At 37.8% G+C, this 144,179-nt stretch overlaps 9 protein-coding genes and 4 pseudogenes across 9 annotated transcripts; 8 read left to right on the top strand and 5 right to left on the bottom strand.

The window, feature by feature from the left end:
• Positions 1-30,043: 30,043 nt before the first annotated feature.
• Positions 30,044-32,196, top strand: LOC116136781 (annotated as a pseudogene).
• An 8,461-nt stretch (positions 32,197-40,657) lies between these two features.
• LOC116136773 lies at positions 40,658-42,452 on the top strand (annotated as a pseudogene).
• Positions 42,453-54,530: 12,078 nt separating this feature from the next.
• On the top strand, positions 54,531-56,670 carry LOC116136413 (lysine histidine transporter-like 8). Its single transcript, XM_031422130.1, has 5 exons — positions 54,531-54,917; positions 55,012-55,145; positions 55,284-55,720; positions 55,817-55,948; positions 56,038-56,670. The coding sequence occupies exons 1-5, from the start codon at positions 54,595-54,597 to the stop codon at positions 56,521-56,523; spliced, it is 1,512 nt and encodes a 503-aa protein (XP_031277990.1). The 5' UTR covers positions 54,531-54,594; the 3' UTR covers positions 56,524-56,670.
• A 2,850-nt stretch (positions 56,671-59,520) lies between these two features.
• LOC116136765 (lysine histidine transporter-like 8) lies at positions 59,521-61,479 on the top strand. Its single transcript, XM_031422436.1, has 5 exons — positions 59,521-59,840; positions 59,989-60,122; positions 60,249-60,673; positions 60,758-60,889; positions 60,994-61,479. The coding sequence occupies exons 1-5, from the start codon at positions 59,521-59,523 to the stop codon at positions 61,477-61,479; spliced, it is 1,497 nt and encodes a 498-aa protein (XP_031278296.1).
• A 9,790-nt stretch (positions 61,480-71,269) lies between these two features.
• Positions 71,270-73,273, top strand: LOC116136120 (lysine histidine transporter-like 7). Its single transcript, XM_031421833.1, is given in 7 exon segments — positions 71,270-71,551; positions 71,630-71,763; positions 71,843-71,982; positions 71,985-72,219; positions 72,222-72,283; positions 72,553-72,684; positions 72,766-73,273. Coding segments are annotated over 7 exon segments (1,443 nt in total). The 5' UTR covers positions 71,270-71,297; the 3' UTR covers positions 73,252-73,273.
• A 513-nt stretch (positions 73,274-73,786) lies between these two features.
• LOC116136134 (phosphoprotein ECPP44-like) lies at positions 73,787-74,718 on the top strand. Its single transcript, XM_031421841.1, has 2 exons — positions 73,787-74,002; positions 74,115-74,718. Exons 1-2 carry the CDS (start codon positions 73,814-73,816, stop codon positions 74,493-74,495), a joined length of 570 nt encoding a protein of 189 aa, XP_031277701.1. The 5' UTR covers positions 73,787-73,813; the 3' UTR covers positions 74,496-74,718.
• On the bottom strand, positions 74,669-78,022 carry LOC116136126. The gene is made up of 3 exons (XM_031421835.1): positions 77,560-78,022; positions 76,995-77,180; positions 74,669-75,232 (listed from the first exon to the last, which is right to left on the bottom strand). The coding sequence occupies exons 1-3, from the start codon at positions 77,986-77,988 to the stop codon at positions 74,939-74,941; spliced, it is 909 nt and encodes a 302-aa protein (XP_031277695.1). The 5' UTR covers positions 77,989-78,022; the 3' UTR covers positions 74,669-74,938.
• Positions 78,023-80,378: 2,356 nt separating this feature from the next.
• On the bottom strand, positions 80,379-81,653 carry LOC116135908 (signal recognition particle 43 kDa protein, chloroplastic). Its single transcript, XM_031421615.1, has one exon. The coding sequence runs from the start codon at positions 81,598-81,600 to the stop codon at positions 80,470-80,472; it is 1,131 nt and encodes a 376-aa protein (XP_031277475.1). The 5' UTR covers positions 81,601-81,653; the 3' UTR covers positions 80,379-80,469.
• A 13,609-nt stretch (positions 81,654-95,262) lies between these two features.
• On the top strand, positions 95,263-97,927 carry LOC116136071 (L-ascorbate oxidase homolog). Its single transcript, XM_031421792.1, has 7 exons — positions 95,263-95,511; positions 95,593-95,702; positions 95,911-96,181; positions 96,277-96,725; positions 96,821-97,186; positions 97,301-97,379; positions 97,494-97,927. Exons 1-7 carry the CDS (start codon positions 95,383-95,385, stop codon positions 97,704-97,706), a joined length of 1,617 nt encoding a protein of 538 aa, XP_031277652.1. The 5' UTR covers positions 95,263-95,382; the 3' UTR covers positions 97,707-97,927.
• Positions 97,928-97,929: 2 nt separating this feature from the next.
• Positions 97,930-100,371, top strand: LOC116136080 (GDSL esterase/lipase At5g55050-like). Its single transcript, XM_031421797.1, has 6 exons — positions 97,930-98,577; positions 98,712-98,804; positions 98,979-99,118; positions 99,255-99,488; positions 99,583-99,832; positions 99,979-100,371. Exons 1-6 carry the CDS (start codon positions 98,514-98,516, stop codon positions 100,200-100,202), a joined length of 1,005 nt encoding a protein of 334 aa, XP_031277657.1. The 5' UTR covers positions 97,930-98,513; the 3' UTR covers positions 100,203-100,371.
• A 331-nt stretch (positions 100,372-100,702) lies between these two features.
• On the bottom strand, positions 100,703-103,049 carry LOC116136757 (annotated as a pseudogene).
• A 7,606-nt stretch (positions 103,050-110,655) lies between these two features.
• On the bottom strand, positions 110,656-113,266 carry LOC116135824 (coiled-coil domain-containing protein 124). Its single transcript, XM_031421541.1, has 3 exons — positions 112,582-113,266; positions 111,256-111,375; positions 110,656-110,931 (listed from the first exon to the last, which is right to left on the bottom strand). The coding sequence occupies exons 1-3, from the start codon at positions 113,137-113,139 to the stop codon at positions 110,920-110,922; spliced, it is 690 nt and encodes a 229-aa protein (XP_031277401.1). The 5' UTR covers positions 113,140-113,266; the 3' UTR covers positions 110,656-110,919.
• A 30,892-nt stretch (positions 113,267-144,158) lies between these two features.
• Positions 144,159-144,179, bottom strand: part of LOC116135322 — a 2,222-nt pseudogene continuing 2,201 nt past the window's right edge.

Raw genomic sequence — 144,179 nt, 5'->3', positions numbered from 1 at the left:
CTAAACATCATGGCCTCATCTTACCGGAGGTACGGCCGGATGGCGTTCACACAGCACCATCTCACTCTCCATGACTATCGGGTGGAATTCACACAGTACCAACCCGTTCTTAGTGACTACCGAGTGGGGATCACGAAGCACCTACTCGGTTTTCATAACTATCGGGTGGAGACCACCTAGCACCTACCCGTTTCTCATGACTTTTGGGTAACGATCACCAAGCATTAACCCGTCTCTAATCACTGTCGGGTGATGATCACAAAGCATCAACCCACTTCTAATAAATGTCGGATGATGATCACAAAGCATCAACCCCTTATCTAATAACTAACCGGGTGGTGGTCACAAAGCATCCACCCGTTTCTAATACTTATCGGGTGACGATCACAAAGCATCAACCCATCTCTAATGGCTATTCGGGTGGTGATCACAAAGCATCAACCCGATTCTCATAACTGTCGGGTGATGATCACAAAGCATCAACCCATTTCTACTACTCTTCTCATTCACTCTATTCTAGCATTTTTCATTCTCTCTACCCTTAGAGTAGTTGCATCCACCAAGTTCTCTACTCATAGAGTAATTGCATACACAAAGTTTCCTACTCTTTCTTAGGTCACTTTTCAATGCACAATTAGTGCCTATGGATGGTTCATCTCCACTAATGCACTTATGAAATGCCAACATGCAATGTTGCAAGAATTAAGGTTCACTACTCATACTCAAACCTCTATTAGGCATTTCATCAAACAACTCAAGTGCATTATAAAACTCTACTATAGCAATGATTCTAAATCTTTCTCTAACCATCCAAAATGGGGAGAAACCCCCTCACATAGCCACATAACCTGCCAAAGAAAGACACTTCCAAAAGGGTTCCACAATACCCCTTCAATTCCATCTCAAACTACCTTTCCAACCCACAACTCACTTCTTATATTTGAAAGGCATAAACAATCACAAGGCACTAGAAATCTCTATTTAAGCCTCAATAACATGGCATATAACATATATATAACACACATACATAAGTGCTATCAAAACCCTAATTAAGAAAATTCCCAAATCTCAACTTGGGTTGGGGTTTACTTACTTTGTTATGGAGAGACTTCACTAACTCTTCCTTTCACTTGGTTTGCTTGACTTTTTCTCTACTCTTAACCAAAAGAACAAAAACCCTCAATATTCAATATATACTAAAACTCACAAAGCTTCACAACCAAAGTAAGAATCCTTACCTTAGGAAGCCTTAGGTTGTTTTTCTACCCCAAATCACTCCAAAAGCCCTTTGAAACTCCTTGATCAAAAGAAAGAGAAGTTGAGAGGAAGCAAGAGAGGAGAGTTGCGTTAGAGAAGAAGAATGAAGGGTTTGCTAAGTCTTAATTCCTTTTAATGAAATTTATACACAAGGATTCCCATTTTGCCCTTACTCTTCTTTGGGAATTCTATCTATATCCTTTGATTCATTACAAACACACCCCCATATCAACATATTCCCCATGAAAAATCCTTACATTTTACTCCCCACTTTTCCTGCTAATTAGGGGTAGAATGGTCAAATTGCCCTTAGGGAAGAAAATATCTAAAACTTAACAAACATTTTGGTCGGCCTGTCGCCGCGGCGAGGAAGCTTCTGTCGCCGCGGCGAAACTGTCCAGAGTGTTTCCCCGTGGTTTCAACACCTCTTCGTCACAGCGAAGATTCTTCTTCGCCCCGGCGAAGCTTGGCACACTGAACTTCTTCTATTTTCAACCAATTTCAGGGCAAGCATTCAACACAACACTCAATCAAACAATATTACCAAGAAACCAACTCAAATAAGAGCAAAAGAAGAAACAATAACTACGTACCTCAAGTGGGGTGTTACACTAGACAGTCTCTATTTAAACAGAGGCCAGCCCTCTCACAACGGGAGGACGCTACACCTACAGACCCCGGAGTTCTAGCTTGAGAACTTTACTTCACTGCCATAGTCACAGTCCCCGACTAGACTTCTAGTAACCTCTCTACTCCATAGCCCTCACTAAATCAGCCTTTCAGTCTTGCTGACTTGAGCGTCGGAGTGCCTACGGCAAACACCACCCTCGGTGTTTTCCGTCGCTTCACATGTGTAGGTACAGCAGATCGCTAGTAGCCTCAACCTCACGGGATCTGTCCCTCCTTTTGTACAGGTAGATTTTTACGTCTACAGTTTGGCGCCCACCGTGGGGCCTCTAGCAATCATTCGGCTCAACGAACCCTAAAGGAACTTTCCATGGTTAACAATTCTGACAACGCTAACCCCGACCTCAAGGCCAAATTGGAGGCTCTGACCGCCTTCATACAACAGAACTCAGACAAGGTAGCTGCACTGGAAGCTGAGAACACTGCCATCCGGACCAAAAACGCTTCCATCAGGGCCGAAAACCAGTCTCTGAAAGAAAAAGGTAAGTCAGTTTTATGACCTCGAGCTTTTGCCTTCTCAGGTACCACCCAATCGATTTCGCGCTTCTATTCCACCTATGCAACCTCTCCAAACCCCAAAGCCTAGAACTGTGGCCTCAGATAAAAGGTTGCGTCAACTATGTTCGTTGGTGGATGAAGATTCAGTCCTAACCCATGGAGAAAGAGATCTGTCAACGGAATCCCGCTCGGCCCATCCACCTCAGTCACAAGATCAAGGCGTCCAAGTGACAGAAAGCCCACGCCAACAAGAACCGACCATCCCAGACATCACACGTCACCTCTAGTCAACCATCCCTACACAAAACCCCTTCAGCTCGGCTCACCCTCGCGAGTTGACCGGCTACCCAAATCAAACCATCCCGATCGAGTCTATCCATCCCGACGGACTGAGCAAATTCCAAACAACCCCCTTGACCATTCATGTAGGACAAAACACTCGATCTGTTACAATGGGAGTCATCCAACCGGAGTGAATGAACAGTGATCCAAGCTACCAGGCTATACATGAAGGAATGGTCCACTAGGCTGTTAGTAAACGACCTAGTTACGCAGCGGAAAACAAAAACATAAACTCTTTGGATCATTCCTTAGAACCAAGATCCGGGTACAAAAATCACAGTTTATATAAAATAATCAAATCTACAGAAAAATCAGTTCAAGGTTTAAGAAACCATACCCACGTTTGGAGGCTCCACCAATATTGTCTCTTAACGTGTTTGCTACCGATCCAAGTGTAGGATCAAACCGTAGAGGTTCACACGAAGACAATCAGCAAGAACCAAGGAGGGATTTGCTAGATCCTCCTTGGCCTTAAGAAATCAAGAAGAAAACAAAAGAAAGTGTTTGATTTTCAATGAAACCGTAAAGTGGCGTGGGAGAGTGTGTTGGAGCTGGAGGTTTTTCTTTTCAATGAAAAATGGGATAATAAAAATAACACACTTCATTTTCAACTAAAAGCTTTTCTTTTATAGTGTTATTTTTTGTTGCCCTATTCCCATATGGAATGGGCTTGGGCTCCAACCCAAACACCCCCAAATTTGCCAAACACTCCCAATTAGATATTTTAATTTAATTCATCATTATCTCAATTAAAATCAATTAATATATATTTAACATATATATTAACATTTAACAATAATGATACTTTATTTAAATATATGCGAACACATATTTAAACGGAATTTCACTTATTTAATTTTTCTAACAAATTAAATAAATGCTACGACCTCAACAAATTTAATTGCACTGTGAAATTACCAAAATACCCTTTCGCCCAAAAAGATGAAAACGCCCTTCTTTCTTCTTGGCTCTTAAATTATCTTCTATGTGTGTGACCCATTGGCTCCTCATTATACCGGCAGTGTATAGTATCGCAATTAACACTAATTAATTGTCTTACTAATATACAGACCAAGATTGGCCCCTAGCAAGGCATCATGGCCACCCGATAGATTCGGATTCAGCAAAGTAGCTACCAGTCAACGATATGGTTACCGTACAATTCAATCCTTTCATCATACGTTATCTCAACGAGACGAAGGCATAGAAATAGTGTCAACCTTCGGTTACTCTTGATATTATGTATTCAGTTTCTAGACCAATGACCCGTATTATAATCTGGATAGAGCAACAACTTAATCCCACTGTGGCCACAATTTTAGTGTCATTGCCATATACTGAATTGCATCGTGAGATAACTTCTCCCATACCCGGGAGTGATGAATCCTCTGTCAATCCACCATAGTCTTGATACACACTTTGATGCAGCCAATCACCACCGTACTGACAGCTCTGAATAGAACTGCGTTAGGCTAGTGTCAAACTGTGACAATCGGTGCACAAGGCGCTCCAGTGATCTCAAGTCTAAGGATCACATGCACCACCATTCGTTAGAGGATTTGTTCCATAGACACTAGGGTTACCGTCCATATGGAATCCTCTGGTGGGTCAGTCCAGTGAACTTGCTGCTGTATATCCGCCTACAACAAGCACCCATGTGTTGCACCAGGTTGTCAACAAACAACCTTGACAAGTGAGATCAGTCACTGCCTTTTGACAAGGTCGTTCAACACTATGATAGCCTTACCGTATTATCTGTGCCCTTACTTCAGAATAATACTGGGGCTACGGACATTTTTAGAATGGCCACCATATGTGCTCATAGGGTTCTCACTATCAAGATTTGAAACATTTGATACCGTCGTCACGGTTCTACCATTCTAAGGACATATATCAATACATATTGCAATAATAATGATTTACGCGATATAGAATAAAATGCCTTTTATTATTGATTAATGAATATTATTACAAAGAGTCAATTCTACAATAATTGATTGGCTCTAGGGCATCTACTCTAACACAGGCTACACCACACGGAACGACCCAACAAAATTTGTCGACTGCAATAGCCGACCAAGTCAAACAGGATGACCTAGTAATACCACCCTCTCCCATGGAATAAATTATGGCTAAGAGACTGCCTGATGTAGAGGCAGTGATGAGGCGCATACCAGGAATGCCGATACCCACCAAGAAGAGCAAACCCCACTGCTACGCCAATTCGCCCTTTGTGGATGCGATCGCCCTAGTCAACATGCCCCACAAGTTTACTATCCTAGACATGAAGCCCTATGACGGCACAACCGACCCAGATGATCACATAGCCTTACACAAGCACCGAATGTTCACTGTCTCGATACCCCGAGTGCTTAGGGAAGCCTGCATGTGTAAGAGTTTTGGTTCAAGCTTATCTGGTCCAACACTTCAGTGGTACACCAATCTCCCAAACGGTTCCATCGACTCATTCGCACAGCTCACCGATACCTTCGTGGAGTAGTTCGCCAGCAGCAAAAAACTCAAGAAACTATCGGCTAATCTATACAGAGTATACCAGAAGAGGGGGGAACCATTGAGAAAGTATGTTAGCAGATTCAACAAAGAGAAAATTTCCAATCCTTCTTGTAACCCCGAGACAGTCGTAGACGCTTTCAGGAAAGGTCTCCTCCCGGATGGGGAATTATACAAAGAATTAACGAAGCTTGGATGCACCACGATGGAAGACACCTTGGCCAGAGCAGTGATCCAAATAAGATAGGAGGAAGATGAGATGAATCGAGCAGTTCACGCTAAGTATGACATAAGGCGAAATGTAGGAGGCTAGAGCTCAAACCGACGGAACCCCGTTACCAGCCCCCTGTGCATTATTTGAACAAAGTCAGGAAACCATATGACCACCAGCCACAATATAGCCGCCAGCCACCCAGAACTGACAACAGACAGGTCGGACCGAGCCGATAAAAATACCAGACTACAACCTCAACGTCGAACCAGCCCAAGTGGTGGCGATCATGAAAGGAATGGGATCTAGTGTCAAGTGGCCAGGCAAGCTCAATGCCAAAGCAAGAAGAGACACAACCAAGTGGTGTGAGTTCCACGGCAACCATGGATATAACACCCCAGACTGCATTGCCCTGCGTTTGGATGTCGTCGCGCTATTGAAGAGGGGACATCTCTGAGATATGTTCACAGATAAAGGGAAGCACACCATCAGCTAGAAAAGCACTAAAGAAGCATCTCCACCCCCGGAGAACCCACACCGAAAGGATTCTACTCACTCATCTTTAGAGGGTCAAAGATCAGCAGGGTAAGTTACTCATCAGCCAAACACTATGCCAGAGCCAACAGCCACCAAGAGATATATTCCATCCATCTGGCTTCTCGGTCACACTCCCATCAGGTAATTCAGTTTGAAGATGATGAGTCGGTCACCCTGGCCACTCCTTATCACGATGCTTTGGTCGTCTCCCTCCAAATCGCCAACATCCTAGTCAAAAGGGTATTCATAAACGGGGGGTCATCAGCGAACATTCAGTTTCTTGCAGTAGTGAAGGCTATGCGTTTGGAAGAAGAAAACATTCATAGAAGGCCGACCCTACTGGTTGGGTTCAGTTCTAAGCAAAAGTACACCATCTGAGAGATCGTCTTTCCTATCTACGCCAATGGCGTAAACAAATAGACCGTCTTTCTAGTGATTGACTTGTTAGTGTATATTAGTGTATGCCCTAGAAACCATTTGTGTTGTCGTTTTCAGAGCATTTTGTCTTGTATCTATATATCATAAATAATAGAAGAAAGAGTTCTTCAATTCATATATATAAATTGCTTCCTTTATTCAGTCATTCATTTAAAATAAAGTATGTATATGAATTGTCCAGATGATTCATTTAATCGGTAAATGAATTATCGAAAATGGTTCCCTACAGAAGCAATATAATTTGGGCAACCAGATTACACAGTAGGCATATCGGATGCTTCCGAAAGATATCAGGAGTTAATATAAGTACGGATGACGATGATAGTCATGTCACTGGGGCATTGGTATGGATTAGCAGTTGGTGAACTGTTTTTTGAACGTGATCGAATAACGACAAATCACTTAGAAAAGCATGTAGTCAATGATTTATCCTTTGGTTATATCAGTGCACAATGTAGTCCTTTGACCTGATACATTGTAGTCAGATCCGATACGGATGCGTATGGTTCATATGGTGTATAAATACGAGGCTAATCATGTTTCATATAATAAAGCCTATTTGGTCATGCGTTGTTCATATGCAGAAACGAACGATGGTCAAGAGGGGATCCATTGACTCTGAAATATAGGATCGAGAGTATCGCTGACTCCATCCGGATTCGAGTTCCTAGATGAACGTCGATAAATTTCAGAAATCAGAATCTCTGGCCATAGTCTATTATTAGTCATACAAAAGCAAGTTTGTGATGACAAGTTCTGGACATATTGATCGACAATTCGGTAGAAGATCGAGTTTAGGATTTTGACATTCCATGAATCCATGCTTGATCAGGATATTTCAATAGAGGGACTTTACTTGCATGGTACGTATGATCTGAAATAGGTTCGATGAAGTATTTATTCATCGTGGTTTAGGGACTATGGCACATTGCTAGATGTTTACCATAGTTGTTGGGCCTCTAGACAGGTTTTCAGATTCATCCAGAACCAGCTCACGGCTAATCCACGGTGGACCTACATGGTCACACCAATAGCCTTGAGAAGTTAGAGAATGATGAGAGAGAAAGAGAAAAATGATTATCCGAAGAGGGCTAGCACCTTCCGAGGGTAATGACGGGATTTCTATGTAATAGTTACATAGAAAATTGTTTGTGACATTTTAAGGGTTAAAATGGTCAAGCATAATTATTATATTAATTATTATATCTTAAACCATTAAGATTAATGAGATGAACGAAATTACCTTTTAATAGTTAAAGAGTAAAAGGGTAAATTTTGGGTTGTTAATGTAAACTAGTTTAGTTTACATGGGCCCTTGAATATATTGATTATTCAAGGTAACATAATAAATTCGTAGGGTCCCTTTTAAAATAAGATTTTATTGGGGCTTGGAAGTGAAAAACAAATAATTGCAAAATTGCCCAAGTATATATATATATATATATATATATATATATATATATGCAAAAGGTTGCATTTTAGTTCCTTCTCACTTTTTCACTCAAAAACAAACTAAAACTCTCTCTAAAAGCCACGGCCACTCTCTAATTCTCAAGGTGGTGTTAAAGTGTGAAGGTCTCATTACTTTGAGGCTAATCTTCAAATCCAAAGCAAAGGAGTAGGTATAATCTCTTTTCCAAGCTTTGTTTGAAAACCCTTTTTTTGAATCCATCCTTTCATGCTTTCTTCTCCATTTCCATCACTCTTCATGCATGCATGATGCTGGTCTTTCAAATGGTATCATAGATAAAGCTCCTTGCATGTCGAATTTATAAGCAAAAATGACATTTCCATGTGTTCATATGTTATCAAACTTGGTTGAGTTTGCATGTTAGTGATATGGTTCAAAAATTTTTTTTCATAGTAGATCTTTACATGCATGCCTCGACCATATATAGATCAGGTAGATATATTTTTCTTCTCATTCTCATATGCTTTGAATGATGGTATGGTTAAATGAGCATGCCTTTGTAATGAATGAGTTGTTTGATGTAAGAAGCATGTTTGATGCAAGTGTGATTCTCGGCCATCTCTTAATTTGTTAAGGAAAACGTGTTTTTCTTCTAGCTCTAATATGTTGGATATGTTAGAATGTGATTTAAAGCATGTTTGGATGATGGTTATAGCATGTTGGATGATGGTTATTACATGAGATGTGTTGAGAACTACATGCATGCATATATGTCATTCTCGGCCATGACTAGTTTTGCCATGAGGATATGTCATTCATTCATGTATTGAGAATGATGTTTTAGAAAATGTTGCATGATGATTTGTTTAGAAAAATGTTCATTCATGTTCATTTCCATAACTTTGATTAAATGATTTATGCTTTGACATGCTAAATGTGTTATCTTTAATTGATTAAAGTATATTTTTGATGAAGTATATGCAAATGTGTGCAAATGTTTGGTGTGGAATTTGAGTGTAGCATAAAGTTATGGTTATTAATTCATATGATGAATTGTGATATATATATAGTGGTGGTATTTTTATGTAGGATATTTAATTTGATTAAATTATCTTATAATGCATCATTGCATGGCATAAATATATATTTTTTGAAATGTAATATTGGTTGTTTGAATGGTTTAAAAATTGATGATGCAAGATGACATGATTGTCTTTGAGAAGATAAATGTGTCATAAAAAGTATTACTTTAGTTAAAAGAACTTGTGTCATAGAATGGTTACTCTTGGAGTAATAAAATCCGTTTATCTATGTCATGTATGCTTTGTGAAAAGTATTGAACAGATGCTAACAATTAAATAATATATCTTTGGGTGAATATGACAAAAGTGTTTGTGTAATGATTCCTATAAAATGTGTAATTGTTGCATGCCGCAAAATTATGATTAAATTACCACATGAATATATATATATATATAATATCTATTAAATATGAGATATATTATATATTATTTTTTAATATTAGTGAATTATATTTAAATAATTGTTAATATTGGTATGAATGTTTAATATTTATTTATGTGATGATGACTATTAGATTAGAGGGTTGATATGGGTGCCATTTGGTTTTCAAAATATTCAAAAGTGTTTGTAAATTCTTTTATTAAATGGCTTGTAATAATTAAATTTTATTTATTATTTTAATCGGGCCTACGTGCCTAAGATCCATTTGTAATGGAATCGGCTAGACGGGAACCGAAGAGCATCCGGATGACGAGCCAATCGAAGATATAGTATTAGGGTAAATAGTTTGCCTTTAGGAGTATTTTCGAAAGTCCCATGGTCAACCCACATGCTTTAATTTATGCATATATGTGATATGTATGAATGGTTAATAAACATGGCATGCTAAAATGAATAACTAAGGTTAAACCTAAATCTCCCCAATTTAAATTATTAAATCCAAGTCTCCCATTGTGGGATAACTAAATTCTTTGATATAAATTTTAATATCCCAAGATTTCTATATGAGGGATATAATCCTTATATCATAGAATTAAGTTGATCTTGTTCTTGGATGGATATTTTCACCTTGACCAAGATTTCTATTAGGGAGGACATGATGATGAAAATGTCATTAAGAAAGCACAATGGTTCGGATTTAACTAGCCTAGGGTACCAAGAATTCTATTATGTGAGGTATCCGAAGCTAGGACAAGGAATATGAATCAAACCTATATAGGAAAATAGTTTCCTACTTATGACTTAATTAACATGAATTCTATATGTGTGGTTAATTGAATTAACAAGAAATTGATTCCCACTAAAAAATTTAATCCAACGAAAATTTTCGGATCCTATTTAAGGAGTGTAGGACTTGATAAAATAGTGGGAGCTAATTTGATTATGCATTAAAGGTTTAAAGATTACAAGACACTAATAAAATCTTTTCTTTGCAGTTTCATCTTTGTGATAAATAATTGAAAAAATGGCCAACAATGTTCTCCTAAGGATAATGGATAATAACATGTTAACCGGTACCTAACCTAAAAGATTGGCTAAGAAATCTTAGAATTGTTCTAGATTTTGAAAGAATTGCAATGTCTTGGAAGCACCTCCCACTGATATTGGACCAGATGCTCCACAAGCGAACTTGATGCTCTGAAAAGTGGAGAGAGGATAGCAGGAGGGCTAAAAATACAATGCTAGCCTCATGAATAGAGAACTTCAAACTAAGATGAAGAGTTTCAAAGCTTATGTATCCTCGTAGCTTTACAAAGTTGTACAGTGAAAACCAAGAGTGGTTGAGTATGAGTTATGTGCATCCCTCTTTAGGATGAAGTTGAGGGAAGGGGTACCAAATGACATACTCTTAAAATGATCAATGGATTAGGTAGACTGGATGGATATGGGTTGGTCATGCCAGACCGCCTCAAAATGAATTTGATTCTACAACCCTTCCTCCAGTATAAACACATTATAACTAACTACAATCTCAATGGGATTGAGAAACCTCTTGAATGTTAAATGAGCTTAAAGAATTCACAGGCAGAATGTGAAGGGAAAGGACATGAGGGTATCTTTGTTGCCTCCACCAACAAGGCCCAAAAGCTACCAAAGAGAGGTCCAAAAGTTGGACCAAGAATAGGGCTTCAAGAAGCCAGCGACAGAGGCAGAAAAGGCCAATGCAAAGGGAAAATGTTTCCACTATGGAGAAGATGGACATAGAAGAGGAACTGTCCTCAATACCTAAACAGTCTAAGGAAAGGCAAAGGAAAACCATGTACGAACCAATGTCTTATGATTGAATATGAATTAAGTGAATTCGATAGTCATTCTTGGATATTAGATTCAGCAGAACATCTCATGTTTGTATGTCTTTACAGGTACTTCAGAATGTTCTAGGTGACAAAGGGTGAGATATTTTAAGGATGGCAAATGGGGCACGAGTTGCAATCGAGGCCAAAGGGACTTGCCCACTAAGACTACCTTCAGGACATGTTGAATTTGTTTAAAGTATTGACTTGAAAAAACCACTAGAAAACATATTTCTATTTCTGCTTGTGTAAAGCAGGTTATTATGTATGTTAATGGAGATGAATGTTCAATAAATTTTGAAATGTTTAGTTGGTAAAGCGCTGTGAATACAAATGGTTTGTATGTCTTAGATTGAATGACTATACTTTAATAATACCATTTCAATAAAAGAACTCGATCTGAATCAAATCCTAAAATTCTATGGCATCATAATTGGGTCATATAGGAGAGAGAAGATTAGTACAACTGGGAAAAGTGGGATCCTAAACTCAGGGTTCTGAACCTATCCACACTGTGATCATGTCTCCAAGGAAAGATAACCAAGTCTCCCTTTAAGAGTAAATGAGAGCGAGCTAAAGAACTATTAGAACTCATACATACAGATGGTGAGGACCATTCAGTACTTTAGCTAGGGGAGGATTTGAATACTTCATTACCTTTACAGATGATATGTCCCGATATGGGTATTTGTATTTAATGAAATACAAATCTGGATCTTTGAAAAATTCAGAGAATTCAAGAATGAAGTAGAAAATCAAACTAGAAAGAGTATATAAAAAACTACGATCAGATCGTGGGGGTAAATACTGAGTACAGAGTTTCAAGATTTTTAAAAGAAAATGGGATCATCTCAAAGTTGACCCTCCTTATACACCCCAGCTTAATGGAGTGTCTGAAAGGAGAATCGTACCTTATTGGATGGTACGATCGATGGTGAGTTTTACAGACTTACCAATGTCTCTGTGGGGGTACGCTCTCTAGACCGTTGTGCACATCCTTAATAGGGTCCCGTCTAAAACTATCTAGAAAACACCGTATGAGATATGGTATGGAAACATCAAGTCCGAATATATGAAGATTTATGGTTGCCCAACTTATGTTAAATTGGTTAAATCTGATAAGCTGGATGTTAAATCCGAGAAGGGTGGTTCATTGGATATCCTAAAGTAGTTTAGGATATTACTTTTACTTCCTAAGTGATCAAAGAGTTTGGATCAGTAGAAATGCACGTTCCTCGAAATGAGTTCTTGGGAGGAGCAGAGTGTTGGAAGAAATATTGAACTCAAGGAAGAGTTTGAAGAGCCAAGAACCGAGATTACTGAAGATGGAACGTCCGCTCAGCGAACCTCAGTATCAGATACTATGGTTCCAGTATGAAAGTCTTCTAGAATATCAAAACCTCCAGAGAGGTATGGGTTCCTACATGAGCAAGATTTTGAATTTTACTTAGTGGGAGTAGATGATCATGGTGATGATCCTAGAAGCTACGAAGAAGCAATACTAGATAGAGATTTAGGAAAATGGCTGGAAGCGATGGATTCTAAGATAGAATCAATGCATGCCAATCAAGTATGGTCGCTTGTGGATCCACTGGAGGAAATAGTTCCTATAGGTTGTAAATGGGTCTACAAGAGAAAAGTTGGCAAGGATGGGGAGGTAGAGACCTTCAAAGCTCGACTGGTGGCAAAAGGTTATACTCAAAAACAAGGATTGGATTATGAGGAAACCTTCTCGCCTGTAGCTATGATTAAATCCATCCGTATAATGCTAGCCATCGCAGCATCCATGATTATGAGATTTGGCAGATGGATGTCAAAACAGCTTTCCTTAATGGGTTTATTGAGGAAAACATCTATATGGAACAACCGATAGGTTTTGTATCCTCTGCTGAAAGACATAAGTTATGCAAATTGCATTGATCTATTTATGGATTGAAGCAAGCTTCAAGAAGCTGGAACATTCTATTTGACAACATAATCAAATTGTTTGGTTTTGTCAAGAATCCGGATGAGCCCTGTGTATACAAATGGGTTAAAGATCATGCCATCACATTTCTCATATTATATGTAGATGACATACTTTTGATGAAAAATGATATAGGCAAGATAACAGAGGTTAAGGTTTGGTTATCCAAAACCTTCTCGATGAAAGACCTAGGAGAAGCAACATATTTCCTTGGCATTCGTGTCTATAGAGATAGAACGAAAAGGGTAATTGGATTATCCCAGAAATTGTATATAGAGAAAATGCTAAAAAAATTTAGCATGGAGAACTCTAAGAGAGGTCTCTTGCCCTTCACTCACGGTCTTCATCTTTCTAAGGAGATGGGTCCAAAGACCGATGAAGAGCGGCATCGGATGCGTAATGTGCCTTATGCATCTGCCGTAGGTAGCTTAATGTACTCAATACTATGTACAAGATCTGATATAGCTTATGCTGTAAGTGTTAGAGCAGACATCAGTCAAACCCAAGGGAGAAACATTGGTCGGTTGTAAAATCGATCCTTAAGTACTTGAGAAGAACTAAGGATCTAGTTTTGAGTTATGGATGTTCAGAGTTAAACATTCAAGGATACTCAGATTCTGATTTCCAATCAGATATTGATGATAGAAAGTCTACGTCAGGGTACATTTTTATATGTAATGGAGGTGTTGTTAGTTGGAAAAGTTTCAAACAGACAACCACAGCTAACTCCACTATAGAAGCTGAATACATTGCTACTTCAGAAGCAACGAAGGATGCTGTGTGGATGTGAAAGTTCGTAATTGAACTTGGTGTGGTTCCAAACATGGCTTACCCGATAAGCATGTTCTGTGACAATACCGGAGCTATTGCACAGGCAAAGGAACCAAGAGCCCACCAAAAATCCAAACACATTCAGCGTAAGTATCACATTTTGAAAGAATTCGTTGGAGTTGGAGAGATTATAATTCTAAAGACTCCTTCAGCAGAAAATGTAGCTAATCCACTGACTAAGGCGATGACACTGAAGCAATTGGACCATCATCTTAAGAAGATGGGTATGAGATACACATCGACTGGCTTTAGTGCAAGTGGGAGTTTGTTAGTGTATATTAGTGTATGCCCTAGAAACCATTCGTGTTGTTAGTTTCAGAGCATTTTGTCTTGTATCTATATATCATAAATAATAGAAGAAAGAGTTCTTCAATTCATATATATAAATTGCTTCCTTTATTCAGTCATGCATTTAAAATAAAGTATATATATGAATTGTCCAGATAATTCATTTAATCGGTAAATGAATTATTCGAAAAGGGTTCCCTACGGAAGCAATATAATTTGGGCAACGATATTGCACAGTAGGCATATCGGATGCTTCCGAAAGATATCATGAGTTCATATAAGTACGGATGACGATGATAGTCATGTCACTGGGGCATTGGTATGGATTAGCAGTTGGTGAACTATTTTTCGAACGTGACCGAATAACGACAAATCACTTGGAAAAGCATGTAGTCAATGATTTATTGTTTGGTTATATCAGTGCACGATGTAGTCCTTTGACCTAAGACATTGTAGTTGGATCCGACACAGATGTGTATGGTTCATACGATGTATAAATATGAGACTAATCATGTTTCGTATAATAAAGCCTATTTGGTCATGCATTGTTCATATGCGGAAACGAACGATGGTCAAGAGGGGATCCGTTGACTCAAAAATATAGGATCGAGAGTACCGCTGACTCCATCCGGATTTGAGTTCCTAGACGAACGTCAATAAATTTTGGAAATTAGAATCTCTGGCCAGAGTTTATTAGTAGTCATACAAAAGCAAGTTTGTGATGATGAGTTCCGGACATATTGATTGACGATTCGGTAGAAGATCGAGTTTAGGATTTTGACGTTCCATGAATTCGTGCTTGATCAGGATATTTCAATGGAGGGACTTTACCTGCATGGTACGTATGATCTGAAATGTGTTCGATGAAGTATTTCTTCATCATGGTTTAGGGACTATGGCACATTGCTAGATGTTTACTATAGTCGTTGGGCCTCTGGACAGGTTTTCGGATTCATCTAGAACTAGCTCACGACTAATCCACAATGGACCTACATGGTCACACCAATAGCCTTGAGAAGTTAGAGAATGATGAGAGAGAGAAATGATTATCCGAAGAGAGCTAGCACCTTCTGAGGGTAATGACGGGATTTCTATGGTAATAGTTACATAGAAAATTGTTTGTGACATTTTAAGGGTTAAAATGGTCAAGCAATAATTAATTATATTTAATTATTATATCTTAAAGCGTTAAGATTAATGAGATGAACGAAAATTACCTTTTATTAGTTAAAGAGTAAAAGGGTAAATTTTTGGGTTTTTAATGTAAACTAGTTTAGTTTACATGGGCCCTTGAATAATATTGATTATTCAAAGGGTAACATAATAAATTCATGTGGTCCCTTTAAAAGTAAGATTTTATAGGGGCTTAGAAGTGAAAAACAAATAATTGCAAAATTGCTGAAGTATATATAAATGCAAAATGTTGCATTTTAGTTCCTTCTTCACTTGTTCACTCAAAAACAAACTAAAACTCTCTCTAAAAGCCACGGCCACTCTCTAATCTCTCAAGGTGGTGTTAAAGTGTGGAGGTCTCATTACTTTGAGGCTAATCTTCATCAATCCAAAGCAAAGAAGTAGGTATAATCTCTTTTCCAAGCTTTGTTTGAAAACCTTTTTTTTTTTTAATCCATCCTTTCATGCTTTCTTCTCCATTTCCACCACTCTTCATGCATGCATGCTGGTCTTTCACGACTGCCCTTTGCCTTACAATATCATCTTGGGCTGACCCTGGATCCACGATATGCGAGCGCTCCCATCTACTTTCCACCAAATGATCAGGTTTCCTACCAAATGAGGAGTACGAGAAATCAAGGGTGACACAAAAGCTTCTAGAGATTGTTGCAAGAACGCCTTCAAAGGCCAGGGTAATGCTTCGTAGCAATTACAATCCCATCCAACCAAGCCAAATCAACCATCTATGGAAGAGTTAGATGAAGTACAGATACATCTAAACGACCCTGAGAGAAAGACACATATAGGCTCCCGCCTCAGGCCCGAGACAAGAGAAAAGTTGATAGAATTCCTCAGACAGAATAAAGACTGTTTCGCCTAGTCCCACACCGACATGATAGGAATCGGTCTAGAGCCAATAGTCCACCACCTAATGGTAGATCCGGATCACCCACCAGTGAAGCAGAGGAGAAGGAAATTTGCACCAGAGCGCAACCGAATCATCAATGAAGAGGTTGACAAGCTACTGAGCAACGGTATGATCAGAGAAGTCCACTACCCCGAATGGTTGGCAAATGTCGTGGTTGTAAAGAAATAGAACGGAAAGTAGAGAGTTTGCATCGACTTCACAGACTTAAACAAAGCGTGCCCTAAGGATTCCTTCCCACTCCCACATATAGACAGGATGGTTGATGCAACCGCAGGCCATAAGCTCCTTAGTTTCATGGATGCTTTCTCAAGTTACAACCAAATCTTGATGCACCTGGATGACCAAGAGAAGACAGCCTTCATCACGGAGAGGGGAACCTACTACAAGGTGATGCCATTCGGTTTGAAGAACGTCGGGGCTACTTATCAGCGGCTAGTCAATAGGATGTTTGCCGATCAACTCGTGGACACTATGAAGGTTTACATCGACGACATACTCATCAAATCCCTGATAGCCGAACAGGACCTTAACCACCTCAGCCAGGCCCTCGCCGTCCTAAGGAAGTATAACATGAAGTTGAATCCAGCCAAATACTCATTCGGCGTCTCGTTAGGTAAATTCTTAGGCTACATGGTAACTTAGCGTGGGATAGAAGCCAACCCCGACCAGATCAAAGCGATCCTCAATATACCATCCCCAGCTTGCATCAAAGACGTCCAGTGTCTTTAGGACGAGTAGCCACCTTGAGCCGTTTCATCTCCAGATCCACTGACAAGTGCCACCTTTTCTGCCATGCACTCAAGATATCCAACAAGTTCGAGTGGACCCCTCCTGCGAGGAAGCCTTGCAACAGTTGAAAAGGTATCTGACCTCCCCTCCGCTCCTTTCTAAGCCTATGGATAGGGAGAAGCTTTACACCTATCTGGCGGTCTCAGAGACAGCAATCTCAGCAGTGTTTGTTTGGGAAGAGGATGCGAAGCAGCTACCGGTCGACTATGTAAGCAAGTCACTCCTCGACGTAGAAACACGGTATAGTCAGCTGGAGAAACTGGCCCTCAAACTCATCCATGCATCCAGGAAGCTCAAGCCATACTTTCAGTGTCATTCCATAGTCGTACTCACCTCCTTCCCACTCAAGAAGATACTACACAACCCAGAGCTATCAGGCCGACTCACACAATGGACAGTGGAGCTTAGTGAGTTCGACATATCATACCAGCCTCGCACTGCCGTTAAGTCCCAAGCATTGGCAGACTTCATTGCTAATTTCACCCCGAGCACCACCATCCAAGTAGAAGAAGAGATATTATGCATGAACAGTTTGCCCCCCAAGTGGACTCTTTTAGTGGATGGCTCTAGTAATGTGAATGGAAGTGGACTCGGGCTAGTACTAACTACACCAGAGGGAGACGTCATCCAGCAGGCAATACGGTGTGGGTTTAAATGCACAAACAGCGAAGCTGAATATGAGGCTCTCATCGTTGGACTCTCCCTCTCCAAAGAAATCAAAGCGAGGAGACTGGAAGTGAAGTCCGACTCCTAGCTCATAGTCAACCAACTGCAAGGCACTTACCAGGCACGTGACTCGAAGATGACGGCATACCTGAACCTGGTCAAAGAACTGCGGGCCCAATTCGAAGAGTTCTCTATCGCCTAGGTCCTAAGAGCGAAGAACTCTCAAGCGTACGCCCTTGCCAACCTCGGCTCAGCACTCCAATGTTCTTCCCAGTCATCATCCCTCTGTTATTGCTGCAATGGCCAGCCAACTGGAAGGAGCAACCACCAAACAAGTCGCCCGAGAAAGCAATGGATATTGAGCTAGCCGACTGCTGGATGACCTCGATAGTGAAGTACCTAGAACATAACGAACTCCCGGCTGACAAGAACGAAGCACGCCGGTTGAGAGGAAGAGCCGCCAGATTCACCATCTATGAAGGCCAACTCCTTAGGAAATCATTCTCGGGTCCCTATCTCAAGTACACAAGCCTAGAGGAGGCCGAACGTGTTCTCGTCGAACTCCATGAAGGCGAATGTGGAAACCATGCTGGGGCACGTAGCCTTGCACACTAGGTGATCACCATTGGATACTATTGGCCAACCATACGCACTGATTCGGCTACTTATGTTAAGAAGTGCGAAAGTTGTCAGAGGTTTGCTCATGTCTCGCATCTCCCACCCAAGTGACTCCACTCCGTCCTCACACCTTGGCCCTTCATGAAGTGGGGAATGGATATAGTGGGGAAACTACCGATCGCACCCGAGCAACGAGTCTTCATGTTGGCTGTGACAGATTACTTCACCAAGTGGATCGAAGCCGAAGCTTTCACACAAGTCAGAGACCGAGAGGTAAAAGCCTTTATCTGGAAATATGTCATTTGCAGGTTAGAAATACCGAAGGAAATCGTCACCGATAATGGATCCCAGTTTATCAGTTCAAGCTTCAGGAATTTCTGTGACATGTGAGAGAGCTTCTCCACCCCTCGCAACCCCCAGTCCAACGGCCAGGCCGAGTCATCGAATAAGACCATCATGCACACCTTAAAAAAGCGGTTCTAAAAAGCGAAGGGCGCATGGGCAGATGAGCTACCCGGAGTCCTTTGGTCCTACCAAACCATAGCCTGCGTGTCAATAGGCGAGACCCCCTTCTCCCTCACATACGACTCTGAAGCAGTCATCCCGATTGAAGTATCAGTCCCGTCTACCAGGCTCCAATGGGCGGACGAGGAAACAAACAACTAGAACCTTTGCCAGACTCTTGACACCATCGATGAGCTACGCGAGCGGGTGAGCATCCGCAACGTAGTCTATCAGCAACAGACTGCCTGGCACTACAACTGCAATGTGAGGATCCGAACTTTTAAAATAGATGACTGGGTCCTCCATAAGGTCTTCCAAAACACAAAGGAGATCAACTCTGGCAAACTCGGCCCCACCTGGGAAGGCCCCTACAAATCACCAAAGAAGCAGGGAAGGGCGCTTACAAACTCCAGACCCCCGAGGGCAAAGACAACAACAACAGTTGGAATGCTGTTCACCTCAAACGCTACTACTTTTAGGTAAACTTGTTCTGTTTGTTTGTTTTTCGTTTGTTTTTATTTAAAAGGGATGAGTGGGCCTATCCACCTCCTCATAGACAGTTGGCCTCATGGCCCAAATTTAATGAAGTATTACTTAAAAAAATTTCATCTTCAGATCGACCTTGCTTGGTCAAATGTTTATCACACCTTTTGATTGACCCTGCTCGATCCACGAGATTACACCTTCGGATCGATCCTACTCGATCTATAGATTTACACCTTCGGATCGACCCTGCTCGATCCACGAAATTACACCTTCGGATCAACCCTACTCGATTCACAAGATTACACTTTCGGATCGACCCTGCTCGATCCATGGATTTACACTTTTGGATCGACCCTGCTCGATCCACGGATTTACACCTTCGGATCGACCCTGCTCGATCCACGGATTTACACCTTTGGATCGACCCTACTCGATCCACGAAATTACACCTTCGGATCGACCCTGCTCGATCCATAGATTTACACCTTCAGATCAACCCTGCTCGATTCACGGATTTACACCTTCGGATTGGCCCTGATCGATTCACGAATCTACAACTGTGATCGGCCTTGCCCAGCTCATGAAGCTACATACTCAGTCGGTCAGACCGAGTGAAGGGTTCTTACACCTTATATCGGCAAGTCATCGACCTAGCCAAACAAAAGGCCTACAAGACTCAGCCATTGGGCCGCACCAATATCATAACACAAGAATGAGTTCAACTCCTAGTACATCTATGAACAAAGAAGCAATCAACGACTCACTCACCCATCAAGAAAGCATCAAAAACAGAACAGTAAGTATAACATATAAACAGCCTCAAATGGCTTAGTTCAGAGTACAATGAAAGGCGCACACACGCCAAGAAAAAAGAGCATCGCAGGCCCCAAAATACATAAGCAAAAGAATAACTAAGCTAAGTGTCCTCAGTGCGAGTCGTCTCCCCCATCTCTGACTCAGTCACCCTATCTCCGACTCGGTCACCCTATCTCCACTGCCAGCACCCATCCCAGCAGCCTAGTCACTCACATCCTCAATGTTTGACGGCCCCAGCTGGCTAGCAAGGTCGGGCATCTGCTCATCAACCTGCTGCTCCGTATGCCCAACTCCCTCTTCTAACATCTCCTACATGAGCTGAATGTCCTCATCCGGATCCCAATGAGAGGTCTTCTCGGTCTTGTACTCGAGCATAAGTTCTCCTTGGGTCCTGATGATGGCATCATCTGCAATGGTGAGGCACTGCTCCTTAAGGGACTCAACCTCTACAGTCTTCTCAGCCAATTCTTTCTTCAGACTCTCCAGCTAACGCTTGACCTCCCTCAGCCGCTGCTGGCTCTCCTATTCGGCCTTCAGGGCTACCGTCTCTCTCTGGTACAAATTAGTGTTCGCCTTGGGTACATCATGTATCCTCTTCTCCTACGCCACTATAGACTTCCTCAAATGAAGACTGCTAGTGAATGTCTACACAATAAAACATTTACATCAGTACGAACCATGGTGAACAAAATAAAACAAAACTCCTTCCATACCTGAAAAGCACGGGATACCCCCCAGTTAACGGCCGCGACTACGTCCATCTGGTTCAAACGCGTCTCATCCGCCAGGAACAGGAATGACTCAACTAGTTTGCCCATGAAAGCTGTGTCAGAATAGGTCAACGTAGAAGCCGGAATCTTGAAAGTGATCATCTCGGTCTCGTCATCCATGACCACGATCTGGGATGACTCCAGCGGCGGGCTGATGGCTCGGTAGTGTCGCCACTACTTCCTCCGCTCTCATATCCTCTCTGGCGAGGATTCCCTCTTTCTCTTTTCCCGACGCCGGGTGATGGACTCACTCGCACTAGGGACGGTCAGCTTCTTCATCAGTGTCTCTACAAGCACAAACTCTCCAATGGTTAATAGGTTCAGCTTGGACTCACCATAAAGGGTATGATTGCAGTACCGAGTCAGAAGCACATCCCAAGTTTGCTTCAACGAAGGGAAGGGAATACCTCGCTGAATCGCCCCTACTCCAACCCAGAGATGGTTGGTCCTGAGGTTGGCCTCCCCTAATGCTACTCGCCAATCCCTCTACGCCTTCGGAATGTCTAGCACCTTCTAGGTCCACACATCCAAGCCGTCTCCACTCTGCTCGGTCCGATTGTACTCAAGCTCTGCAAGCAAAAAAAACAATAAGATTTAGTAACGAAAGTACAAAAAAAAAAAAAAGACAAGGTTCTCACTAGTGGCTCGCCAACTGCTTGGAATATCACCTTGGCCTATCTCCCCAAAGACAGTCTGACCCCTCACAAAGAAGTACCGGTCCTTCCAGTTATTGTCATTGGACCGGAGGTCGGTCACCAGATGAGACCCTTTTCTTTGTCGTTCTCCTTTAGAAAATACGAGTACAACAGCTCGTGCAGCATAAGCATCACCTGGTTCCGCACATAGAGGTCCTCCAAAGCCATAAGCAACCTCCAACTGTTCGGCATGATCTATGACGGGGCAATCATGAAGTGGTTTAGCACATCACAAACGAGGTGAGGAATAGGCAACCTCAACCCGTCGTGAAACCACTTCTCATAAACCCTAACCCAGCCTTTTGCGTCCCAATCAACCCGTTCGTACGACCACGGCTCTCAGATCTCAACCAAACCCGGAATGTGGTACATGGTTCGGATGTGCCACTCATCGCTATCCTTCAGCACGAGCGGATAATCCCTACTCAAAATCTCACTGCCCTGTTGACTCGGCTCTTCCTCGAAGTCTTCCCCACTTTCCCTATGCCAACCCGAACCACTGGGACCGACATCACTCATCCCTAAGGCAGCTACACTCACACCGATCGGTACACCCATCGAAACGAAGCCCTCGGGCATCATCACCATGGTCGGGGTATGTTCGTACTCATTCCCAACATCCGCCCCAGCCCCGCTCGAACTACTCAATTCTGAATCTGACATGTCAATCTATTCGTCCTAACCGATCGACTGAGTCAATCCCACAATCCAAACTCCAAAATCCTAAGTAATCGACAGCCACTCGCCCTGCAGCACCAAAGCTCATCGTAAGATCACTATTTAACCTACTACACGCCCGTTGGCACTGACCGACCTATCCCTATCAAAGCACCTCACCTCAGCCTTCACAACCCAAGCTAAAGTCCTGATCAATCCTCGTAACCAACCGACCTGGTCCCAGATTCAACTCTAACTGGCACACGCTCGCCCTAACCTAGAGCCCTATCTTTTTCAGTTTCACTCACCCTGAATGACTGATTGCTCCGGGACAATTTGATAGTCATGTTTCACTCGCTCGTCCTGGTCGACCGAGCACCTATAGAGTTTTGATGTCCCTATAACTGCCCCTCCACTCGATCGATACAACCGGATGACCTGCCTCTCCTAACTTTCAACTATTTGAAGCCTAAGCCTAACTTACCCACTCGACTCAGTCAGGCAAACCGAGATGAGACGAGCCGAGCTAGGACCTCCCAAAACCCGTTTTCATCTTCCTTTGTTTCCCAGAACCCCAAAAACTCCAAAGTTGCAGAAGTCAATTACACTTGCCCAAATCACTCCCCAATCTTCTACAAAAACCTAATCAAACCAGAACCTTGCCCCACTGGAAACTCAAAATTTGGCCAAATCCTAGTCGAACCATTTCAAAACAAAGAAAAAAACCTTCCTGCTTGTCCCTTTCGATTCCTCTCCACACACCAAAAGACTCCCAAAATCAACACCAAACTACTCTAGAGACAAGCCAAAACAATAACGATTCAAAAAATCAGAAAAAGAAGATCCAGAAGAAACGTTTACCATGAAAAAGCAACTGGAAAAATCATGAAAATGCGAAAACCCCTCCCTGCGAAAACGCTGTGAAAACGAGAGAAAAAGAAAAGGAAAATGGCAGATGAAACGAACGATTGCAAGCCAAACTTTTTATCAGTAAAAGTTGTTAGGTGACACGTGTCACCACATGAATGGACATCGAAAGTTGCAAGTTTTTTATTTTCCCACCCAAGTTTAGAGGGCATCCCAGTCGTACGAGTGTCAAAAGATATTTAAGCCAGTTGCACTCAATCCCCGAGACATAACCAGTCGTTCGGGTTACCCTATCGAGCGAGATCGACATCACCGTACCTAGCCACCCAATCTTGGTTACCCAAAGTCACACCAAACACCTCAGCTAAACATAAGCTTCACCAATCGATCACCCCAACCGAATGAGCGACTACGTTGAACGACTGGCCCGTATTCGACCAATCCCAAAAACGTCATAACTGAATAGAGACTAATGTAACCCAATCGGCTGGCAGCACCAGTTGATCATACCTTTAGAGACTCATTCAATCACCTGTTTGGCCAGGCGGATCGAGCGAATGGCCCTTCAGTAAACTATTCATCATTTTAATACCCGGTCGGACACCCCGAGCCAGTACATGTGTGGTAGGCTATTCGTCCATTCGGGCCCAATTACTGAGCGACAGAATTCCATTGAATAGACAAACGCTCCGACTCGGATAAGGGCACCGGGTATAACCACGAGTCACCCCCATCCGACCAAATGATCGTACTGAAGAACTGACCCAACTGTGAGCACCGCCACGTGGCTATCAGTCGACCTCGATGGTCGACCAAATACTCAGGCAACACCTCTCTCAGTTAAGCACTCCTTAACTCAGGGAGTAGGGGACAAACTGTTGGGGCCAAAAATTGTCCTAGGCCCAAGTAGGATAACACTTCCGACAAAGAGGAAAACCTAAGCCCAGCCCCGATGTGGCCTGAGCCAGAATACCCCAGATGAGGCCCACGCGATATAAAGTATAGCCAGTCCATGCCACCCGGACCTAGGCCTTCCGACCCCAGCACACCATACGAGCCTATGATGCTTCGAAGCCCGCAGTCAACTACGGATCACACTCCTACTTGAACTCCGGTAGGGCAGTCCACTACTACCACAATTCCTCCAAACATCCATATCCGGATTATACTCGGACTCCCTTTTACGACAGGATAAAGGGGCCAAAGGATACATCCTCTGAGGAAACAAATTACTATGAGGACTCCCAATCCCACTAGGATTGGGAGACCAGACAATCTCTATTTAAACAGAGGCCAGCCCTCTCACAAGAGGAGGACGCTACACCTACGGACCCCAGATTTCTAGCTTGAGAACTTTACTTCACCGCCGTATTCATAGTCCCCGACTAGACTTCTGGTAACCTCTATACTCCCTAGCCCTCACTAAATCAGCCTTTCAGCCTTACTGACTTGAGCGTCAAAGTGCCTACGGCAAACACCACCCCAGTGTTTTCCGTTGCTTCACGTTTGTTTTTTTGCGTGTACAGATACAGCAGATCGCTAGTGGCCTCAACCTCACGAGATCAGTCCCTCCTTCCGTACAGGTAGTGGTAGCGTGCCGAATGCACCAAATTAATTAACCTTACTGACCGAACTAATGAATTGTATAAAGGGCAAGCAAGGGTCGATCCCACAGGGAATGACTCGATTAATTTCTATATTCTAAAACACTAAAAACAACAGAAACGCAAATTAAACTCTAAACAGTAAACTTGACAACAGTAATGAAGGGGGATTTGTAATCAAAGCAAACTAAAGTAGAACAGAGAAATAAAATATCAGGTTAAACAATCAGCTCTCGGTTCAAAATCCACCTAAACATGCATTGGACATAAAGTAACCGTAACACTGTTCTATCTCATCATTATGAAACTACTGACCCTAGGAAACAACAAGCTCTGTTACCCGAATTCTCCCTTAGTTTGTCACTACCGAAACAAGCTCTTCGAGTAGATACTAACCCTTGAACAACCTAGAACAAGCTCTCTAAATTTAATTCAATGGCAGCCTTAAGAATTAGGAGAATAGATCAATCTAAGCAACAATCACGCAAGCTCGGATTATTTAACTTAGGTTATGTTATTCAAGACAATAGACCGAAAACTTGTCCATAATCAGCTATCATCATGTGTCACTCGTTGAATAGAAAAGGGACAATTACGGATCACAATTCCTAATTCTAACAGGTAAATTCTGATTAAACAATTTAGCAGGCCAAAACTAAATCACTCAAACAAGAATCACAAACAATTAAAATAGAATAACATAAACAATTCCAATAAAAATGAGATTAAGAACAATGTTACTAGAGTCAGGTTACACCAATGACATGAAATTAGGCTTCAAAATCCCCTTGAACTGAAGAAGGAAATTAGCCGCACATCTTGATCTAGAACGCAAAAACTCTACAGAATTCAAACTCTACTGTCCTCCCCCCGTTTAACCTAAAAACTTCTAATTAAATAACATGTGTTTTCCTTAATTCTTCCCCAAGAATCACGGAATTTCTTTCCTGGACGTTTCCTAGAAGATAGACTTCCAGATTTGATAAAATCTGATCAGATATGGATTCCAGAATTCGTCTCCAACTTGCACCAGGATTCTCGCCATGTAAAAGATCTTTTCTGGGCTCCATCACTTCATAAAAATTGTAGTCTAGGATGTGTAGATGAATCTGGGCTTTTGAATCACCCGTTTTCGATATCTGACGCTCCAGTTAGGCCCGTTCGAAGATTCACTGCTCAGCTAAGGAATCCTTCTGCGACTAGGATTCCAGGTCCGGTTTTGCAACAACTACTGAGAACCCAAACGAACTCGGATTCTTGCCCATAATACCTTCCTGAAAAGCTTGATTCGTCTACTTTAATTTCCCTGAAGACCACTTTTGCAATTGAGAAATCTAGCTCCCTGAAAAACCTGAAAAACGTAGCACTGGTCAGAATAATGAAAAATCTGAAAAATCTAGAATTTCCTAATCTTTTCTCAATTATTTCCTAAAGTCTATCCAAATATGCCAAACTTACAAAATAAACTCTAATCAACTCAATTAGGCATAAAACATAACAAAAACATAATATGATAGGAATAAAAAATATGTAAATTACACTCTTATCAGGTAGATTTTTACGTCTACAGTGACATTATTGTAAATTGTGATATCCATACCGAGTTGACAGCTCTAGCTAACTCTAAATGGCCGGCACACTTGTCCAAGACCTCCATACTCCATAGAAGTTGACTCCTCCTAAAAAATAGGCTGCACTTGTTTCACAATTTTCTCCATATCCTATTCAAAATACGCATTGGTTTCCTTATTTTGAAAATATTATTCTATTTTATTCAATTATTTTTAAACCCCCTAGGTTTGTTAATTTAACTAAACACCTTTAAAAAAAAAATTAGAAATTGACAAAAACACTCCACCAACCCACATTTGCCAGATTTTGGCCACCATCATCGGAAGATGGCCGAAATCTGGTATAATGGCGTATTACTGACTGGATCTGGCCGGTAGTACGTCAATATAGCCTTTTTCGGCCAGATCCATGATGGATCTGGCCAAAAAATGTAAGATCTACAGCCAAAGATCACAGCTAAATCTTTGGTCGTAGCCAGTCGTCAACGGCTGCCATATCTTTGGCCGTCGTTGACGAAACATGACCAGATCTTGCCGTCAATGGCCAAATCTAGCCGTAGATCCAAAGGCCATATCGACACACGACCGACCAGATCCAGCCAGTCGTGCACCGATATGGCAACTCCGGCCACCCTCCGACGGTAGTGACTGGCTGCTAGTATTTAATGGGTGAGTGGGTGTATTTTTGTTAATTTTCAATGTTTTGTAACAGGGGTGTTTAGTAAATTAACAAACCTAGGGGGTATTTTGTTAATTTTTAAATCCTACCTTGTAATAACCACCCAATTTTACTTTTTTCAAAATATTATTCCAAAAGTATCAGAATGATGAACCAAATGCACCCTAATCACTTAAAAAAAGGTTTAATCACCATTCATCAACAGTATAAAATGTAGTGTGAGTGATCCATTTCATTGTCAACAACATTTGATTTTGCTAATAAATTACACTACATATATTAAGCTAACTAAGTTAAGGAATTAAGCCGATAGTGAAGATTGAAGTGCGTAATTAATTCTCTTGTGAGTAAACGACATTTTCCCATCCAAGGTCTGGCGAATCTACAAGTTCCCACCCCTAGTTTCATAAATTGTAGATTCTCAAAACTATTTAATCTAATAATTAAAAGGGTAAAATTGTCATTTCAAATATGAAAATTTCAAAATATCTCGAATTCATCCCACCGAAAAATTTTAAAATAACCCTTCACTTCTCAAATTCACCCCACCGGAGATTTCAAGCCATTCTAGCCTGTTTCCGGCGTAGTCGACCCCTCCCAACACTACCATTACAATCCCCTCAACCCCCACATCAAAACTCCTAATCTCCTTGCCTGATTGAACCCTCCCAATCGCCAGTTGTCGCTTTTAGTGTCACTCAACGTTTCATCCAAATTCTGGCAGGTCCTGGCACCGAAAACCACCCCCAAGGCCACCAATAATATCACTGACTTTCCCCCACCAAAACCCCCAACATTGTCGATTGCAATTGCCTATCGATCACCGCCACCGCCTCTCCTTTAGGTTTTTGCGTTTTGTCACCCCTTTCCAGCCAAATTCCATCGAGTGAAAAAGTTAGGGGTTTTGGTGAGGAGGATAAAGGGATGTTGATGGTGGTGTCGGGGAGGCCCACTGGTGCCAGAATCAAGCCGAATTTTTGGGTTGGCTGGGATCTCATCTGGGGGTTATTGAAGAGAAATTTGAGATGTAGGGTTATTTTAAGAGAAAAGTAAAGGTGTTAATTTAAGGGTGGGAATTTGTAATTTATGAAACGAGGGGAAGAAACGTATTCGCCAAACCTTTGGTAGTAAAATGTCGTTTATTCATTCTCCTGTTAAGCTTAATTTGACGTCATCCTTTCATTACAAGCTGTAGCAGGGGTAGAGAGAGTGATGAATAAGTGATTTTACAAGTTGTGATTATGTTCATATTTCAATTCACTCTCACTCTCTCTCTCTCTCTCTCTCTCTCTCTCTCTCTCTCTCTCACACACACACACACAACCTTGGGCCCAAAAATGAGTAGCCTGAACTATGTATCTGAAAGAACACTCAATTTTCTCTAAAGATTTAACCACCATTGAGAAGCCTAATAGTAAAAGAGCAAAAGGAGGCTCCATGGACTCTCGAGTTCAAATCCCCTTAGGCCCTAATAGGGATGACCACTAGGGCTATTATCCAACAGACAATTTCAGGGTCTCAAGGGATTAGTTGAGATGCGCACAAGTCGGCCCGAGTGATAGAAAAAAAAAAAAAAAAAATTCTCTGAAGATTTGCATGTTGATTAGCATTATTTTAATCTTAAGTGCAGGGATAAAGTTGTTCTCTTTTAGTCATTTTGCGGTAAAAAATCAGGATCACCAAAAGTGATGAAAAACAATAATAAAAAACTGCTTGTTTTAAATAAAAAAAGGGGTCTTATTTAAAGGTAAGAATCTAAATAAATGTAACTAGGGATATTAACTCGAGATTTCGTTAAAGCTCGAGTGGGAATATGCCGGTTTGCTCTTCCAATTAGATAACTTGAAAAAGGAAAACATCCTATTCCGATACCATTGGATTCATCAAAACTCTTCTATCTAAAAGTTTAAAACTAAAAGCCCATGTCCACATCTCTAAACTAACAACTACCCATATAATGAAAATTGAAAAGAAAAGTAGAATCCAAAGCAATTATAACCAAAGAATATATAAACATACATCATTACAAAACATTTCTAATACTTCACAAATTCTTTGCTAATCGGTTCAGAAAGTAGGAAATTATTTAAGTCAATATTTTTATCAAGAACAACAGCCAAGCAGCAGCTGGAATTGCTTTGCCTTTCACGCTAGTTTATCATTTGCATGTGCAAACGCTTCTCAATATTATCTCAAGCTTTAATTAAGGTAATTAGCTTATTGGTATATCGTACTCAGATTTGCTTTGTAATTTCTCGTTCACTATATTTTTGGCAAGTTTGTTAGGGCTACTCACAGTCAAAGTTAAGCCAGAAGAAAAAAGGGCAACTTCCATTTCGTAGACGACTTTGGATGACTGGCGATGGTGTTTATAAACAGTTCTAGTTAAAGACCAATAAAGAATTATTTTATGCTTCTGTAATATTCCCTTTTTTGCAATATATTTTCTCAACTCAATGTGACTACCTGACTCAATATGTTTCCCATTTCCAACACCTAAAAATTTTTTATTGCATATATACTTTGCATGCGAGGCCTATATATAGAAGATAAATTATGTGTTTCAAAGAGTACGCTAAATAAATTAAAGAGACAGAAGGAGAGTTGACTTGATAAAGACGGTTCACGTTCAGCTCTCAGCTTAAAAAATGGGTGAAGGTGATGAAGTGAAGTCCAGTCGAAGGAAACCGAGCCAAGTCAATCCTGGAACACCTAGGCCCAGTCTACACGACGCCGTCGCCGCCGATATCAGCTCCTCCAGCGCAGTCTTTCCTCCCAACTTTAACCGGTGCCTCTTCTGGCATCTCCTGATTAATAGAGCCGAGCAAACTCCAAGAAATTCAACCCCGAGAATTAGAACGCCACGCTTTATCACCCCTTTGAGCAGCCCTATCAGAGCAGCTCTTAAACAACAAGGTTGACCCTCATGACGCTTGGCTCCCCTCACGAGTCCCGCAATGGAAACGCCTACTACGCCGCGTTTCATACTCTGTGCGCGGAATTGGAATTCAAGCTCTTGTCTACCTGTGCATTTCCTATCTTGGGTGGTATGTAAATATTAATTAACATCATCAAACATGTTTATGCTCTTTTCTAGCAGTGTTGAAAAATGTTTTATGATTTGTAGTGGTAATTTTATAGGAGTTGGGGGCGTAATAAAGCTTGACACTGATCTTCATATGGCAACTTTACACTCTTTACATAATAGTGGCAACTCCAGAGATCTGTTGAAACTGGGATGGTTACAGCAGATATCTTCAACTTCTAGGTAGCTTTTGGTAAGCATTTCTTAGCTCTGCATTATTATAAAAATAAGTTATTTAAAGAGAAAAAATCAGTACCCGTCAACAGTTTCGGAAAGTTATAGTTTTTGGACTAATAGTTTCAAAAATAAATCAAGAATGACCAGGACATAGATTCCGTCGGAACTCTGTTAAAAATGTTTTTTTTCTTTTCTTTCTCTCCCTCGGTCTTTTCTCTTTTTTCCTCTTTTTTTATATTTTCCTTCCTTTGTCTTTCTTTCTCCTTCCCCACCATGGAACCAGACACCACCAAAGAACTTCCCTCAAGTGGAGTTTAAGGAGTTTAGAGGAATCTGTGTTTTGATTCTTGATTTATTTTTGAAACTATTGGAGCAAGCAAGTTGAGAAAAAAATGTCATAGGTATTCAAAAACTATGACTTCCGAAACCATAGAAATGGTAACTGAATTTTTCTCCTTGATTAAATAGAGAGCTTTAACAAATATATATCAACTCATGATTTGAATGGCTCAGGAGAGAAGCTAGCGAAGTGGCGAGTCATATTCCACTGCTGTATCTATACAGCAGGACAGCATGGCTCTGGTGATGATAGGGGGATCAACATCGAAAGATATTCTACGAGAAGACGGGTGTGTGGGGGCACGTGCTCCGCAGAGCGGCGCCATTAAACCTGTTGAGTGGCACTGGTTTTTACAGGTGCAGCAGTGTATACTTTCTCAGCTCCCCAAATGAACTCCATTGCCGGTGTTTCGGCGATCGGTTCGTCACTGCCGTTGGGTATTGTCCTCCATTTGGGTGATCTCAGTTACGAAAGGTAGGATGCCTGGCGTCTCGTACAAACCCATTCAACCTCCAAATGACCACGAGAAGATTTTGATATTTTAAATGCCCTTGGAATCGTTGCTTTTGCATTTAGAGGCCACAATCTTACCTTGAGATGTCAGGTATTCCAGTACTATCAATTTGTTCCTTGACCTTTAAAAAAAAAAAAAAAAAAAAAAAAAGTGACTTTTTGACCATTAAAATATTTGTTCAATCGTTAGGCAAAGAAATTAATGACATGGATCTTGACTAGGAGTTGAACATGTTGATATTCAACTATATCAGAAGGCATTTTCACTCTAAAATTTTTGGAATCTATAATAAATTGAACTTTGGATTAAATTTCATTTTTGCAAGGCTACTATCCTTCTGATGAGAAGCATCCGTCACTGTGCCCATGTGGAGAGGTGTGCAAATTGCATATCTAGTCATTGCAATGTGCATTTCCTCTCGCCATTGGGCTATGGGCGTCTTTATGGTCAATTGGTTTACAAATTTCTCATTCCATTTCATCACAAATTGTACCATTTCTACCATTCTAAAACGTGTTTTTCTACTAATTCACAGATCAGAGAAAATGGGGGCATGCTAACGGACTGTTATGCCTTCCATCGTCTCGACACATCACACGATCATCCTAGGATTAACAAGTTTGTTCGTCATAATCAACGCGTCAGTTATTCCCAAATCTATGGCATGCCAGTATTGATGCTTTGGAAGTCACTACACACGAAGGATGAAGGGGCCTGTCCATGGTTTCTCCGATCGCTCTTCCGTTGCATTTTCGGGTTCTATTGTTCTTTTAGCCGTGGCAGTACGTTGCTGGAAGCTCAGTCGGTTAGTCGGGGGAGTCGCATTGCCAGTGACATTAGCCTATCCATGTTTCATGTGGCTTAAAATCAAGAAGTAAAAAAGATCTTGTATGTATAAGCTCAATTGGTTACTGGACTCTAGGACTTACTTTAAGCGCAGCGGTTGTTGCTGGAGGAGTTTAGGTGGCTGATACTAAAGGTGTTAAGGTTAATTTCTTCCACCTAACTGAAATATTTGTGTAATTTAGAGCAAATTTAGGAGTGAGTGAGTTATAGAATAATTGGATTTATGGTACTATATTTTTATTATAAATATGGCATAATTTTTAGTCATGTCAATTAGGTCTATGGCGGTAAATGGTTAAAAATTGTTTCATGATTTTGTAAAAATTATGGTGTGTTTGATTTGAGTATTTTTAAGGATGAAGATTACAGTACATTTATGTTTTCAATAAATTATATAGAGTACAACAAATCTTACCAAGATTTGTGATGTGACATAAATGATGATGAGTAAATATAAAAGGTAAACTATATATTCATTCTTCCATTTATTTGTGTTACATAAATTTTTACACAAATTTTTGTAAGACTTGTTTGTACATGTAACATTACTTTAGGAGCGTTTGGTTCAGGAATGTTAGATTACTGGAATGTTGGATACTAGAAAGATAGATTACCTTGGAAGTTACGAGAATCTTTAAAACAAATGTGTTTGGTTAGTTGGTAGGTATTGTTTTAATATGTTTGGTTATGGGGAATTAATTGGTGGTATGTTTTTTAAATACTAAATTGTCCCCCTTTTAAATATTATATAAGATTATTTTTTATTATAATTTTTGAATAGTTTTTTAACCCCCAATATTTCAAGTTTAGCTTAAAACACCCCGCTTATATCAAAACTTAATGTATAACGAAATCACCGCCACCTCCTGCCGCCACCGCAAACCACGGATTGAGAATCTCAGAAGTACCGTGGAGTACGTCACCATGACGAAGAGGCCTCGATATGGCCGTTTCTGGCCATATTGATGGCCGAAAACGGCCATATTAGGCCAGATCTGGTCGTTAACGGCAGTTCATCGATCTGACCCAATATGGCCGTTTTTGGCATCAATATGCCGAAACAGCCATATCAAAGCCTCCCGAAGTCTCCTACCGAATCTGTTCTTTTTGGCGACTCCGCTGATTTTCCGGCAGCGACCACGGTGGTGTCGCGGCGGGGGTGGTGGGTGGCAGGGTGGTGTGTGGTGCGTGGCTGGGCAAGTAGTAGTGGTTTGAAATTATTTTAAATATAAAGGGCATTATGTCCAAAAATAATTAAATAGGGGTTAAATTGAAATAGGATATAATGTAAATTGTTTTTAAAGTAGGGGTATATTGTCCAAAATTTTTATTAATAAGGGATTAAATTGTAACAAAAATGATAACCCTGTAATCTCAAAGTACCTAAGAAATGGAGGTAATCAGATTACCTCCTATAACCAATATTAACCACTATTGGTATTTGAAGATTATGCATCTTATATTACTTGACAACCAAAAGGTAATCAAGTAATATAAGATGACATTATCCTAGTAATCCCACATAAACCCAAACAAACGACCCCTCATGTTTTCTTATCTTTTTGTCCCTCTCAATCGGGGACTACTGGGCAAAAATTGGCTAATCTGAAGTGCTCATTAAGGCATTTTCATTAGATTTAGGATTAAAAAAAAATTTAATTTTTTTTTTATTTTTTATGATTAGGGTATTTGGGCCAGTTTTTGTTTCGACTAATCCGAGGTCCATTGAGCATCCTACGTCACAAAATGTAGTAAGTGGTCATTGGTGGGACTCAAACACAAGACTTCTAGATAAACCTAAGGTCTTGTCATCCTTGGTCCAAAATAGTGAAAATGAATAGGTGATAAGATTCTTTATTTTTAAATAATTGAACAAAGATTAGTGACCGAAAAAGTAAGGAAATTAATTAAAAAATAATTATTGCCATTATAAAAAGAAACATTACATCAGATATCATTATTGGAGATATGCTAAATTAATTTTTTAGTGTAGATCCTTGCAATGTTCCCAACTCAATAATTGAAAAACATTCTACTTATTGATGTCAAATAATTAAGAGATGACTGAATGTAAGAAATAAAAATATGATAAACCACATCGAATTATATTAAAATTCGAAAATGAATAATATGAAATATCCTATAAGGTTTTCAATAATCATTAAAATAAACTACCAAAACTGCCTTCTTGAGGCTGAAAGCCTTCCCTTAAAACCCTAATCCAAAAAAAACAAGGGAAAACAAAATAAACATCATTAAAACAGTACCCAAACATCTAAAACTTGTAAAACAAAACCTAAAAATCATGAAAAGGTCTAAAACCCCCTCAAACGACCTAAAAAGGCTTAAAACGTGACGACTCTCATTTTTTTGAGTTTTGCTCGTTTGGCGTTTTTAGAGTGCCCTGTCAAAATTCATGGTATTCAGGACACGTCAACACTATTCACCCATGGGCTTTGCATCATTTATTATTGTAACTTTTTTCTTAGAGAAAATGACAAATAGTTGTTTAATTACTTGGTGAATTATATTTTAGATATAAATCATAAATAATATTACATTTTTTATTTTTATTTTTGGTATGGTAATTGGTGACCACCTTTGCCTTATTACAACTTGACCCAAGACCTCTTGGTCTTTTAATTCCTCAATCACTTTCACTCATCAAGTTCATATAGTCAATTTTTAGAACGATATTCTAAAAATTAAAAAAAAAAAATAATATGGAAAAACAGAAAAATTAGGTGCACAGATTATTATAACTAATAATTAATTTATCTGATAAAACACTTAGTCGAATCGAAGGACTGAATTTCCTTAAGACATCCCCAAAATCCTTATTCGTGGTAAGTCCATTATAAGAAAGACTTAATCATCCAAGTCAAATTAATTGCCATTTTCTCTTTGACCTTAAAATTTAGACAGCTGTGTAGAGGAAGAATTCACAAGCAGTGTTTTATTCAATAATATTTTGATTTTTTGTTGAAGCAATACATGTCATCACTACCTATGGTATACGTGTTTGTTTTAGCTTAGCCCGGGATTCACACTATTTTAATGCAAATCAAAAATCAAGGTTTACAAAATGTTAAATCAACACCCCAAAAAAAATGTTTAGTCAAATACTTGTTTGCACTTTAAAAAGATGAGTAATAATATTTAATATCATTCATTTTCCTAATCCAAACTATAATTAAGAAAAAACTAAGTGATAATTAACTAACTGTCAGATTAACACCTTTCAACCTCATTGAAAGATAAATAATTAAAGGAGCTTAAAAAAAAATTTAAGCTATTGTTACTGCTAAAAATCCCACAAGGAGAGGAGACGAGGACTTGATACTTATATAACACAGTCAACACCTCATCACCCTATATGTCTTTCAGAGCATCTCTGGAATCGCTATCATGTGCAATCAACAATGTAAAGACAACGGGGTTTTACACCGAAATTTTGTACCGGTTACGTGTTCTGACTAAGATATTCACACAATTTGACGTTATTAATTTTTTTTTTAAATATAAAATTTTAAAAAAATTAGTGCATGGACGATCCGTCCCTACTCTAATTAAAAAGCTTCAAGTTGACTCAACAACTGCATTTTTTTCTTCAAAGCTGAATTTAGCCTCTGAAAGTTTCATTTGAGCTCTCTTCAAGCAATACATCACCTAACGAGTGTCCATTATCTGCTTCTTGAGTTCCGGTTCAATGCTAAGGTTTGCGTAGCAGTCTGCAAAAACACCAAAGGAACAAGCTTTCATGAAAAACCCAGAAAAGTTACGGATTGCCAAAGAGAACCCGCTGCAAAAGGCTGATTTAGATGCACCAAGTGAAGATTGATGGGAGGAGTCAATGAGAAGCCAGGAAGGCATGAACAAGGAAGTGGGGTGCGTTCGTGTGCAATTTTGGCTTCCAGTATCGGTTCTTGAGTCAGGTTCAAGTGCTAAGGTTTGCGTAGCAGCTCTGGCAAAAACACCAAAGGAACGAGCTTTATGAAAAACCCAGGAAAAGGTATGGATTACAAAAAGAACCCATGTTGCAAAAGGCTGATTTTAGATGACCAAGTGAAGTTTGTGGAGGGAGGTTAAGAAGAGAAGCCATGGAAGGCCATGAACAAGAAGTGTGGGTGCGTTTCGGTGCAATTTTTGGTTCCGGCGAAGAAAGAAGTTACACGGTTCGGTGCAAGTTTTGTGTAATTTTTCGGTGGATATAGCATTTTTGGCATGTGCATAGTGCTTGAAGTTACAGAAGAATTCTTTAATACCAGTTCTTTCTCTTGAGATCGTTAATTAGTTATAATGACCAACAACAGCTACTGTTTTTAACACTAATGATAAAATTCAGACAAATTTTCTTAAATTAAAAATTGTAAAAGAAGATATTTTTTTTATATTAATTGATGGCACCAACTTAGTTTACAATCTGATCGAGTTATATATGTATAAACAAGCGCAAGATTAAATGAAGTGATTAAAATGATAGATGAAGGATACATGTGCCGTGAATTGTGGGATTAAAAAATTTTTTCCATAAAAAGTTGTGTTGATAGGCAAATGGAGGAAGCTTTAGTCATGTCTATTGCTAGTAGTAGATGCTCATCAATGTCTCATTCCCTCCCTCACGGACAAATTGGTCACCAATTACTCGTTTGTAGTTGTTGAATTGATCACACAAAATTTTTGTAAATAATACATGTGATATAGAATTAATATATAGTTCAATGCATTTTATGAAAAGTTTCTTCAAGTTCCTTCATGTTTTTGTTCTTCATTGACAAAGATCCGCATGACTACTAAATCCAACAAATAATAAGAAAAGTTGAAACATTTTAAACCTAAAGTCGGCGGTGGGTCGTGCCGTGCCAAAAAATTCAAAGCCTGTCATGTCGTAGGTCATGCCATGCCAAGGTCTGCAAAAATTCATGCCCTGTCATGTCGTGCAGCCCACCAAATTTGAAGGCCCACGACACGGCCTCCTATATATCGTGTCGTGTCGTGGGCTGGCCCACGTGCTTTATAAATATATTTGATTTTAATATTTATAAATTATAGTAATTTTGATTTATTATTAATAATTATTATAAAAATATTTTATATATTATATTTTGTGACATTTAGTATTTATTACTTATAAGTTATAATTATAAATTACAAATACAAATTTAAAAATTAGGATTAAAAATTAGCATACATCTTCATTTTCATTAATTTCTAAATTCTTAAAATCTTCAAATATATCTTAACTGTAAACATAGACTATAATTTTTTGTTTTCGTGTTGACCCACATGCCTTTTTTAAGGCCCACGGCATGGCTCGCATAATTGTGGGTCGTGCCGTGCTTTTTTCATGTCATGCCATGTCGTGCCATGGGCCAGCACGACCCACCACCGACTCTAATAAATCCCAATCCCATTAGGGCAGAGAAAGGGGCAAGAGTTAAGAGAGTGGGGCATTCTTAAAGGCAAGTTGGTTGGTTGGGGGGGTCAATGTATGAAAATGAAATTTAATTTCAAAAGTTTAGTGGGCGGGTGGGGGCATCCAGATGATAGATCTGGCCCTAATCCCATGTACAACCTAAGTTTCTTTTGATAGTCTCCTAAAGGGAGAAGAAAGCTTCATCTTTTATGTTGTTTTTTCCATGATGTTACTGCCACTACTTGTTTACCACATTTGTTGTCACATAAACTACTTAAATGATGAACTCATAATATCTTTCTCGAAAAACGAATTCTATATAAGTGTTTATCTTTTTTTTAAATATCTCTATCACCATCAACTTTCTTTAATCTTAAAGCTTTTTAATTTGAAACAATCAAACTTTGAACAGTATGTTTAAATTAATAATTCTGAAATTCATGTATATCACATTATCATAAATCTTTTTATTATTATTTATTATAGAAATACGGTCAAATCCCACTGTCTCAAGTCACGATTTATACTAGAAAATTAGGCTTCACGTCAGCAAGAGCCTCTTACATTTCAATCAATTATCCTCTCATTTTATGATAATCTTATATTATATATGTTTTATTTGTAACGTTGAAAAACTTGTCTACTTAAATGTGGTTCTCATTTTTCTAGTCTCAAATTTCATATGGACGACATCTTTTGCTGTTAGAAGATTGACTATAACTTCAGCCTTTGCTCTTTAAATTCTCATACAAAGACAAGGAATTAAAGAGAGGCTGTTTACTAGTACTTCAATTCAAAGGTCTCCCCTTGCGATAAAGAACAAAAAAGGCCCACCAAAATGTACCAGCTGACTTAATTAATTAGCTTCAAAATTTTCTCTCACCTCATCTCTATTAAATCCATGATGAAATTTTAATTTGTTAGATAAGCTCCCAAATGATTTCGATATCATTAGAAAAGATCCCAGATTATTATCAAACAAAGTACAGAGATTAATTCCCTAATGATACGTTAAGTCATTTTGAAACTTCTATGAAGTGCACTGATCAGTTGTAGAGTGGGAACGAGAGAAATGTATAACTCATCACTTTAGCAGTAATCTTTGAATTCAACCACATAAAAATAAATTCCAAGTATCTAATTGATTAATTTATGCCCCCAAAGGACAAGACATGTGATAAATAACAAATAAATTAATGTGTACATGCAAGTGCTTCTCTTTTTCTTTTACCCTATTCACGTTAATGTTTTCTTCCTCATTATATCCAAATGAGTAAAAAGACATATTTCCGCCCGAGTTTCAACAAAATCCTATGTCGATACCCTTAATTGTATTTATTTCAGATTCCCACTCGCAAAATAATATCATTAGTGACTGTTGAAAGTTGTCAGAAACGGTAAATAAAGGTATGAGTTTTGTAGAGGAGATTGTTGGGAGTCTAACGGTGGTCTCGGAAGTGATTTTAGACTTCGGAATCGGTCAAAAAAAGCCAAAACCATTAGTTTGGACGCTGCTAATGTGAGCCGATTTTTGCTAAAATGGCCAAAGAAACCGTCGGCGCACTAGTGTGCTAACATGCACTGCGCTACAGTGAAAAGTTAAAAATCTGTTAAAATAAAAAAAAAGGGTCTTACTTTAAAGGTAAGAATCTAAAATAAATGTAACTAGGGATATTAACTCGAGATTTCGTTAAAGCTCGAGTGGGAATATGCCCGGTTGCTCTATCCCAATTAGATAACTATGAAAAAGAAAAACATCCTATTCCTATACCATTGGATTCATCAAACTCTTCTATCTAAAACGTTTAAAACTAAAAGCCCATGTCCACATCTCTCAACTAACAACTACCCATATAATAGAAAATTGAAAAGAAAAGTAGAATCCAAAGCAATTATAACCAAAGCCAATATATAAAACATAACATTCATTACAAACATTTTCTAATACTTCAACATCATTCTTTGCTAATATCGGGTTCAGAAAGTAGAAAACTTTATTTAAGTCAATATTTTTTATCAAGAACAACAGCCAAGCAGCAGCTGGGAATTGCTTTGCCCTTTCACGCTAGTTTTATCATTTTGCATGTGCAATACGCTTCTTCAATATTATCTCAAGCTTCTAATTTAAGGTAATTAGCTTATTGGTTTACTCGTACTCAGAATTTGCTTTGTAATTTCTCGTTCATACTTATTTTTGGCAAGTTTGTTAGGGCTACGTCACAGTCAAAGTTAAGCCAGAAGAAATTAAAGGGCAACTTCCTATTTCGTAGACGACTTTGGATGACTGGCGATGGTGTTTAATAAACAGTTCTAGTTAAAGACCAAATAAAGAATTATTTTATTGGCTTCTGTAATATTCCCTTTTTTGCAATATTATTTTCTCAACTCAATGTGACCTACATGACTCAATAATGTTTCCCATTTCCAACACCTAAAAATTTCATCTTATTGCATATTATACTTTGCATGCGAGGCCTATATATAGGAAGATAAATTATGTGTTTCAAAGAGTACGCTAAATATATTAAAGAGACAGAAGAGAGTTGAAACTTGATAAAGACGGTTCAAGTTCAGCTCTCAGCTTAAAAAATGGGTGAAGGTGATGAAGTGAAGCCCCAGTCAGGGAACACCGAGGCCAAGTCCAATCCTGGAACACCTAGGCCAGTCTACACGACGCCGTCGCCGCCGATATCAGCTCTCCACGCACTTCACTCACCCCCATCTTAACACGGTCGCCTCTTCTGGCCTCTCCTGATTACATAGAGCCGAGCAAACTCCAGAAATTCACCCCGAGAATTGAACGCCACGCTTTATCACCCCTTTGAGCAGCCCATCAGAGCAGCTCTTAAACTAACAGGCTTGACCCTCATGACGCTTGCTTCCCATCACTGAGTCCCGCAATGGAACGCCTACTACGCCGCGTTTCATACTCTGTGGCGGGAATTGGAATTCAGCTCTTGTTCTCCCTGTGCTTTCCTATTCTTGGGTGGTATGTAAATATTAATTCACATCATCAAACATGTTTATGCCTTACTTCTTAGCAGTGTTGAAATATGTTTTCTGATTTGTAGTTGGTTAATTTTATAGAGTTGGGGCGTAATAAGCTTGACACTGATCTCATATGGCAACTTTACATCTTTACATACTAGTGGCACTCCATGATCTGTTGAAACTGGGATGCGTTACAGCAGATATCTTCAACTTCTAGGTAGCTTTTGGTAAGCATTTCTTAGCTTCTGCATTATTAAAAAAAGTTTATTTAAAGAGAAAAAATCAGTTACCCGTCAACAGTTTCGGAAAGTTATAGTTTTTGGACTAATGTTTCAAAAATAAATCAAGAATGACCAGGACATAGATTCCGTCGGAACTCTGTTAAAAATGTTTTTTTCTTTTTCTTTCTCTCCCTCGGTCTTTTCTCTTTTTTTTTCCTCTTTTTATATTTTCCCTTCCTTTTTCTCTTTTCTTTCCCTTCCCCACCATGGAACCAGACACCACCACGAACTTCCCTCATGTGAGTTTAAGGAGTTTAGACGGAATCTGTGTTTTGATCCTTCTTTGATTTATTTTTGAAACTATTGGAAGCAAGCAAGTTGATAAAAAAATGTCATAGTTATTCAAAAACGATGACTTCCCGAAACCATAGAAATGGTACTGAATTTTTCTCCTTATTTAATAGAGAGCTTTACAAAATTATATCAACTCATATTTTGAATGGCTCAGGAGAGAAGCTAGCGAAGTGGCTAGTCATATTCCCACTGCTGTATCTATCAGCAGGACACGCATGGCTCTGGTGATGATAGGGGATCACATCGAGATATTCTACGAGACGGTGTGTGGGGGCACCTGCTCCGCAGGCCGCGCCATTAACACCTGTTGTGGCACCTGGTTTTTACAGTGCAGCAGTTATACTTTCTCAGCTCCCCAACTTGAACTCCATTGCGGTGTTTCGCTGATCGGTGCCGTCACTGCCTTTGGGTATTGTACCTCCATTTGGGTGATCTCAGTTACGAAAGTAGGATGCCTGCGTCTCGTCCAACCCCCATTCAACCTCCAAATGACACCGAGAAGATTTTTGATATTTTAAATGCCCTTGGAATCGTTGCTTTTCATTTAGAGGCCACAATCTTACTCTTAGATCAGGTTATCGTACTATTCAATTTGTTTCCTTGACCTTTAAAAAAAAAAAAAAAAAAAAAAAAAGTTACTTTTGACCATTAAATATTTGTTCAATCGTTAGGCAAAGAAATTAATGACATGGATCTTTGACTAGGAGTTGAACATGTTGAATATTCAACTATATCAGAAGGCATTTTCACTCTAAAATTTTTGGACTATAATAAATTGAACTTTGGAATATTAATTTCATTTTCTGCAGGCTACTATGCCTTCTGATGAGAAGCATCCGTCAACTGTGCCCATGTGGGAGGTCAAATTTGCATATCTAGTCATTGCAATTGCATATTCCTCTCGCCTTGGGGCTACTGGCGTATGGTCAATTGGTATTACAAATTCTCATTCCATTTCATCACAAATTGTACCATTTCCTACCATTCTAAAACCTTGTTTTTCTACTAATTCACAGATTCCAGAAAATGGGGGCATGCTAACGGCCTTGTATGCCTTCCATCGTCTCGACACACATCACGATCATCCTGGATTAACAAGTTTGTTCGTCATAATCAACGCCGTCACTCATTCCAAATCTATGGCATGCCAGTATTTGATGCTTTGAGTCTCAACACAAGAAGGATGAGGGCCCTGTCCATGGTTCTCCATCGCTCTTCCGTGTCATTTTCGGGTTCTTCATGTTCTTTTTAGCCGTGGCAGTACGTTGCTGGAAGCTCAGTCGGTCTAGTCGGGATCGCATTGCCAGTGACATAGCCATCCATGTTTCATGTGGCTTAAAATCAAGAAGCCTAAAAAAGATACTTGTATGTATGCTCAATTGGTTACTTGACTCCTAGCTTACTTTAAGCCAGCGGTTGTTGCTGGAGGAGTTTATGTTGTGACTAAAGGTGTTAAGGTTAATTTCTTCCACCCTAACTGAATATTTGTGTAATTCTAGAGGCAAATTTAGGAGTGAGAGTTATAAAATAATTAGGATTTATGGTACTATATTTTTTATTATAATTATGGCATAATTTTTAGATCATGTCAATTAGGCTATGGTTGTAATGGTCTAAAAATTGTTTCTGATTTTTGTAAAAATTATGGTGTGTTTGATTTGAGTATTTTTAAGGATGAAGATTACAGTACATTATGTTTTCAATAATACTAGATACAAACAAATCTTACAAGATTTGTGATGTGAATAAATGATGGATGAGTAAATATAAAAAGTCAAACTCATCATATTCATTCTTCCATTTATTTTGTGTTACATCAATTTTACACAAATTTTTTGAAGACTTGTTTGTACTTAACTTACTCTTAGGGAGCGTTTGGTTCAGGAATGTTAGATTACTAGGAATGTTGGATTACTAGAAAGATAGATTACCTTGGAAGTTACTGAGAATCTTTAAAAAAATGTGTTGTTAGTTGGTAGGTATGTTATAATATATGTTTGGTTATGGGGAATAAATTGGTGGTATGTTTTTAAATACTAAATTGTCCCCCTTTTAAATATTAATATAAGATTTTTTTTATTATTAATTTTTGAATAGTTTTTTAACCCCCAATATTTCAGATTTAGCTAAAACACCCCCGCTTATATAAAAACTTTAATTATAACGAATCACCGCCACCTCCTGCCGCCACCGCAAACCACGTGAGAATCTCCGAAGTACTCGTGAGTACGTCACCATGACGAAGAGGCTCCGATATGGCCGTTTCTGGCCATATTGATGGCCGAAAACGGCCATATTAGGCCAGATCTGGTCGTTACGGCCAGTTCCATCGATCTGACCCATATGGCCGTTTTTGGCCATCAATATGCCGAAACAGCCATATCAAAGCCTCCCGAAGTCTCCTACCGAATCTCGTTCTTTTTTGAGACTCCGCTGATTTTCCGCGGCGACCCACGGTGGTGGCTCGCCGGCGTGGTGGCTGGGTGGCAGTTGGTGGTGTGCTGGGCAGTATGTGTTTGTAAATTATTTTAAATATAAGGGCATTATTGTCCAAAAATTTTATTAAATAGGGTAAATTGAAATAGGATATTAATGTAAATTGTTTTAAAGTAGGGGATTTTGTCCAATTTTTATTAATAGGGATAAATTGTAACAAAAAATGATAACCCTGGTAATCTCAAAGTACCTAAGAAATGGAGGTAATCAGATTACCTCCTATATTACCAATATTAACCACTATTGGTATTTGAAGATTACTAGCATCTTATATTACTTGACAACCAAACTGGTAATCAAGTAATATGATGACATTATCCTAGTAATCCCACATAAACCCCAACCAAACGCCCCCTCATGTTTTTCTTTATCTTTTCTTCCCTCTCAATCGTGGGCTATCTTGGGCCCAAAATTGGCTAATCTGAAGTGCTCGTAAGGCATTTCATTAGATTTTAGGATTAAAAAAAAAATTTAATTTTTTTTTTATTTTTTATGATTAGGGTATTTGGGCCAGTTTTTGTTTCGACTAATCCCCGAGGTCCATTGAGCATCCTACAGTCACAAATGTAGTAAGTGGTCATTGGTTGGGACTCAAACACAAGACTTCTAGATAAACCAAGGTCTTGTCATTTGGTCCAAACATAGTGAAAAGATGAATAGGTGATAAGATTCTTTTATTTTTAAATTAATTGAACAAAGATTAAGTGACCGAAAAAGTAAGGAAATTTTAATTAAAAAATAATTATTGCCATTATAAGAAAGGAAACATTACATCAGATATCACTTATTGGAGATATGCTAAATTAATTTTTTAGTGTAAGATCCTTGCAAATGTTCTACAACTCAATAATTGAAAAACATTCTACTTTATTGATGTCAAAATAATTAAGAGATGACTGAATGTAAGAAATAAAAATATGATAAACCACCATCGAATTATATTAAAATTCGAATAATGAATAATATGAAATATCCTATAAGGTTTTCAATAATTCATTAAAATAAAAACTACCAAAACTGCCTTCTTGAGGCTGAAACAGCCTTCTCCCTTAAAACCCTAATCCCAAAAAAAAAACAAGGGAAAACAAAATTAAACACTCATTAAAACAGTACCCAAACATCTAAAACTTGTAAAACAAACCTAAAAATCATGAAAAGGTCTAAAACCCCCTCAAAACGACCTAAAAAGGCTAAAAACTGACGACTCTCATTTTTTTTGAGTTTTGCTCGTTTGGCCGTTTTAGAGTGCCCTGTCAAAATTCATGGTATTCAGACAACGTCAACACTATTCAACCCATGGGGCTTTGCATCATTTATTATTGTAACTTTTTTCTTAGAGAAAATGACTAAATAGTTGTTTAATTACTTGGTGAATTCATATTTTAGATATAAATCATAAATAATATTACATTTTTATTTTTATTTTTATTTTTGGTATGGTAATTGGTGACCACCCTTTGCCCTTATTACAACTTGAACCCAAGACCTCTTGGTCTTTTAATTCCTCAATCCATCTTTCACTCCATCAAGGTTCAATATAGTCAATTTTTAGAACGAATATTCTAAAAATTAAAAAAAAAAATTAATATGGAAAAACAGAAAAATTAGGTGCACAGCATTATTTATAACATAATAATTAATTTATATGATAAAACCACTTAGTCGAATCGAATGGACTGAATTTCTCTTAAAGACATCCCCCAAAATCCTTATTCGTGGTAAGTCCATTATAAGAAGACTTAATCATCCAAGTCATAATTTAATTGCCATTTTCTCTTTGACCTTAAAATTTAGACAGCTGGTAGAGGAAGATTCACAAGCAGTGTTTTTATTCAATAATATTTTGATTTTTTGTTGAAGCAATACATGTCATGTCACTACATATGCGTATACGTGTTGTTGTTTTAGCTTAGCCACGGGATTCACACTATTTTTTAATGCAAATCAAAAATCAAGGTTTACAAAATGTTAAATCAACACCCCAAAAAAATTGTTAGTCAATTACTTGTTTGCACTTTAAAAAAGAATGAGTATAAATATTTAATATCATTCATTTTTCTAATCCAACTATAATTAAGAAAAAAAACTAAGTGATAATTAAAATTAATGTCAAGATTAACACCTTTCAACATCATTGAAAGATAAATAATTAAAGGAGCTTAAAAAAAATTAAGCTATTGTTACTGCTAAAGTCTCACATAGACGAGAACTTTGGTTACTTATATAACACAATGACACCTCATCATTCAGACACGTCTTTTCATGACATCTCTGAAAACCTGGCTACCATGTGCAACAGTACCTGAAGCTACAGAATAATTTTTTTATACCAGTTCTTCTCTCTTGCAGATCTCGTTAATTAGTTCATAATGACCAACAATCAGCTACTGTTATTTAACACTAAATGATAAAATTCAGACAAATTTTTCTTAAATTAAAAATTGTAAAAGAAAAGATATTTTTTTTATATTAATTGATGGCACCTAACTTAGTTTAACATCTGATCGAGTTATATATGTATAAACAAGCGCAAGCTTATAATGAAGTGATAAAATGATAGATGAAGGATACATTGCCGTGAATTGTGATATCCATACCGAGTTTACAGCTCTAGCTAACTCTAAATGGCAGGCACACTTGTCCAAGACCTCCATACTCCATAGAAGTTGACTCATAAAAAATGGGCTGCATTTGTTTCACAATTTTCCCCCTACCCTATTCAAAATACACATTAGTTTCCTTATTATGAAAATATTATTTTATTATAGTTAATTATTTTTAAACCCCCTAAATTTGTTAATTTAACGAAACACTCTCAAAATTTTTTTTTAAAAATTAACAAAAACATCCCCACCAACCCACATTTGCCAGATTCCAGCCATCATCGTCGGAAGGTGGCTGAAATCTGGTATAATGGTGCACTACCGACTAGATCTGGCTGGTAGTACGTCGAAAAATGTTAGATCTATAGCCAAAGATCTAGCCGTTGACGGCTAGATCTTTGGTCATAGCCAGTCGTCAACAAAGGCCATATCTTTGGCCATCGTTGAAGATCAAACGCAACCAGATCTGGCTGTCAATGGCCAGATCTAGCCTTTTCTGGTAAGATCCAACGTGGATCTGGTCAGAAAATGTCATATCGACGCACGATCGGCCAGATCCAGCTGGTCGTGCCTCAATATGGCAATTGTGGCCACCCTCCGATGGTAGTGACTGGCTGCCAGTATTTAATGAGTGGGTGGGGGTGTTTTTATTAATTTTTAATGTTTTATAACAAGGGTGTTTAATAAATTAACAAACCTATGGGGTATTTTTGTTAATTTTCAAATCCTACCTGGTACTAGCCACCCAATTTTACTTTTTTTAAAATATTATTTTAAAAAGTATCAGAATAATGAACTAAACACACCCTAATTACTTAAAAAATGGTTTAAGCGCCATTCATCAACAATATAAAATTTAGTGTGAGTGATCCATTTCATTGTCAACAACATTTGATTTTGCTGATAAATTACACTACATATATTAAGCTAATTAAGTTAAGGAATTAAGCCGATAGTGAAGATTGAAGTCTGTGATTAATTCTCTTGTGAGTAAACGACATTTTCCCACCCAAGGTCTGGCGAATCTGCAAGTTCCCACTCCTACTTTCATAAATTGTAGATTCTCACCCTCAAATTAATAAAAAACTGTTTAATCTAATAATTAAAAGGGTTAAATAGTCATTTCAAATATGAAAATTTCAAAATATCCCAAATTCATCCCACCGAAAAATTTCAAAATAACCATTCACCTCTCAAATTCACCCCACTGGCGATTTCAAGCCATTCTGGCCTGTTTTTGGCGGAGTCGACTCCTCCCGCCACCACCATTACAATCCCCTCAACCCCCACATCAAAATCCCTAACCTCCTTGCCGGATTGAAGCCCCTCAATCACCAGCCGCCGCTTTTAGTGTCACTCAATGTTTCATCCAAATTCTGGCAGGTCTCGGAACCGAAAACCACCCCCAAGGCCACTAATAACATCATCGGCTTCCCCCCACCAAAACCCCCAACATTGTCGATCACAATTGTCTATTGATCACCGCCGTCGCCTCTCCTTTAGGTTTTCGCATTTTGTCACCCCTTTCTAGCCAAATTCCATCGAGTGGAAAAGTTAGGGGTTTTGGTGAGAATGATAAAGAGATGTTGATGGTGGTGTTGGTGTTGGTGTTGGTGTTGGGGAGGCCCGATGGTGTCGGGAAAGCCCGCTGGTGCCAAAATCAAGCTGGATTTTGGGTTGCCTAGGATCTCCTCTGGGGGTTATTTGAGAGAAATTTGAGATGTAGGGTTATTTTAAGAGAAAAGTAACAGTGGGAATTTGCAATTTATGAAACTAGGGGTGGGAACTTGCAGATTTGCCAAACCTTTGGTGGTAAAATGTCGTTTATTCATTCTCTTGTTAAGCTTAATTTGAGGTCATCCTTTCATTGCAGGCTGTAGCAGGGGCAGAGAGAGTGATGAATAAGTGATTTTACAAGTTGTGATTATGTTCATATTTCAATTCACTCTCTCTCTCTCTCTCTCAACCTTGGGCCCAAAAGTGAGTTGCCTAAATTATATATCTGAAGGAACACTCAATTTTCTCTGAAGATTTAACCACCATTGAGTGGCTTGATAGTAAAAGAGCAAAAGGATACTCCATGAACTTCTTAGTTCAAATCCCCTTAAGCCCTAATAGGGGTGGCCACTTGAACTCTTATCTAACATGCAGTTTCAGGTCTCAAGGGATTAGTTGAGGTGTGCACAAGTCGGCTCGAGTGATGGAAAAAAAAATTCTCTGAAGATTTGCATGTTGATTAGCATTATTTTAATCCTAAGTGTAGGGATAAAGTTGTTCTCTTTTAGTCATTTTGCGGTAAAAAATCAGGATCCCCAAAAGTGATGAAAAACAATAATAAAAAACTGCTTGTTTTGTCGATTTACAAGAAAGGAACCGTTAAGTCAAGGATGATACACTTAACTGAGATATGATAGATTAATTCTTACTAGAAAATGCCTGAAAAAATTCAACAACTCAAATAATTGAGAACACTTTAACTTCATTATTGTAAATTTTGGGTACACAGAAAGAGACTGAATGCTACTTTAATAACTAGGTGGAACCATGCGTCTCATGTTGATCCTGCAGAAACTATCAAAACCCAACACACAAATTATAAAGTTATACATTAAATATTGCCCAAGGCTAAAAAGTTCATATCCCACTTTGAATATAGATTATGTGAAAACCTAACACATTTTCATACATAAAATCTTGAATGACTTTATGTAAAGCAAATTGAACACGTAAACTGAAGAAACAGGAGATGAATATATATATATATATATGAATAAATTTATATATTAATGTTAAATGAATTACGTGTGCGTAGAGAATTCAGCAAGAGGCCTCTCTCACCGTAGAGGATAGACCCACTCAAAAACCCTTCTTGGTGGTAATTCCATTATAATTATCCAAGTAATTATTTGATGGCCATTTTCTCTTTGACCCAGATGTATGGACAGCTGAGAGAAGAGATTTCGAACTAGATGGCAATACATTCTCAATTGTAGAAAGGGCCCTCGGCATGATATATGATGTTCTCTTTTTTTTTTTTTTTTTAACAAAATGTAGATCAGTAACAACATTCAAAGTTTTTATAATTTAACAACTTAATTTGATGCTATATACATATATTTGCATAAAAAGATCAATATTCATATTGAAACTTTAATGTATATTTGTTAAATTTGTAATCGAAAATAATTAATAAAGCCGAAGATATAATCAAAATGAAATTTTTTGAAATCTGAATTTTAATACTATTCTTTTAGATTTGAAAATTGCGAAGAAATAGAATACAACGGTTTTTTGTTTTCTAATTTTATATTAATTTTTGAAATTATATTCGAAAACTATTTTTTAAAACATTTCAACTACAATTTTATATCAAACTACCCTCGAGTAGTTTTGCCGACATCGAGTAATAACAAAAATTGAGTAATAATCAGATTGGAGCCAGCTTCGAACTTGATGGCAACAAATGAGATGACAACTCTTTGCTCGAAATAGCACACTCAAACCAAAACCTCCATAGAAGTCGACTTATCAAAGTAGCCATGATGATCACATAAAAAAAAGGTTTTAACCACTGATATACATGGACAGTATAAATTTAAGTCGTTGGTTATATGTCCAGTGTTCCCTCCACTACCCCGTGGGCAAAGGGCTTGTGCCTTCTCCAATCATTAAAGTATGCAGTGTTTGATAATTGGATCTTATTTATTTACGAATAATACTAAATATATCAATTTGTATATAAACTGATGTAATATAAAATAAATAATAATTTATTTGCAGTGAAAAGCTAATGATGCTGCTGATAAATTTCAATACATAAAAGCGAAAAGAAAAGTGTAAGAATTCATTGACGTATAATGCATATACCTAAACCTTTTTTCTGTCTAAACAAAACTTTATGTCGGCCATGCTTTGAGGAAATGATGTATTGTGTTAATTGTGTTCTCCTGAAACGTTAATGACACAGATTCTGGCTTAATCATAATTAAGTAAGTGGGTTTATATATGAATATACTGTAGGATTAATTCTTCTTCTTTTAAGAGAGATCATGCTACTGTGCTCCCCAGTGGATCCAAGAGTTGAAGGGATCACATAATTCACATTACTTTTTTGAAATAATAAGAAAGAATGAAGCTTTAGAAAATTCTATTGCAACAGCAAGTAAAAGTTGTGTTTAACTATCTCTGGGTGGTCAAGTGGTTCGACAAATGACTCTTAGGTTTATTACTCAAAATGTTATGAATTCGAGTCTCTCCTCGGTTGTTAATAGAGGTAGCTACTAGAGCTCTTACCCGGCTGGTAGTTTCAGAACCCTAAGAGATTAGTTAAGGTGCGTATAAGTTAACCTGGACAATCCGATCATAAAAAATAAATAAATAAAGTAAAAGATGTGGAAACACAATTAAAATGAGACCTGCCAAATTCTTAGCTGGGGTAAAAGATTTCAAATGCTGCACTATCTAACCGGTATCTTATTTTAATTAAACAAAACAGTCATTTGATCATAAAGTTGAGAGAAATAGTTGACGAAGAATAATTGATAGATATGGGGAAATTTAGCAAAGCGTGTTTGATAGTGGGAAAATATTCTTGGAGATGGAGAAACTTGAGGGAATTGAAGTGACCTCAGTGTGAAATGATCCATTTATTTAAACCTCAAATGGCCAAAACGTGGCCACTCACCTAGCCTTTTTATCCCATTGGGAAATAACAATCGTGGATCGATGTCAGAGAGATCAGCTTTTTATTATTAACCTATTTCTCATATCAAAACCCTCTAAAAACCATCAAAAAAAATAAATAAAAATAAAAATCTGAAATGAGTTGTTCTTGGAGGTTTCTGAGAACAGTTGTTTTCAATGAAGAAAGGTCATCTAAATGGGGAGTCCTTGTGATTTCCCTTTCCAGAAAAAGAATGTATCATTAAGCTGCTGTACCCACCACTTGAAAAACAAATGGTAATGGTTTGTGGGGAGATAAAGTAAAACAATGGTGACCCATCGTTTCCGGGATTTTACTTTTATATGGTTCCCTTCTGAAGGAAACACAATCTAAGGCCACTTCAAACAATGCTTCCTACTAGACTTCCAATAATAATTAGCATTAATTACTTCAAGCCCTGCTCAAAAAATAAACAAATCAATTCAGACATTTACCTGGCCTTTATTTATGTTTTTGTTTTAAAATGTGAACTTGAAAATAAAGTTAAAGAAGTTTGTTTTCACCTTTATATAATAATAATAATAATAATAAGAAAATAAAAACTTTGGGAAAATGAATTTGGAAACGTAAATGAAGGGGACCTTATTTTTGGTTTAATTGGTTTAAAATCGAGTAAACGACTTTTTCTCACCCAAGGTTTGCCTTAATGACCTTTTCCACCTAAAAAATTTTCAAATACCACTTTCCCACCTAATGTTACATTCTGTTAATACCCAAAATATATTTCACTTTTACAATCGACGTTCGGCAAGTTACCAGTGGCCAAGGTAAGAGGGTTTTTTATAAAGTGGAGGTCGGCGGATCAAATGATAGTGACCGATTGAATAAAGCACCAGAATCATTCGAGAATTAGCTAAGAATAAAAAACCCTAGCTTTGTGATGGTCGGTAATCGACGAGAGATTAGGTATCGAAATAAGAGGAGTTTTGTAGAGAATAGACCAGAGGTTCAAATGGTGGTAGTGATGAAAAGAATTTTCACTATCCAAATCAACTTTAAATAAGAATAAAATATTAACTTTGGTTGAGAAAGTGGTATACTCAAACTTTTATGACTGAGAAAGTGTCACTAAGGCAAACTTGGGTGGAAAAAAATCGTTTACTCTTTAAATTAATAAGATTATCAGGATTTCTGACTCATGTATATGTTAAGTTATCACTCTCAAAACTTGTACTAGTAGGTACGGACATAACAATATTAAATACTCAAGTCCAATTTAAATCTTTATAATAATATCAGTGTTCCATATATAAAGTTCTTAAAAAGCTTGTGGAACTCAAACTCAAATTTGTACATGATAATAATAATTAAAAAGAAATTTATATCATATGGTATATATACAACTAACCAGTTAAAATATAAAATTCATACACGTCAACCAGTAAAAATATTTAATTCTTGTCATCGCTTACCACATACATACCTTTTTTTTTTTTTTTTTTATGGTGATTGAGGGTGTTCAAACCGGTTTGTGTATAGGGACGGATCCAAAAATTTCTGTTAGAATGGGCTAAAATAAAAACTAATTGCACATTAATATTTTTGTCCATTAATTTTTGTGTTAGGATTGGCCAAAATACAGAAATTGTACATGTTAATATTAAAAAAAAAAAAAAAACTTGAGTTCACCTTTACTTGTGCGTATCTTAACTAATCCTTCAGGGTCTTAAAGTTAAAAACTGGATATACCCTCTAATGACTATCCCTATTAACAATCAATGTGACTTAAACTTAAGACTTTTAAAAAATACACTCAAGAGTCCAGAGTCATCGTCCATCACTCAGCCACCCACCCAGGGGAGGTTCACATACATACCTTACATAATCACTGATTACGCATCTGCATTGAACATATGGAACTATTTCTAGAACGTCATAATACTTTGTCAGCCTACTTCATTTCTACCAAAACTGGGATAAAAAATTCCTTCTTCAAGGAAAGAAAAATACAATCTGTGGGGTTTTTTTCCAATGGAATGTTAGTTCGGTCAGCGGTCAAGTTATTTGTAAATCCTTCAAGTCCTTTAAGTCTCTCTTTATTGGATCTTCAGTTCTGCCAGCGTTGGTTGTTGAATTTTTTGGAGTATAGCAGAAGTCTTTTTAATTTATGAAATTAATTTGGAAACTGAGACGAGCTATCCAAATTGAGTTGTGAGTTTGAACTTCATAATGTATTTGTTTTATCTCCTTGTTTTCCACACTCAGCCTGTAAGCCGGCATCATTTAATAAAAAAATCAATAATGTATGAGAACGAATTTTGTAAACCACATTTCGAAGACCAGGTGGGTGGAGAATATAGACTCTTAAGTGTATTACTTAAGATGTCTTGAGTTTAATTCTTAGTAGTTGTTAATAGGAGTGACCCTAGAAGGTTTACCCTTTCATTAACTTCAGGGCTTTGGAAGATTAATCAAGGTATGCATAAGTAGGCTCGGACACACCCAATAAAAAATTAAAAAAAAAAAAAAAACTTTGTACCCACTTATCTCAAATTTAATGTAAATTCAATACTAACATATCTAAATTAGAAATTGTGATTAGAATTTCTAAAAGATTCTTTATATTACTCAAACTCTTTATTATAAAGAGTCTATCCATAAAAACAAAAGTCTAACAGACTCTTTATCTTTAAAATATAAATTAGAGAGTGAGTTTGACTCTCCACATTTAAAGAGTTAAATTTCACTCTTTATTCTAATTTTAATTAATAAACTACAAGTTCCTATACATTTTATTTATTAATTCTCTCTCCCATTAAGTCTCTTTCTTAAAAATAAAGAGCATTTTCATTAAATTTAAAAAGTCTATTGAATTTAAATAAAAATTGTGTTATTTATATTTTAAAATTAATAAAAATATTCTTTATTTATATAAAAAGTGCCCTTTAAAATAAAAATCACTATTGGAGGTGCTCTTAAATTGAACAAGAGGATGCCAAAGTTTTTCTTTTGTAAAAATTAGTTCATTTCATTTGTTGCACTTTGCCTAATACTTGCATTAAAGTCAACCTAGATTAAAATATTTTTGGTGTCTTTGGGTAGTTTACGGGAGTAAATTTCTCCTATAAGATAATTTTTCTAAAGTTTCACCATGATACTTGAATTGAATAGATTGCTTGTCAATTCGAAATTGTCTTACCAGGAAAGTTTTGATCTTCAATCATTATTTGATAGTATGATAGTAAAAAAACAAAATGGGATTTTGTGAACTCTTGAATTTGAATTTTCTCAAACATTAATAAAAATGATCATTAACTCTTATCGGCTGGTAGGTCCAAGGCCGTGAATTAAAAAAAAAAAAAAAAAAAAGATTAGTCATTAATTGTAACTTCATTGCAAATCCAACTTGGACAATATTATCAGAATCTTTCATTTAGATGCATGAGATTTTGTTTCTGTTTTCGAGTGATTTCTTTGCATTAATTAGTTCAATATTTTAAAATGATACCACACATATCATAATTTTATTAATTACTTAAATCCAACTGTGACAACTAATTTATTTAGAAAAATAAAATGGTTCACACTACGCAGTAACAGTAACGTCAGCTTTAATCGTCAGGATGATCTCACTTCATATGTAATATTCCCGTAATCAAATAAGTCAGCTCTTGGAACTCAATAAATTAACAGCACCTCATCAACAAAGTCCGCAATGTTTTTTCTTTCCTTGCACATCAACCATATTCCACGTATTGCGTTAGCTTAGCGATGGAAGTAGGTTTTGCAGAAGAATTCTCTCTTCATGAACCATCAAGAGGTCCTGGAGATCAGCCTCACCCTCTTCAAATCATCAGGATTGAATCAAGCGGCTCCATGAAAGACTCCACTGTAACACCATATGTAGAGGGTATTTCAAACGATGGTAATTTCGGCAATACTCAGGTGATCAAGCACTTGTTTCCACAAGAAGCTTGGCTTCCTATCACAGAATCCAGAAATGGCAACGTGTTTTCTGCTGTGGTTCATTTACTCTCCTCAGGAATTGGCCTTCAAGCCCTTTTACTCCCTGTTGCATTCGCCACTCTCGGATGGTTAGTATTTTGCCAAATTTAAGTTTTCAATTTTCAATATTATGCCATGCTTGAATAAACTTAATATTCTTGTGTTTATTTTTAATGTTTGCAGGTCATGGGGGATCATATCTTTGTCACTGGCATTTGCATGGCAACTTTACACAATATGGCTTCTTGTTCAACTTGCAGAATCAGTCCCGGGAGCACGCTACAGTAGATATCTCCTGCTTGCAATATCTGCCTTTGGTTAGTAATTAAATACGTACAAGAAAAAATCATTTTAAAATTCTTCAACGACCCTCATTTTGTATGCATTATATTATATACATCAACCACGTGTTGCTGCAGATTCAAAAAGCAAACTCGTTTTTTATTGACTTCCAGGTCCAAAGTTAGGGAAGCTGTTTGCTATATTTCCTGTGATGTATTTATCAGGAGGATCATGTGTGATGCTGATTATCACTGCTGGTGGTAACATGGAGACACTATACAAAATTATGTGTGGTGGTGGAGACAGGTGTGAAGCCAATTCACTGAGTGGTGCCATGTGGTTCTTGGTCTTCACTTGCATGGCAATTCTTGTAGCCCAATTGCCCAACTTGAATTCCATAACCAAGATCTCGGTGATCGGAGCAGTCACGGCTGTCGTTTACTGTACTCTGATATGGGTCCTGCCGATAACCAAGGGCAGGCCTAGTGGAGTATCCTACAGCCCTGCAGAGATGGGAAAATCAGATATGGCTAAGTTTGGTAATATCTTCAATGCTATTGGAATAATTGTGCTCGCATTTAGAGGTCACAATCTTGTGCTTGAAATACAAGTAAGAATGTTGAATATTATCTCCTAATTTGATATGAAATGCTGTCAAGATTTCAATTAAATTTCGTACCTATTTGGAAATTGTGTGAACTTACAGGGGACACTGCCTTCTAACCAAAAACAAAAATCGTCAGAGCCGATGTGGAGAGGTGTAACGATTTCATATCTAATAATAGCAATGTGTTTATTTCCACTTGCTATAGCTGGATTTTGGGCTTATGGAAACAAGGTAAAGCATATCATAACCATTTGAATATACATGTAATTTTCAAATCAGAGAATCCTAACTCATTGAAACTTCGGATTGCTTTTGTCCAGGTTCCAATAAACGGAGGGTTATTGACTGCATTTTTGCAAGTTCATGGACCTAAAACACCAAAATATGTGATGGGCATAATCTACCTTCTGGCTCTGATAAACAACCTAACTTCATTTCAAATCTACGCCATGCCGGTTTTTGACAACCTGGAGTTTAGGTACATTATGAAGAAGAAGAAACGGTGTCCATGGTGGGTTAGAAGCGGTTTAAGGCTCTTCTTTGGAGGGTTAACATTCTTAATAGCAGTGGCATTTCCATTCCTAGGAAGCTTGGCAGCTCTAATTGGAGGAATTACATTGCCTTTGACATATGTTTATCCATGTTTCATGTACATTTCCATAAAAAAACCCCGCCCGAACGGCACAATGTGGTGGTTGAACTTCGGTCTTGGTTGTTTAGGCTCGATTTTGAGTGTTATGTTAGTTGTTGCAGCACTCTGGAACTTGGCTACCAAACACTTAAATGCCAATTTCTTTAGGCCTTAATTTTGTGTTCATTACAGACAGACACCTAGAATTTAACATATATAACAGTATAAACAGAGAGAACATTACATGTACTCAAAAGTATTAACTGATACAATTCCTGATGTATAGAATTATGTAACATTTACGAGAAATACATTAACTTGATTCCCAAACTATTTGGCCATTTTCTCATTAACTCAGCAGCTTGAACTTACAGCTAGCTAGAAAGTTCTTTTAAACAATTATGATTCCTGTACGCTCCAATGGATAGATGAGTTCATGGGGTCCTGTTTACTTTTGTGTGTGTGAAAGCAAACACTATTTTTCTCTTTAGGAATATAGTTGCTTCAGCATGTAAAATTGGAACAAAGTAGATTAAGATTAGACCTTCCAAATAATTCTTGCCCACATGAAGATATCCATCAAGGATGAGAAATTGACGCAGTGAGTTAGCGTGATAAACATGGTTAGCACACGACTACACCTTTAAAATTGATAACACAAGTCTCAATCCAAAAACTTAAACCGCAAAATCTGAAGTAAAAATTGAATAATTTATTTAATCACATCCAAAACAAAAAATAAGTTTATATAGGGTGACAATCAACCCTAATAAGATTCCTAATAACAAAAGGAAACAAAAACTAAATTAATTAAAATAAGAAAACCCGAAATAAAATAAGAAAAAACGCGCAAAACACTAAAACAGTCCCGAAACACACCAAAACGGTGGATTTTGACCTCGAAAACGACCTCCAACCAGCTAAAGCACTCATTATGTCAACGGGCTCAAAATAAGTTTTCCAACGGTATCTTACAGGCCTCGTAACTCTTCCCGGATCAAAAGTTATAGCCATTTGAATGGAGCATACTTATTTAGAACTTTTAGGCTTTATGCATAGACTTCTAATGTTCAACCCGCTCCATGAATTCATCCGCCAGATATCCTACGTCAGAAATTCCAAAATTCTGTCAAAAGAGCTCTTTCTAAATGGAGTATATGGTGAGATAATTAATCAATTTGATCTCGAGGTATTCTTACCTAAAGCAGATGCACCATTTGGAGTTATCTCCAGTAAGGCTCTAAAAAAATATCCTCTGTTCTGTTCTGCAATAATCCATCCAACATTTGGAAAACAGAATTTAGAATGTGTATAATGAAATCCACAAACATGAAAATGCTTACCACTTCAAAATACAATTCATTTACCCAAGAACAACTGGAAAATCAATAATATAACTGCATTTTGAATTGCAACAATGCATCCAACAATTTGAAACAGGCGTTTAAGTATGTCCAGTTCAACCAAAAAACACGACATAGTGATAATAGGATTTAAGGAATCAATAAATATTACCAGGCTGCATTGATAAAAGGGGATTCAGATAGTTTAACTTAGTTCTGATACCTGGTTAAACTCTTAAACAATATTTTAACCACCTTTTTGTATTTGCTTGAACAGCGCAAACTGCAATCTCAAAAACTCCTTCAAATGATACGATGATTACAAAAGAGAAATACACATTGAACATCAAGATACGTAAGCAAATGAGTGCTCCCGACTCGGTAGGAGGGCCCGACCCGGGAATAGTGCTCCCGACCCGAGGATAGTGCTCCACTTTAACACAGCAGGCAATCTAAGAGGAGTTCTTCATTTCCATCACTTATGTAGGGCATGCTACGAACAAAAATATATACCATAGAGCTCATCATATTATAAATATATAAAATGAAGAGTTAATGACTTTTTTCAACCCAAATAACGGTATAATGATATTTTTTCACCTACAGACTTTTAACATATTATTTTATTATCCAAATTTATATTCTGATAATAAACAGAGAGCAAACTCGGTCTAGACTGTTAGGGCTTTTAAAGATGTGAGATTAATGAGTCTTTTGATAGTAGTAGGTTGGGATTGATCAGAATTTGATTTGGAAGAGAGAGCAAACTCGGTGTAGGCTGTTAGGACTTTTAAAGATGTGAGATTAATGAGTCTTTTGGTAGTGGTAGGTTGCAATTGATCGGAATTTGACTTAGAAGAGGTGGTTACGCAAACCCTAATCGCTCGATTGTTGGTAATTGATGGGGCTCACGAGTGTGGGGTTTGAGGGTTTTTTGTGAGTGATGATCGAAGAAGAGAATGGTGATGGTGTGGAGTCGTAACAATGTCGGAATAAAAAATGAAATATAAACTTAGGTAGTAAAATAGTATTTTAGAAATATGTGGGTGGGAAACAGTGGCGGATCCAGGAATTTCACTCGATGGGGGCAAAAAATAAACAAAAAAAATTTGTGGGGGCAAAAGGTCAAAGTCTTATAGGGGGTAAAATGCAAGTAAATATAAATATTTATACAATCTGAAGTTTTTTAAAGTTTGAGTGGGAGCCGTGGTCTCCACTCATCATTAAGTAAATCCGCCACTGGTGAGAAAGCGTCATTAAACCATTATTTGAGTAGGAAAAGATCATTTACTCAAAAATAAATAAATAAAATTAATGAGCCTTTAAAATCGGTTTCTTGGCAGATGGTCAGTCTCGTAATTAAAGTACCCGACTTGATATTGTCAGCACCCACCCCGCCATGAATAACCACCATTGACGTGTATGATGATCAAAACATCATTTGGGCATTGTCTACAATTAGAAGAAAGAGTAACGTCACAGAAGTCTTATATCCACTAATGTAGTCTCGTAACTAAAGTACCGACCTGATATTGTTAGCACCATATCATTTACCACCATTACATGTATGATTCAACGTAATCAAATATGATCAAATTAACATCATTCCGGCATATCGACTTGATAAAGTCAATTGGAGGAGTCCAAATGGTTGGGCTGAGCAAACTTACACCAGTAAAATGACAACTCCCCTTGTTTCTCCTTAACCACAAAACAGGCTGCAATAGCTAATTTTGTTACATGTCAATAAACATATAGCTATAGAACCTAGAGATTTATGTGAGCTGTAGAAAAACCAATTTGCGCCATTGCAAAGGCTTTGATTAGCCATGGGAGAAGTAGCCGACGGGAGTTGTGTTGAAGAATTAGATATTCATAATCAAACAATATCTAAAAGCGCCCAACAAGACCATCAACAAGTCGTCACCATTAATGAATCCACCACAGAAACTCAATGCACAAGGAGTTATTCCACCGCTAGTTTAGGCATTAATGATGAGGTCGTGTTGAACCCACAACCACAAGACACTTGGCTTCCCATCACAGAATCAAGAAATGGCAACGTGTGTTCTTCTGTGTTCCATTTAATTTCTTCAGGAATCGGATTCCAAGCTCTGTCACTTCCAATTGCACTCGCCACACTTGGATGGTAAGCATCAATCTAATGCTTGTTTTGTATTTATTCATGTAAAAATCTCGCAGAGATGATCCTAATCCATTTTCAAGACTAATCAAAAGAGAGACAGAAAATAAATTTGATGTCTGTGTTTGACAGCAATTTTCTTCAATGGTTGCAGGACATGGGGAATCATATCTTTGTCACTAGCATATACATGGCAGCTTTACACGATATGGCTTCTAGTCCAACTGGCAGAATCAGTCCCTGGAACTCGCTACAGCCGATACCTCCACCTTTCAATAGCCGCCTTCGGTTAGTATTTAGTTTGTATCATTTGTTCTTGTTTTTCATAAATCTCGACGAAACGAGTAAAATTTGGGACGTAATAATCTGACAAGTTTTGCAGCAATTTATAAGTGATACTTTTTTTATTTCTAGGTCCAAAACTAGGAAAGTTGCTTGCTCTATTTCCTGTGATGTACCTATCAGGAGGATCATGTGTGATGCTAATTATCACAGCTGGTGGGTACATGGAGACGTTTTACAAGATTTTGAGTGGTGATGAAGCCATGTCATTCAGTGGCATATTATGCTTCTTGGTCTTCACTTACATAGCCATTACTATAGCTCAATTGCCCAACTTGAATTCTATAACCAAGGTCTCAATGCTTGGAGCAATCACAGGAATTGCATCTTCTACTCTAATTTGGGCCCTGCCCATCAGCAAGGGGAAACCCAGTGGAGTCTCTTACCAACCCACAGAGATGGGAGAATCAGGAATGGTGAAGTTTGGCGGTATCTTCAACGCCATTGGGATCATTGTGCTCGCATTTAGAGGTCATAATCTTGTTCTTGAAATACAGGTAAAGATATTGAATCTTCTCTCCTAATTTGATATGAAATGTAAATTTCGTACTTACGCATTTGGAAATAATGTGAACTTATAGGGAACATTGCCTTCTAACCAAAACCATAAATCGTCTAAGCCAATGTGGAGAGGTGTAATAATTTCATATCTAATAATAGCAATGTGCTTATTCCCGCTTGCTATAGCTGGATTTTGGGCTTATGGAAACCAGGTAAGCCTAGCAAATATGGGCTGGAACTTTAATAAATACAATTAATGTAAGTTCATATCAAGAGATGATCATACTGAATTACTGATCGACTCTTTTTCTTCCAGATTCAAACAAATGGAGGAATGTTACAAGCATACTTGCAGGTTCATGGAGATAACACCTCAAAATATGTGATGGGTTTGATATATCTTCTAGTTCTGATAAACTGCCTTACTACATTCAACATCTACGCGATACCAGTTTTCGACAACCTGGAGATGAGATACACCCTGGTGAAGAAGAAACGGTGTCCAGATTGGGTTCGGGTAGGTTTCCGGCTCTTCTTCGGAGGCTTGGCATTCTTTTTAGCAGTGGCATTTCCATTCTTGAAAAGCTTGTCAGCTCTAATTGGAGGAATTGCATTTCCTTTGACGTATGTTTATCCATGTTTCATGTACATTTTCATCAAAAAAACCCGCTCAAATGGTGCTATTTGGTGCATTAATTTAGGACTTGGTTGCTTAGGAACGATTTTGAGCGTTTTGTTAGTTGTTGCAGCGCTTTGGAACTTGGCTACCAAAGGCTTAAATGCCAATTTCTTTAGGCCTTAGAAATAGATATATTCCATTGCAAGGAGTATAGTGTAGTGTTATTTGTGAAATTGAAGAATTGTATGTTTTCAATTCATTAATTTATCACTAAGGAGTTACACCCTTTATATAGGGGAGTATACGATTCCTAAATCTCCTAATTATGTCAATTGCGGATTACACAAGATTTTGTCTGACATAATTAGGAGTTAGATAATCTCTAGAATATTCTGAGATCGTATACCTGATATAACTAAAAGATTACAAAATATATACCTGATTACAAAATATTAATTTACACAATATTATGAAAATCTTAACACTTCCCCTCAAGTTGGTGCGTAGATCTCACACATATCCAACTTGTCTAACACTTGTGAGAAAAGACGTTTGGAGACAGCCTTGGTAAAAATATCGGCCAATTGATCCTCTGATCGAATCTTGGGTAGCTCAATAATCTTTTCATCCAGTTTTTCTTTGATGAAAAATCTATCTACTTCAACGTGCTTCGTATGATCATGTTGAACTGGATTGTGAGCAATGTCACATGCTGCTTTATTATCACAATATAACTGGATTGGTTGATTAGGTTGACAACCCAAATTTTGTAGTAGAAATCTTAGCCACAAAGCTTCACAAATCCCAAGTGTCATTCCCCTAAATTCTGCTTCAGCGCTCGAGTGTGCCACAACATTCTGTTTCTTGCTTTTCTACGTGACTAGATTACCTCCTACAAAAATGAAATAACCAGAAGTAGATCGCCTGTCATCCACTGCTCTAGCCCAATCAGCATCAGTATATGCATGCATATTTTGGTAGTCTTTATTTTTAGAAAATAAGATTCCCTTTCCAAGAGCATGTTTTAAATATCTCAGGATACGCATAACTGCATTCATATACTGCTCTCTAGGATTATGCATGAACTAATTGACTATACTCAATGCATAAGCAAGATTTGGCCTAGTGTGAGACAAGTACATAAATCTTCCCACAAGTCGCTGGTATCTCCCTTTGTCAATTGGTACTTGATCAGTATCAACTCCTAATTTCAAGTCTTCTTCGATTAGTGTATCAGCTGGTTGACATGCTAACATACCAGTTTCCTGCAACACATCTAATGCATACTTTCTTTGTGATAGAAAGATACCTCTGTTAGATTGAGACACTTCAATTCCGAGAAAATATTTCAAAGAACCTAGGTCCTTCATCTCGAATTCTTCTGATAAGTACTTTTGCAGAGCCTTACTTTCTTCTGGATCATTTCCTATAACCACCATATCATCCACATATACAATAAATGCAGTGATATTTCCTTGCTATTTTTTAAGGAATAGTGTGTGATCTGAATTGCTCTGATGGTAGCCAAAAAACTTCATAGCTTTGGTGAACCTCCCAAACCATGCCCTCGGAGATGGTTTTAACCCACACAGTGACTTCTTTAACTTACATATCTTTTGGCTATGTTTCCCTGGTAAAATACACCCCAGTGAAGGATCCATATAGATTTCTTCAGACAATTCTCCATGTAGGAAAGCATTCTTCACATCGACCTGCTATAATGGTCAATCCAAGTTTGCAGCCAAAAATACCAAGACACGTACTATGTTGATTTTGGCTACGGGTGCAAATGTCTCTGTATAGTCTATCCCATGAGTTTGAGTGTACCCTTTTGCTACTAGTCTTGCTTTAAATCATTCAATCATACCATCAGCTTTATACTTCACAGTGTAAACCCATCAACATCCAACAGTCTTTTTTCCTGGTGGACGATCAACAAGTTCCCAAGTCTCATTCTTTTGTAGTGATTTTATCTTTTCATTCATAGTAGCTTTCCATTTTGGATCAGATAAGGCTTTCTGCACACTGTTAGGAATAAATACAGTAGATAATTGATTCATAAATGACAAATTTGACTATGACAGATGATGATTAGACACATAATGACTCATGGGATATTTGATCTTACTAGATGGCTGAGGTTCGTATCTTGGTTTAGGAATCCCTCTAGTACTCCTTGGTGGTAACTGTTCTTAATTGGTTCAGACTCTATTGTTTCAGACTCTAAATCAGGAACATTTGTAGTGAATGGTGGTTGTGATATACTAGGAATGAGATATTCAAACTGAGATGAAGTTTCTTCGGACAAAGATACCACCTCGACATTTTCATCCACTTCATCTTCCTGTTGATCAACGGGTCTAGTTTCTAACTCATAGTCTCCCACAACTTGAACGGCATAGTCAAGAGTCTGAATTTCTTCCGGACAATACTCCCTCTGAAATTCTGACTTAGAAGAAAAATACATTAACTATTCATGGAACACAACATCTATGGTTACAAATAGCTGTTGAGTTTAAGGATGGTAACAGCGATAACCCTTTTGATGAACACCATACCCAACGAAAACACATTTCAATGCTCGAGGAGACAACTTGTTGCGTTGATGTTTATGGAGGTGTACAAAAGCAACATGACCAAAAACATAAGGTGGTAAGTTTGCAACCGTTGGAGCATTCACTGTTTTACCAACAGCTTGAAATGGAGTTTGGAACTCAATTGAGCTAGAAGGTATTCAATTGATTATGTAGGCAGTAGAAGAGAGTGATTCTCCCCAAAAAGACAATGGCATATGAGCTTCTATTAAGGAAACATGAACAACCTCTAATAAATTCTGATTTTTGCGCCTAGCAACACCATTTTGTTGGGGTGTGTTAGGGCAGGTAGTTTGATGAATAATACCATGTGTTATCAAGTACTACTGAAGGTCTGTACTTTGATATTCTCCTACATTGTCACTTCGTAGAACCTGAACTTAAGCATTATACTGTGTACAAACCATTTGGTGAAATCTTTGAAATACCACATTGACCTCCCTTTTAGATTTCATCAAACAAACCCAAATCATTCTTGTATAGTAATCAATGAAAGCAACAAACCACCGTGATCCTCTTAAAGTATTAACTTGGGAGGGCCTCCAGACATCAAAGTGAATAAGCATGAAGAGATTTGAACTTTTATTCAATTTTATTGGATAAGAAACTCGATGACTCTTTGAAAGTTCACAAACATCACAACGGAAACAACTAACTTCACTTTGCTTAAACAACTTGGAAACAATTTCTTCAAGTAACCAAATGAAGCATGTCCAAGATGCCGATGCCATAACCAGATGGAGGATTTCTGCCTGTCTTTTTCCGAGCCACTGACTGTAAAAGCTTGTTGTACTATGGCAGAATTTTTTTCCTCTAAATCCAAGTAATATAGTTGCCCTCATCTAATACCACAACCAATCGTTTGTTTTGTCTGAATGCTCTTAAACACACAAAAGTCAGGCAAAAAAATCACCACACAAGATAAAGTTTTGGTTATTTGTGAGATTGACAACAAGTTGTAATTTAGGGAAGGAACACCTAGAACTGAATCTAAGTTTAAAGTATTTTGGAAGGTTACTGATCCTTCTCCAATGACTTGAGTGGACTCACCATTGGCAGTAGACACGAATTTCTATGAGGATGGTTTTAAATGTGAAATATGCATATAATCAAATGTCTTGTGATCGGTAGCACCAGAATCAATTATCCATGCACTATTAGAAACAGATGTACACATATGTAAAGACTTACCATCATTTCCAGTAGTTGCTACAAATGATAAGCAATGATCAGCATCTTCTTTCTTTTCCACAATAGCAGCAATAGAGTTTTTCTTGGAATTCTTCTTTCTTTGATCAAGACTGTGATCCCACCAGTCTGGATATCCAACCAGTTCAAAACATTGGTCCTTGGTATGACCAGATTTGTTGCAGTGGGTGCACTTCTTGTTGTGTTGTATGATTTGCTGGATTTTGCATGCTGACTTCTATTTTGGGCCCCCATTGCTGAAGTCTCAATATTTCCTGATTCTCCCTTCAAGGTAGTTTGACAAACTGCCTCTCGTCGGACTTTTGAGTTGCTGGATTTGGCATGTTGACTTCTATTTTGGGCCACCATTGCTGAAGTCTCAATATTTTCTGATTCTCCCTTCAAGGTAGTTTGACAGACTGCCTCTTGTCGGACTTCTGAGTAACTCTCTTCTAGATTTGGAACTAAATTTTTTTGTAGAATTTCTCCACGAATTTGTTCAAACTCTCCATCCAAACCTGCAAGAAAAATGTGAACTCGCAATTGCTCGACAGATTTCCGATATGCTATTATGTCATTAGGATCCTTCATAACCACTGTATTTTAGTGGTTTAATTCTTGAAATATTTCTGTCAATTCTCCATAATAGATAGAGAGTAGCCTTCCATTTTGCTTAGCAGTAAAGGCTTTCTGGTGCAAGGAGAAGACAAGTAACTCATCGCTTCCATCATAGAAAGCTTTGGATAGAGCACTCTAGATTTCATGAGTAGTGGATAAGTGTAGATAACGCTTCATAATTTCAGGAGACATGGACATCAACAACCATCGTTTGACTTTTTGGTTTTCAGGATACCATTTTTTGTACCCCTTGTTGGATTCTTTTGGTGGTGGTTTCTTTCCACGAATATAGGAAAATTTTTCTGTCTCCGCAATATGCATTTCCATAAGCTAAGACCACACATCATAGTTTGATTAAGTAAGAGTAATTCCTGCATTGAAAGCTCCATCGGGTTGAATAATAATGGGTTTTGATCCTAATGATTCAGACATTGTCGACTTTTTTTTTCTTTCTTTTTTTACTTTGACTTTGACTTGACTTGACTTTTCCCTCTTTTTTCTTTTTAATATTACTTAAGAATAATAAAAAAATAAAGAAAAAAAACGTTTTAAAAACAAACTCTTAGACAAACACAACAGGCAAGTCATGGTGGCGCAGCAACAGCCGATCAGAGTCACCGAAAACAGATCGAGGTTGACATCAGCAAGTCGGAAACGTTAGCAGCAGTCGGATATGGTGGCAACAGTGGTTGAGACAGCAGCAAATCGGTGACAAGACGATGACAGATTGGTAGTTTCTCGGCAACAAGCTTCAGCGTCGATCTGGGTTTTTTTTTTCTGTTGACCTGGTTTCTTCCCTTCTTGGCTCAACGATGGCAACGTGGTGGTGTTTCTTGTGATTGAAGTTGTTTGGGTGATGATGTGGATTTGCGGCAAATTTGTTGAAGATGGTTGGTTTTGGAAATTTTTTTTCCTTTTTCTGGGTATTTTGGTTGTTAGTGGTGGCCAAAGTTGGTGGTTTGGTGGTTGGGCTTGATTGGGATAGGCTGGAGGTTTGTGTATTGATGGTGGCTAATATGGCAGGAGGTTGAATTTGTGTTGGATGATGATTGATGTTTGATGATGGTTGAATATTAGTTGGTTTTCGGCTGGAGGTTTGTGTATTTGGCAAATTTGATATGGTCAGGATGGTGTTTTCTGGTGACCGAAGTTTGGAGGATTGGTTGTTGGGTTGGATTGACTGCAGTCGTTTTTTCCTTCTTGGATTGACGATGATGGGATGATCACTCGCCGGTGTTTTTTTTCGACGGCTGCTCTATAATGAGCAAATTTTTTTTTTTTTAGATCAGAGAGTGGCTCTAATACCATGTGAAATTGAAGAATTGTATGTTTTCAATTCATTGATTTATCACTAAGGAGTTACACCCCTTATATAGGGAGTATACGATCTCTTAAATCTCCTAGTTATGTCAATTGCGGATTACAAATATTTTGTCTGACATAATTAGGAAATTACATAATCTCTAGAATATTCTGAGATCGTATACCTGACATAACTAAAAAATTACATAATATTTACCTGATTACAAAATATTTATACAATATTATAAAAATCTTAACATTATTATGATATACTGAGTAATATTATACTATAATTCTTTAGTCTCTTGATAATATTTAATAATTCTATCAAGATTTTGTTTGAATATTTTGGATTTACTTATTGGACTGAAATGATAGTTTACATATAAAAATCTAAAACAGCAACTAAACAATCTTGATATTTTTATCAGGACGTCCTGGTTAGAGATTCACTCTAATATAGTTTATACAAGATTTATCATAAGTTCATAACTTGATGGCTCAGATTATATGTACATTAAACCCTTATTTTTTTAATTAATGGCAAAAATATTGTATAATTTTCTTTAGAAAGATAATGATTATGATGTGCACTCAAGATTTGATGGGATCTTGTTGTTTACTTTTGTATGTGAAAACAAAGAGTATATCTCTTTGGGAATTTTGTTGCATCAGCATCTAAAAGTGGATTCCATTAATTTATGGTTCAACCTTCCAATAAAATCTTGCCCGCATTAAGATATTAATTAAGTAGTATCATAATACCAATAATATTATTTAAGTTGATATATGATTTGAAAACTAATGAATAATGTTAAAGTAAAATACGTTGCAACCTCATCCAAAACACACAACAATAAATAAAAAAAAGTAGCAAAAGACAATTGATTTACCTTGGTTTGTTCCAATAAAGAAACTACTTCCAGACTCCAGCATCCAATTAGACTTATTAGAGTAGTTTTATTGAACTTAAAAAATCTACAGAATACAACAATAAAAAATATCGATAGTTCACTCTTGCTCTCTATATCTCACATTAGATTTTTTTACTATTACATTATACATATAATAATAAACCTAACCCCATTTGAGCTAACCCGACCCAAGTTCAAATATTTGCAAATCAAATTTTAAACCCAATTATTGATTGGGCTTACTATGAAGGGGACGTTGCCCCCTTACCGGATGCGTGACCCTTGAATATAACAGCGTAAGCCGATAATCCGTCAAGGTTATGCAAAGTATGAACCATATCCAACAAAATCAACCTAGAAAAACCAAAGTAAAGGATTCAAGCATTAACATGAATTTATCTCTTAATTATACAGACATTGAATTCATAGAATTTTGTCTTTTAACGATAGAAAAGAAAAAAAAAAAAATCAAACTCCTGTTTACAAGAATTGAAAGTTAAAATTTAAGTTGAAAACATAAAACATTTTAAAATGGTTGGAGTCGTGGAGCAATGAAATGGTAGACTTAATGAAATGATATAGAAAAGTAGTGAGGGTGATTATATTTTGTCAACGAAGTTGTTAAAGCAACTAGATCTATCAATATCATCCTTACATTATGGAACAAGTATCTTTGAACCACGTCACAATCTTTATGTCACCATTGTCATCTGCATCTCACCTTCACCACCTACTTCTTCTTAATTGGGAAAATCTAATTTTGAAGGGATCGTCGGCCTTCAACGCTCAACCAACTCCCATGATTTAAAGTTGTAATACGACACCGTTTGTTGGCTATTTTCAATTATTGGGTTTTCGAAATTGAGGAAGTAAATTGGCTTGACTCATATGTTCATAGATTATCACATAATATTTGTATTAGACTTGTATGTTTAAATTATAAATATCATGATTATAATATCGTATCCAAATAGCATGCAATCCTTTTTTAAGTACAACTTCAATTATTTAAATGAGGTACAGATAATATATATACACCAATAAAAAAAATCTACATATTATTATTTTATATACACATTACTGAAATTATAGATCACCAAAGAGAAACGGGTTGCCATCCCTGTATCTTTTTCCTTTTTTTTTTTTTTTTTTTTTTTTTTTATTATAAAAGTTGTCTGGCCCAGTTTACGCGCACCTCAATTAATCTCTTAAAACCTTGAAACTACCAGTCGAGTAAGAGCTCTAGTGGTTACCCCTATTAGCAACCGAAAAGTGACTCAAACTTAAGATCTCTTGAATAATATAACTAAAAATCCCTATTAAACTACTCGGCCACCAAGAGATAGCGTTGGTCTGTTTGTTTTATTATTTTGGATGGGATTTATAGTATTTTTGAAAAAGTAAGAGTTTGATGATTATTACGAGGTAAAATTTAAAAACTAACAAAAATACCCCATATGTTTGTTAATTTACTAAACACTCTTGTAATAAAATATTAAAAATTAACAAAAACACCTTCACTCACCCATTAAATACTGGCAGCCAGCCACCACTGCCAGAGGGTGGCCAGAGTCGTCGTATTGGTGTACGACCTGGATATGGCTGGTCGTGCGTCGATATGGCTTTTTCCAACTAGATCTATAATGGATCTGGTTGAAAAATGCCAGATCTACAGCTAGATCTGGCCATTGACGACCAAATCTGGTCATTGACTACCAAATCTAGCCGTTGACAGCCAACTCTGGTTGCGTTTGGTCGTCAACGATGGCCAATATATGGTCATCGTTGACGATTAACTACGACCAAAGATCTGGCCGAAAAATGCTAAATGGTGCACTATCGGCCAAATCTAGCCCGGTAGTGCGCCATTATACCAGATTCGGACCATCTACCTATGGCGGTGGCCAGAATTTGGCAAATGTGGGTGGGTAAAGGTGTTTTTATCAATTTCTAAACTCTTTTTTTATTTAGTTAAATTAACAAACATAGAGGATTTAAAAATAATTAAATAAAGTAAAATAAGATTTTCAAAATAGAAAAATAAATGTGTATTTTAGAAAAAAAAAAGGAATTGGATAGTGTAAAAACTAAAAACAAAGAAACAATCGCACCTGTTATCATCCTTTTATTAATACCCATAAATAATTGTAGGGGAATATGTGAAAAATAAAAATAACTGAAAAGTCAGAAGGAAAAAGCTGAGTGACAGGACAATCAGAGAGCACTAGAGATATAAATATTATTTACAAATTCACGACTTGAATTAATTAACCATGGAAATATCAACAAAATGTGCCCACCAATTTCATAAAAATGATCCCGAGTCAACACTGACAGTTGCAGTTGCGGTTGAAGTACGTAATTTTGCAAACCAATCAGCCATATATCTATCTCGTCTCCGCAGGGACTAGTTGCTTCTGAATCATAGCTCTTCNTAAAATATTAAAAATTAACAAAAACACCTTCACTCACCCATTAAATACTGGCAGCCAGCCACCACTGCCAGAGGGTGGCCAGAGTCGTCGTATTGGTGTACGACCTGGATATGGCTGGTCGTGCGTCGATATGGCTTTTTCCAACTAGATCTATAATGGATCTGGTTGAAAAATGCCAGATCTACAGCTAGATCTGGCCATTGACGACCAAATCTGGTCATTGACTACCAAATCTAGCCGTTGACAGCCAACTCTGGTTGCGTTTGGTCGTCAACGATGGCCAATATATGGTCATCGTTGACGATTAACTACGACCAAAGATCTGGCCGAAAAATGCTAAATGGTGCACTATCGGCCAAATCTAGCCCGGTAGTGCGCCATTATACCAGATTCGGACCATCTACCTATGGCGGTGGCCAGAATTTGGCAAATGTGGGTGGGTAAAGGTGTTTTTATCAATTTCTAAACTCTTTTTTTATTTAGTTAAATTAACAAACATAGAGGATTTAAAAATAATTAAATAAAGTAAAATAAGATTTTCAAAATAGAAAAATAAATGTGTATTTTAGAAAAAAAAAAGGAATTGGATAGTGTAAAAACTAAAAACAAAGAAACAATCGCACCTGTTATCATCCTTTTATTAATACCCATAAATAATTGTAGGGGAATATGTGAAAAATAAAAATAACTGAAAAGTCAGAAGGAAAAAGCTGAGTGACAGGACAATCAGAGAGCACTAGAGATATAAATATTATTTACAAATTCACGACTTGAATTAATTAACCATGGAAATATCAACAAAATGTGCCCACCAATTTCATAAAAATGATCCCGAGTCAACACTGACAGTTGCAGTTGCGGTTGAAGTACGTAATTTTGCAAACCAATCAGCCATATATCTATCTCATCTCCGCAGGGACTAGTTGCTTCTGAATCATAGCTCTTCAGCCATGAAAGAAGTTCCTGAACTAATTTCTGTTGAAGAGCCGTCTCTCCAGGAACCCAGTAGTACGGGCACAAACAATGACGGCTTGAATGATCATTCAGATGGCAGTTCCGGGGTCGAATATAACCCACAAGACGCTTGGCTTCCCATCACAGAATCAAGAAATGGAAGTATTTATTCTGCAGTGTTCCATCTCCTGTGTTCAGGAATCGGATTTCCAGCCCTTTTACTTCCTGGTGATTTGGCCTCACTTGGATGGTAAGTAACAACTTTACAACATTCAGTTTTTTGTTTTAATTAATTCAGTTTTTTGAGAACATCTTTCAATTTTTGCAGGACATGGGGAATCATATGTTTGTCACTAGCATTTTCATGGCAACTCTACACCATATGGCTTCTTGTTCAACTAGCTGAATCAGTTCCTGGAACTCGCTTCAGCAGATACCTCTATCTTGCGATATCTGCCTTTGGTTAGTCAAGTGAAAAGTTATTTCAGCTTTCGTTTCTTCTGAATCAAGCAGTGTATTAATGGGGCACGTTATATTCTAGGACCAAAACTAGGAAAATTGCTCGCAATATTTCCTGTGATGTACCTGTCAGGAGGGTCTTGCACCATGCTGGTTATCACGGGAGGTGGGAACATTGAGTTATTTTTCAGGACCATCTTTAATTGTGGGGCTGCTGGTGATGAAGCAAAGACAGGACTGGTGCTGCATGGTTCATGCTGTTCACTTGCTTGGCGATTGTTGTGGCTCGGTTGCCAAACTTGAACTCATTGGCCAAGGTCTCAATGATTGGGGCAACCACAGCTGTTGGTTACTGTTCACTGATCTGGGTTCTGTCCATCAGCGAGGGTAGGCCCAGGCCCAGGCCCAATGGAGAATCTGAAGAGGTAAGAGAATCAGATATGGCTAAGTTTGGGAATATCCTGATGCCATTGGTACAATTGTGCTTGCATTTCGAGGTCATAATCTTGTGCTGGAAATACAGGTAAAAACATTCATTCAAATTGTCATTCCTTTGTTTAAAAGAAAGTTATAGTATTACAGTGGTATTAATGTATAATATAAAGATATTGACTTGTAATATGACCGACGTAATGCTTTTATAATATTCTAAAAAATTTCTTTATTACAAACATTTTAGACCAACAACTAGCTAATATTTGTCAACTAGTTATTGGTCCACACTTTAGATCTAAACATCATAATGTCTTTGGCTTCACACCAATAATATTTTTTCCCGTAATGAACATGCAGGGTACATTGCCTTCTAGCAGAAAAGAGCCATCCTGCAAACTGATGTGGAAAGGGGTCATAATTTCAAATCTAATAACAGCAATGTGCTTATTTCCACTAGCTATAGCTGGATTTTGGGCTTATGGAAACAAGGTAACGAAGCATTACAAAACATGACATAAGCTATTGTTACCATTTTTAACAAAACAACGATGTGCCCAATGTAATTTCCAGGTACCTGCACATGGAGGGATGTTGAGTGCATTTTTGCACATTCATGGCCATAACACCCCAAAATATTTGGTGGGCACAATCTATCAACTGGTAGTGATAAACAGCCTGAGTTCATTTCCAATCTATGCAATGCCAGTTTTGGACAACTTGGAGTTCAAGTATACGATCAAGAAGAAGAAGCAGTGTCCAGGATGGGTTCGGACAGGTTTAAGGGTTTTCTTTGGAGGTGTTGTGTTCTTGGTAGCAGTGGCATTTCCATTCCTGGGAAGCTTGGCAGCTCTAATTGGAGGAATTGCATTGCCTTTGACTTATGTTTATCCATGTTTCATGTACATTTCCATCAAAAAACCCCGCCCAAATGGTGCTATTTGGTGGGTTAATTTAGGACTTGGTTGCTTAGGAATGATTTTGAGTGTTATGTTAGTTGTTGCAGCAGCGTGGAATTTGCATGACAAAGGCTTAAATGCCAACTTCTTTAGGCCTTAAATGACAAATATATGTGGAGGAAAACAGTAATTGATAATAGATTTAATGTAGAAATCAGGTGTTATCAAAGTTTCTTCAGGTTAATTGCATATCATTGGCCCTGCTAAACCAAAATTATAATTTGATTAGGCATTCAGTACAAATTTTCTGCATCTCAGAGACTTGAACTTCCCCCGTTGGCAGACAATTGGCATCTCTAAATTAATGCAGACCGACCACACCGGCCTTCTGAGTTTTCTTCCTCCGAGGCCGACAAGAGAGCCGGTGCTAGCCTCTCAAGATGCATTCTCGTACACTTTCATTGCATTGTCACAGTTTCTGTTGGACATTTCTTTCAACCCTCGTGCATAACACATCCACCAACACACCTTAATTCATTTTTAATCTTTCATGTGATATTATTCCATCCACTACCCAATAAATTGTTTCCATGGCTTCTGCTATAAATACTAAACTCTTTTCATGGTGAAACTCACAACAGAGTTATTACCAGCAATTGTTCAAAAGCTTTTGTTTTCTGTTCGCTTTACTGTTGAGTTCTAGTTGGATTTTGCTTGGCATTATGGCTGATCACGATCGCCCTCAAGGAAATGACGCAAAGGGTTGTGGAATGTTGGATTTTTTTAAGAAGAAAGATGAGGAGAAATCTCAAGACGATGTGACCATTGCAAACGCTGATCAAGTCAAGGAAAAGGGTGAAAAGCCTGCTCCAACGGAAACGCTTCAACAATCTCACAGCGACTCAAGCTCCGTAAGCTCTCATTAACCTTCATATAATAAACAAATAAAATTTTGTTTCCAGCAACAATGGTGTTTTGGCTATCAACCTTTTACTAACAAAGCAGGGTTACTGAAACTTGCAGTCAAGCGAAGAAGATGACGAAAATGGGGAGAAGAAAAAGAAGAAGAAGAAGCAGGGATTGAAGGAAAAGATCAAGGAGAAAATCTCTGGTGAAAAGGAAGAAACTATAGAGAACAAAGACTCTTCCATTCCAGTAGAGAAATATGATGAGAAAGCAAATGCAGAAGCAACTCATCCAGATGACAAAAAAGGCTTTCTAGAGAAAATCAAAGAAAAACTTCCTGGTCAGCACAAGAAAGCCGAAGAGGGCATTGCTCCCGCATGTTGTGCACATGAGCATTGTGCAGAAGGCAATGAGAAGGAGAAGAAAGGAATCTTCGAGCAGATCAAAGAGAAGCTACCAGGCTCCCATGCAAATGAAGAGAAGCACAAGGAATATTAAAATAAACTCCTTCAAGTTTATCATCAGTGTGTTGTTTGATTGTTTCATGGTCTTGTATGAGTCTTGGTGTCTCTGTTCTGTATGTTATCTCTGTTAAGTGTTCAAGTCCTTCGTAACTTCTGCATCAGTTGAATGTTATGCCTATTTCCTCATAAAAGCTGTTTTTACAAGTTCGTGATGAACTAATCAAGCACAGATTAACTTCAAAAGAAAAAACTAAAACAATGAGCATTCGCAAGAATAGCTTCACAGAAAATAAATCTAGTTTACAATGATGAACGATATGAATAGACCTAGTAGATTTACATTGTCAATGAACTCCAAATCCTTCTATTGGCACCTTGAATTTGAACCATCTAAAGATAGATTCAGTTTATGTGAACAGAAATTTCAAGAAGCAAGGAGTAATCAGGATAGTTTTTGAGAAATGATCAAGAAGATCATCAATCATAAATACATGAATTAGTCAAGTTTAGAGGCTTGCCGAGTTTGTTTCCTTTCAAAGTGACCAAGCAACGAATGTGGCTATAAAACTTGGATTTCACCAGTCTTCCCAAAATGTAAGCCCTTGACCTCACCAAAAATGTCAAGTTCAGGGGAACCTCGACTCTCGCAAGGTGCTGCTGATCTCTAGCACTTGCAAGAACTGAAACCCCACCATAGAGCGGCACCTGATGTCCTTTCACTACTGTCACCACCTTCCTCTGACTCTTCCTTGATTCAGTAAACTTCTTCATCTATTTCATCCATTTATAGACAAATCAATTAGATTAATAAAAACGCCCACCACTTCACAAGTACTATTCTAAAACCATTAATTAAATTATTGAATTCGAAACAACTACCATTCCTGACTTCGTAATCAATTATCTAAAGACAAAGAAAACAAACCTCAAAAACATATATCAACCTTACAACACACGCGCCATTTAAGTTCAAAACTTACACAATAAGGAATAGACCTCAAGGTGATAATGATAAACCCATACACACTGGAACATGGATTTCATTATCTATCATTGTGTAAGTCCTAAACTTAAGTATTGTGAGACAAATATGTATGTCAGGAGATTGTCTCTCCGACCTAGAAGTCACAGAACAAACCAAAACTGTTAACATTGCAAGAAACAGAGCATGTGAGAAATAATGTTCTATCACGTCATTGATTTTGATTCTACTAAGTAAAGCAAATACAATGAAGCCATGTTGTAAAGAATTAGATTGCTTGAAGCCAAAGAAGTAAACAAGGAGTAATTACAGGAAGAGTGGACCCAATTACGCTTCCCAATAAATAGACTGGCATTATATTTTTCTGCAAACTTTCCAGTCTTTTTCAGGCACTCGAATAAAGACACCCAATACCATTCAAAAAGTCTTCGATACTTTCAACCCATATTTCATTTTACGAGTAAACAACATTTTACCACCCATTTTCATAAATACCATTCCCACCCTTAAATTAAGGTGTTATATTTTGTTAAAATAACCCTTATATCTCAAATTTCTCTCAAATAACCTCTAAAAGACTCCACCATGCGAAAAATCTAACCTAATTTCAACATCATTGGAGCTTCTCTACACCACCATCAGCATCCCCTTATCCTCCTCACCAAAACTCCTAACTTTTCCACCTGATTGCCCTTAGTGAGGTGCCAAAATTTGCTTAGAAAGGGGCAAAAAAAAAAAAAAAATTGCAAAAACCTAAAGGAGAGGAGGGCCGCGATTGACAGGCAATTGCAGTCGACGATATTGGTAGTTTTGGTGGGGATAAACCAGCGATGTTATTGGTGGTCTTGGGGGTGGTTTTCGATACCAAGCCTTGCCAGAATTTGGATGAAACGCCAATTGACACTAAAAGCGACGGTCGACGATTGGGGGGTTCAATCAAGCAGGGAGGTTGGGCATTTTGATGTGGGGATTGAGGGGATTGTAATAGTGGTGTCAAGAGGGGTCGATTGTGTCGAAAATCATCGATGGGATGAATTTGAAAAGTGAAGGGTTATTTTAAAGAGTAATGCTACAATTACCGAATGATACGCACCGAATAACGTGACACAATCATAACCGTTGATTCATTATAAGTTACTATTAATTAACGGTCAGGATTTTGTCACGTCATTCGGTGTATGGATTCGGTGTGTAATTTTCAGTAACTCTAGCATTTTCCTATTTTAAAATTTTTATATTTGAAATGACCATTTTACTTTTTTAACTGTTAAACAGCTATATGTTAATTAAAGAGTGAGAATTTGAAATGACCATTTTAGTTTTTTAACTGTTAGACAGTTATATGTTAATTAAAGAGTGGGAATCTACAATATATGAAACCAGAGGTGGCATTAAAGGTTTGCCAAACCTTGGGTAGGAAAATGTGATTTACTCTTCTTATCACACTTAAATAACAATTGATTTTGGACTCTAACTCCATATTGACCATTCTAACCTTCCTCTTAAAGGGCAAAAAGGATTTTGAGATTAAGTTGGGGGCCATGGATTTACCTGTCCGGCGGCCAGTTTGAGACGGAAATAGTGAAGCTCCAGAGGAGTAGAAGTGACGTGGACGGCGAAGAATGGAGCTGGGTTTCTGTATAAGATCTTGACTGTTGAATTTAGAGACAGCATATCCGTTGGCACCCCTGACGCATCATTACCTGCTTGAACATTAAAATTCTCGAACACGATGTTCTGTTCCCACGCCACATTAAAAGCCACAAATAAGCGCACATTTTTTTATACTTTATAGTTTATAGTAAAATCTTTAAACAATTTAATCAAGAAAAGGCTAAATACACGGGATTTTAACTTCCAAAACGGCGTCTAATCACCTAATATTTCGTTTCTCGATAAAACTCCGAACTGAGTCACTGGCTTCACTCGGTAGAAAATCGAGTCAAGAGCCAGTTATTGAGTTACCCAATACAGATTATTGGAGTTAATTCGACTGAAACGCATAAAAAAGTGTGCCAGAGCCAGACAAGGAAAACAGAGTCATTGAGTGCTCTACTCGGTTGATCATCAACGAGTCAACTCAGTGGAAACAATATCAGAGCAAAAAAGCATGTACCTTGACGATGATTTTAGGCTTGTAAGCCTTGCTGGCGCCCCACAAGATCAAGCAAAACACGGTGAACATGACAACGAAGAACAAACAAATACACAAGTACAATCTGACTTTATCAGTAGACCCTCCATAGCGACCGTCCGTTTCGTCGTCGTCGTCGTCTTGATGAAGCTGCACGTGTTTCCAAGGGGAGAGGTTTCTGGGGTTCTTCAAGGAGGCGGAGAACCGCGAGGTGGAGGACTCACGAGAGTGGTGGATGGGCGAGCAGTGGTAGTAATGATGGGCAGGGGAGCCGGCGGGGCTGGAGCCGTATGACATCTTCTCGACGTCGTGGTTGGAAGGGCTCTGGACGTAGTATATGGGCCTCCTTGGAGACCTCGGCAGCCATGAGGCGTCAATGCTGGTCCCCTCTGAGTCAGTTTTTGCATGCATTGTTGGTCGGGGGTGAGAGGGTTTTGGCTTGTGATTAAATAGTAACGCAATGACTAAGAGTAATGTTGCTGTCATCCACGGTATTACATTGAATTTGTACAACAAATTACACAACATAACAAAATCTTAATCGTTCATTAATATTAAATTAAAATTAATCAATAATCAATACTTTATTACTTCATTTGATGTTTAAATTTAATGTACTATTATCGATGACTGAATTATTTTCCAATGACTAAAGGAGACAAGACAAATATGCCAACACATCTCCTTGTTAATGTTATACTTGTGTTAGATTTAAAAAGTCAAAAAATTTAATTATTTTTTATTAATATACTTAAAATGGTAATGTCTGTATTGTTTTAAAATACTGATAAACTTTGGGTGTGTTTGTCACATTATTTCTACCCATATTCTCAATTCTATTCCCCAAATATTGTTTGATATATTATTTGAGAAATATTAGTATATTTTTAATTATTTTTAAACCTTTTAAGTTTATTAATTTCATTAAATACCCCCAGAAAAAAAGTTTAAAAATTAACAAAAACACCTCCTAAACCCATACATGCAAGATTTCGACAACCACCATCAGTGATAGCTGAAATCTGTTACAACGGCCTACACCATGATTAGAACTGGCTAGTAATTCATCGATCTGGCCTTTTTCGGTCAGATCCATAATAGATCTGGCTGGAAAAGGCCAAATCTAGCTGTCGTCGATGGCCAAAGATGACCTTTTGTGGCTGTCGTTGGCTAGATCTAGCCATAGATCTGGCTTTTTTCGGCCCTATCCGTAGTGGATCTGGTCGAAAAATGCTATATAAATGCCCTACCCGTCAGATCCTACTGGTCTATGTCGTAACGTAATTTTCTGACCAGATTTCGACGGTGGTGGTTGGAATCTGGCACTGGTGGTGGTGGGGGTGTTTTTTTCATTTTACAAATTTTTTATATATTAGAATGTTTAGTTAAATTAGCAAACCTATGGGGTTTTTTTATAAATTTTTAAATTTTACCTCGTAGTATTTTCCTATTCAACTATACAATATTATCTCCAAAATCATATCCAAAATAATAAAACAAACAGATTATTCTGAATCAGAATCCATTAAAATAATAATTTATTACCAAAATTAGAAAGGTCAATCCAGACACTCTATTTCTCATTACAAATCTACCCACAGCGTAAACAATACGCACGAGGCCTAAATTTACCATAATTAGTTCAGACTTCAGAACTAGTCTTGTGTTTATTATTTTCCTTACACGAGAAGAGAAGAGATAATACTACTAAAAAATCAATCTTTTCTTACCTTGAAAACTTTTCATATTATTATCATTTTTTTGTTAATTAATAAGTTTTTTTTTTTTTAAGGAGTGCTCGGGTCAACTCAACTGGAACTTAACTAATCCTGTAAATTGGGATCTTAAAGTTAACAATTGGATAAGTATCTGATGATGACTTTTATTAGTATGAGTAGGATCTTGAAGTTAACGACTGGATAAATCTTTAGTGGTGACTTTTGTTAGCTTGAAGTTAACGATCGAGTGAACTTTCAATGACCATCCACATTAGGGGTTAAAATGAATCTAGCTTAAGAACTCTTGAATAATCTACTCAAGAGTTTTGGTTCACGTTGGTCAATTGCGGTTTAATAAGTTAATTATTATGAATAATATGTTTGGCTTAGTAGTTTTATCCATATTCTAGATCTTATTCTCCAAATAATGTTTGGTACATTATTCCAGAAATATTACCCTATTTTTTTAATTACTTTTAGACCCCATAAGGTTATTAATTTCACTAAATACCCTCTGAAAAAAAAGTTTAAAAATTAACAAAAACACCCCCATCAACCCAACTTGTCAGATTCCGACAACCACCGTCGGTGATAACCGGAATCTGTACAACGGCCTAACTTTCGACCATAAATGGCCAGAAGTTCACCGATCTGGCATTTTCCAAAGGCCAGATCTGGCCGTCAGCGACGGCCAAAGAAATGGTCGTCGTTGACCGAAAACGACGGTCACATCTTTGGCCATCGTTTGACCTTTTCCGACCGTCGACGGCCATAACAAACCGTAGATATGGCCTTTGCCGGCCAGATCCGTGGTGGATCTGGCCGGAAAAGGCCATAACGAAGTGTTACGGAACAGATCCGACCGGTCTGTGCCGTAACGAAATTTTTCGGCCAGATTTCGGCGGTGGTGGCCGGAAAACTGGCACGAAAAAATTTGGGGATATTTTTGTCATTTTACATATTAGGGTCTTTAATTAAATTAGTAAACCTAAGAGCTTTTTCATAAATTTTTAAAATTTACCTCGTAATACTGCCCTATCCAACAACCCAATACTATCCCTAAAATCCTATCTAAAATAATAAACCAAACGCACCCTAAATTTCTTTCCATTCTTTAATGACATTAATTAATTAATCAACAATACTCTCAAAATGGTTATAAAAATTACAACCCCTAACATCTACTGGGCTCAGGCCCATTACTTTCACTTATTTGGACCTCACCAGGGACCAGGCCATCCTCAAACTCCTTGATCAAATCAGGATCAACATTCTCCTCAGGCTCCCACGTCGCCTCATCAATATCCGTCCATTTAACCAAATACTCTTGCTTCCCATCATCACCCATTCTCTTCCCCAGTACACCCTCAGCCACACCGTATTCCAACCCGGCTTCATAGTCCATCACTAAATCCTCCCCGATCAATCTCGCTTTCACCCATTCGTTATCTCCACCGTCTTTCCATTTCACCAAATACTCCACTTGATCACCCTTCCCTCTCTTCTCCATTATCTCCTGCACCTCCGCGTACTCGAACACCGCCTCCTCTAAATTCCTTATTACACTTTCGAGCCCCAATCTTCTCGCAAATTGCATTGGATTCCCCTTCGGTGTCACGCTCAATATCTGCTTGGCCAAATCTAACGGAGTCAAACCTCTGTCATCTTCCACGTCAGCATCAGCTCCAAGCTCCAGTAAAACCTTTACAACTCCCGGCTTCACATATCCAGCCGCCATATGAAGCGCCGTGAAGCCGCCGCTGTTATCACGATGATTCAAATTAGCTCCGGCTTCCGCTAGAATCCTAACACACCCTTCGGAGCCGAGCCCGGAGACGAAAAGAAGAGCAGTACGGCCGTCGTTATCGACAGCGTCAATGTCCCGTTCGTCATCTGCTTCAACGAGCTGTTTTAACGCCGTTTCGTCGGCTTTCTTAGCGGCAGTCCACCACGGAGTTTCGTACTCGGCCACCACGTCTTTAGCAATGAAATCCTGTGGGACCCAAGAAGGGGCGTGGCCGTCTTTCCATTGGATTAAATACTCCATGCCGGTGCCGCCTTCGAGGGCTCGGCTACCGATGATCTTGTCGACTTCACCGTAGGCGGAGTCCTCGTCATCTTGGAGAGCTGGTTGTGTTTGTTGGTTTTGAAATGCGCGAATTGTGCAGGCGAGCCTGTTATTGTTGTGGTGGTGGGTCGGTTTGGTGGAGAGAGTCTGAAAAGGAGGAGGAGGAGGGGGGGAGAGAGGGAGTTTAGGGGGGCGTTTGAGGCGGGAGAGAGAGCGGTGGAGTATGAGAGGGTCCATGGGAGGTTAGAGGAGGAGTGGGGTGAGTTAAGATTTGTGGGTTGTTAGTAATCTGGGTGGGTTCGTGGCGGATAAGATATCCAATCTAGTTAGAGATTATGTTTTGTCCATGTGGATTATTTTGCTATGTTTTGTCCATTTCTGAGGGTGGGAGTAGACCTGGCAAACGGGCGGGTTGGGCGGGTATGATCCGGGTAGCAACGGGTCACGGGTGGAACGGGTCACAGGTTAACGGGTGAAAAATTCTTGCGGGTCGACATTTTCATGATCCGTATCTGCCCATGCGGGCACGGGTCACCCACGAGTCACCCGTGAAAATGGAAGCAGCTTTTTACATTTTTCATATTTTTTACTGTATTCCATATTAAACTTATTAGTTATTAACTTATTATATTAAATAAATTGATGATTAAATTAAATTTGATTAGATTTCACCAATATTATTAATTCAATATTAATATTTTTCATATTTATATCAAACTCCACCATATAGATAATAGAATTAATAAACACTAAACATACATAGTAATTATTAATTAGTAAACACTAAACATATAAAATTGTTTAACATTCAACATACATAACATAGTAAACACTAAATAATTAAACGTATATAATTGTTTAACCAAAGTACCAAACACACTAAACAAACAAAGCCTCCCTTGATTATGCAATCTCCTTTCCCCGCCCTTGACTTAATGGCACAACTAGACCTGGCAAAACGGGTTTAGACCCACGGGTCGGCCCGTATCCGAGTAAAAAATATAGGGTATGGGTCTAATATATTAAACCCATTTTTTTGGACTCATACCCGTATTCGGCCCGTATACTGACGGGTTATATGGGTGAACCTGTGGGCACTCGCGGGTACCCGTTTTTCAAATCCCTAACCCTAACCCCCTAAGTCTAACTTAGTAACTCTCTATGCCGCCTCTCATCTCGCACAATCTTCAACATAACAATTCATCCTCTCAATCTCAATCTCTTTGCCATCTTCTTCATACCTCCCTCTTTGCCATCGTCTTCGTACCTTAACTCCCTCTTCGATTAATCGTCACTCGTCAGTCATCAGTACGTCACCTGATTCATTCATCCAGTCTATCATTCCCATTCCCAGTACCATAGTCGCCGGTCGCCCTAGCTCATCCTCGTCGGCTGGTCATCTCCTCTCTCTCCGTCACAGATCTACGAGCTGAAACACATTCAAGAGAAAATGAGCTTACTAAGGTAATAGGAGCACCAAGAACCTGAGTTTAGGAGAAGAATTATTCTATTTATTGATTTTGTATTTTAATTTTTGTTTGTGAGATTAAAATTGTTTACACTTATATTGTTGTTTGGTTGAGCTTTCCCTGTACATCGATCTGTGTAGAGTTGTTTTCATTGAGTGTGTTTGTGTTGGGTTGCATTTGCAGGTGTGGAATACCGGTGTGTATTCGTTGAGTTTCTTGAATCTGTTTCAGCTCGTAGATCTATGTAATGATTATCTGATAGCAATTTTTTTCTCAGCTCATGATATTTTATTATGCCTTTTTGGTAAAATCATGAAATAATTTCCTCAAAGAATTTGCTAAGATAGTATGATATTTTATTATATAAGTTTGCTTATTTTAAGCCTTGGCTAGAGTGGAAATACTATATTAAGAACTTAAAGCTTACATTTTTGTCTTTCTTCAAACACAATGTGCTAGTATAGAGCAAGAGGGTAGTTTCATGTTTGCTTATCTTATTATTATAATTCTTTCTTACTTAAAATTAGCAAGTTCGTTTTCCCTGTTAAGTTGTTTTTAATGTGCAATAATCCGATTTGTTTTTCTACCAGCATTGGCGGGACTTCTTGCTGTCATGTTTAGCAGATCAGATTAAAGATTGTGTCCTGCTTAGTCTGTGACCAGAAACACTTCATTAGCATGTAAATTGCCTGCAAATGCTATGAGCCTAAAGCAATAGGCAAATTATTCTGTAATGAGGTATGTTGTACACTTTCATCAGGTTTTTCTCCAGGTTCTGCTTATCCTGAAGCTCAATCTTGATTTGTAAATTATTTGTTTTTAAATTGCATTATTGATTGACTTACTGAATGTTTATCCATTATAAATGCCTGCAAGTTATCTCTGAAGCGACGTTAACTCCTCCATATTTTTATTGGTTCTTGAATATATTTGAAGTTAGATCAGGAACATCATATTTACTCATCATTGTCAAGTATACTTGTACTGTTTGCTTGCAATATAAATATAACAATGTCCCATCTTTACATCCTTTTTTTGCCTACTTTTTAGCAAGTATACTTGTATTGTATCTGACCGTGATGTTTGCGGTTGTATTTATGATTCTTTGGTGTATTTCTTCTTTAGGCAGTAATGAATTATCTGATAGCAATTTTTTTCCTCAGCTCATGAATTTTATTGATTGTTTTGGTAAAATCATGAAATAATTTCCCAAGAACTTGTTGAGATAGATGATTTATTGCTGTTTTTCAGATTTCGTGACAAAAATTAAAGCCGAGAATTAGAGACCAACTACAAATAGACATGGATTTCTGTTTTTTCCTGTAGATTCAAGCAGTAACAACAGCTGTTTTTGGTGGCAAAATTTGAAGTATGCGAGAGTTTAAAAACAAATGACAAATCTCCTTTGAAGCAAAGTAGTGAAAATTTTGCAGAGGCAATTTTTGTTATTATGTTGAGTGTACATATGTCATTAGCTCCCGTGGCAGATAACGTTTTCATTTGATTTGTGTATGACATAAGGTACACTCCCCACAAGAACAAGAAAAATAGTAGAAAAAGCTTGGCATATCTGGGTGTGGTGGGGATGGAATTTTGTGCACATGTGCAGAAAAAAAACCAAAGAGGAAGTTCCTTATCTTGTTTTCTCTTTTGACATTTACTATTCCAATGTAAACATTTAATCTCATTTCCTAGTTGATCACAATGTAATTACAACTCCATCTCATAGCTTGTGTAAATATTTCTGTACAGTACATTGGTTTTTATACAGAAGGAAACAAGCAACCCTTTTGGTTGTAGTTGTACCTTCTAGTAAGCTACTTTAGAGGTAAGGCTGCATCAGATTCATGTTCCTTGCCACCATCTCATTTGGCCGAGGCTACCGTTTTCTAATTTATTTGAAACTGTTTTGCAGAAACAAGATTACTATTATTATGGCTGGCTGAAGGTGGCAAATTCAATTCAACTTGCTTTGAGACCTTATTTGTTATTTTGTATTCAATTCAATTGATTAGTGATTTTATATTTGTTTATTTTGGTTGGTATTTGTAGTTTTGTATATATGTTATTTTTGTTTATGTGTTATTGGTTTATTTTGGTTCCTATTGTTTATATTTTAAATTGAATTAAATTTAGAGTAGTTGATTTAGGGGGTAAATGTAAAAATTAAAACTGCAGGAATTTTGGGGGTGTAACTGTTATAATTGAAAACTGTTATGGGTGAAGAAAAACGAAAATCGAGAGAAGAAAAAACGGGTCCACCTGCGGGTTCACCCATACTCGTATAGGGTAGGGCACGGTCCAATATTTGGACCCGTATATCTCGACCCGTATAAGAATCCGTACCCGTTTGCCCGTACCCGTTTGACCCGCTCATACCTCGGCCCACCCACCCATTTTGCCAGGTCTAGGCACAACCAGCTGAACACATCAATTTCATCTTCTACAATTAACAAGATATAAGTTAATTATCGTAATATATTAAACAACAAAATATTAAAACATGTGAAATATAAGTTAAATGTTACCTTTAACTTCATATCCAGAAATCCATGTCCTGATGCATATCAAAGACTCTACATTCTCCGGTAAAAGTGAACTTCGATATTTACTGACACTTTGCTACCAATATTGAAACTGGATTCCGAGCAACGTCATTATTGGTATACTCATCACATCACGGGCCATCATCGAAAGTATCGGGTTTGATCACTATTTTTCTTCCAATGGTCCAGGACATCCAAATTGCAAAATTTGATGCGATCTCTTCTGCCTCTCCCAAATAAGTATCCAATTCAGACTTCTTAGTAGCACTAAAGTCACTCTTGTAGTAGTCAAATTCCTGCACCATTAAATAGTTAAATTTAATAAAGCAAAATTACAAAATAAAGAAAACTTTTAATCACAAGAATATAAAAATATTAGGGAGTTTGACTTACACATATATCATCTCCAATGATATGAGGATTACTACTTGTTCGCAATCATCTCCAGTGGGAACCTCATGGCCACTTAGACTCTCATAAGCACAAAAAGCCTATACACTCATGTTCACCAACTCTAACTTTCTGTTGCAACTACTGGGCCATCAACTTTTTTCTAAAACAAACTCAACAAACTCAAACTTGAAATGTGGGTCCAGAATTGCTGCAATTGCTAACACAACTATTAAGAATCCCAATATTTGTCAATTTTCCTTTCATTTGACTTGCCATGGTACTAAGAACTTCATCCTCATTTTCCACTCTTCTTATAAACGCATTTGAATTCTCCACACATTTTTGAGATACAAGTTTGCTGTGGGTTACTAAACCCGAAAAAAGAGTAGTGATCTCATAAAATGTTGCAAGAACTTGCAAATCCTCTCGTCCCTATCCCATTCTTCATTTGAAGGACAACTTTTATAATTGGGATCTATCAGTGCCAATGAACAAACACACGACGGTATATTAACGCACTTTCAAGCATTAAATAAATGGAATTCCATCTCGTGGGAACATCCATTCGCAATCCTTTTGAGCTTATTACACCAATTTGTTTAACAAGTTCTCCAAACATCATTCTTTTAGCCTCACTTCCTTTAACATATTTTACACTTTCACGAATTTTATGCAAAGCCACGCTACTCACCTTTAACCCTTCTTGGACTATCAGATTCAAGATATGTGCACAACATTGCACATGAAAAAAAGAACCATCACATAATAATACATTTTGCAGCACAAGTTGACTCCTTAAAATGTCTTCCATTTTATCATTGTTACTTGCATTGTCTAATGTAAGAGAAAGACTTTCTTTTCAATCCCCAAATCTTTTAAGAAATCATACACTATGTCTGACAAAAGAGCCCCCGAGTGTGGAGGAGGAATATGGCTAAAATTCAGAATTCTACCCTACAACTCCCAGTTCTCATCACATAGTGAGCCGTTAAAGAAATATACCCATCAGTAGTACAAGAACTCCAAAATCAGAAGTCAAGCATATCTACCCGAAACCCTCTCTAAAGCAAGCTTAATCCTTTCCTTCTCCCTGTAATATATCTTTAAGCAATCCGCCTTAGCGGTGTTCCTAGTATAATGCTTAACTTCTTGATTCAAATACATGTGGACTCCCTAATTCCTTCATGCTCCACTATGAATATGGGTAATTATGTTTTATGATTCCTATTGCCATCTTCTCACGATAAATTCTTGAGAAATCTTCAAACGTCTCAATTTAGTGTCACAATCCATCATCATTTGATCTACACTAGTAGTAATGGTACGTTTAGGACAACCTTCCATATGGCGCCTCATATTCTTAGTCCCATGACTGGAACTACCATGTGCATAAGACTTACCACAAATCATACACTTTACCCTCACTCCCCATTATCTTCTGTATATGTTGTAAATTGACCCCAAACATTTGAAACTTTACGTCTTTTTGGACAACAGTATACCATAGAAGGAAGTTGACCTACGCTACATTACGACCCATTCCTAAATCTGTAGAGTCCTCCATACCAAGCCAATCTAAAGGACACAACAAAGTATTTACATTTAAATTAATTAACCATCATAATTCATAACAATTCGTCCAAAAAAAATAAAAACACTCCCATATATTTTACAAAACCAGCCCTACCAATGACTGATTTTCCAACTCAACAATCAACACCCCTCAACTCCATAAAGTAACCAATCATAATTCATAACAATTCATCCAAAAAAAAAAAAAAATTAATAAAGAATTTACGAATTCAAGTTGCACTAATACATATAAGGTTATTAAATACAAATCATAATATATTACAAATTGATCACAAGTTTGACTTATATGTTATAAGTGTGACATTTAATATAACAAAAATTTTGTTATATTTATTCTTGTATAACTTAACATGATGTTGAGAAGTAAAAAATTAGAATCCTCAAAAGCTCTGACAGAGCCAAATTTTGAGCCTCTCCCCAAAGCCAAAAATCTTATTAATTATCTGTAAATTCTTCCTAAGTTCCGACAAAGCAACATAAAGATGGATAAGTAAATAACAAACTTTCACATTATAAAAGCTACTGTAAGCTCTGAGCTGATATTCTAGTGTTTCATGCTATAAACAGAGGTTGACCAAATTATCAGCCAATACAGCATAAAAGATTCACTACTTTATGCTCTAACTTTTATACAAATCCATCACCAACTATTCTCTTAGAAGTCCCTAACCTTGACTCAAGCGGAAAAGGAATGTGAAGTGAGTTAGCTCTTACGGAAAATATCATAGCTCAAAGATCAAAAGTTACTAACCTACACATAGAATAATAGGAATATCAGAAACAATAAGAGTTAAGAACACACATGTGCACAAGCAAAGACCTTGAAATTAAACAAAAAAAAAAAAAAAAAAAAGTTCAAACATATTTTCCTATTTTTCCTATTTCCCAAAACCAAAGAAGTTTAAGTTAAAGGTCCTGCCCACCCAGTAAGAGTTACGAAAACAAATAGTCAACTACAAAATGCTTAAGCAACCACATCCATAAGCTAACCATGGAAAAAAGAGAGACAATAGCAAAAAAATTCTCTTTAACTATCAGGGCCTTAAGAGCACTTTCTCTGAACAAATAAAGGTCCCAGTAGTGTCTTCAAAATTATTATAGCCTACAGAGCAGTTTTTTGTCATGCAAGATTTGTCTTTTCTTCTTTCAGTTTCAAACTTTCAATTCGTCTCTACAAGATTGGTTTGAATTAAGAGACCACACTGACCTGACTGCTGCTGTGCTGCTGCCGTGCTGGTGTTGTCATGAGAGGAGACTGCTGCTAGCGTGCTGGTGCTGCCGTGAGTGAGATCTGCTGCTGCCGTGACCTGCTGCTGCTGTCGTGACCTGCTGCCGCTGCCATGACCTGCTGCTGCTACTGGCGCCTGCTGCTGCCGTGCTGGTGCTACCGTGAGAGGAGACTGCTGCTGCCGTGCTGGTGCTGCCGTGAGTGAGATCTGCTGCTGCCGTGAGTGAGATCTGCTGCTGCCGTGACCTGCTGCTACTGCCGTGACCTGTTGCCGTTGCCGTGACCTGCTGCTGCCGTGACCTGTTGCCGTTGCCGTGACCTGCTGCAGCCGTTAGAGAAGTCAAAGAATGAGGGAGAGTGGAGCTGCTGTGAGAGTGAGAGAGTGAGGGAGTGGAGCTGCTGTGAGAGGACTAGAGCAGTGGAGGCTGTAGAGCTGCTGTGGAAGAGAATGGCTGCTGCATTTTTTGTGTTTTTCTCTGATAAGTTTTGCTATTTTGGTTTAGATTAGGGTTTGAGTTGAGACTTGAGAGTGAGACTGTGAGAGGACGAGACGAGTCATTCATAAGTTTTATTTTATTTTATTTTTTTAATTTTGAATTTGCGGGTCCGCGGGTACCTGTGGGTAGTACCCGGTCCACCCGTAAAAGTCACGGGCAGGCCGGGTACATGTTAATTTTTCACGGGTTGAAATAAGTGTTACCCGTGCCCGCCCGTTGGGCACGGGTACCCGTTGACCAGCGGGTACACCCGCCCGTTTGCCAGGTATGGGTGGGAGTAACGGGTGAGAATGGAATCACCACATTTGTTTGTTAATCGATATTCTTATGTCGCATTCACAAAACATGTTAATTGGGTGAGAATTTTTTTTTTTCTTTTTTGGTGAACTGGGAGTTTATTTTACAAGTTCAATAAGTCAATAAATCACAAATATAATAAATATAAATAGTTACTTTATGTAACGTCAACATAAGACTTTTAAGTAACTCAAAGTCTTGTCATCGGATTGTAACTAGAATGGTTAAAACAAGTGTATATTATGCCGTCATGATATTGGTACCCCTTTTTATTAATAACAACTCAAAAATTCATAAATTATTGTCATGTTTAATACTTAATTATCATGCATCATTGAAAGAAAATTCGCTATTGTTAAGGGTATTGAAGGGGTTAGGTTGGTAGTAGTCCACCAACATTACTTCTCAAATACTTAGAAATTAACTCAAGAAAAGTGTGATGATAATGTTTTGTGTGAGATTTCTTTAGGATTAATTACCCTTGGGAGATTTATACAGACACCTCCTTATAATGGGTTCTTATAGTTTAGGCAACGAAAGTTAACTTAGAGTGCAATACAAGTCGTTGATGGGTTCTTACTTCTTAAAGACTTTGTCTCCCTTATATGTCATATGTCATGCTAATTGTCCTTTTAACATTAATAGGTTTTGGGTCTCCTTTTCCTTTGGACAGACTTCTCATGTTTGCGCAGTAGAGGGTTTAAACCTCCAGCCTATTTATTTTCGATCATTTATCTTGGAGTAAACAACTTTTTCTCACCCAAATAATGGTTTAATGACACTTTTTGACTCACAAATTTTTAAAACATCATTTTACTATCCAAAACACAATTCTATTAATAAATTTCGTTGTTAAGAATGACATAATGGTCAAAAGTCTGTTATGGAAAACGACAAGATGGTCAATTAATGCCTTGATTTCTCGTGACACACCCAATGAGTAGCCGTCGTTTTCAAGCCAGTTCGGCCTGATCCGACGTCGTTGAGCCCTCCCACCATCACCACAACATTCCCACCACCCTAGCAACAAAACCCCACCATTTTTCCCCCGCTAATAGCTATCGTTTGCCAGCCATAGCAGTTGCGTCACATGACTGTCCTTTGCCAGATTCCAACAAAATTCAGTGACGACAACCCCTCCCACGTCCACCCCTTATCTCACCAGCTTCTCCCCTTCAAAAGCCTTATACTCCCCCACCCCAATTGAACACTGATCGTCATCGCCTCTTCCCTAGGGTTTTTTGCGATTTTCTTTAATTTCGGCCAAGTTACTTGTTGGAAATCCCTCCTGTCACCACCTATTATACCACCGGTGTCCCCCCTACTAAACCCCTATCACTCGCTAGGGGTGTTCAAAAGCGGTTAACCGGTTTTTTAACCGAACCAGTTTTTCGGTTAACCGGTTTTTTTAAAGCGATTAACCGGTTTTCCCTTTTTTTTTTTTTTTTTATAAAACTTATTTTTTCCTAAATTAAATTGTAAATATAAATAATACATATGTAAATAAAAATTAAACATTCATACGTATCCATTGACCACTACTAACAATACATTAAAAATATTATTATTATTTTATTTAATTTTATAATATATTACATTATTATTTTTTATTTAATATATAATATATTATATTATTATTTTTTTATTTAATATATAATTTTTATTTTTATTTAATATATATAAAAAACCGGTTTCAGTTAACCGGTTTTTGTTTTTTCTCGAACTAGTAACCAAATCAGAAATTCGGTTTTTTGAATCGTAACCGAACCGTTTTTTCGGTTCGGTTTTTGCATTTTTTTGAATACCCCTATCACTCGCGACCTCAATTGGTCGTTGATTGCCGTCCACCGCAAACCTGCAATCAACCAATAATTAATGGGTGGGGGTATTTTCGTCTTCACAATGAATATTACTATATTTAACAGAAATTATTAACGGAATATAATATTTGGATAGTAAAGTGATATTTCTAAAAGTTCATGGGTGGGAAACTGTCATTAGGTTGTTATTTAGGTGGGAAAAAGTTATTTTACTCTTTATCTTGAACCTTAATCGACTTGTTTTAGGGCCATTTATCATGGATTACCACATTGGGTTTGATTATTTTTACCCTAACAAATTATTTATACAAACTCTTGTGCCATGTGTTATTTTGTTGACCTGCACGTCTTAATAAAATAAAGCATAGACAAGCTTACCACTAAGTTTTTAATATAACTAACTTGTAAGATTTGAATTCAATCTAATCTGCTCATATTTTTTTCAATAAATGTGTTTNCCCTTTAACATTAATAGGTTTTGGGTCTCCTTTTCCTTTGGACAGACTTCTCATGTTTGCGCATTAGAGGGCTTAAACCTCCAGCCTATTTATTTTCGATCATTTATCTTGGAGTAAACGACTTTTTCTCACCCACATAATGGTTTAATGACACTTTTCGACTCACGAACTTTTAAAATATCATTTTACTATTCAAAACACAATTATGTTAGTAAATTTCATTGTGAAGAAAGACATAATGGTCAAAAGTTTGTTATGGAAAACGATATGATGGTCAATTAATGCGCCGATTTCCTGTGACACATAACCACTAAGAGGCCGCCCGTTTTTAGGTCATTTCGGCCTGATCCGGCGTCGTTGAGCCCTCCCACTACCACCACAACATTCCCACCACCCTAGTAACAAAACCCCCACCCTTTTTCCCCCGCTAATAGCTATCGTTTGCCAACCATAGCAGTTGCGTCGCATGATTGTCCTTTGCCAGATTCCAGTAAAATTCGGTGACGACAACCCCTCCCACCTTCACCCCTTGTCTCACCAGCTTCTCCCATTCAAAAGCCCTATACTCCCGCACCCCAATTGAACTCTGATTGTCGTTGCCTCCTCCCTAGGGTTTTTTGCAATTTTCTTCAATTCTGACCAAATTACTTGTCGGAAATCCCTCCCGTCACCACCTATTGCATCACCGGCGTCCCTTTTACTAAACCCCTATCACTCGCGACCTCAATTGCTCACTGATTGCCGTCCACTGCAAACCTGCAATCAACCAATAATTAATGAGTGGGGGTATTTTCGTCTTCACAATGCATATTATTGTATTTAATGAAAATTATTAATGGAATATAACATTTGGATAGTAAAGTGATATTTCTAAAAGTCCATGGGTGGGAAAGTGTCTTTAGGCTGTTATTTAGGTGGGAAAAAGTCATTTTACTCTTTATCTTGAACCTTAATCGACTTGTTTTAGGGCCATTTATCATGGATTACCACATTGGGTTTGATTATTTTTACCCTAACAAATTATTTATACAAACTCTTGTGCCATGTGAACTTGCTTATAAAATTTTGTTTATTTTGTTGACCTGCACGTCTTAATAAAATAAAGCATAGACAAGCTTACCACTAAGCAAGTTTTTAATATAACTAACTTGTAAGATTTGAATTCAATCTAATCTGCTCATATTTTTTTCAATAAATGTGTTTTAACAATCTTACACAAACAAAAGATGCCATTTGTTTAATCCCCCCCATAACTTTTGAATGCATATACATACTTACATTTAATAAACCCAAAATGGTATATCAAAAAATACCCCATACTTTCTCCCCACTTCCATCCAAAAACTTTACATCTTTTAAAAATGTTGCACAAAATCTAATCTAGACTAGGGGTGACGGGTGAGCATGGGTAAAGGGTAAACCTGGAGCCGATAGGTACCCAGACTGCCAGTTCCAAGTAAAAACCAGAACCAGCCCTCACGGGATAGGTTTTAGTTCTAGAAAATTGGAATTGGGAATTCTCGGATTTGGTTTTGGTTCCTACAGTGTTGGAATCGAGAACCCAAACCTACATTCGGGTATCCTGTTGGGAACCGATATAGGAATTGGGGGTGTATTTATAATTTTTTAGGATGTATTTGTCATTTTTTAAATTAATAAGGGGTACATAGAATGTTACAGGATACTTGGGAAATGAACCGAAACCTACATTTCAAGAATATAGATTCTGGTTTCTGGAACCAAAGAATTAGAATCGATCGATTTTGGTTCCAATTCTTTTTGGCTTTTTGCTAGGAACCGGTTGATTCCGATTCTTGCAATTCCAAGAGGTACCCAGTTCCTAGGCTAGACAGTTTGCTTTACGCCGGGGTTTAACTTTTTAGCGTGATGACTTACCCTCCAAATCCACCATCTAAAATTGGGGCGCAAATGTCGGGCCTCATTTATCAAAATTGAATCATTTCATAAGCCTTCTTACATTTTAAGCAATTTTTAGATTTAGACCCATCACTTACGGTTTACATCACGTGTCAACCTTAAGCATGGCATGCACGAACCATTAATGAGTTTTCGAAATTACTGGAGATATCATCGTGATTTATACAAAGTTTAGTATTAATTAACCTTAGTCAAACATTAATCATTGACTTTTTGATGATTAAATATTGTATTACACATCAACATGAATTATATATATCCAACTCCAACTCTTCATTAATCCCTGCACGTTTTTATATATATATATATATATGATTAAATATTGTATTACACATCAACATGAATTATATATATCATACTCCAACTCTTCATTAATGCCTGCACGTTTTTAAATATTTATATATATATATATCCAACTCTTAATTAGTGCGTGCACGTTTTTAAATATTTATATTGATTTTTTATTTTTTTATTTTAAGACTGATGTGTCTGAACTAGTTTATACACAACTCAATTAATCCCCTAAGACCTTAGAACTATCGGCCAAGTAAGAGCTTCAGTGACTACCTCTATTAACAACTAAGGAAAGACTCAAACTTAATTAGTTCCTTGGGATCTTAGAACTACCGGTTAGATAAGAGCTCCAGTGACTACCTCTATTAGCAATCGAAGAGGGATTCAAACTCCACTAATCTCTCGGAACCGTAGAACTACCGACCTAGTAAGAACTCCAGTAATTACCTCTACTAGTAGCTGAAGAGGAACTCAAACTTAAGACCTCTTAAATAATACACTCAATCACAAAAAAAGTAGTTTATTTATATTGATTTTAATGGAGAAAAGAAATAACATTTTAGATAATATTTTTAATTCGAATAACTCTTTAAAATATAAAGAAAAGACTTGGCCATCAAAAGGAGAAATTTCAAAATAATTCATAATTATTAATCATTTAAAAGATAGATATAAACTTATTAATTCATTTACAATGTGAATAAAAACAATTGACTTGGGAGAATCTGCCCAACCACCAGCTGTATGTTGCTAAGAATGTTGACTCAAGTTTTATAATCATCCCATCAAACTAGAATAAAATGAATCAACTTAGAAATACCCTCATTCACCACCGAAACAATTATTTTATTTAAGATTTACACTTACAATCAAAGCAACTTCCTCCTTCTTCTTTTTAATCACTGTCACCAGCCAAATTGCCCAATTCTCATTATTCTTTTCCGCGTATAATTATTTCCTCCCAATCCTCACTCTTCATTTCATGTGGGTCCATCCCAATATTCAACCTCATCCGTTGATTTTCCAAAAAGTGGCGTGTTAGGTGGTGAGAAAATGGGCACATGAATATGCCGTGTGTCACGTCACAAATCACGGGCCTTCCACATTCCAATTTCCAGCCCATGCATGTGAAGTCAACCAAACGCGGTCTTATGCAGCTGTGATCCCCTCCACTCACACGCACCGTAACATCAAGTTTCACTTACGTGTCCATTTTCCATTGGTTGAAAATGTCAGCTACATATAAAGGAGACGTGCAGAATCCATGGATGGACCCATCCACCGCTTTGAGTAGGCCACTAAGCACACCCCTTTGTGACGTTATAAAGCTTATTGTTGCTTCCTTCTTTGTACAAACATGTCACCTTTCAGTTACCGCTAACTTGTATATTAAACTCCACATTCTTAACCTTCTCTCTTCTTCTCTTTTCCTTTCTTTCTTTCTTTCTATTACCGTTTGATTAATTCAAGTTAACTGCTTTAAGCAATGGTGTTTTGGGGGCTGTGTGTTGGCTTTCTTACTTTGGCCATTGTTGCAACTGCTGAGAATCCTTACAGGTTCTTTGAATGGAATGTTACGTATGGTGACATTTACCCACTTGGGGTTCGCCAGCAGGTTTGTGTTTGTGGGATTTTTGGTTTGTTTTTGGAGTGTTAACGTGTGGATGGAAGATTAAAGATTGTTCCTTGGTTGCAGGGTATTTTGATTAATGGACAGTTTCCAGGGCCTAATATTTACTCAGTTACTAATGACAATCTCATCATCAACGTTCATAACAGTTTATCTGAGCCTTTTCTCCTTTCTTGGTAAGTTCAAACCCTTTTTTTTTTTTTTTTCATGTTTAGTTTCCTTGTAAAACAGGCTTTCTTTGTGTTTGACAGTTGTGTCACACAAAAATTCTGTTGGGAGTTAGGTTCCACACTTGAAAAATGTGGTTTTGGGTTAGAATGTGGTTATGGGAAGTGCACAAATCTTGTTTCTGATTGGATATTTGTTATGATGGCCAAATTACAGGAATGGCATCCAACAAAGGAGGAATTCATTTGAAGATGGAGTGTATGGAACCACATGTCCAATTCCTCCTGGCAAGAACTTTACTTACATTTTACAAGTGAAAGATCAGATTGGCAGCTTTTATTACTTCCCATCTCTTGCTTTCCACAAGGCAGCTGGTGGTTTTGGTGGCATTCGGATCCTCAGCAGGCCTCAAATTCCTGTTCCATTCCCTCCCCCGGCTGATGATTTCACTGTTCTTATTGGAGATTGGTACAAAACTAATCACACTGTAAGTTTACTAAAATACAAAAATAAATCAATACAAGCATTCATCTTCTTATGCTTGATAGTAACATGACTATTTGTCTATTCAATTTGTCACAGAAACTCAGGGCCATTCTAGACCGTGGCCATAAGCTTCCTTCCCCTGATGGCATTCTTATTAATGGTCGCGGAGCCAATGGCATAACTTTCACGGTTGATCAAGGAAAAACTTACAGGTTTAGAATATCAAATGTTGGTTTGGAAAATTCACTCAACTTCCGCATTCAAGGCCACAAGATGAAGTTGGTGGAAGTTGAGGGAACTCACACCGTCCAAACAACTTATTCATCACTTGATGTTCATGTGGGTCAGTCCTACTCCGTGCTAGTTACCATGGACCAGCCTGCACAGGATTTCTTCATTGTGGTCTCATCCCGTTTCACCACCAAGGTCCTGACCGCCACCGCCATTCTCCACTACAGAAACTCCAAAAGCAAGCCATCAGGCCCACTTCCTGGCGGCCCCACCAACCAAATTGATTGGTCTCTCAAGCAGGCCCGCTCCATCAGGTACCCATATTGTGAAGTTTTCCTGAGTTAACCGTATGACGGTTCACATGGGGTACATTTTCCTGAAGCTTAACCGTATTTTTGGTGCAATGCAGGACTAATCTTACAGCCAGTGGACCAAGACCAAATCCACAGGGTTCATACCACTACGGTCTTATTAACATTACAAAAACTATCAGGCTACAGAGCTCAGCTGGTCAAGTAAATGGAAAGCAAAGATATGCAGTTAATAGTGTATCTTTTAAACCAGCCGACACTCCCCTAAAGCTTGCAGACTACTACAAGATTGATGGTGTTTTTCGTGTTGGAAGCATCCCCGAACAGCCTACCGGTGGCAATATCTACCTTGACACATCAGTCATGGGAGCTGACTATAGAACCTTTATTGAGATTGTGTTTGAGAACAAAGAAAACATTGTCCAGAGCTGGCACCTTGACGGATACGCCTTCTGGGTTGTGGGGTAAGAACTTAAACAATGAACTTATCATAATGTACCATATTAAAAAATAGTTAAAAGTTTTTAGTTTTTGTGTTGTTTCTTGTGCACTAATCTTGTGATGGTAATTTTTTTCAGAATGGATGGAGGAAAGTGGACACCGGCTAGTAGAACTCAGTACAATCTGAGAGATGCTGTTTCGCGTAGCACCACTCAGGTTAGATGTGTTCTAATGATAGCATGATAATATATTGAGCCATGGATTTTCTCAAATGCCAGATAAAATTTATAGCAGCCGAATAATATTGGAAATTTACCTTTGGTGTAACAGGTATATCCCAAATCATGGACAGCTATTTACATAGCACTTGACAATGTGGGAATGTGGAACCTGAGGACTGAGTATTGGGCGCGGCAATATCTTGGACAACAATTCTACTTGAGAGTTTACACAACTTCACAATCAGTAAGGGATGAATATCCCATTCCAAAGAATGCACTTCTCTGTGGCAGGGCCAAAGGCAGACACACAAGGCCTGTATAAAACAAGCTGCTGCTTTAGTTATAGTTGACTTTTAACTATCATCACACGTTTGAGTCAAATGACCCCATCTCGAGGTCCTATTCTTTTGCAACAAAATTTGTATTCTGGTTTGTCATGATAAGAGTGAAGTAATTTATTTGTTTTGTTCATAAACAATTCCTTCGGTTTCGCTTGGTTATACTTTTTTTTCTCTGAAATAAATGCAATGCAAATAGTTTTTCTGATCTCATGTTTCTGTCAAGTCTTACTCTCTTCTATTATAGATTTATTAAATTACTAGTAAACTTACAAGACTAGCATTGTGAGAACAAACAGGCCTTCTTGTTTCTGTCATGGAACTGTGGATTCCATTTCTTGCCAGTTAGGTACAAATCTTGAAGACGGCAGGACCTTTGACTCATTCAAAAAACTAATCTTGTGTCCTGCCTTAAGTATATTCAAATGACTCATTCAAAATACATTGTTGTCTCTTACCCTCATTACATTCAAACAAAATCTTCGAATCAATCGACTTCATTCACTCCTTTCACTGACCTCAGTCTTTCCGAAGATATTGAAATTACCATAATCACTGATTGATTCAAAGATATGCTACTTAGCAAACCCTATTTCTAGTTAAATTGATCACATTCCCTGTTGAAATACATAATCACAAAGGAAATTATCTCTGTTGGACAATCCGTCTAATGAGACAGTTTTTGTTCTTCTATGCTTATATTCTTTCTGGAAAATGACAAATTTACCGGCAGTTTTGGACCATTACATAATTCTTTTGCATATAAATACTTAAACATCTTGAATGTTTGAATGAAGTTTTTTCACAGTAAGTTTACTATGGGAAAGAAGCAAAGAGATTTCCCATGGCAAAGGGGTAAGTTTTTTTGGTCCTTTCATTGGCCCTGGTGGTCGTATTTCACTCGGCAAATGCACACGTGCCATCTATTTTTATACTTGGAGATTCAACTGCTGATGTTGGGACCAACAATTTCTTGCCTGAAAGCACAGCAAGAGCAGACTTTCCTCACAATGGCATCGATTTTCCTAATAAAAGACCAACTGGAAGGTTCAGTAATGGTCTAAACAGTGCTGATTTACTTGGTTAGTATAGTTCTCACTCTATGCATGTGAAATGAAGGTCCATCTTTGTTAAAAACCAATTTTTTCTTTCTGGGATGCATGGAATGGAAAAAAATAAAAAAATAAAAAAATTATCAAGCAGTCTGAACTTTCTTGCATACTTAACTTCGGTTTTCTTCATGGTTTCTTGTTCAGCCAAGCTAATGGGTTATAAAAGAAGTCCACCACCTTTTTTCTCTTTGAACATTGCATATGCTGTGAAGAAGAGTAGCTTCAGAGGTATAAACTTTGCATCTGGAGGCTCTGGCCTTCTTGATGTAACTGGACAAACAATGGTAAGCACCTCATACTCTTTTAAATAATCTTCTATATATATACACTCATCAGTTAAGAAAATCTTCTTATTTTGTTCTCAGTTAACTTTCATGAACTTTGGAAAAGATAAAAAAATATCCAAATGCTTTCTTGCAGAGCAACCAAAAGAATGTTGTCCCATTGAGTGAGCAGATACAGCAATTTTCCAATGTTCATGGCAAGCTCATGGCCACAATGGGTCCAGCAGGAACTGAAAATTTTCTCTCAAAGTCTTTATTCTTCATCAGTATTGGTAGCAATGATATTTTTGGCTATTACCATTCCAATAGTACTATACCAAAGCAAGAGTTCATATCCACATTAGGACTTGCGTATGAAAATTACTTGAGGGTAAGATTTCTTCCTTGTCATTCTCATAAATATACTTTGTTCAAATTAGTGACATAATTCTTGTACATGGTACTGAACTTGAATTCATGCTCAGGCTCTACTTAATCTTGGAGCAAGGAAGTTTGGCATAATAATTGTTCCACCAATTGGATGTTGTCCATCTCAAAGGATTTATAATGCTACTGGAGGTTGTTTGGAGGAGTTGAACGAACACGCGAGGGCTTTCTATGTGACAATGGAAACTCTCATGTACAAACTCAGTACAGAATATAAGGACATAAAGTATTCACTTGGAAACACGTATGAAATGACAATAAATGTTATAGACAACCCTGCTTTATTCAGTAAGCTGCTCACTCTAAAAATTACAGTATATATTTTTACATTTCGACACAAGGTTTTTAATCTCCTGTTCAAGTGCCCACTATTTTATTTAGTCCTAGTATTGTCTTTAAATGGTACAATCTAACTATAAAATCTAATTTTTTAGATTTTAAGGAGGTGAAAACTGCATGTCGTGGAGGTGGGAAATTCAATGGAGAGTCCTTTTGTGAACCGAATGCAAATCTTTGTTCAAAGCGGCATCAATACTTGTTCTGGGATTTATTCCACCCTACACAGACTGCTTCTAAGTTGGCAGCTGTGACACTCTACAGTAGTGGTGAACAAAGATTTGTATCTCCTATTAACTTCTTTCAGTTAGCCGCGGCATAACCAGAAATAGTCCTTAAAAGTTCCTTCCCAATATGATCAATTGTATCCTAATAAGTGTATTATTCTATATTTGTATTTCTATTTATTACAAGCTTATGGAAGAATAATACACAGATTTAGATAACACAATTCAATGTATAACTTGAGCTTGAGTTGCATTGCTCTAAACTTTCACTCATTATACTGACTGAAGATTCAAACTGGATAATAATATTTAGAGATGTATATTCCACAGAAACAGGGTTATTGCATTACATATACTCTGACCTTTATTTTGATATAATTATGTAATGCGAAGATACCATATGTAAAAGACAAGAAGGGAGAATTGATTCGACCTTGACTGCCTTTTATTCTGAACAGAATGTGAAGTTCTTCTCCGCAAAGAATCTAACCACTTTATATTGTTAAGAAGGGACCAACTTGTGACCCTTTTTATCGGGACATACTTTTGTTAAATTTCTATAGATCATTGATAACTGACAAGTTGTTAAAAACGTTTAGCTATTGTCAGAAGTCCTGGATTCTTTGCAGCCAGACTCATCATAGTGTCTCCAGAGGTCTGTTTCTCCTTTGGAAATAATCCCATTTAGGAGCTCATCTTTTTCTCTTTTCACCTTTAGCCAGTATTCTGGTTCCTCAAATAACCTCAGTATCTGCCAAAACAGAACAATGTTAACTAGTACCTGAAAAAGATGGCTAGAAACCATATTCTTTTTGGCCATACAAAAAGATAACAAGCCCAGTGAATCATAAATCTAGTAAAAGAATTAAAAAGTGGTCCATTAATTGAAAATTTCAGGTTTCAAAGTATGCACATTCACACTTTTGGTAGAATGGAAATTTGATGTGCAAATTTTTTTTCAGACTATGAAAAAAAAAGTTTACTGTCTTCATTGTTGGCCTTCTAGAAGATGAATGCAAGAGGCAGAGGCGTGCCGCACACATCATTATTTCCATTTCTTCCTTCTTGTAGTCTTCATTCAAGTAAGGATCAATTAGACGTTCGCATAGGCCACAGCTGAGTAAATACCTAGCCTGCAAGTTTACAATGCACATTTGCTTAATGCTTTTAGATGTAGAAACTTCATTTCAGTATTGACTCAAAAGATAAGTATTACCCAAAGTACCAAGCTTTCATGTTTCGTCTGGTTTGTTTGAATAGCTTCTTTCCCTGTGATAAGTTCCAGGAGCACAATCCCATAGGAGTACACATCAATCTTTTCGTCAACCTTTCCATACATCATGTATTCTGGGGCTAAGTATCCTAAGGTCCTGACAACATCAGTTGGCTTTATGTCAGCTGAAACTTGCTGAGTTTGATGTACAATCGCTGCTCCAAAGTCTGAGAGCTAGGATGTGAAATGCAGCATATTTTATAGGTGTGAATACTAATACTCATGTAAAACCATCCAAGTGAAATTTAACATGATAATCAGTGGGCATTTTGAATGAATTTTATTAAGGCAGAACTTACTTGTGGCTGGCAATTGTCAGAGAGGAGAATGTTGGATGACTTCACATCTCTATGAATGATTGGAGGGTCACAACAGTGATGAAGATACTCCAGCGCCTTTGCAACACCAATAGCAACAACCATCCTTTCATTCCACTTGAGTTGTTTCAAACATTGTTTCAGGCTTCCGTCTAACAAATTATACACTACTGCATTCACTTCCTTGCTATGACAGCATCCAATTATTTGAACTATGTTCTCACGATTCATACTTGATAGCAACTCTACTTTCGGAAAACATCCTCTTCTGACCAGTGTGTAATTTTGAGGACTTTGACTGCTGCTATCTGACCACCCTGAAGGTTACCTCGATAAACCTCACTGTTCCCACCTTCTCCTATCAACATTTCAGGGCTGAAATTATTAGTAATATGATTGAGCTCTTGTGATGTGAAGCGCCTAATGGATCCCTCAGCTTCTAGGAGTGACAATCTCTGAGAGAGTTCTTGTGATAAGAAGTTGGGAACCTGCACTGTTTTCTTTAAACTGTAGAGTCTCATATCATAATTTTGTCTGATTGGTGATGACATTGAGGCAGATGGTGCAGTGAACGACTTTTTTAACTGATGGCTGGTTGCCAATTGCTTCAAGTCCAAGGAAGGATATCTCAATGGAGAAGAAAGTGAAGGTTGAAGGACTACTTTTGTAGATCCTTGTTGCGAGGTTCCCTGCATCTGAACTCGGATTCTTCCTGCATTATCCATTACTAGAAGTGTACAAGTGGGAGGCAAGGCTTTCAGGCATGAATTTACTACTGAATCTTTGGGCCTGCATAACAAAAATTCACATGAGAGAAAGATAAAGAAAGAAAGAGGGAGCTTTTGCTTACTCATCAGATTCAATACCCTGAAAGGCTGCATCCAAGTGCAAGGATCGTCGCATAATTGACTCGTACTGCATTCGACAATTCTGAAATGTAAGAGTCTCCAGTACAGACTTTGACAAGGAAATCAAGAGTCTCCAGTACAGACTTTGACAAGGAAATCAACCTGCATTATAATTACACCATTGAAAAAAGAAACAGCTAACCAATCAACCAAATGTTTTCTAGTCTAAATAATCGTTCCAAAGACAACTACAGCTCCTACCTGCTTGGACTTGCATAAATCTTCATGAATGTGAAAAGTGTTGAGATCAAAAGAATCATTTGGTTCTTCAACATGAATTGCCAGTACATTATCTCCGGGTTGAACTACTGTATTGAGTAACCGAAGAAGCATCCCTCTACTATAGTTATCAGATTTTAGACCTGCGATGATTGTTCTCTTCTTTACTGTCTTCTTTCTCAGGAGAGTTAAAAGTTTTCGCTCAATCCTTAATTTTCGAACCATCATAAAACAATGCCACTTTTGATGTTCAGGCACAGTCCCATTTCAGAAACAAAAGACTAAATTAGTTTTTATGCAGCTTCTATTTCTGCAGATTCCAGGAATTATCTTCCCCTGATGCCCACATAGCCATAAATTATTAAATTACTTGAATGTAGATTATAAGTGCATATCATCAATATGACTCAAAAATCTTTCATTACAAACAAGAATTACAGGTTGGAGGACTTAATTGCCTTTAAATCCCTTCATCTTAGAAAATTAAAGGGGCCAGTACATGTTTGGTGAGGATGTTAATTTATGGTGAATGTGCCTTAAATAAGGTAAGGTAGAGATGATTAGAGGTAACAGATAGAATGGAATTTGGCCAACAACAGCAGCACATGTTCATTATTATTTTTGCTTGTTAGTAGAAGTTATGTTATTTAACAACAAAGTTGTTAGCTGGCATTTAAGTCACTAATCCACCATCTTACAGCTGAGAATGAAACCCATATTATCATTTTAAAAAAACTGTTTAATCAATGCATGTTGTTACTGCCGAATGATAAGATCAATTAATGGTGGCTTTGTGGGATCATTAGAACACAATGTGCCTAACTATGGAAAATAATTTTAGCCCTGATATTTGCTGACATCTACGGAACATGAAAACAATAAGTCCTATTCCACCACTAGGTGGCCTAATGGCAATGTTGTTTTAATAACTAACCCATGGCGAGACCTAGCAAAGTTGTTGGGTCCCAGGTTGACCAGTTTAACTGGTTTGACCCGCGGTCAAACCAAGTGTCAAAAAGTTTAAAATTCAGCAAATATACCCCTAAAAATTACGTTAAGTCCCTACAGGTTTGCAATTCAGCCAACACACCCCAAATACAAATTGACAGTCGACTAGTTGACAACGAAGACACACCAAATGCAATTCCAATCATCCCTTGAGCCATTCCCCAGAAAATCTATCCAAGATCTAGTCGAAAATTGTTCAATTTCGGCCAGATCTCACAATCGCCGACGTCGACGACCCTCCCCATCACCACTAGAGGTGGAAATTTTGGGTCGAGTTAGGCGGGTCAACCCTAACCCGACCCGATAAAATGCGGGTTAAACCCGGTAGCAACCCCCGGGCAGGCCGGGTTGCACAATGGCAACCCGCAACCCGGCGGGTTGCTATTTTGTCTCTTTTGCAAGAGACCCGGCAACCCGTCAGGTTGGCCGTTACAACCCGCCAACCCAACCCGACGGGTTGGCCGAAAAAAATTAAAAAAAATAAAATATTTTATTTTATTTTTCAAATTACCCCTTTACCCTTGAAATATAGCCGTTGTAGGGGTCATTTTCGTCATTTTTCTTTCCCATTTTTTCCTATAAATTGGCCTAAACTCTCACATTTTTCTCACAACTCAAATTCTCTCATTCTCTCATATTCTCTAATCTCTAATCTCTCAAGTCTCAATTATTCATTTATTAGTTTTTGCAATTTGCTCATTTTTTAATTTTTATTAGTTTTTGCAATTTTTAATTCATATTTCCAATTTTCGAAATTCTAATTTCCATACTCCAATTTGCTTTCTTTAATTTTTATTTCTTCTACATCAATTTTTTTTTTCAACTACAATAGATAGATATTTCTCTCCCATCAATTACAATGATGACGGAAACTGCTATCCTAGTCCTAGTCCTGCTGATTTTACTAACATAAATGCAGGAGGAGATTCAAATAGTCCCACTTTCCCATTCTCAGAATCCGATACACCTCAAACTATGCCCCCGATTCCAACAGCTCCCGGTGGTTCTAGAAGTCGTCCTCGTAATCGTCGTGCTCGTCAAACTTCATCTCAAGCTAAGGCGGGATCATCAACTGCCGTCGGAAGCGANTGAACTTTCTTTGAGTTCGGTTGTTGGAATCAATGGACCAAAAACGATGAAGTTGAAGGGGAGTATAATGGGTCAGGAGGTGATTATCTTGATTGACAGTGGGGCTTCCCACAACTTCATTAGTAAGGAGATTGTAGAAAAGCTGGGCATTGTGGTGACACAAACACAGTCGTTTGGGGTGCGTGTTGGAGATGGATATAAGGTAAGGAGTGAGGGCGAATGTAAGGCAGTATGTTTAGAAGTTCAGGAGGTACGAATAATTCAAGATTTTTTTCCCTTTGACATGAGTAGTGCAGATGTTGTCCTCGGTATGGCTTGGTTAGAAACGTTGGGTGACACTACAATGGATTGGAGAAAGCTGGTAATGAAATTTCAGTTGGGTCAAGAAATAGTGACTCTTATAGGTGATCCAGCGTTGAGTAAAACAATGGTTTCCCTGAAAGCAATGATTCGAACATTGAAGAGTGAAGGAACTGGTTATCTGGTCGAATTTGGGCAACTACAAAAACAATCGGATGAAGAAGCTAATGTCAGTAGTAGCTTGTTGTCAATGTTAGCAAAATTTCAGTCTGTCTTTGAGCCTTTGCCGCGATTACCACCAAGTAGACCTCAGGATCATGCCATTCGATTAAATCCTGATGCCCAAACCCCAAACCTTCGACCTTACAGATATCCCTATTACCAGAAAAATGAGATTGAGAAAATCATTAGTGAGATGTTCGCTTCAAGGATTATTAAACCAAGTATCAGTCCTTTTTCCAGTCCGGTTCTGCTGGTTAAGAAGAAAGATGGTGGGTGGCAGTTCTGCGTTGATTACAGGGCACTCAATAAAGTAACAATCCCAGATAGGTTTCCCATTCCCGCCATTGACGAGTTATTCGATGAACTTGGAGGGGCCAAGGTATTCTCCAAGCTGGATTTGAAGTCTGGGCACCACCAAATCAGAGTGCAACCAGAGGATACCCACAAGACAGCTTTCTGAACTCACGAAGGGCACTACAAATTCCTCGTTATGCCATTCGGGTTGACCAATGCCCCATCCACATTCCAAGCCTTGATGAACGAGGTTTTTCGGCCATACCTTCGGAAGTTTATCCTGGTATTCTTTGATGATATTTTGGTGTACAGCAAAACAATGGACGACCACATGCAGCATCTTAGTCTCACGTTTCAGACACTGCTAAAACATCAATTAGTGGCCAATCGAAAGAAGTGTTTCTTCGGACAACCCCAATTAGAATATTTGGGCCATTTCATTTCGGCACACGGGTTGGCTGTGGATCCCTCAAAGATTGAAAGTATTGTCAACTGGCCCCAACCGAAGGATGTGAAAACACTCAGACGGTTCCTCGGCTTGACAGGGTATTACAGACGCTTTGTAAAAGGGTATGGTAAGATAGCTCTTCCCTTGACTAATTTAAGAAAGGAGTCATTCATGTAGGGTGAGAAACCTCAGGAAGCATTTGAGGCATTGAAATCTGCGCTGACCAGTGTACTGGTGTTGGTAATGCTTGATTTCTCTAAACAATTTCTTATTGAAACTGATGCGTCAGGTTGTGGTTTGGGAGCTGTTTTAATGCAGGAAGGAAGGCTGCTTGTTTTTCTCAGTAAAGGGCTATCAGCAAATTCGAAACTCAAGTCTGTTTATGAAAGAGAAATGATGGCTATCGTGATGGCGGTATAGAAATGGAGACATTATTTGCTTGGCCGACGTTTTGTCATCAGAACTGACTAGAAAAGCCTCCATTTTCTGATTGAACATAGGTTGCTGAATGAAGAGCAGTAGAAATGGGTGTCAAAATTACTGGGGTTGCAATTTGAAATACAATACCGCCCAGGGCCAGAGAACAAGGCTGCGGATGCATTGTCCCGGCGGCCCGAGAATGTGGAGAATAACGCCATTTCAATGGGTTGTTTCGGCGAATTCGAAGAACTGGAAGAGGCCATCCAACAAGATGGTAAGTTGCGGTAGCTCACCCAACAGCTCATGGTTAACCCTCACGGCCACCCTCATTTCAAACTCAGGGGCAGACACCTTATGTACCAAAACAGGTTGGTTGTTTCGAAACAAGGCCCTCATATTCAAAAACTTTTGCATGAATTTCACTCATCCCCGATTGGAGGCCACTCTGGATTCTACAGAACATACAAGCGCCTGATGAATGTGTTTTATTGGGATGGAATGAAACGGGATATTCAACATTATGTGAACTCTTATAGTGTGTGTCAACAAAACAAATATGAAGCATTGCGGCCTGCTGGTCTATTGCAACCCCTTCCTATTCCAATCCAGGTTTGGGAAGATATTTCCATGGATTTTATAGTGGGGCTTCCGAAAGCACACAATGTGGATACTATCCTGGTGGTCGTTGACAGATTCACTAAATATAGCCATTTCCTCACACTCAAACACCCTTATACAGCCAAGGAAGTAGCAGCCGCATTCATCAAAGAGGTGGTACGACTCCACGGCTTTCCAAGGACGATTGTTTCGGATCGCGATCGAGTGTTCATGAGCCATTTTTGGGGAGAACTATTTAAGCAGGCTGGAACTAAGCTACATATGAGTTCGGCCTATCACCCGCAGACAGATGGTCAAACGGAGGCTGTTAACAGATGTTTGGAAACTTACCTTCGCTGTTTTGTAGGAAATCAACCTCGGTAGTGGCCTCACTGGATTCCATGGGCTAAATTCTGGTTTAACACTACTTATAGCAGCTCCACGGGTATGAGTCCTTTCAAGGCCTTGTACGGACGAGACCCTCCAACATTGTTGAAATACGCAGACCATAGCTCCCCAGTAGATGAAGTCAATCAGCAGATTTAGAATCACAACAGTATTATCCTGGAGCTTAAGGAGAATTTGCATAAGGCTCAAAACCGCATGAAAAATTCGGCTGATGCGAAGAGACGGGATGTTCAGTTTGAAGTGGACGAATCTGCATACCTTAAGCTATAGCCCTACCGTCTGAAATCACTTGCTGCCCACTGCAATGAAAAGCTAAGTCCCCGGTTTTATGGGCCATTCCGAATCCTGGAGAAAATCGGATCAGCCGCCAACAGGTTAGAACTTCCAGCTAGTGCTCGTATCCACAAGGTATTTCATGTGTCCCAACTCAAGAAAGCCAAGTTTTCTTCGCCAAACACTCAGCCTCTTCCCGATTCCTTAAATGAGGACCTGGTTTTAGTTGTCGAATCAGAAGACGTGCTGAAAATACGCAAGCTAATCAATGGTCAAAGGGAAGTTCTAATTAAGTGGAAAGGGTTACCCCACCATGAGAATACTTGGGAAGAGTATGACGGCCTGAATTACCAATTTCCTTCTTTCCACCTTGAGGACAAGGTGGCTCTTCTTCGGGAAGGTATTGATACAACACGTGAAATGAGGGTTTATAATAATAAGCATGGGAAGAAGCACCAGGGAATCAATTGTGATAAAGGGAGCAACTAAAGTGTGAAGAGAAGCAAAAAGGTAGAATAAACAGGTGGCGACAGATAAGTGGCTGAGAATGGAATTCTGTTAGGGAAGGAAGTGAATAAAAGGGAGCAGTAGAGGTTGAAAAGGCATCAAGAAAGAATTGAGTAAAAGGGGAGGTAGTTGGCCCTCGAAGTCCAGCGTAGCAATTCCATTTATTTTCTTTGTTGTTTGTTAATTGAATTCTGGTGTTGAGAAGTGTCCATACATGAATGTAAATCTGACTTTACCAGGAAATACATACTTGAAGTTCTGAATGTTTAGATTGTTCATACTTAATGGTTGAATATTTTGATGCTGTGAATTTGTGGATGATTAGAATAGTACAGTAGAGTAGGTTCGCAACAAAATCCCTTCATCTCAGAAAATTAAAAGGGCCAGTACATGTTTGGTGAGGCTGTTAATTTATGGTGAATGTGCCTCAAATAAGGTAAGGTAGAGATGATTAGAGGTAACAGATAGAATGGAATTTGGCCAACAACAGTAGCACATGTTCATTATTATTTTTGCTAGTTAGTAGAAGTTATGTTATTTAACAACAAAGTTGTTGGCTAGCATTTAAGTCACTAGTCCACCACCTTACTACTGAGAATGAAAACCATATTATCATTTCAAAAAAACTGTTTAATCAATGTGTGTTGTTAATGGCGAATGATAAGATCAATTAATGGTGGTTTTGTGGAATCATTAGAACACAATGTGCCTAAATATGGAAAACAATTTTAGCCCTGCTATTTGTTGACATCTACGGAACATGAAAACAATAAGTCTTAAACTACCACTGGGTGACCTGATAACAATGTTGTTTTAATAACGAACTCGTGGCGGAACCCAGCAAAGTTGTCGGGTCCTGGGTTGACCAGTTTAACTGGTTTGACCGGCCAGTCAAACCAAGTGTCCAAAAGTTTAAAATTAAGTAAATACACCCCTAAAAATTACAGTGAAGTCCCTACAGATTTGCAATTTAGCCAACACACCCCAAATACAAATCGGTAATTGACTAGTTGGCAACGGCGGCATGCCAAATGCAATCCCAATTATCCCCTAAGCCATTCCCCAGAAAACCTACCCAAGATCTAGCCGAAATCAATTCGATTTCGGTTAGATCTCACCACTGTCGGCGTAAAAAAGCCAGGCCAAATCTCACCACCGTCGGCGTCGACAACCCTTCCCATCACCACGAAAATACTCCCCTCAACCTCTTGACAAAATCCCATCTCACCCTACCCTTGTTTGCCTCGCCAATTGCTAGCAAAAGCTGGTTGTTGCCACCATGGTTTTTTTTTTTGGTCGATTCACTCACTGGAAATTACCTTCATCACCACTATTACACTCACCGACCCTTCCTCTTTAAAACCCTAACATCCCAGCCTTCAATTGTTTGCCGATCATTATCCCAATTTTTAAGGTTTTCGATAAATAGGGAAATTGGTAAACTGGCCCTATGAAGGCCTTGAGTCCCAATTGAATCGACTAGGCCATTCCGAGTTTTAAAACATTACCTAATGGTAAAAGAGTAAAAGAGTAAAAGAGAATCTAAGTTTGCATGGTCTCTTGAACTTGAGTCCTCACAGCTACTAATAGGAGTGACAATTGGATCTCTTACCCAATCGGTTCCAAAGTCTCAAAGGATTAATTGAAATGCATGCAAATTGACTCAGACACCCCCGATTATCAAAACAAAAAATGTAAAAAATAAGTAGGTCTTATATATTTGAGAAATTAGAAGCATAATACTCTGGCAATATATGAACCACTATATTATATTTTGTAGGTGATATTAGAGATATAAAGCACCGTAACTGTTCCAACTAATCATCCCCAAAAGTTTCTATATGAAAGGGGCACATGTATTCAACATAATGCATTTGATTGTTGGATATTACCAATAGTAGCTGTAGTAATTATAAAGCCTACAGACCAAACTAATGGTTTCCTAAGAGCCAATTCACAATGCCTTGTTCTAAACCAGCTAGCAATATTGCACCAAAGTTTAATAGCTAAACTGAAATACTGCCTTCATAGTTTCAAACAAACCAGATAATAAGTAAACAAGCTTTCCACAGTACTCTCTAATCACTGCAACCTTCAAGGATAAGGCATCTTAGGCCGAAAACTTCCAGTTAACCAGGCATTTATTGGCTCCTATAGCTTCTATGCCCAATATTTAGACAACAGTGAACCACAAGTGAAAAGCGGAATCTTTTATAACAAAGAAAGGTAATATTCGCATTTAACACAAATGTAATTCTCTGCATATACATTCATGAAATCTCAAGTTTATTTCTTCTTTACTCACCAAAACCTCATGGACGTTCCAGTAACAAGCAGGAACAGAAATGAAACCGAAAAACATTGTTAACACTCTGGTTTTGTTCAACTTAACCAAAAAATACAATGATCGCATATAAGGTACAAATTGTAAACACTCCACTCTGCAAGATATAGTAACATTCCTCAATGATGTGCCCAAGGAGAATGGCCTGTCACTCTATTTTCAAGATACAATGAATCCAATGATGCTTACTCTGCAACCTACACATGGAAATAGATGGACAATAGACCTCAGATCTAGAAAGATGGTATTAATAAAAATAATTGATTTATGAAGTAATGACATCAACACAACCAGATATCCAATTATCCACCCCTAAACCCAGATAGTTAGACACAGATAGACGTGGTTGACCCACTAGACCACAGTAACACTATTATTCAATGAAATGAATCTTGACATTTACACATCAACCTGAGGGGTCAAATAATGTTACACACATTATGTAGAGAAGAAACTGATAAGATTGCGAATAACATTTAAGATTAACTCAAAAGCCCTGATTCAAAACTTCTGAAACAAACCTGATTAAGAGGATTGTCTGGAGATTTCTTCCATAGTTTCCATATCAAGTCCTTGTATTGAGTGTGAGTAAGACCTGGTTTTTCCTCCTTAAGCCTAGGGAGCTCAGCTTCTTCAAAAGCCTGTATAATTTCATAAGAATTAGTCAAAATCAACAAGAATAATAAAAATTTTGGACATCATAGTGTAACAAGATAAAATGGAAAAAGAGAACATTGCTTATCATTACAATACATACAATTCGTGAGTTGATTTTTAAAGAATGCATCACAATATTGCATGAAAAAAAAGCGTTATCAGAAGACAATACAAAATGTTTCTTATGAAATTTGAGAACTTTTGCTAAAGGACATTTTCTGAGGAAAAGGGAGAACTGAAAGAGAAAGAGTAATCATTTCAAAAAAAAAAATAAATAAATAATAGTGAATGTTGCAAACCAACAAAATTCAATCCAAAAAGGATTGAAGTAACTACATAGTACTAGGTTACTGGCCTAAGAGAATTGTAAGCAGACTGACTTGAAATTCCCAATACCAAAGCACACACTTTATCTTGCATATGCACTATTCAATCTTTGAAGTAGAAAGAGAAAACTTATTAGCAAGCACTCAAAGAAAGCAACCAAGCAATCCACTATGTATGAGAAGGCAATGGGGCAGCTTCAGAGAGCAAAGGGACGCAGAGAGCACAAAAAGAATTCCCCCAATTATCAGAAGGCTGTGGGGCATCTTCGGAGCGCAAGGGGACCCTCTCCATCTTCACCACGCCACACCGCCTTCCCCATCCATGCCTCATGCCGCAAATCAATGTAATTACCATCCCCAAATATATGTCCCACATGGCAAAGTAAACCCATGTAGCATCAAAAGAAAGAAAAAGAAAAATCTAGGACTTAAAATTTAAAACATCAACAAAGTTTGAAAAGAGATCAATTAGCTCTACCAGAAGAGTGTGCTACTAATTTGAAAAGCTCTACAGTTTCTTTTACATCAGTATCTACTTGCAAGGTAGACCATGATTTATTAGCTTCATGAGGAATGGCAGATTCTTTTACATCATTCTAGCTGATATAGATATTTGAACCACAATCATCGTATAATAATAACTCCACCAACTTGTAACATAAAACTGGATCAAAGTACACTTCTAATTGTTAAAAGCATGCATTGCTTCATTTTACCAAATAAAGAAAAATAAAAGCAAAAATCTCATCACTTTAAATTGTTTAAATGAAAATAATAAGCTAGTTTCTAAACAACTCTATGCAACATTAAATAAAAAACTTAAAACAGAACAAACATTCAATAATTCATCTCGATTCGACTTACCTTAAACGAGGCCTTTAGCCGCCGCTCTGGATGGCGGTCCACCGGCAAGTTATCCGCCAACGATATCTTCTCAATGGCCTCCTCCACAGTCCTTGCCTCAATAACAGACTCATCCCTGTTCGTATTCGTCACCAAAACCATCCGTTCATACTCCTCTTCCGCCGCCGTCCTAGCCTGCTTCTTCTTCGCCTCCTCCGCCTTCTTCGCCATCTGCGCCTGCTCCTCCTCGCGCTGTCGCTGCAATTCTGCCTCCGTCACCTTTGGCACCGGAATCGAAACCCTATTCGCTTTCTTATCCGGCTTTCTCATAGACTTCTCCAGCTCTTTCTCTTCCAGCTCGGCCAAACGCTTGGCCTCGGCTTTCCGCGCCGCGGCTTCAGCTCGCTTCTCGGCTTCCTCCTCGCGTTTCTTGGCGGCGCGCGACTTTTCTCCCTCTGCTTCGCGCCAGTACTGCTCTTCCTTCTCTCTTGCTTCGCGGTCCTTCCGCTCCGATTCCGTGGCGCTTTTGCGAGCCCGCGCGGCCTCGGCTTTGCTGTTCACTCCCATCTTTTTTGGCATCTTTGAATGATTGATTGATTCGAAGATTCGAGGGTGTTTGTTTGCGTATTGTGGTTTCGATTTTTGTTCGAGTAGGCTTCGCTTCTCGATGAAATTTAACCCCCGGACTCCCAAGTTTGCATTAAAAAAAAAAAGACCTTAAAAATGTTTTTTTATTGTTTTTTAATTTAGAAGAACTGACATGGCACGCCTATAATTCATTAAACATGTAAAATGGGTTAAAGTGAAATGATTTAAACATATGCAGGTAATACTATAATTGATAGAAGTTTGTTTAAATTTTGAAAATTAAAAACAACCTCCACCCTTCAAAATCGCTTAATCGAGTCAAATACCTAAAAAACGATCGACGAACACCTTCGATTTCTCTGCCATTTTCGACGACGAAAGTGCCATATTCTGAAAAATATTCGATCCTAAAGCTTCCTTACACAAAATTATGGTTGATATTCAGAAAGAGGAGGAAAACCCAACCGCATTCCAAATCATAGACTCTGACGGCGGCGGTAGTTCAAAGGTTGTCGAGAAGACGCTCCGGTGGATCATCCGATGAGTGAAGGTGGTCCAGAGGCAGAGGAGACAACAGCGGCACAAGAACTGTAACAACTACTGTAAACTAGTACAATGCATGCATAATAACAATAGAAAATGGGCCCAAAACTTTTCCTTTTTTTTATTATTAGTCATACGTCTTTTGTACACAAAGAACGTCATTTACAAAAATGCCATTTTAAAAGACAAAACAGGGGAAACAGTGTAGCTATTGCTTCTCGCTTGCCGACGCCCCTCCGACTGCATCGTCACCTAGATCCTGCATCCACAAAGGAAAATAACGGGGTGAGCANGAATTTGCTTTATTTGTGTTCCACTTCCATATTATTAATTAACATTTTTAGTTCATTATTTTATCCAATACAAAGAAAATTTTACAATACAGTACAGTTAGACCTGGCAAAACGGGTGGGTGATTCGGGTTAGGGTCGAAACATCACGGGTACGGGTTCAATACGGGTCCAAAAAATTTAGGCCCGTACCCTACCCTATGTGGGTACGGGTGAACCCGCGGGTATCCATTTTTTCTCTCTCCTGATTTTCATTTTTACAGTTTCACCCCCCAATAGTTTTCAATTATGAAAGTTACACCCCTAAAATTCCTGCAGTTTTAATTTTTTACATTTACATCCCAAAATCAACTACTTTAAAGCATATGTGATCAGTCCAAAAATAAAATACAATGAACAGAACTATTTTGAGTAAATTAGAGCACGCTCCACAAATTCCTCAGCAATCATAAACCATACAAATCTAATTAGAACATTCCATGCCTCATAAGCTATCTTTTTTTCAGTTTGATGGGGGATTAGAGTCTTCATAAAGTTTTTTAGTATGTCGATATTCAACTTTAAATCAATAGTAGGTTTTCCATTGAGTCTTCACAGTTAGCTTCAGTTACCAACGATTCATACTAAGCAAAATTTACAAACTAGTTTTACTAATTTCTTGAACATCGAAAAGCTACTGAAGTCAACTATTTTTTCATACATTTTCTCAACAACCAAACAAACCTAGGAAAATGAAAGATCTAAATAATACAACTGAAACTACCTCAAAACTAAATAATCAGCTCCCAGTTTCTGATCATCTCAATCGAACAAACAAAGTAATAGTTACATTTCAATGACAAGTGTTCAATGCGCGAATAATAAAAGCAAGTGATGTTTAAAACTAAGAGAAAGAGAGCGAAGAAATTTACTGATTGGGATGATGATGTGAGACAGTGACAGAGGAGAGCCGTGAGTCTTGCGATGGACAGAGAGAGGAGATGATGAGCCGACGACGTGAGAGAGAAGAGATGACGAGTCGACTACGTGGTCTGTGAGAGAGAGGAGTTCAGAGATGGCGACGCCGCAACGGTGGGACTGGGATGACAAATGACTGTGAGAGAGAGTTGAGAGAATGACTAAATGTGAATGAGTATGAGAGATTGAGAGTCGAGAGAATTAGAGTTAGGGATTTCCCCTGTTTTCTTTTAACAAAAAAGGGGTACCCGCGGGTTTACCCGTATTACTCGTTAATAATGCGGGTCGGGTCGAGTACGGGTTTAAAAAAAAAGTCCAATACATTAGACCCGTACCCTATATTTTTTATCCGATTAAGGGTCAACTCGTAGGTCTGGACCTATTTTGCCAGGCCTAAGTACAATACAGAACAGGTGTTAGTCCCATTTCAGAGATGGGTTGAACTTGGTAAAATGTCAAGTCCAATGGAACAATCAATTAAGCCCACGGCTTTAAATGACAACAAACTGGACCTAGAACCATAGAAGTCCCGCTGGCTTNATCAATTAAGCCCACGGCTTTAAATGACAACAAACTGGACCTAGAACCATAGAAGTCCCGCTGGCTTAGTTCACCCTGTACAACCCAAATTAATACTAGTCATGTTACAAGCAACCCAGTTGGCCAACTTGGGCCTATAGGCTCAAGCTGGCCCGATTTTAGTTGATTGTAGTTAAACGGTTGACCCAAGGCCAATCCAATCTCCATCCAATGTATAAGTGTATACCCTATTCCAAATTAAATTAACTTTGCTTATGCATTTATATTCAGTCAACCTCTCATTTAATTTAGTTTCAAATTATTCTAAATTTTTATTTAAAATCTAAATCCGTTAGTTCCATAATTCATGTTAATCAAAGTACAAAACACTTCTAAATTGCTTATCCTAATTAATTCTCTTTGTAATCACAAGTATCATTAACTCCACATTACACGGCCAATGTCAACTACCAAATCAATACCAGATCAACGGTCCACATTAGGCCTGCAATCGAACCGAACACGAACGAATAGTTTCGTTCGAAACTCGTTCGATAAGCAAGAAGGAGTGTTCGATTTCGTGTTCGAACTCGAAAGAATATAAGATGACTGTTCGTGTTCGTTCGATTAACAAAACGATCAGTTCATGATCGTTCGACTAACTTATAAATATGGATTTGGATTTTGGGCCAGGTAAGGGAAAATGTGGAATTGGGTTTGGACTTTGGATTTTTGTTTTAAAATTTGGGCTGGCCTGGTAAGGGAAAATGTGAAATTGGGTTTATATATATATATANCATGGAAATGGAGAGAAAATGATGATCAAGATGATGGACATAAGGTAGAAAACAAACAATTAAAACATTAACTTATTAATGTAAGAAAATGATAGAAATTATCAACTCCTTTTGCTATTAAAAGCTTGATGTTGAAACTTGGAGTCTAGATTCTTCGAAAGAGAATGAAGAAACTCGAAATGAAATCCACCTAAGCCAAAGATGAGAGAGAGCCGAGAGAGTGAGTGAGAAAATGAGAGAGTGCCTTTTGTTTTCAATTGTTACAAATTGCATTAAAATTGTATAATACTTAATTTATATACCATGGGCACAAAGTGTAATTTTAAATTGTTTTGGAAAGGCTTCAAACAATTTAAAATTAACTTGAGAATAAACATTTATGTCAAATCGTTGGTTTTATGGTTAATTCATAATTAGACCAAATTTTAATTCTATTAAATATTCTAACCCTTTAGAATAAAACCAATGCACTTTTGCCCCCATCATTGAATCCAATTCAATAATAATATTTAATAAATCCTTATTACCCTTGGTTAGTGCTAGCTATCATGGATAATCATTTCTCACCAATACATTAATTCAGATGCAACCATTAATGTCCGAACATCATTAATCTGATTAATGATATGTATTACTCTCTCTCTTTGAGCTTGGTTTTATGTGTGACCATTGTGGTTCACTGTGATCCAGCCGTGGGCCCAATATCAAATTTTGATATGTTTCGTTATAACTCTTTATAATCGAAACTCCCACTGATTATGGTAGACGTCTAGCAATGTTCCATAACCCCTAAACCACAATGAAGTGTAAACTCCAATGAACCTATTTTGATCATATGTATCATGTAGTCAAATCCCTCCATTATCTAATCCCAATCAAGAATGGTTCATGGTATGTCAAAACCTTTAACTTAATCTTTAATTGAATTGTCAATCAATACAATGGAACTCGTCAACATGAAACTACTTTTTATTTGACATTCATTATACTCTGGCCAGAGATTTCCCCTTTCCAATGTTTATTGATATTTGTCTGGGAACTCGAGATTGGACTATTTTGAGTTAACGGATCCCATCTTGACCATCACTTGTCCTCGCACATGAATAACATATGACCAAACCGGCTTATTACACAAGACATGACTAGTCTCTTGCTTATACACCATATGAACCATATGCATCCTATGTTGAATCCAACCATGATGTCTCAAGTCTAAGGATCAGTGGTACACTAGCACGATCCTACGATGCATCATTGACCACATCCATGTGATTCATCGTAATCAGTCGTATTCGATAAACAGTTCACTAATCGTTTATCCATGCTAATGCCTTAGTGACATACCTCTTATAATCACCCACACTAATATTATCACATGATATTCAATGGAGACATTCAACATGCCTACTATACAATGTTATTGCCCAATTAACATTACGTAGGGAATTTTTTGATGATTTGATCTTCTAAAGATCCGTGTCATCCAGACATTTCACATGCAATATTAAATATAATATAATATAAATCAAGCAGAAAATCAACATGTGAAATAAGAACACTTGCTTTTATTCATAATAATACATTTATAAGATATAATGTCCTGAAACCGACAACACGATTGGTTCCTAGGGCATACACTAATAGAGGGCTGCCTTGCATATTGTAGGGTTGGCCACGTACATATGCAGGGCAGCCCTTCGGCCCCCCTATTCCATCACCTCCTGCCATCCTCAGCCCTCCAACCTCATGGAACCTACCACAACAGCCTCTGTAGGGCTTGCATTTGCTTCCTCAGTCCTCTTGAGGGCAAAAACACCTGCTCTCCGATGCCGTCAAAGCCCATATCCCCCAAATTGGCAACCTATTAGTTGTTTTGGTTTCTTTTTGTTGTTGATATTTAGTTTATATCGATTGTGCAGATTTTTCGAAGCATAAATTATAAAGACTATAGGTTGGAGGTTGTAAGCGATAAGGTACCGTACTTCCCCGTAAGGGTGACAGTTAGGTCGAGTTGGCAAGTTTTTAAGAGAATAATGGATATTTTTACGAGAACAAAAGAAGGGTTTAGACCGATTCAAAAAGAGTTGTTTCGGTCATTTTGTGAACATCGAAGAAAATTGGAAAAAGCTGTTCTAGGGGTAAGGAGTGCATTATATGTTGCTACACTTAGTTAAATGACAAAAAAAAAAAAAAAAATGTGGTTCATGGTGGATGGAAAGCCACTATGTTTTGGGATGATGGAATATGCCCTAATGACAGGCTTATGATGTAGGGAATTTCCAGATGTGGCAGAGCAAGAGAGAATAAAGAAAAGTAGGGCAACCGATAACTTGGCTAAAAAGGTTGGCGCGTTTATTACAGGAACGTGATTTAGAGGAGAGGTTAGAAGAAGGTGGGTATACCTCTTCAGAGAGGTTCAAGATGTGTCTGGTATGGTTCGTGCTTTTGATCCTAACGGCTTATGACTCAATGAAAGTCGTTAATATAGATTGGATGAAGTTTGCAAGCAACATGGATTTCTTTAATGCTTATCAATGGGGACGGGTACCATTTCAACTAACCATGGACTCCCTACAAGGAAAAGACATGGTGTCAAAGCAGTGCCAATCTGTTGAGAAAAATAGATAGATTGGCGCATATTATTTGTTTGGCTTCCCATGGGCAACACAGGTAAATATTAATAGCTTTTTGTTATATTTTTTGTATTATATGTGTTTTAATTATGATATGCACTATTTTTTTATAATGTAGGCTTAGATGTATGAGGTTCTCCCTGTCCTGACTAAGGTTTTTTTTGGGGGGGGGGGGGGGGGGGGGTGGGGGGGGGGGGGGGGGGGGGGGGGTGGGGGGGGAGGGTGAAGACTTTGGATGAGCGACTGCAATTTCCTAGGATGTTGCGGTGGCACATCGAGAAATGTATCCATTGGGATTACAACAAAATAGACAAGGAAATTCAAGCAGCTCGGGTAAGATTAAAGGATTAATCTTTTGAATATGCACTTGCTTTTAAATGTGGCTTAAATTTGATTGATTTTTTTTCTTATTACAGGAAGTTGTCCGTCCCTTCCTCACCGCTACTAGGGGTGAAGCGGGAGAGGAGTTTGTTACATTGTTCAAAGCACTAGAGGATGAAGCAAATGAATGGATAGACCGCCTAATGCGGGATCTAGAAGGGGTCATGCATATGAGTGTAGTTGCAGGGCCACTGCTTGAGAATGTTGTTGATGCCGAGGTTGATGAAGCTCCAATCGGCAAGAGGGAGGAGAAGGAGGAGGATGAACAGGTTTGTACACCTCCACCCAATTGGCAAACCGGTACAATAAGTACCGCTTTGCCAAGGCGTCGAGGTCAGGAGAATAAGGTGTTTCATCTCATAAACGGTCTATTTGAGAGTTTTACAATGGCCGTTTATGAGAGGTTTGAGAAGATGAAAGAGCGAACGAAAAGGGTGGAGGAGAAAGTTGATAGGGTGGCAGAGAAAGCTGGTAGGGTGGAGGAGGAAGTTAGTGGGGTATTGAAAGTGGTTAAAGTGCAACCTTAGCATAAAAGAGAGAGCCGAAAGAGTAAGCATGTAATTTCTCCTTACACGGCAATAACTTATGAAAAGAAGAGGAAAACGAAGAAAAAAAATGAGGAAGATGGAGGAGGAGGGTAAGAAAGAAGGCAGAGGAAGTGGAGAAGTGAAAATGGAGGAGGGTGAGGCGGGACGCGAAGGAAATGGGGATATGCAAATGAAGGAAGGGGGAGGAAGTGGGCAAGCGAAAACGGAGGAGTTAAATGTCGATTTGTATAGGCTAATAGAGGAGGAAAAAAAAACTCTTCTATGCCTATTACAATGAAGTTGGAAGTGATGCCCATGTGAAGTGCAAGACCGAGGATTATCCCCAAAAGTGGTTTGAAAAGATGTTGACGATGAGCAGGTGGCTTTATTTTTCCTTATTTTTGCTTATGTTTTTCATGAGGTATTGTATACTTATCATGTTGTTTTTATTTGATGCAGTACATCGATGAGGTATTGGCACTCATGAGGCTATGACAAAGCAGTAATGGTGATATATTATATCCTGATTATGCCATCATTGATGTGGCCTTTGGCCAAACGCTAGTAACAACATATGACACTTTAATGAAAAAGGCCATTGGTAGAGGTGCAGCAAGAGGAGGCAAGCAAAAAAGATTGGCCACAGATGACTTTGATGGCGTCCCTAATGATTTTCAGTTTGATGATAGGATCATGCAATATGTACCGGGGGGGGGGGGGGGGGGGGGGGGGGGGGGGGGGGGGGGGGGGGGGGGGGGGGGGGGGGGGGGGGAGGGAAAGCCCAAACATGGCCACAGTTCGGCAAAGGTTAAAAGAGTATACTACATCATCAACATCAAGGATATGCACTGAATAACCATCATCGTGCTTCTAGATAAGGGCTTGCTACAGATCCTTGACTGCAACCCAAGTATTTGTAGAGAGAGACAGTTGGAGATGAAGTTGGAGCCATTATGCGTATTGTTCCCGCGACTGTTGTGCAACAACGGGATGTTGTAGCACTTCGGTGATGAAGTATTGATGGGAAAGTGGCCACTCAAGTGCCTTCCCGTCCCGACAAATGACTCAAGGTAAATTTTGTATAAAACTTACATAATATAATTGTTCTATAAGCTGATTCTAATGCTAATGTCTTCCTCCTATTGTAGTGTTAATTGTGGGGCATATGCACTAAAATATATTAAGTTCGACATGACCAACACCTTGATGAATGGCTTGAATGACGAAACAATGAGCAACTGTCAGGAGCGTTGGGTTTTTGAGTGCTTCCATGGACATATGGATCCCTTTTGACTGACCAGAACCCAATCCAAGTCATTGTTGATGCTGTCATCAAAATGTATGGAAGTTGGACTTAAAATTTTGTAGTTTATGTGATGTTGTCTTATTAGGTGGTCTTGAATAATTGGATTGTCTTGAATTAGATCAGCTGGTGTTGTTAGGCGTCAGGTTGTTGATACTTGGGTTGTGGTGCTGATGCTGAAGGTGTGCCGGATAGATTTGGAGGATGGGGAAGTGGCTGAAGAGAATGATGAAAAGGGGGGATGGAGGCTACCGGCCCTGCTTTTGTTTTCGGTGTATGTAAGAGATTTATTTGTTGTATATAATGTTGTAATTGAATGTAATTGACACATTTTAGATTAATGCAAAAGCAATTCAGTATTTCTCTCCCTCTTTTAGGTTTGAGTTTATTTAGTATTCTTATTATATGGCATTGATGTGTTGATGCAATTAGGTTGTCAAATTTAGGAGAAAATATGGAATTAATATGTGTTATTGATTTTAGTTTGTCAAAATTCAGGAGAAAGGCTGGAAAATATATGTATTGCCCATGATCGCTTAAGCGATATATAAGCGACTACATATATCACTTAAGCGACAAAGGGTTTTCTATAAAGGATCGCTTAAGCGAGACAATAAATCGCTTAAGCAATCATACATCTGGACATATGTTTATACTGTCATGGACTTGATTGCTTAAGTGATTTGGTATCACTTAAGCGACCAAGGGTAAAAGAAAAGAATAGCTTAAGTGATAACATAAATCGCTTAAGCGATCATGCATTTGAGCAAATCTTGATTTTGCCTCGGACTTGATCGCTTAAGCGATTTGATACATGGGTTGTGGTACTGATGCTAAAGGTGTGCCAGATAATTTTGGAGGATGGGGAAGTGGCTGAAGAGAATGATGAAAATGGGGGATGGAGGCTATCGGCCGTACTTTTGTTTTCGGTGTATATAAGAGATTGATTTGTTGTATATAATGTTGTAATTGAATGTAATTGACACATTTTAGATTAATACAAAAGCAATTCAGTATTTCTCTCCCTCTTTTGAGTTTGAGTTTGAGTTTATTTAGTATTCTTATTACATGAAATTGATATGTTGATGCAATTAGGTTGTCAAATTCAGGAGAAACTATGGAATTAATAAGTGTTGGTGATTTTAGTTTGTCAAAATTCAGGAGAAAAACTAGAAAAAATATGTATTGTCTATGATTGCTTAAGCGATATATAAGCAACTACATATATCACTTAAGCGACAAAGGGTTTTCTATAAAGGATCACTTAAACGATCATACATCTGGACATATGTTTATACTATCATGGACTTGATTGCTTAAGTGATTTGGTATCGCTTAAGCGACAAAGGGTAAAAGAAAAGAATCGCTTAAGTGATAAAATAAATCGCTTAAACGATTGTACATCTAGGCAAATCTTGATTTTGCCTTAGACTTGATCGCTCAAGCGATTTGATACTGCTTAAGCGACCAAGGGTAAAAGCGAAAAATCGCTTAAAAGATAACATAAATCGATTAAACGATCGTGTATCTAGGCAGATCTTGATTCTGCCTCAGAATTGATCGCTTACGTGATTTTGTATCGCTTAAGCGACCAACGGTAAAAGCAAAGAATCGCTTAAGCAAGACCATAAATTGCTTAAACGATTACGCATTTGGCAGATCTTGATTCTGCCTAGGACTTGATCATTTAAGCGATTGTAGATAGCTTAAGCGACCAACGGTAAAAGCAAAGAATCGCTTAAGCAAGACCATAAATTGCTTAAACGATTGTGCATTTGGGCAAATCTTGATTTTGCCTCAGACTTGATTGCTTAAGTGACCTAGGGTAAAAGCGAAGAATCGCTTAAGCGAGACCATAAATCGCTTAAGCGATCGTGCATCTAAGCAGATCTTGATCCTACCTTGGAATTGATCGCTTAAGCGATTGGTATCGCTTAAGCGACCAAGGGTAAAAGCGAAGAATCACTTAAATGAGACCGTAAATCGCTTAAGTGATCATGCATCTGGGTAGACCTTGATTCTGCCTCGGACTTGATCGCTTAAGTGATCCAAAATCACTTAAGCGACCAAGGGTAAAAGTGAAGAATCGCTTAGGCGATCATGCATTTGGGCAGGTATTGATTATGCCTTGTATATGATCGCTTAAGCGACCAAGGGTAAAAGTGAAGCATCGCTTAGGTGATCTTGAGTCTTGCTTGTACGTGATCACTTAAGCAATGGTACCAAATCGCTTAAGCGACTAAGGCTAAATACACAGGATTGCTTAAGCGAGAAATGAAATCTCTTAAGCGATCAAGTGTATTCGGGTTATTTTTACTTTGACAAGATCGCTTAAGCGATTAATACTATTATTTAAGCGATGAAATCTTATCAACACTGGATTGCTTAAGCAATTCCTTTTGTTATTTTTTTTGGAATAGGTTGTCCCATATTGAGTGACGTTAATGTGAACTTCGGATGTTCACAACATCACATGATTATTAACGTTACTGTTACGCGACATTGGTTAGTAAAACTTATTAAGACCAATTAAGAAGGATTATTTGCAACCTAATTCCATCAACACATATTAAGGTTGTAATCGTATGATATATGGATGAATGTCATAGCGCACTAGCGTGACACATTAGTAGAAATGTACCTGATTTCATAAATATGGATGATGTATTTGAAAATGATTAGATTGAAATGAGCTTCAATTTTGACTTTACGATTAGTTCAATGGAACATGATCTATCTTGTGTCAATTGATTTGATTATTTATATCACTTAATCAATTTTTTTAAATTATATTTTAATTAAATTAGTTATTTTACATCTATATTAAATATGGTACATAAACATCGAAAAGAAATATTAAAGTATAGAACTTTTTAAAGTACCAAAGTAAATTACCCTTAATCGCTTAAGCAATATATGGTGTCGCTTAAGCGATCCTGTCTATTTAGCCTCGGTCATTTAAGCGATAGATGGTTTTGCTTAAGAGATCCTATTTATTTAGCCTTGGTCGCTTAAGTGATAATAAATCGCTTACGCGATCTTGTCAAAGGCAGAACAAAGGTCATCTGACTATAGTGGATCGCTTAAGCGATCATCGGTCTCTCTTCAGTGATCCAGTATGATCAGACTTAGTTGCTTATTTGATCATGTCCAGTCTTTTAAGTGATCACATTCAAGCAAGGATCAGGCTCATTTAAGTGATACTTCACTTTTACCCTTAGTCGTTTAAGCGATCATGTAGAAGGCAGAATCAATGGCTGCGTTTGGTTCAAAATTTGGGGGTTTTGGGAAAAGTTTTTTGAAAAAAGTTAAAAAAAAGTTGAATTGGGCGGATATTACGAGGTAAAATTTATAAATTAATAAAATCTCCTTTATGTTTGTTTTTTTACAAAATACCCCCTATAATAAAACATTAAAAGTTAACAAAAATACCCCTAACCCACCCTCAAACACCCCCAGCCAGCGACCACCACCGGAGGTGGCCGGAGTCGCCGTATGGGCGCATGACCGGTTGGATCTTGCCGGTCATGCGTCGCTATAGCCTTTTCCGGCCAGATCCACAATGGATCTGGCCGGAAAAGGCCAGATCTACGGTCAGATCTGGCCGTGAACGGCCAGATCTGGCCGTATTTGCTCTCAACGACGACCAACAAACGGTCGTCGTTGATGGTCAACGACGACCGTTTGTTGGCCGTCGTTGAGAGCAAATACAACGACGACCGTTTGTTGGCCGTCGTGACCGAGTGTTACGGCCAAAGATCTGGCCGTCAACGGCCAGATCTTTGGCCTTAGATCTGGCCTTTTCCGGCCAGATCCACCGTGGATCTGGCCGGAAAAGGCTAGATCGGCGCACTGCCGGCCAGATTCAGCCGGTAGTGCACCATTCTACCAAATTCCGGCCATTTTCCGGTGGTGGTGGCCGGAATCTGGTAAATGTGGATTATTGGGGTGTTTTTGTAATTTAAAAAAAATATATTTAGGGGTATTTAATTAAATTATCAAATTTAAGGGGTTTAAAAAAAGTTGAATAATTTTGGGAGTAGTATTCCCAAAAATCTGAATTTTTGGATATTTTACTGTTTAACTTTTTTGGGAATACTAAAAGTAGTATTCCCAAATGTGAAACAAACGCAGCCAATACGTTCCCAGATGCACGATTGCTTAAGCAATTTACTTTCTCGCTTAAGTGATTTTTGCTTTTACCCTTGGTCGCTTAAGTGATCAAGTTCGAGGCAAAATCAAGAATAGCTTAGATGCACGATCGCTTGCTTAAGCGATTTATAGTCTTGCTTAAGCGATCTAGTCTGAGGCAGAATCAAGAACTACCTAGATGCAAGATTGCTTAAGCAATTTATGGTCTCGCTTAAGTGACTCTTTGTTTTACCCTTGGTCGCTTAAGCGATCAAGTCCGAGACATAATCAAGATCTGCCTAGATGCATGATTGCTTAAGCGATTTATGGTCGCTTAAGCAATTTTTCACTTTTACCCTTAGTCACTTAAGCAATCGTGATCGCTTAACCGATTCTTCACTTTTGGCCTTGGTCGCTTAAGCGAGACCTGTAATATTCTTTCTAGCTAGTAGTAGTTCTTTGGAAAAATATAAGTAAAACTCACTAAACATATTATAGAAAACACACACACACACACACACATATATATAGGCCTATAACTAATTTTTCTTTCAAATCTCTACATCAAGCAGTAGGTCGCAAAAATAACTCAAAAATATAGCCAGACAGTGTTGCTTTTCTCCTCTGCTACTTGACGTTCCATCCGACCGCATCTCATCTACTACCTATAAAAACAATGAAATCAACAGAGTGAGCACTAATTACTCAGTAAGTAAACCCACAATACTTCTATTCTTTCTCCGTTACCCTGATTCTGGATTTTCTTTCCTTACACCAAATTTCTCAATTCTTCTCTGCTCTTTCTAAAATTCTAGTTTCTCACCTACCGATATGTAAGCACAAATAGGGAAACAAACTTGGAATAGTAGAAATGGCATGACGCATATGCACAAATGCATAAACTTTTTCTATGTAATGCATTTTGTTTTCTGTTTTTCTGCTTTCTTTCTTTTTCTGTTTTTCTTTCTTGCTTTTCTATTCTTCCTTTCTTTTCTTTTCTTTCTTTGTTTCTTTTATTTCTATTCTTTTCTTTGCCAATCGGACTTGGTTGAGGCATGGATTTAGAACCCTGGCCGTGTGACTACATTCTTAAATTCTTTCTTGGGTACAATCCTCATCCACATGCACTTCTTACGGACTGTACAAATTCTTCTTTCTTATTCTTAGGCCGCTCACTAAAGGTGGCGTGCATGCGGGACTATTCTTCTTCTCTGTCACTCACGGATTCCCCATCACAACAACCTTCTGGTGGGTGTCGAATCCAACAAATAATAAAATTCTCACTCTCAAATAAATACAAATTGTAATAGTGATGAGCAAGGTCGTATCCACAGAGACTGGGTAGATTTATTTTAATGAAAATTAAAGCAAAGAAAAATGGGGGTTTTGAAATTTCGAAGTGAAATAAAAGAAAGCAATTATAATCAACTAAAAATTAAGGAGGAATCAATATCAGACAAATATCCAACCAAAGGTATAATTTCAGAATTGGTTCAGAGAATTGATCACAGATACAAGGATAAAATCTTCTATTCTTCACTAAATTGGTTATGGTTATTAACAAGCTCTAACAACCTATCTCTCCTTACTTTCTCGATAACCAAAACAAGCTCTTTGATTACTTCCCTTGTCAACAAACAACCCTAAACAAGCTCTTAGGATTAATCTATGACAGCATTAATAATTAGAGAGACTACCAATTCTATCCAACAAATCACAAGCTCGATTCATTTAGACTAGATTATACATCTTCATAACAAAATCGAAAATCCCTTTATAATCAACTACGTTATTTCACCCACTAATATTAGAACACTTAAACAAACGGATTTAAAGTTCTAAAATGACAATTTATCAACCTGATAATTGAACAACGGACCCTTTGCATCAAAATCAAGACAATAATTGTAATAAACATAGAAGATGTATAAATAGTAAAGAAATAAAAGAACACTAAAAATTATTTAGATCTCACAATCCTTGAAGAACCAAAACTTCAATTATCCTTCAGTTGGAAGAAAAGTATTTAGCTACACATAATTTAAAAGAACGCCTAAAGAAAATAGAGAGAGAGAGGTAGAGATAGATGTCCCTTTTCTTGTGAATATCTCCCTATTATAACTCATCTAATAATAGTTGTCCTATCTAGGTTAGGAAACTAATTAAAAGACAATCCCACCAAAATAGGGAGTCTTGGCAAATCCTAGAGATTAAGAAAGGGTAAACAAATCTTTCCAGCTGTCATAACTATCTTTTTCTCCAACAAATTCGTAACCCTAAGTAAAAAATCTCGGATCCAATAATGCGCGCCCACGCTTTATCTGCTGACTTCTTTTATGAACATTCTGGGAAAACAGAACGTGCCCACAGCTTTAAGCAAAATCCGATTCTGGGATGTATCTCTTTTTTAGCTCCGATTTTTTCTCTCAAAACTCTTGATTTTGAATTCAATTTGATTTAACTCCTCAATCTACTCCAAAAATACGAAACATAATCAAAACCCAAGATTTAAGCATTTATAACCTTTAAAACATGAGGAAATATAACAAATATATAGATATTATGAATGCTTATCAAATTCCCCACACTAAACAATGCTTGTCCTCAAGCATACAATAGCTCAAGTTCGTCACCTTTTTTCACATCATTCCTTCTTCTACCTTTACTCATCCTCTATAATCCAAATTATCATGCCTTAAAGATTTAAATCTAAAGACAAATAAGAAACGAGAAATTTCATAGAGTAAATTCTTATAAACCACATCCATGAACAATCACCTCAATGATCTCCTTGAAATCAAAATGCAATAGGATCTAACACCCTCTCATTGGATTCACTCAATACGCTCAAAGTGTTTAGGGGATCAATGAACTCTCAAGTCAAAACATAGAAGACCTTTACCATAAGCTTGCTAATATATCACATCTTTACCATCAATTGATTGAATTGAATGCAAAAAATCTTAGGGTCTTAAATGGGTTGTAACGGGGCTTAGGTAAGGTGTGATGAGAAGGAATTTTTAGGTACTTTTATCAAAGGAATTATACCAACTTCTTCACACAAATCGCAACTCAATAATGTCAAATGTTTTCTTCAATCAATTCACTTCCAAACAATTGAAGTTGCACAACTTTTCTTTCTTCATGGCCCCCTATTTTTTCCTTTTTTTTTTTTCTTTCTTTCTTTGTGTGTATTTTTTTTTTTTTGGAAAAACCAAGGCACTTGTAACTTGAATCACTTTATTCCCAACATCTCTTAATCCTTTCAAAGATAATTTGAAGCTTCATGTGAACAAGCTAGTATGATCCTTCAATTCAAGGTTCAAAAGACCGAAATCAACAAAAGAATGGGTTGACATTGCTTATATCATGGTTATCTTCCAACAAAAAGGCCAAGGTTCAAAATTGGCTTTCTAAGGTAAAAAATCAAGGTAGGCTTTTTAAGAAAGCTAAATGGCTCCACCTAGATGCCCTTATTAATTCAATGCATCCAATTCAACAATGTAGTCTCCTGACATGCATAACAAAGCAAGTTCTAGAAAAATCAACTATGTATGACTATCACTCAATTAGGAAAATGGAGCATAATATAATATGAATGCTCATTGGCTCAAAAGCGCACAAAAAGGGTCGTTTGCATTAGATCCCACACATTTTCCATTCAATCAATCATCAAGATCAATTAATCACAGTGTAGTAAATAAGAATTCAACTATTCATGCTAATCCCTTATTACGCCTCAATTTAGAAGAGAAGGATTACGAACAAGAACTGAAGTATCACTTGGATTTTTGAAAATTTCTTGGAAAATGACACAAAAATTGATCAAAAGGGAGCTAAAAGTGAATTTCAAAGTAGTATCAAATTCATATGTCAAAGACTCTCCCCCACACTTAATCCATACATTGTCCGCAATGTATCAAAAATAGATGCTCAAAAACTATAAAAGAACAAGAGTAAGTAGAAAACTCCCCTGAAAATGTTGAGCATCAATCAAGATATCAGTCATGTGCTTGGGGGTGAAGGTGGTGTGAATCCCATGTAGGCAAAGAAACCTGTCATGTTTCTGTCTAATCTGGGAACTTGGTGCACGAGTCGCGCAAGCTGATCGCCAAATTGTTCTTGGGAAGATACTGCAGACGTGGAAGGCAAGTCAATGGATTCTTCGACCTCGTCATCATCGTTGGCATCAAGGAGCTTGTGTTGTGGTCGTGTCAGAACGGGTCCTGGTGGATAAAAATAGAAGATACCCTCTTTTCTTCCAATTAAACCCATCCCCTCCAAACAATGTAAGTCCAAGGGCAACATCTTACAAGCAACATGAAGATCATTATTCTCAAGATCAATCAATTTTTTATGAACAGCTAAGTGGGTGATTAGTGAACCTAAAATCAAAGGACGCTTGTTTTTTAGGACACCAGCAAATTGTGAAGCTAACCAACACCCAAGATTTACTTTGATTTTGTTTTGCATGCACCACAGAAAATAAACTTCAGCCTTCGACAACACAGCAACAGAATCTTTCCTACCCGAAAAAGTAAAGGCAAGAAACCTATGAATGTATTTCAAGACAGGATCACAGAGGTAGGTATCTTTGGATTTACTTGGGTCATAGTGATCTGCAGTGGACAAAGTGTTATACAATCTAACTGGTTCAAAGGCCTCACTAAAATCACAAGAACTGTTCAAGTATTCATCAGACTTAGCATATTCTTCAGAGATAAACCCAAAGGCAATGTTGAATACAGTGATTGAGAGCTTAAATTCTTTTCCCATTAATCTAAACTTGACTACTCGTGGGTTGTGAAGTGTGAAATTATCAGGCATGTTGAACTCAAAAGTAGTGTAAAATTCTCTGACTAGTTCAATAAATGCTGGGCAAGTAATGCAAAAGTAAGTTTGCCACCCGATATTGTCAATGAGCGCAAACACAGCAGTGTGGATATTCAAAGCTTCCATTGTAGGGTGATGAATATACTTACAGGGGATTATTGACCGCTTACAGATGTCTTGATACCTTGCCTTATCTTTCTTTTTAGTGAATGTCAAATGCCCTTTCAAATCCGATTCTGAAGGTGGAAGAATGTGCTTCCCTTTTCCAATTCTAGCTCTTTTACGCACTAGAGTGGTTCCTTGCTGTGTGTTGTATTGGCTTTGAGCAGCCTTTCTCTTCCCCATGGCGTGAGGAATAGAGACAGAGGTGGACCGATGGAGTGCTGTGTGGTGGGCTCCCAAAGGGCCGTTCAGCGTACGCGGGTTAGGTGAGGTGCAGACGCGAGATTGAGTGATAGGCTTGTGTGGTGGTGCAAGGTGGTGATGTGCTAGGTGAAGGAGGCGGCTGGAAAAGGAGATGAGTTAGGGCAACTAAGAAGGAAATAGAAAATCAAAAGAATGATTTTTTTTTTTTTTTTTGAAACCAAGGGAACAATTGGAATAAGGCGTGGGCATGTTGTATTCAAAGATCTCGTCTAGTTTGTTGCCCAATTCCATGATTCAAGATTTTCCATAAGGCGTGCCCACGGGTTACAAAAATCGTCTTCTGCCAAAAAAAAATTTGGAAAGAAAATCAAATGCACTCCGAAAAAAAAAAAAACTAAAAATCATCTAAATAAAATAAAGAAAACAAGGAGAGTAAGACAAAAAGTTGGGTTGCCTCCCAAAAGCGCCGTTCTTTAACGTCTTTGGCTAGACGTTGTCACCTCTTAATCGTCATAAGTTGGACATTCCAAAATAATTTGATCAACATTATACACTTGAAAACCTTCATAAAAAGGTTTCAAACGATGACCATTGACCTTAAAAGTTTTACCTGTATCCGAACTTTGTAAAAGGACCTACCCATCTAGAACACAATTTACCAGGAAATAACTTCAGTCTAGAGTGATAAAGTAAAACTTTCTGACCAATAGAAATTTTCTTCCTAGAAATCAGTTGATCATGAAAGGCTTTGGTCTTTTCTTTGTATATTCTCGAGCTTTCATAGGCTTCATTGCGGATTTCCTCCAACTCTTGCAATTGTAATTTGCTTTGTTCGCCTGATTCATCCATTCTCATGTTGCAATGCTTGATAGCCCAATATGCTTTGTGTTTTAGTTCGACTGGGAGATGACATGGTTTGCCAAATACCAAATGGTAAGGAGACATACCTATGGGGGTCTTATAGGCTGTTCGGTAAGCCCATAGTGCATCATCAAGCCGCATACTCCAATCCTTCCTATTTGGGTTGACAGTTTTCTCGAGTATGGACTTGATCTCTCTATTGGATACTTCAGCTTGCCCACTTGTTTGTGGATTGTAAGCAGTGGAGGTGCGGTGGGTAACATTATATTTCTTGAATAAAGCCTCTACTACTCTGTTGCAAAAATGAGTCCCACGATCACTGATTATAGCTCTTGGTGTCCCGAACCTGACAAAAATATGAGACTTGACAAAATCTACAACAACTTTAGCATCGTCATTCTGCGTAGCCTTAGCTTCTACCCATTTTGAAACATAATCCACAGCAAGAATGATGTAAACATTACCATGAGAAGAAGGAAAACGGCCCATGAAATCAATACCCCATACATCAAATATTTCACAAACAAGAATAGGGGTGAGTGGCATTTGGTCTCTATGCCCTAAATTTCTAGTTTTCTGACACTGTTCACATGCTTTACAAAATATATATGAATCATGAAACAAAGTATGCCAAAACAGCCCACATTCTAACACCTTACGAGCTGTTCTTTTGGGACCAAAGTGTCNGCAAATCCCTTATTACGCCTCAATTTATCTCAATAATTCACAATAATCCAAATCATTTAAGACAAGCATCGATATAATCTAGAATTTAGAAGAGAAAGATCACAAACAAGAACTAAAGTATCACTTGGATTTTTGAAAATTTTCCTGGAAAATGACGCAAAAATTGATCAAAAGGGAGCTAAAAGTGAAGTTCAAACTAATATCAAATTCTTAGAAACAAAGACCCTTGAAAATTTTCTTGGAAAATGACGCAAAAATTGATCAAAAGGGAGCTAAAAGTGAAGTTCAAACTAATATCAAATTCTTAGAAACAAAGACCCTCCCCTACACTTAATCTATACATTGTCCTCAATGTATCAAAAATAGATCCTCAAAAACTATAAAAGAACAAGAGTAAGTAGAAAACTCCCCTGAAAATGTTGAGCGTCAACCAAGATATCAGTCACGTGCTTGGGGGTGAAGGTCGTGTGATGTTGAGCTAGGTGAAGGAGGCAGTCGTTCAACCAAGAGAACAATTGGAATAAGGCGTGGGCACGTTGTATTCAAAGATCTCGTCTGGTTTGTTGCCCAATTCCATTCAAGATTTTCCGTAAGGCATGCCCACGGGTTATGAAAATCATCTTCTGCCAAAAAAAATGGAAAGAAAATCAAATCCACTCCGAAAAAAAAAACTAAAAATAATGTAAATAAAATAAAATAAAACAAGGAAAGTAAGACAAAAAGTTGGGTTGCCTCCCAAAAGCGCCATTCTTTAACGTCTTTGGCTAGACGTTGCCACCTCTTAATCACCATAATTTGGACTTTCCAAAATAATTTGATCAACATTATACACTTGAAAACCTTCATAAAAAGGTTTCAACGATGACAATTGACCTTAAAAGTTTTACCAGTATTCGAACTTTGTATTTCAACTACACCATGAGGAAATACATTAGTAACAATAAAAGGACCTACCCATCTAGAACGCAATTTACCAGGAAATAACTTCAGTCTAGAGTGATAAAGTAAAACTTTTTGACCAATAGAAATTTTTTTCCTAGAAATTAGTTGATCATGAAAGGCTTTGGTCTTTTCTTTGTATATTCTCGAGCTTTCATAGGCATCATTGCGGATTTCCTCCAACTCTTGCAATTGTAATTTCCTTTGTAATTGTTCCTGCACCAACGGGTCAATAACATCCATAACAAAAACAAAAAACACATCATTAGGGTACCTCATGGTGTCATAAATATTGAATTTAATAATTTCACCATCAAATTCCATGGTGAGTGTACCATCATGCACATCAATTTTTGTCCTAGATGTTTTTAGAAATGGCCTTCCTAATAACATTAGTGTTGAATTAGAAAAGTCATCTTCTTCCATGTCAAGAACATAAAAATCAGCAGGAAAGACCAACCCATTAACTTGTATTAAGACATCCTCCAAGACTCCTTCAGGATATACATTAGATCTATCAACAAGTTGAATAATCACACCTGTTTCTTTTAATGGACCAATATTCAAAGATGAATAAATAGAGAGAGGCATGACATTTATTGAAGCGCCTAGATCTAGCATTGCTTTCTCAATCCTAACATCACCTATTTTGCAAGGGATAGTAAACATACCCGGGTCCTTGCATTTTGGAGGTAATTTTTTCTGGAGGATGGCTGAAACATTTTCCCCCATACTTATCTTTTCATTACCTTTCAGCTTCCTCTTGTTGGTGCACAACTCCTTGAGAAATTTATCATATCGAGGCATTTGTTTAATTGCATCAAGTAAGGGAATATTTACCTCAACCTTGCGAAAAGTTTCAAGAATTTCCTTCTCTTCCTCTTCTTTCTTGGATTTAGTCAATCTAGTAGGAAAGGGAGGATTTGTCACCAATGACTTTGGTTGTTCACTATCGAGTCCTCTAGGCTGGTCAGTTTGAGGTTGAAAAGCAACTACTTCTTTTTCAATTTCTTCTCCACGTGCTCCCTTACTGGGTTCCTTCAACTCCTTCCCGCTTCTCAAGGTAACTGCACTAACATTTTGTTTTGGGTTAACAACAGTTTGTGAGGGCAATTTACCTTGAGATTCCAATCTGCACATAGAAGATGCCAGTTGATTCATTTGATTCTCCAATTGCTGAATGCTTGTTCTTGTCTCCTGTTGAAATTGCTGCGTGTTAGTTGCAAGTGATTTAACAATTTCTTCTAAAGATATACCTGAACCTATGGAGGTTTGTTGTGGTGGTGGAGTAGATGGTCTAGGTTGAAAGTGTTGGAATGGTGGTCTTGAATAGGGATCATATTTCCTTTGTGGTGGGCCTGGAAATCCTCCAGCTGCATTGGCTTGCTCATGAGAATCATCTCGAAGTGTGGGGCACATGTCAGTTGGATGACCGATGGTAGCACAAATCCCGCAAGCTTTCACTTGTTGCATATTTCCTACGGCTAACTGTTGAACAATAGAAGTTAGATTGGATATTTGATTTCCAAGGGAAGATATACTTACCTCATTCACCCTTATTGAAGATGTATCCTGCCTGAATCCAAATTGTTGTGAGTTAGCGGCCATGATGGAGATCAAATCTCTAGCGTCGCAGGGAGTTTTGTTCACTATGGCACCTCCACTCGCTGCATCCATCATCTTCCTTTCCATGGGTAGGAGCCCTTCGTAGAAATATTGAATGAGGAGCTATTCAGAAATTCCATGTTGTGGACAGCTTGCACAGAGTTGCTTAAATCTTTCCCAATACTCATGAAGGGTCTCTGTATCTTTCTGTTTGATTCCACATATCTTCCTTCTAATGCCAACAGCTCGTGATGCAAGGAAAAATTTATCAAGAAATAATCTCATCATCTCCATCCATGTGGTTATAGAGCTAGGGGGCAAATAAAATAACCAATCTTTTGCTTTTTCAGTCAACGAGAATGGAAAAGCACGTAATTTGATTTGTTCTTCGGTCACTCCTTGTGGTTTCATGCTTGAACACACCACGTGGAATTCCTTTAGATGTTTATGAGGATCTTCATTCTCAAGACCACGAAAAGTTGGGAGCAAATGGATCAATCCAGATTTTAACTCAAAACCTACTTCCAAAGCTGGATATGTAATGCAGAGTGGCTATTGATTTACATTTGGTGCAGCCAATTCCCTTAAAGTTCTCTCTTGATTGGCCATTGCTTCTTCTATTTCAGAGTCACTAAAAGAAGCACTATGAATCAACCAAGTCAGGTACTAAATTAAATCTGGGGGATGAGGACGAATATGCTTGTTTTTCATGCAATTTAGCTTTTTTCCTCAATTCCCAAGCTGTCTTCTCAATCTCAGGATCGTATTGGAGTTCACCTGCATGAGAAAAACGAAGCATTAAAATAAATCTAATTAACACCAATCCTCGGCAACTGCGCCAAAAATTTGGTGGGTGTTGAATCCAACAAATAATAAAATTCTCACTTTGAAAAAAATATAAACTGTAACAGTGATGAACAAGGTCGTATCCATAGAGACTGGGTAGATTTATTTTAATGAAAATTAAAGCAAAGAAAAAGGGGGGTTTTGAGATTTCGAAGTGAGATAAAAGAAAGCAATTATAATCAACTAAAAATTAATGAGAAATCAATATCAAGCAAATATCCAACCAAAGGTATAATTTCGGAATTGGTTCAGAGAATTGATCACAGATACAAGGATAAAATCTTCTATTCTTCACTAAATTGGTTATGGTTATTAACAAGCTCTAACAACCTATCTCTCCTTACTTTCTTGGTAACCAAAACAAGCTCTTAGGATTTAATCTATCGACAACATTAATAATTAGAGAGACTACCAATTCTAGCCAACAAATACACAAGCTCGATTGATTTAGACTAGATTATACATCTTCATAACATAAATCGAAAATCCCTTTATAATCAACTATTTTATTTTACCACTAATATTAATTACGGATTTAAAGTTCTAAATGACAATTTATCAACCTGATAATTGAACAACAGGCCCTTTGCATCAATCAATCAACACAACAATTGTTAATAAACATAGAAGATATATAAATAGTAAAGAAATAAAAGAACACTGAAAATTATTTAGATCTCACAATTCTTGAAGAACCAAAACTTCAATTATCCTTCATTTGGAAGAAAAGTATTTAGCTACTCATAATTTAAAAGAACGCCTAAAGAAAAGAGAAGAAAGAGAGGTAGAGATAGATCTCCCCCTTTCTTGTGAATAATCTCCCTATTTATAACTCCATCTAATAATAGTTACCCTATCTAGATTAGGAAACTAATTAAAAGCAAATCCCACCAAAATAGGGAGTCTTGGCGAACCCTAGAGATTAAGAAAGGGTAAATAAATATTTCCAGCTGTCATGCATATCTTTTTCTCTAACAAATTCGTAACCCTAGGTCAAAAACCTCGGATCCAGTAAGGCGCGCCCACACTTTATTTGCTGACTGCTTTTATGAACATTTTGGGAAAACAGGACGTGCCCATGCTTTAAGAAAAATCCACTTCTGGAATGTATCTCTTTTTGAGCTCTGATTTTTTCTCTTCAAAACTCTTGATTTTGAATTCAATTTGATTTAACTCCTCAATCTACTCCACAAAATATGAAACATAATCAAAACCCAAGACTTAAGCATTTATAACCATTAAAACATGAGGAAATATAACAAATATATAGATATTATGAATGCTTATCAAACCCCAACATGCCATACATCTTCAACAAACTTAGCATTAGTTGTTTGATCCGTCCATTGTGGCACCGCCATCATTGCCACCCCCAAGCTTAGTGCTTCGAGCGGCGAGTTTCACCTGCAATGTGTCACAAAACATTGTACTGGTTTGTGAGCTAGAACTTCAAGTTGAGGACACTAGCTCACAACCGAACCCTTCTCAGATGTTTCCTCAGAGAAATTTCTCGGAAGCTTTTCAGATTCGCATTACCTCACCGCCCATAAGAAGTAACAATTACTCATCTTGAGCCCTTAGGCCACTTTCTTTAGTTTCTCTTTTTCTATTGTAGAAAAGCTCCCAAATGATACATAGACTACAGAGCCAATTTCATTAGAGTCTAACCATTTTAGGCAAGAATCAGTGGTTGGTTTGAAGAGGCTGAGGCCATAATTTTTGTCATTCTCCAACCTCTGAATTTACCTAATAGAAATTTACAAATTTCACCAACTCAACAAGTTGCATGTATGTATATATACGTATGAATGCATCGAATCTCTGAATTTACCTCATCTTCTAGCTTATCTAAAGTGTTACAAAACAAACATTTTGTTTCTCCAAGATTCGAGAATTGGTTGATGGTTGGTGGGGAGAGAGTTTTAGATTTAACTCATTTTAGAGTGTGGTTACCCATTTTAAGTGCAGCGGAATAATTACCAAGTAGATTAAAACATTTCCAATTTGAACACATCAAATACAAGTGCAGAAAATAAAGAACATAGCTGTATACATGGTTCGACTAAATCCACTTTTAGCCTACATCCATTGGACCTTGTCTAGATCGAAGCAATCCATTAAGTTAAAAATACATTACAAAATATAGTTCAAAGTTGATCTAAGATACAGTAAAAAGAACTTCATGTTCAACTCTACACTTAGCACCACACTTTGAATTCTTAATGTGTAGCAACTCCTTGGACCTTCTTCACGAACACACCCGAGAGGAACTTGTGAACCACCAAGCTTCAAGCACCGACGCCACACAGTAGCTTCAGCAGAGGAACCACGTTCCAAGAGCCATCAAGACTGTGTTTGATATGGTGAGGTTTTCGCACAAAAATGGAAATGAATCTTGAACCTTAAGAGAAGAAATACTCTAAGAAATTTCAGAGTACAATGAAACAAAATATCAAAATGTTAGATTCACACACGCAAGAAAGGGTATTATATAATGTAGGGTTTCCTGCTCAACACTATAGTGCCATGTCAGCCAACAAGGGACTGACACATGTTTGTCCAAATAAGAAAAGCATTCCTTGTTTTGGTTTGGACCACAAAACAAATCAAGAAAAAAACTTTATCCCCTAGGACCACTTGAGAATATTATGACACATGTAAAAAGATCCTAAAAAGTGAGGGACAAAGATAAATAATATCTTTTTCACTTTATCAGACATGCAACTTGTGTTGGGTTGCAAATATCTGAAACGAGAGTGTAAGCACAGACTGTTGTGCACATACAATCTAAATGAAACAAGCCAAGACACAAGTCTGACAACTAGTGTGCACGCAAAACTGTTGTGCACACACAACTCATAAGTTTGACAAATATGAGTTTTCCACAATGGTTAAGCTTAAAAAAATGGGTTCTTGTCATTTTCATAAATGAAAATCGATGGTAGATCGTTGACTGTTAGTTTTGGCAGAGAAGGTAGTGATATTGTCAACTCTTCCATAGGAACTTTGAACCTCCCCTGGTAAAAATGATAGCAAATGGCATTAATTGCCAAAGTTTGAGAAAAAACATGGCTCCATCGATGCGTGCCGAGCGCAACCAAAAATTAAATTACTTTACTCACAACTTGTAATCGCAATTTGTACAGGTCAATCCACGGAGACTAGTTAATCAAATTACCCAACTTAATATCACAATGAATTAATGAGAAAAAGGGGGAAATTTTACATCGAAAATTAATTGACACAAGAGTAATTACTAATAACATGAATTAAGTAAAGCGAATTCAATCAAAAATTATTTCGATTCATGGAAAATTACCCACAAAAAAATTGCAAACTGATCGCTGACTTCTAATACATATATTATTCTTTTATTGGATATTTAACCAAAGATTATCAAGAAGCCAGACAATCTTTACCTTATCTAAGTTCGTTAATCTAAGCCCATCACAGAAATTAATTCTGATCAATAAACCACTTGGTATTAAGCAATCCTTATGAATTTACTGATAGAATTATGAATTAGGAAGTAGTTAAAAATGAACAACAGTCGAACAAGCGTCAAATTATTTAGCTCATTCCATATTTCTTTTAAGCAATCAACAAAAGCTTGACTCACAATTGTTTTGTTTAATTACTACTCTAACTGAATATTACAACAATTACGGATTACAAATTTAGTTTAGCAATCAATCAATTAACAAACCTCTTTAATCAATTAAATCATGCAACCATTAATAAATAAAACAAAGAAACACAAATATATGAATAGAAGAATAATTCAAATTAAGAACAAAGTCTCGCAATTATGCTAACCGGATTGGAGTTTGCTTGAATCAAACTAAAGAATTTAGCTAGACATGATGAGATGAAAAGCACGAATAAAAAAATAAAAATAAAATTGCATTCTGTCTCCAACCTCTAAAACCCTAGCAGCCTAAAAATTCTATTTATATCCCAAAGAAAAGTATATAAACTGCCCTTTAAAAGCCAACTCCTAAAATTACGGCAATCAACTAAACCCCTTTAGGAAAACATGATTCTCTCTCTCTTCAAGGCTGCCTTATTTCGTGCCAGTGAGTTTCCAGCTAAGTCACACGAATTTCCAGCCCTCCAGACTTGTATTGAACTCTCTCTTGAAATTGGACCAAGTCTTTATACAAGCCATACAAAAATAATCCAAATCAGCTAAGGATTAAAGCTTCTAGGTAGAAGCCGTAACTTCCAGGCCAGTTTTGGACAGGACAACAAACATTCTAGACTTCGGCCCCTTCATAAGAATTGTAGCACAGGATTTTTAATTTAATTTGGGCTTTTTAATGGCCTCATTTGGATTTTGGAAGCTCGAGTGGTGGGACAGAAATCCTACTCCCAATCAGGATTTGAATTCAGTTTTTAGCTCTGACTTTACACCAACAATTGGAGGCCCAAACAAAGTCGTCTCTGGACGTGCCATCCCAACTTGGAAAGGTTAAGATGTCTACTTTAACTTCATAGAAGGTCCAAAAACCAAACTATAACTCCAAGTCCATCAAGAATCTGCAAACAGCCCAAAACATCCAAAAGTAAAAATGTTGGAAACTTATGATTTTAAGTATATTTTACTAACTCTTACCCACAAATGCTTTATACATAAAAATCATCACAAATAAGCACCATAAGATATTAAACATGCCAAATAAACTAAATGCAAGGATAATAAAAATATAAAATTATAAGTCTATCATCCATCGATGCCAAATCTTCAAGCTACGTCTAGAGCCCATGGTGTGAGATGATCATAAACGAGAAACTTAGGTGGGTATTTAGAATGAAGCTGTTTCTCAATGAGCTTAGCTAAGGTTTCCAAAACAAAGATCTTGTAACTCTCAAAGAAAACTTGTTGGCTTTTCACCTTCCTCCAACCCGTTAGAAATGAGCTCGATGGTGATCGAGCTTTCTTGGATTTGAATGAAGTTTGTGGTTGATGAATTGGTTTAAATTAGAGTCACCTTAAGACCCTTTGAAGCAAAGTTTTGTAGAATTGAAGAAGTGGGTTCAAGTGACTTTGTGAAGGGAAACTAAAGGATAAAGTATGAGTTCCATTTCTTGCTCTTGGCTCTTGGCTCTCCTTTTTCTTCGCTTCTAAGCCCAAACTAATGGAGCTAACTTTTTATAAGCTTACTTTTGCAGGAATTACATTCACATCACACCCCCCAACTTTCACTATCGTTGAACTTCCAGATACTCCAAACATCGTTGAAAGATATAAAAGCATTATAATTTTGGGGGTGTCATTGTCTTTTTGTGAAGTCTTTCCAGAGTTGATGATTAGGTTTGGGATAGGATATATTTATATGAGGAACAGAGACCTCCAAGAACAAGAGATAGAGAGATTAATTGAAAAAATTCTTCATTGATAAACACAATCTAGATTTAGGCTATTATATAGCCTTACGCTTGACTCCAAATTACTCCCAAAAGGACTCTGATTGCCTAATTCAAATCTAATAAGATATTCTATCATAATTATAAAAGAATAATAAGATAATCCTAATTCTATCCTAATAAGATAATAGCATAATTATAAAAGACTTAACATAATTATAAAAGATAATAATAAAAGACTTAACATAATTATCCTAATTCTAAAATAATCCTAACATTGCCTTCCCCTTCGGCTTAACCTTGTCTTCAAGGTTGCAAGGTACAACACCATCAACAGCAGTTATCCTGATTCATCCTCGTGTTCATCATCCTCCCCCTCCATCAGCAAGAGAAAGAACTTGGCCTTGTAGTGATGCCTAGGTTGAAAGGGCTTATTGCAATTATAGCACAAACCTTTGTTGCACCGTTCTTGCATCTGTGCTGTCGTGAGTAGCTTAACAGGCAAGGAATCCAATTCGTTTGGAGTCGGCAAAAGGGCTTGATGTGCTGAAGGAACATTAGGAGTTGATTTACTAGGATCGCAAGATTGGGGGTCGGAAGATTGCAAGTATAGGTGTAGATCCTATAGCTTGTCTTCCTGCAAGTGAGCACGACTCATGGCATGGTTGAGGGCAGAAGGACTGCACCTCCGTTCGGATTTCTAGTTTAAGCCCTGATACAAAGCAACTTAGATGGGACATACCTGAAAGGCCAGAAACTTGATTAGAGAGTTCCTTAAATTTTGTTTGATAAACGAATACAGAACCTACTTGAGTAAGTTTCGCCAACTGCCCTTGGTAATCCAAAAATTCTGAAGGCCCAAAACAAATATCTAAATCTTGTAGGAAAGAATGTCAGGAATGAATCTGCCTATTGGAATGCATCCAACGAAACCAAGAGGGAGTTGGCCCATCCATGTGGAAGGAAGAGATCGTTAATCGTTGCTCGGTAGGGATATTATAGTAATCAAAGAATTGCTTGACTTTAAACCTCCAGCCACAGGGATCCATGCCATCAAAGCAAGGGACTTCTAAATGGAAAGATTTGGGAAAAAAACTCTTGGAAGTCGATCCACGTCGCCCAGTCAAATCTGAAGATGATTCACCGAAATGTTGGTTTTGCTGGCAGGTTTGATCGAACATGTTGTTTAGAGCTGAAATCTACAAAGTAACATCTTAAAAACCACTTGTCAAAACTTCCAATTTCTCTGTTAAAGAAGTGACAGCCTTTGCCTAGGCAGATTGTAGGGCCTTAATTTTAGCAAGCTACTCATGCAAAAGACACAAGCGAGTGCCTTCAGCCATAATTAAGGAACGAGAGCACCAATGATAGGGTTTGGGATAGAATCTGTTTATATTAGGAATAGAGACCTCCAAGAACAAGAGATAGAGAGATTAATTGACAAAATTCTTTATTGATAACCACAATCTAGATTTAGGCTATTATATAGCCTTACATTTGACTCCAAATGACTCCCAAAAGGACTCTAATTGTCTAATTCAAATCTAATAAGATATTCTATCATAATTATAAAAGAATAATAAAATAACCATAATTATATCCTAATAAGATAATAGCATAATTATAAAAGACTTAACATAATAATCCTAATTGTAAAATAATCCTAACAGTTGATTACTAATCTAAGGTTATCAATGTAATTTCTCTTAAGAAATAATGAAAGAAATGATGTAATACCCCAAAAAAGTATGTCATAATGCTAGGTTCGCAACCCAATCTCACAACCCTCAACATGATAACTCGTCATTGGTTAGCACACAAATAGGCAGGCAAGATCCATACAAGTAGCCAGGACCTATTTTGCGAGCTAACCAATGACAAGTTGCCATGCTGGAGTTTGTGAGATTGGGTTGTGGACCTAGCATTACTTAAAAGCATGTCACATGACAATCATACGTTAATAAGATAAAGAATAAATAATTGATTGAGGGACCATTGCCCCCATTATATAGCATGGTCCAAAAGTCACACTAGTACTTTAATGTCGGTCACCAAATCCATAAGACCTAAAGCCTTATAATTGATGATTACTAACCATATTAGTTAGCTCTCATTTTCAAATTTTTAAAAATACCATTCAAATTGTTATTACGAGAGTAAACTAAATGTTCCCACCCAAGGTTTAGTGAAATGGCAGTTCCCACCCTTGGTTTCATAAATTTCAGATTCCCACCCTTAAATTTTAACTTTCAACTATAGCGAGGGTCACGTTAGTACACTAATGTGCCCTGTGCTCCTTTGGCTGAAAGTGGGCTCATGTTAGCAAGAATCGACTCACATTAGCATCGCCCCAACCGCCAGTTTTTGGCATTTTTCGACCTATCCCAAACTCCAAAATAATTTCTAAGACCACCGTTGGACTCCCCATAACCTCCTTTACAAAACCCATAACCCCACTTGCCATCATCACTCACTTTTCTGGCCACTTCCACACTTGCCATGTTGCAATTTTGGGTATCTTTTCTATCGTTTTCTATTCAATCAGAGAGCAACCGCCATCATTGAACTACACCAATAGACTTTCCTTGTGTTGTAGTTTGTGTGATTATGTTTTTTTGGCCGTTTCTAACTTCCTGTTTGCTAGAAATCAAAGCCCGAAGTCTCGCCCACTATTGCTCGATAAAAGGCCCAAGTTAGTTTTCCAGATTCTAACCCTTAGTTGAACAATCACTGACGGTGTTTAATTGAGGGTGAGAATCTGGAATAAATGAAACCAGGGGTGGGAACTTGCCATTTCGATAAACCTTGGGTGGGAACATGTCATTTACTCTTATTACGATGCTATAATTAATTATCGTGCTATTATAATAAATTCTTATAAGATATTATTAGATAGGGCATAGTTTTTTTAACTCTTTAATAGGAGGATCCAAACTACAAATTGTTCAATTAACAATGATTTGTTATTAATTTTAATGGAAAATAATAAAAAAACTTACATACCTTTTTTCTTACTAAATTTAGTTTATAAAAATTTAACCACTAGTCTTATGGTAGGATATAAAAACTTTAGCTATTTCGGTGGGTTACTCCTGTATGACCTTGTGTCGAGTCCTACAAAGTCGTCACCTACTACATTTGTGTCTTACTTGACCCATTGAGTTTGTAGGGTATTTAATGTACCCCGACGGAGATTAGTTGAGAGGACACCCTAGTTATCAAAATAATAATAATAAAATTTAAAAGACATATGTCAATTCACATTTGTGTCTTACGTACTTGACTCATTCGATTTGTAGAGTGTGCAATGAATCCCGGGGATGGGAATTAATGGAGGGGACACCTAGTTATCGAAATAATAATAATAATAATAATAATAATAATAATAATAATAATAATAATATTCAGAATGGTAAGTCAGTACCCATGCTAGTATAGATTTTCTC

The sequence above is a fragment of the Pistacia vera genome, unplaced genomic scaffold (assembly GCF_008641045.1).
Source record: "Pistacia vera cultivar Batoury unplaced genomic scaffold, PisVer_v2 Contig109, whole genome shotgun sequence".
Lineage (NCBI taxonomy): Eukaryota > Viridiplantae > Streptophyta > Magnoliopsida > Sapindales > Anacardiaceae > Pistacia > Pistacia vera.
Note: the sequence above shows the minus strand (reverse complement) of the source record. Positions and strands in the feature narration are given on the sequence as shown.

Coding starts and splice junctions, on each gene's coding strand:
- LOC116136413 (XM_031422130.1), top strand. CDS start 54,595: ATGGAAGTAGGTTTTGCAGAAGAATTCTCTCTTCATGAACCATCAAGA. Junction 54,918..55,011: donor GCATTCGCCACTCTCGGATG/GTTAGTATTTTG, acceptor TAATGTTTGCAG/GTCATGGGGGATCATATCTT. Junction 55,721..55,816: donor ATCTTGTGCTTGAAATACAA/GTAAGAATGTTG, acceptor GTGAACTTACAG/GGGACACTGCCTTCTAACCA.
- LOC116136765 (XM_031422436.1), top strand. CDS start 59,521: ATGGGAGAAGTAGCCGACGGGAGTTGTGTTGAAGAATTAGATATTCAT. Junction 60,674..60,757: donor ATCTTGTTCTTGAAATACAG/GTAAAGATATTG, acceptor GTGAACTTATAG/GGAACATTGCCTTCTAACCA. Junction 60,890..60,993: donor TTTGGGCTTATGGAAACCAG/GTAAGCCTAGCA, acceptor TTTTTCTTCCAG/ATTCAAACAAATGGAGGAAT.
- LOC116136134 (XM_031421841.1), top strand. CDS start 73,814: ATGGCTGATCACGATCGCCCTCAAGGAAATGACGCAAAGGGTTGTGGA. Junction 74,003..74,114: donor CTCACAGCGACTCAAGCTCC/GTAAGCTCTCAT, acceptor TGAAACTTGCAG/TCAAGCGAAGAAGATGACGA.
- LOC116136126 (XM_031421835.1), bottom strand. CDS start 77,988: ATGCATGCAAAAACTGACTCAGAGGGGACCAGCATTGACGCCTCATGG. Junction 77,181..77,559: donor AGCCTAAAATCATCGTCAAG/GTACATGCTTTT, acceptor GCGTGGGAACAG/AACATCGTGTTCGAGAATTT. Junction 75,233..76,994: donor TCAAACTGGCCGCCGGACAG/GTAAATCCATGG, acceptor TGGATGAAATAG/ATGAAGAAGTTTACTGAATC.
- LOC116135908 (XM_031421615.1), bottom strand. CDS start 81,600: ATGGACCCTCTCATACTCCACCGCTCTCTCTCCCGCCTCAAACGCCCC.
- LOC116136071 (XM_031421792.1), top strand. CDS start 95,383: ATGGTGTTTTGGGGGCTGTGTGTTGGCTTTCTTACTTTGGCCATTGTT. Junction 95,512..95,592: donor CACTTGGGGTTCGCCAGCAG/GTTTGTGTTTGT, acceptor CCTTGGTTGCAG/GGTATTTTGATTAATGGACA. Junction 96,182..96,276: donor GGTACAAAACTAATCACACT/GTAAGTTTACTA, acceptor AATTTGTCACAG/AAACTCAGGGCCATTCTAGA.
- LOC116136080 (XM_031421797.1), top strand. CDS start 98,514: ATGAAGTTTTTTCACAGTAAGTTTACTATGGGAAAGAAGCAAAGAGAT. Junction 98,805..98,978: donor AAACAGTGCTGATTTACTTG/GTTAGTATAGTT, acceptor TTTCTTGTTCAG/CCAAGCTAATGGGTTATAAA. Junction 99,489..99,582: donor CGTATGAAAATTACTTGAGG/GTAAGATTTCTT, acceptor ATTCATGCTCAG/GCTCTACTTAATCTTGGAGC.
- LOC116135824 (XM_031421541.1), bottom strand. CDS start 113,139: ATGCCAAAAAAGATGGGAGTGAACAGCAAAGCCGAGGCCGCGCGGGCT. Junction 111,376..112,581: donor GGCTAAAGGCCTCGTTTAAG/GTAAGTCGAATC, acceptor GAAATTATACAG/GCTTTTGAAGAAGCTGAGCT.